The 135,137-nt window shown below is 39.1% G+C and overlaps 2 protein-coding genes across 8 annotated transcripts; one reads left to right on the top strand and one right to left on the bottom strand.

Moving 5' to 3' along the window:
- Positions 1 to 29,036: 29,036 nt before the first annotated feature.
- On the top strand, positions 29,037 to 102,042 carry STX18 (syntaxin 18). Of its 2 annotated transcripts, none has more exons than XM_075752497.1 (11): positions 29,037 to 29,488; positions 66,587 to 66,654; positions 79,363 to 79,478; positions 80,593 to 80,670; positions 80,769 to 80,835; positions 84,548 to 84,663; positions 90,741 to 90,829; positions 98,035 to 98,093; positions 98,713 to 98,782; positions 99,317 to 99,397; positions 100,755 to 102,042. In XM_075752497.1, exons 1-11 carry the CDS (start codon positions 29,186 to 29,188, stop codon positions 100,848 to 100,850), a joined length of 1,143 nt encoding a protein of 380 aa, XP_075608612.1. In that variant the 5' UTR covers positions 29,037 to 29,185; the 3' UTR covers positions 100,851 to 102,042. The 2 variants fall into 2 exon arrangements, with proteins under 2 accessions (XP_075608612.1, XP_075608614.1); XM_075752499.1 differs by lacking the exon at positions 29,037 to 29,488 and adding an exon at positions 29,886 to 30,000.
- On the bottom strand, positions 101,247 to 125,710 carry NSG1 (neuronal vesicle trafficking associated 1). 6 transcript variants are annotated; one of them, XM_075752506.1, is made up of 5 exons: positions 125,121 to 125,710; positions 124,424 to 124,577; positions 120,616 to 120,732; positions 109,233 to 109,343; positions 101,247 to 103,939 (listed from the first exon to the last, which is right to left on the bottom strand). In XM_075752506.1, exons 2-5 carry the CDS (start codon positions 124,550 to 124,552, stop codon positions 103,739 to 103,741), a joined length of 558 nt encoding a protein of 185 aa, XP_075608621.1. In that variant the 5' UTR covers positions 124,553 to 124,577; positions 125,121 to 125,710; the 3' UTR covers positions 101,247 to 103,738. The 6 variants fall into 6 exon arrangements, with proteins under 6 accessions (XP_075608621.1, XP_075608620.1, XP_075608622.1 ...); XM_075752505.1 differs by having other exon boundaries at positions 124,424 to 124,574; XM_075752507.1 differs by having other exon boundaries at positions 124,424 to 124,670; positions 125,184 to 125,710.
- Positions 125,711 to 135,137: the final 9,427 nt, after the last annotated feature.

The following is a 135,137-nucleotide window of genomic DNA, read 5'->3' as shown; positions in this document are numbered from 1 at the left end:
GAGAAATTGAGATATCTCAATTTTAAAGCTTTAAGAAAAAAAAATATACAGTAAGATAGATAATTTTTATAGGAAGTCCTTTACTAGCACTCACTGTGCTCTGCTTCAGAACCTGTCAGAAACCCAGCCAGGACCTTTGCATGTACCTGTAGGCTTTGCTGTTTGTGCACTTTTGGAAGACTCAGTTGTGGCTATATGGTTACTTCATGTTGATTTTGTGGTGAAATGAACAAAAGACTCATCACAGACTTTATTAGAAACTGTAAATAATGTAGCACAGGCCTTGCTAAACCAGTTGTGCCAGGTCCTGCACGTGGGTCACAACAACCCTTTGCAATGCCACAAGCTTGGGGAAGAGTAGCTGGAAAGCTGCCCAGCAGAAAATGACTTGGGGGTGTTGGTTGACACCTGGCTGAACATGAGCTGGCAGTGTGCCCAGGTAGCCAAGAAGGCCAACAGCATCCTGGCTTGTATCAGGAATAGTGTGGCCAGCAGGACCAGGGAAGTGATCGTCCCCCTGTACTCAGCACTGGTGAGGCCACACCTTGAGTACTGTGTTCAGTTTTGGGCCCCTCACTACAAGAAAGACACTGAGGTGCTGGAGCGTGTCCAAAGAAGGGCAACGAAGCTGGTGGAGGGTCTAGAGCACAAGTCTTATGAGGAGCAGCTGAGGGAACTGGGGTTGTTTAGCCTGGAGAAAAGGAGGCTGAGGGGAGACCTTCTCACTCTCTACAACTACCTGAAAGGAGGTTGTAGCCAGGTGGGTGTCAGTCTCTTCTCCCAACTAACAAGTGATAGGACAAGAGGAAACAGCCTCAAGTTGTGCCAGGGGAGGTTTAGATTGGATATTAGGAACAATTTCTTCACCAGAAGGGTTATCAAGCACTGGAACAGGCTGCCCAGGGAAGTGGTTGAGTCACCATCCCTGGAGGTATTTAAAAGATGTGTAGATGTGGTGCTTAGGGACATGGTTTAGTGGTGGACTTGGCAGTGTTAGGTTAATGGTTGGTTGATGATCTTAAGGGTCTTTTCCAATCCAAATGATTCTATGATTCTATGTGTAAGAACCATGTTAGGTTTACCCACATACTCCATAGCTAGTATTTTGCTGTCACTTTTTATTAGCATATTATAACTACCAGTTATTTTATAAATGTAATATGTGGTGATACGTTAAAGAATGCATAATGTATTTCTGTCAGGAAAAATACTTTTCATTTGCCTTATTTTTTTCTTTGCACTTCCACTTCTGAATTTGTTTGTATATTCTGCCGTACATACTCTCTATGCAATAACCTGTCTCCCCGTGGCAGTCTTGCTACTGTGGGGGAAAAAGCTAATTGGGGACTTTATATGAATACTTCGGGTCATTTTCCTTGGATCTTAGTTCATACTGAGATGCCCTTTGCTGCTTTAGTAATCCTATTGGAGCATTGTCATTTCAGCTTTTTTATGCCCCCATAAGTTTCCCACCTTTGCTAGCTCTGACAAATTAGACTCAGTTCTACCAACGTTGAGATTCATTGAGTAAAGGAACATATGAATGGGCAACCTGATTTAGAGGAGGATGTCCCTGCCCACAGCAGGGAGTTTGGAACTAGATGGTCTTTAAGGTCCCTTCCAGCCCAAACCATTCTATGACGAGTCTATGAACATGCCTTCACAGACATGAGTGTGCCCTGTCCTGCTTTTGAGATGGCTGCTTACGAGCCTGCTCCAGTCAGAAAGCTAGTTAGCTGTATTAGTGCAACGTGGTATCTCAGCTAGTCAAATTTGCTGAGGCTGGTATAGTGTTTTGGGAATAGTGCTCCTTAATGCAGTTGTATGGCTCCTGGATTGTTCGTGACTTCTGCTTACCAAGCTCATGACTGTTTGTCTATGCATAATCCAGGTTAAGGTTTTATATTGTAAATATTGTGTTCTTCACTTGACAGTGTTCAGATCACTGGTGCATTGTCTTCATTCAGCCTTAGATCAGGGCAGATAGATACAGAAAGTTGAGTGGAAGACACCTGCTACAGCTGTATATATGCATCCTCAAATGATATGTGCAAATTTCTGGAGCCCTGTGAAAACAAGAGTTCTTTTTCTCATTTATAGTATAACAAAGTAGTTGTTATAAACTGTAACCTTTCAACACTGATCCTGATGAATATGCAACAAAAAGATAAGGTTTTTGAGAAAAGCAATTGCAACAATCTAACTATAATAATACCTATCTCTTGTACAGTCCTTTTCATCAGCTGATCTCAGAGCACTTTAGCAAGGAGATCAGTATCATTACCCCCATTTTATTCATTGGCTTCAATTTCTTACAATGCATTGTCTTGATTTGCAAAATGTATACAAAACTCTTTATATTCCTCTTTCAGATCTAATGTGAAGTGGGAGTTATACTCGCTCTGGCATGAGAGGGTGCTTTTTGCTTTTCACATCCTCCAACCCCTACGCACACAGACCCCTCTATTTTTTTCTGACTGAGTGGTTTTGCAGAGCAGAGATCAAAAGGAAATTTATCAGTATCTGTCTCCCTTCAGACCATTGAAGCCAGACTTCTGACAACTGTGTAGCGGCCTTAAAGCTGAAAGAGGCATCAAGAACAGGGAAAGAAAAGAGGAAAAGAAAAGTCCCATGGCTACACTGTCATTGTCAGATTATGGAGGAGGAAATTGCAGTGTGAGAGCACCCACAGATGCTTTGAAGGTAAGGTGGCAGGGCCTCGGGACTGTGGCCTCACTTGATTGTTGGTTTGTCCAACTCAAAAAACTCCAGGGTCCCCAGTCCCTTAAGACCCTTGAGCTCTGAAGTTGAAACAGCATCCTCGTGTGCTATACCGTGGTGGTTAAAGGTGACCTAAAGTGCTTTAAACACATAAATCTCCTGAAAATGTTGGATCACTAGCAGAACACACAAGTACAATCAGAAATAACAAATACTTCACTGAAAATGCAATTTAAGGTGTGTTATTCAAACATAGTCCTTTCTTTATCTAACTACTAAAAATGGGGCAATAGAGTTCAGAATTTCCTCCGTTAGAACAGCTCTTGTGTTTAAATGCTGGAGTAAAAACTTACAAGCTGCTGGTCTGAACTTTTCCAGACTCCAAGGGATTCAGGCTAGGGATTGTCTGAAGTCCCTTGCTTAAATACTCAGCCAAGACTGCGGAGGTGATATTAGACAGAACAGACTCTGTTCAGCTAAACCAAAGGAAAAGAGTCCGTGGATCCTTTTATGTCGATGTGCTCAGTATTCCTTCAAGAGTATCCTCCATCTACCCTATTGCAAGAGACTTCTCTAAAAGTGCTGGGGAGAGCTCTGCTTCTGCATTGCTTTAAATAATCGTGTTAGTAATGTGATTCACTGATGAAAGAGGAGCAGATAAATCCCTGAGCCCTGAACTTGGAAAGCAGAAAGAAATGATGGATGACCCTTCTGCACTGGCAATTCAATTGGGTTCAGATAATGAATCACATGTTTAGCTGCCTATCTGGACCCTATCCCCCAAAACAGTTATATCTGGTACTGGGACTTCATCCAGCTCCCTTTGAAATCAATTAACAGATTCTCACTGACTTCAGCAGGGCGGAGGAGATCGGGCCCTAGGGCTCAAACAGGTTTGCTCTCCTGTGACTTACAGATTTTTTTGTGTTTTGGCTGAGATGGGGACAAGATGGATGGAACACGAGTGTAAAGAGAAATCTCCAGTCAAGGAGAAATGGGATAAGTGAAAATGCCTAGGACTTTAAAAATCCTCTAAGAAAACCTCTGGTAGCACACCATTATTATGTATTTATTTTCTTAAGAAACTAGTTGATTCAGTTTGGGCTTTGTGGAAAAAAATCAGATTTATTCTTATTGTGACCATTCTGATTTACCTGCATCAGTAAATGCATTTCATTTCATTATCAATAGATAATTATTTTGAACCTGACATCTGAAGGATGCATTTTGTTAATGAGTAGGACCTGAAAGAATCTTTTTGAAAAACATTCATATTTACCTTTGAGTTAAATAATGGCAGCATACATAGCAAATTCTCCACCCATGGTCAGAGAAGAGTTTAGAGGTTCCATATGGCAACTGGCACCAAACAAAAGGCTGGTCAAAGAGGTTAATTAATTGGGACACATCCTCTCAAAGTTTTGCACAGTGTCATTACTACCCAGAGATATTCAACAGGATGTGGTTACATTTCGTTTTCTTGGCATTTCAGAAATGTATCCGAGACTGTGTTGTTGAGCCCTTTTCAGATTTAAGAGCTGTCAGTCCCAATACTTTTGTATGACAGTGTAAATAAGAAAAGTATATATGTTTATAGGGAGGTTGTCAACATAGCATTTATGTATTTACAGGGTGGGAAAAAAATCTCTACATCTCTAGTAACTAGAATTTTTTTTTTTTTTCAGGGAACAACATTAGGTTTGGTTGTTTTTCTTCCTAACAGAAATGTAAAACATTTCTAATTGAAATGTAAAAAATGGATTTTATGTTGTAATTAAATAAATTTTCCTCATTTTTCTTGTAAAAAAACTTTCAATCAACAATTTTCTCAAAAAAAACCCAGACTCTGATTGAGAAAACTACACTTTCTGATGGGAAAAAACTTCATGGTAAGAAAATGAGTCTGTTCTATTAATAACTCCTTGAATCTTCAGAACTACTTGGGTGATATTTCTGGACTCCACGGTTTTCCTTCCAAATTATCCTTGCTAATGGGAAGGGGAGAAAAGAACATAGATGTTTCAGTCTCTATGCAGTAGTTGGAGCACAGTTGGTCTCTAGACACCCAAATAAGAGTACAAAAGCTTTGAGGAAATGAAGCCACAGGTCTCAGTGTGGTGGTGCCGTTTTAGACCATCTCTGTCAGAGCACTGAGGTCATGAGGCACAGCTGACAAGAAGAGCAGCTGTAGGGATAATGGTCTACCTAGTGTGGCCATGCACAGGCTCCTTCTCCAGGAGCACAAGTCACCCTAATGTAAAAAGACTACGTAGAGCTGTGACAAACAAGACCATACACACCCTAAAGTGTGTATTTCTGGCCCCTGTTCTGCAGCATGAAAATTGTTTCATGAGCTTCTGCGGAGTGACTGTGATCTCTCTGAAGATTTTGGGGAAGGTGCAATTTAGCATATGCCTGTACAACGAGGCACAAATGCCAGACACAATTGGGTCTGAAATTTTTTTTTAATCCAATTTTATTATTATTACCTTCCACTTGAGTAAAATGCAAATGGAAAACAGAATAGTCCATGTTACTTGTTTTTATAGCTATTTTCTGGCTAGGTTCATAGTCTAGTTCGCAGGCACTCCCAGAGTCTTAGCTGGATTCACAACACTGGAAGGGAATGTTCAAATGCAAAACATTTCCCTTTATAACCAGCAAAAATCATGGCAATATTTCCATTCCTACTGTCTTTCAAAAACCAATTTCATGAAACCTAATTTGAGGCCCTAAAGCACATGGCACAGCCCTTGTAATGGTAAAAACCCCATCTGAAACAAAATGTTCTTTTACCTATTTAGTTACTATTTCTGAAAAGCATCACATATTTTTAATTTCCACTCAGTTGAGGGTGGTTGTGGTGAAAGCTGTTTTCTTGAGGAAAAATGCAGACCTTATATTGGTTCTGCTAAGAGCTAATGTGTTAACTTCACTGCATCCAATGCAGAAAAAAGAATCAGGAACTGAAATGTGTTTCCTTCTATGGCTCTTCCTTTGTCGCCTCTGAAAGTAATCTAATATTGGTCTTATCAGTAGCAGGATACCCCTCATGTCTGGATCTGTTACTTGTGGTACAACGTACACAGTGCTTGAGAAGACAAAGCATGCCTGACGTGCCACGTCAAAACCACTGGAATGTCGTAAGGCTTTTTCCTTAGTCTATATTTGTCTGAAGGAATTGGCCATAAATCCCAGTGCCTCGAGTGCACCTATCCAAACACAATCACTGTGAGGTGCAGTTTGGCAGATACTACATCACACTGGTGTCCAACGGCTGTTCTGGAAACATCTCCCAAAAGTGGGCATAAAGATGAGATGGTTTCTCCAGACACCTGTACAATGGGGAATCTCAGGTAAAGGTACCATCATCCATAGGAATGACTAATGGAGTTGTTTGCACTCTAAGCACAAGCCATTAGAACTTAAGGCACAGATGATAATCCTATTCAGAACAGTTTATTATGAACATCCAAATTCCACAAAATTCACAAAAAATTCCCGATTCCCTAGTGGTGGTTGTCACAACATAATGAAGCTCTTTCAGACTGTTTTGGACAACAGATGCTTGTAGAAAACCACTTTGTGCTGTGGGTAACCTCACAGGAGAAATTTAATTTAATTTAGAGAGTATTGGAAAAAGTAGCTTTGGATTCATGCTGGAGATCAGATGTAGCTCACGGATGGAAAATCTCGCCTGTTTGTGGAGGTCATTTGTGAAGACTGTGCTGACATTGCAGTGTCAAGCCTGATGTCACCATTCAGCAGACATCTACACTTTTTTGTCTAATATGTGCATATAAACCAATGCCGGTGCAATTTTGCTGATGGAAGGTACTGCTTCTGAACTACTCACAAATATATTTCAGATGAAGTCAAAATCCAGCACAGAAAATATATATTCTTTACAGTAATTAATTAATTTGTTAAAAAAGATGCTGTTTCTTAATACTCTAGCTACAACCACCGGGACATTTCTTTGTAATGAAATGTCTCAGGTGACATCATTCTTAATAGTCAGGTCAAACTACACATTTGCAAGTCTAACTGCTCCCTGGAAAGGCATCCTAGAGCACAACCAGGGCTGAATAGCAATTAAACTGAAAACTGGAAAGCAATACCAGCATACTGGACAAAAGAATGGCAAAATTACATATTAAGCCCTTTCCTTTGCTGTCTTCAGCAGGCCATATCCTGGAGTCCTTATTCAATTCTTACTACCCTTTCTAAGCAAAAACATCATTAAAGTTAAAAAGTAATAATTCAATGATAAATCAACATAGGAGGCAGATTGGGGATGGAAGGGATAAATTACGCTAAGGTTGAAATTTTCAGTATTGGATACATAAGAATAGCCACATTTTGTAAGTACCTAACAAAGCAGCTCAATTTTTAGGGAAGTGGAATCCCCACAGGGAATGCTCTTTTTGCACTTGGAAAATTCCTCTTTTTACTTATTCTCTCCAGAACTGTCTCCTCCTTTCTTCTTTTGGCCTTGCTTGTGACTGTACCCATCATGATTGCGATGCATTTGGAGAAAGAGAATGTGTTGATAAACCTCACTTGGTTACAGACCCAAAATACAATTACAGCAATTACATATAATAGTGGCAATATATTTTAAAAAGCCTCCCTGAGACAGCTGTTTTGAAACAATAATGAGCATCCATGGTTTAAATCACTTATGACTGAGATTAGCTCTTTTGCCTTATTTATGTTCCCCTTTTTCCAAGAAATGTCTCTGGAAAATATTTAAGGCAGAACAGCATAGACTTGCCATTGAAGTTTTGTGGCAAAACATGCAAGAAGCAGACTTAAAAACAGAGATTAGAGTTACCTACTTAATTGCTCTAATTTCTTAATTACTTATTCTCACATGTAGAATTGAGGTCCTTAGGAAGTGTTTTAGGAAGACAAGAACTGTTTTTGTGCCAAAATAAGTAGTTGATCTTCAAGCACTGCTTGGCAGAAGAAAATGCCTCCCCATAAGCTCTACCCTGGGATCTGCTGTGTGCCAAGCCCTTTTGAAATGTAAATCTCACTTACTCGTCTAGGTGGGTGCTGAGCTTTTCTGAAACTCTGTTCCTATGATTTTCCAGTGATGAATGATCTAGAATAATGTAAGAGTTATAAATGTCTGTTTCTTGTAGCTTAGAATACAAAATACTTTCAGGACAAAATCCAGGTGTCTATCCCCTAAAAATACATTTGCCTCTTACTTGAGCTAAAGAACTATCTACTGACTTCTTATAAATGTCTGTCAATCAAGTCTGTTTTGCACTTCATAGAATCATAGAATCATAGAATGGTTTGGGTTGGAAGGGACCCTAAAGATCACCTAGCTCCAATCCCCCTGCCATGGGCAGGGACACCCTCCACTAGACCAGGTTGCCCAAAGCCCCATCCAACCTGGCCTTGAACACTTCCAGGGATGGGGCATTCTATATCAATTGATGGACACTTCTATCAGACATACTGTTCTGTAGAGAGGGAGCATACGATGAGCATATAGCCACAGAGTCTCTGCTTTTTCTCTGGTCCATATCACCTGACTCACTATATTTTTAGACATCATCATCTCATATTTTTAGACATTTTATAATTAGCACTTTGCTTTACAATGACTGGGGACTTCTGGAAAACTTGGATGATGCTAAGTTATCACAATCTGACAAACTTTGCACTTCCTTTATTCTGCACAACCCGATATCACTGCAGGAAGCATGTGTGTTAGATCAGTATTTATTTGTGCACATTCACAATGAGTGCAGTATATGCTGATGGTGTTGTTTTTCCATAAATAAGCACTTAGGCTCTTAAAGTGGCACTTAAGTAGAATTAGAGACTTTCTGTCTCGCTCATTCTTAACCTGTAATCACCAGTTAATAAGCATCTTTCTTCCCCTCTCATTGCATTTGTTCTTTCAAACCCCATTTTAAGTAATTTAACTTTTGAATTGCATGGGAATCATAGAATCACAGAACGTTTTGGGTTGGAATGCACCTTAAAGATCATCTAGTTGCAACTCCTCTGCCATGGGCACTTTGCAGTATTAAGTTCTTCAGTTCATTTCAGAGGACAGATTACAAAATGTTAGCTATAGCACTATTTAGCATTATAACTACACATCTTCTGAAATACATCTCCTAAAGTATGTAGATGAAGCCTTCAGAGGAAGAGCAGGTGAAGAAAGATATAATAAAAATAATAAAATTGGACAGTAGTGTTTAAATAGCAAAATTTTAGTCATGAAAAATACATTAACATGCAGCAGGTGATTTATATTCCCATGCAACTCAAATGCATTTGGAGATCATGAGGCGAGCATTTGAGATCAGTGGGGAAGCGTTAGGTATCTTGCAAGATTAGACCCATATGAGGTTGTCCTTAGAATCACCTTTTGTATTCATCACTAATCACTTCTGCCTCCTTTTGTTTCTTAGTCACTTTATTTGTTTCAAGGGGACTGATAGGGCCCTTAAGGCAGTCCCATAATGATACTAATTAATTAATAATTGGTAGCAATTTGGGTGTGTTGAAGAGCTGACCTCAGATAATTCATGCATTGTGACATCTTGTACTTTACAGTGCCAGCAGCAGAAACAGCAGGAGTGCCATCCTCCAGCTGCCAGAACTAATTATGAGCAGTTTGTCTTTTCCCTCAGTGGCAGATTCTGTTTGTTTCACAACAGTCAATTTAAAAATCACTTTTAATATCATCATCAACAAAAGAATACCTTGAAAAAATGCGCTCACTTTTGACCGAGAAACTGCAGAATGAGTTGTATTTCACTGGCCACTTTTGTTAATTCAAACAGTGAACAGAAGGTAAAAAGCCAATAGAAAATCTCTCACAGGAAAATAGAAAAACTGGCATTGCTTTTGCACAACTGATGGGTTAGTTAACACAGCAACTTAAAACATGAAGTCCCTTCCTGACGCTCTTGTATTCTATGATCAAGCTCATGACAAAAGACTGCAGGCTACGTTCTCTATGCAAACTAATTCTGTGTAAGTCTTAGTGGGGACAAGGTGCTGCGAAAGTCACGTAGTCTTATAGAACGGTCCCAGTGTTCGCTGAAGTAGAAGGTAACTCACTGTTATGAATTCTCATCCTTCCCATTACTCAGTACACTCACACCATTAAAATCCCTTCTTAAAATTTCATCCTTCTTCTATAGTAAGGTGAAAAGGTTAATTCCCAAGGGACTAATCCTGTGAGGTGCTGGGCTCTCTCAGCTCCCACTGACTTCAAAGCTAAATATTTGGTTCACATGAAAGCCTCTTTAATTCCCCATTACTGTAAGGTATACTTGTATACAACAGTGGGAGCAGTTGTCATTATAAATCAGACAGTTTATCAGGGGAGCTATTCTCCAGGGCAGAGCAGATTCTAACGCACCACGACATACTTTATTTGTTAGCCTCCATTCCACAGGAATTTTATTCAGGCAGACACCTCCAGGCATGCATCTTTTCAAAGTGTTTAGGCAGGAAGCAAAATTCAAATTAGATACACTTACGATGCAAATGCATTATTATTTAGCTCAAAACGACTGAGGCTCAGGGGTCGTAAATCCTGCCATAAAGAGATCTTTCAATTACCTTCTGTTCAGTGAATCAGAGAAGAGGAACCCTTTCCCTGGCTTTTTCATCCAGAACAAATTTGACTCCCAAACAAATATCAATCACCATAATACTCTATATTTTGGCCTCTATATAGACCTAACTCCAAGCTGTTTTATACGGGGATTTCTTTTAAGATGGTGTCAAACCAAAACCTTGCATCTTTAGTGTGACTGAAATCTGAACCCAGTCTTGAATGGCCCTTTCCTTTGTGAGCTGAGCCAAAACTCCAGACTAGAGGATGTTTGAAACCTGGAGCCAGATCTAGATCTAATTTAAGAATTATTTTCTTTCCTTTCAAATTTCATTTCTTCCTCAGCTCATCCCTGTCCTTCATTCCAAATATCCAAACTACAGATAAACTTTATTACTGTTGTCCCCCTAACGTTTCCACAGCATGACTTTTTCTGATGGCTCACGCTTCCCTTCACCTCCTTGCTTGCTGTTTGCCTTTGCTAACATTCACCCAGTTGCTGCTCTTTCTCCTCCTTTCCTGTCCCCAGCTGGGCCAGTCTGTTCTACGCACCATCTGCCCATTGAAAACACTGCTGCTACGGTCGTTATCCACCGTATTGACCATGGTATCCATCACAGGCACCTTGAATCCTTTGTTAGTTATCCTCATTCCACTGCATCAAATCCCCACCTTTTTCCCCTCAGGATGCCTTGAACCTCTTCTTTGTTTCTCTGTTCTTACCTAATATTGATCAGTTACACCAATCTGCTCCCCGGCAGCCAAATTTTACATTACCATCCTTGAGTTTTGTCACACAAGACATTGGGAAATTTTGATGTCTGCTTCTGCTTTGATCTGAAGAGGTGTAAGAGCAGACAAGCACAACATCTCTTTTCACAGTTCTTTACGAAGCGTGTGAACACCTGTGTCCAGGGACAGTGCCTTGGCTGGGAGTGTCCCCGTAATTGTGAAGTGTTTGCAGCCAGCGTAAGGCTTCAGCCAGTACAGGTTTTGGCATGTATATCCACTTTAGGCTGTCTGCAGGAAATTTCAGTTTTCTCATCGCACAGTGATGATTGTATAAGTGGCAGTTTAAAGCTTCTGTATGACACAAACTAAAGGAAAGAAACGTCTCCTCACATATGCAAAGCCATCCCAACAAAAATTCACAAAAAGCCATTTCTCTGACATGGAGAAACTGTACGCTCAGGTTCTAAGTTCCTTATATCTAAAAAAATCATTAGGCTCATATTTAAATATCATTTGGGGCCATATTTATAACAATACAGATATTCCAGCAACATTTAATGCAAATATATATATTGTATATATGTTCAGCAGAACAACATTTAAATACATATTCTCAGCAAAACTTGCTAGTGAAGTTCACATTCATCAAATTAAATATTTCGTTCATTCATCAAGTTAAATATTTGGTGTAGTCAAATTGTACACATCTATTTTCTCACAGAATAAATGAGTGCTATAGTTTTCAGTGTATTTTAAATGGGAGCATGCTTTTAAAAAATAATGGTGTGGCTGCAGTGCTCATGAAAGGTGCCAAACAAATCTCTCCAGAGACTGCAATTTTCTATGGGTTTCATCTAGAGACTGTTACTTTAGATGGACTATTACAGAAGAGGTACAAGTCCCGTGGCTAGGGAATAGAGGCATGTGTCCAGAGGTCAGGTTTTCATTCCCCACCCTGATGGACCTGCTACTTCACCTCAGGCCTGTCACCTTTGTAACTCAGTTTGCCCATCTGTGAGGAGGGCTTAATCTTTCCTACCTACTCTGCAGGAAAGCTATGAGGCTTATTTTGCTAATGTTCATAAAGTGCTTTGAAATATTTGACTTGAAAGCAAAGCTTATCTCTCATGGCGGTGTTTTTATCCATAGAACTGGTACTACATTTAGAGTCGTGGTACCAGCTCTCCAACACCACTAATAAAACTAAGTCCTAATGAGAGGAGTGGTTGCTATATTGTAACTTTCACATAGTGTCTTCTTTTCTGTTTCCTCTTTTTCTGTCAGTTCAGGTGATTTTTTTTTCTTTGTATTTTCCAGACTAAAACCACAAAGGTTCAAAAGCAAATAATCCACTTGTCAGACTTTCACCCTCAGTTTCAACCGAGAGGAGAACAAAAAAAAAAAAACAAACCCACAAAAAACCACACCAAACAAACAAAAAAAACCCACAACAAAAAAAACACCCCACCCAAACCCCCCCCACAAAACAGTTGGGATAGTGTACATTTAAAATTATTTGTAAATTAGTCTTTACGATTATGTATAGCAAATAAATGCAATGGAAGCAACCACAGTACCATAGTTTAAAAGATATCATCACTGGTTCTTGAGTTTGTGCAGGCCTGCTTAGGTCTTTATCTGTGATTCCACTATATAAACAAAAGCTTATCTTTCTTTTGCTGTCCTTATCTTGTTCATCAGTTGATTGTTTGCTAAGTATCTCAGTGAACAAGACCCCAACGAAAATGACTGTTCGGGTATAATTTGTTTGGATCAGATTAAATTAGAAAGAAGGTAAAAGTGAGAGACAGAGAAAGTAGAATGGACTTTACAAATGAGCAGTGGAGGTCAAAATGAATTAGCAAACATTATGCTTGAATCTTTTCCTTCCTCTTGTCTGACTTTTCTGTGTACTTTCTGGAACAGGGTAGCTATAACAGCATGTCCAAAGGAAATTCTTTAGATCATGTGAATTTGAAATGTCTCATTATTGTAATGTAAGAAAATGTCTTGGGAAGACTAAAAGAATCTAACACAATTAAAGTTAACATAGTTAGCTCCCTTTGTCACACTATTGCCTGCTGACAATTCTTCCAGTGGCTGCTATTACTTTCTGCTCTACTATGCATTTCTCATACTGGTGCGTTTTAACTGTCGTATCAGTGCAAGTCTTTGAAATAGATCCTACGTTTCTCACAAGAAGACTCAGAGGCCTGACTGGGATGTGATTTGGAAGGGAGAAGCTAACCATGTTAAAGTCCTTCGTCGTTGTTCTGGTTCTGTATTGCAATAATACCTGTATCTGAGATTTGGCCTCTGTTTTGTTCAGAAGCAGCGCTATCTTATGACTTTATTTCAAGTAGATAAGGTAATCAAAGGATGCCTAGGGAATTAAAAATTTGCAGGACATCATGACTTGCCAAAGGCACAGCAGGCTGGCAGTGGCAGGGCCAGGATTTTGGAGATCTGTTGTGCTTCAGCAGCATCCGCAAGCTGCTAGTCTAGATATCTTTCCCACTTCTCACTCTCTCCTCAGCTCGTCTTTACTTCACCGTCTTATAGATAGAAATCCAGAGGAAAAAATATAGTTACCTAGTCAATGCCCCTTCATTCTACAAGCTGGATAATTTTGTTATGGTGTCCTTCTTTCATTCCTTCTGGCTTATTTTTTAATTAAGACAGATTTGTTGATTTAAAACCAGAAAGCAAGCCACAACACCCCTGTATAACCTTGCACCCTTGAATAACCTCTTCCAATGGTTAATGGCTCCAATTTTCTAAAATGTAGGGTTTAGTTTTATTGTGAATTTGTCAAGTTTGAGTTTCCAGATGTTGACCCTTGTTAAGTATTTGTCTGATAGATTAATATGTCCCATTTAAATGGATAGTTTTGAATGGTCGTAAGATTCTTATAGATAAATTAAATAGATTAAGGTTTTTAGTCTTTCACATAGATCTTTATAGCTCTTTTCTATACTTTTACTTGTCAGTATTTTCATTCGGGAGAATGAGTATCCAAACTTGGTACAATATTCTGCTTCTGCAGCGGTTTCAGAAAGACCATGCACCGTTGTAATGTTTTCCTAGTGTTTGGCTAGTCCTTGGCTGACACAGCCATACCACCTTCAGTTCATTATTTACCATGATGACTAAACGTAGATAAGCTGTATGTGCCTCAGACCTCTGCCCACACAGTCTTGCTGGTCTCCCACTGCCACAAGATACTGATATTGCTTGATGATTCAACCACCCCATTTAACTGAATTCCCTTCTCCATCGAGTTACCTTGCCTCCCAGCATCTAACCTCATAGCTCCATAAGTCATCCTTATTCTTTCCTTGCCTGGGCCTTCACCGAACACCACAAACTCCACAGATCATTTTTCATCCCTGTTATGAGCATGTCCAACAAATTATGATCAGCGCTAGCAGTAGGGAAATTATTTACATCAGAGACAGCTCAAAATGAAAAGTCCTAGCCATAATCTCTATGTGTCCCCAAAGTCTTTCTCTGTTGGATGGAAAAGGTCAACAGGAAGTCAACATAAGAGAAGAGGAAAGGAAAACACACAGCAGTGTTCTTTCAACAAGCTACCTAGTCTAGTATACGCATACACTTTTTAAAATTTGCAGGGTTGATATGCTTCCCTTTCTTTGCCCATCTCATGGAGACATGCTCAGGCTTACTTAGTCTGCCATGCACTTTGAGATCCTCAGTTCCCAAAGAAACTTAAAGTTTTACTTATTTGTTGACAATTCATACAAATTAAAAAAGAAGCCCCCACACTCCCAGGGTGACAAAATCACAAGTAATATTAAACAGCCCTCAGTCCACAAAATGCCACCCTAAAGGCTCTGAAAGGACCTCCTCTGACACCCCATGATAGTTAGTAGACTGACATTTCCGACAGCACACCCTGATCATCTCTTTTGGACTTTAGTACCTACCAGAAGGCTCATTCCAGTAATAACACAACATCCTTCTTTGTGAACTTTAAAAGTCAATAGCTCTCTCCTTAGTGCATTCCAGAAGATGACAGCATATATCCGTTTCTAAAATAGTTTGGTTAGCATTGGAACACGAATTTGACTTTTTCTTCCTTGTTTACTGCAACCCTCCTTTTAAAATGCTGCCAGGCAGGCTATTCCTACAGTGAATTTGCATCATGGGAGAGTGCGTACATGGAGAATAGCTTATCGTGTTGTAGTGGAGGACCAGTAAGCGTGCCTCTGAATTGCCTCGGTGTTGATCGACTTGTTCTGGCGGAAGGCTTGTGTCACCGCGTTCAAAGGAATGTGCTGGAAAAGTGAAAGGTTCGTTACGTTCCATGTGAATGCCAGCCAGGGTGGACCAAGTTTTGCCAACACATTTCTTGGTGCAAACCGGGCTGTAGCCCTTTTACACAAGCTTGAATTTCTCAACAGCAGCTTAGTTAATCTAATTTATGTGCCGGTATCCCCACCAGCGCAGAACACAGCCCCACGGACGGCTCGCTCCCCTCGCAGGGGCTGGACGGAGGAAGCTGTGACACCAGCACCGCAGCACTGAACTGCAAGGCTCCCTCTGACCCTGAAACCAGTCATTACTCACTTGAAAGCCAGACTTGCACAAACAAATATTTTGTGTAGCTGTTATGATTATTGTCAGTAACTGTGCCCATTGTTCAGGCGCAGGAATTCCTTTGGTCTCATAAATACTAAACCAAGTCCTCCCCTCCCCCCTTTAACTGTCAGATAATTACACAGTTGGCTTTAGAGTTTAACTTGTCAAAGGAGTTTCATTACTTTGTTCCTTTTGGGCAGCTTCCACTATTGTGCTTTCTGAACACTAAACAGAACCTATATTAACTGTCAGTTAATTACACACCGTTTTTCTTCAGTATTTACCAGTCAAAGGGGCAGGTAGGCTGCAATCCTATCATCTCAATCACTGTCTCTGCTCACAAAAGAATCAATAAAGATGAGTCACTTAGTGTCACCCAGTGTCTGATACTCAAAGCCACCCATTCCTAATTGCCTTTAGAGATGGATGATAATACAAACTTTGAAGTGATAATCAGCCTAATGAGTGGCCTTGCTGAGAGGGTAGATCATGTGTCAGAACAGTTTGCAGATGCTTACAGGCAAACAAAGCCAGCTTTCCTTTTAGAGCCGAGAGGACCATGGCAAGTCTGGTACCCAGAGCCCAGCACAATGGCAGAGACTGGAGCACAGCAGGACGCTGTAGCCTGCTGATCACAACTGACTCCATCCATCTTGCTCTTTGCCTTTAATCAGCACAGTCAGAACAAGTCCTCCAGATCTCTGCATGTTTATGCTGGATGTTTAGGCAATAACTGCGTAAAAGATAAATTCTCTGATTCTGAGTCGTTGGATTTAAATAATAGTGATTGGACTTGATAGGTAATGGCCGGGGATCCCGGCTAAAACTACTGAGTAAATGTAATTAAATACAATCGGGTGCAGTCAGCCAGGCAAAGGCAGAGACCATAAAAGGCTCATTCAGACAGCAATGAAAACAAACAACGTCAGCAACAAAAACAAAACCAGTGTTTGGTTTGCTAATAAGAGCATGATCTGAGGCCTGATCTACACTCAATTTTTGCACCCAACAATGTGACCAAATCAATAATCTGAAAAAAACAGCAACAAACAAACAAACAAACAAAAAGGCCAATTAAATTGTCATAATCCCTTCGCCTGGATGCAGTTATATTATCATAAAGACATTTTCTTTTCAAAATAGTTAAGCTGTCATAAATTCAGTCAAGTGTGAACAAATAGGCTATGACCATGTTTGTGCTAATACGACTGTCTCAATATAAAAGGGTTGTTTTGATTGAACAGCCTTTACCGATTTCACTAAATTTTGACAAGAGCTGAGTGTGGACATGGCTTCAAAATCATCTCACATAAAGACTGAGAATCTGTAGGATTACACTAATTTGATTTCAAGGTACAAATGAAATACATGAATGTGTAGAAATGGACTGGTTAGCATGGTTAGCAATTTGGAAGTAACACTTCAAAACTATTTTTGGGACAACTGCTAAAATCTATATTCACTTTCTTAGCACTAGTTTTCAGTGATTCACTGTGAGTCAGGGAGAGAAAGGTGGTGAAAAAGCTGAGCAAGTGGGTTCCGGATTTGACACTGTTTTAATAAGAAGCTGTCAGAAGTTTTAGTATTTTGTAGTCAACTATTTTGCTTGTAAAACCTGTCATGCAAATAAGAAATTATTGTGATAAACCAAATGAGAAACAGAAATTTTCATAGAAGCAAACTAGCCCTTTGAAATGAAAAGCAAGATTATTGCTGCTTTTAAAGAACCTACAGAATAAGGAGGCCTTTTTCAAATAAAACCAGTCACATTTACATATTTTTACCAGCTTTACATCTGCCTTGCTTCCTATGTTCAAGTCAGTGAGAAAAGTGCAATCTTTAGGATATGAATGGGCAGAAAGGATAGCCTTTTATTTTTTGTAGGTCATGTACGAAGGTAACATAAGTGCCAGTGGAAAAGTTTTAGAGCTGCCTGATTGTACTGGAGTTTTCCTTTTGAGGCAGCGTTCTCTATTTGATGTCTAGTAATAGTTTTGGTATGTTCATATGGAAACCTATGTCTTCACGCTCTCTGCTATAATTAGTATCAGTAATTAGCCCAACCTAACACTATCAGAAACGGAATTCACAATAGGTAGTTAGTTTAGTTCTTTTGGTAAAGAACAAGAGAAAGAAGATACTTTACTGAGTCCATAAGTGGGCTCCAGAGACACGTGTCCACCAGTGGTCACAGGCTGGTCCCTGAAGGGTCCCTGAATTCACAAAGCTGAAAACACACACAACTGTCCTCCAGCGCTGTGCTCGCAGTCTTGCTGTAGCCAAGCTAACTCAGTGGCAGCTGTGGATGACACAAGAGCTTTCCACGCATTGAGGCTGTGGGCTTGTTCCCCACGGATCGACTGCCCCTTCGTCTCTGTCCACAAAGCACCGCAGAGAAACGGACTTCTCTGACAGTGCTACCACAGAACTTTTGGGAAGTTGTTTCAAGCTGTGGAGGCACTTCACCTTCCTTCTCACCTGAAGAATCAGCTGGGAAAGACCACTCTGGCTATACTAAAGTAAAATTCTTCTCCAAGGCAAATTCTAACCCACAGTTATATTTCTCCTACAGATAATATTCCTTTAAAATCCTCTTCACTTACACGTTTATAGTTCATATGTGTCAAGTTAATTTTTAGGTAATAAAGTTAAAGTTAATAAAGATGCTAAACATTTTTTTAAAAAAAACACTCAATAACCCAATATGCATATAGAATCACAGAATGATTCAGACTGGAAGGGATCTCAAAGACCATCTAGTTCCAACTCCCCTGCCATGGGCAGGGACACCCTCCACTAGACCAGGTTGCATTGGACTATATGCACACCATAGGTTCATGCTAATTTAGTTAAACACGAATGTATTCACAAGCATGCAAGTCTAAAAAAGCCCTTTCAAACACAAAATATTGCTATCATTATGTATCTTATCACTTATAATCACATTCAAAGTCTCCATCTGAGCCCTAATGTGTGTTGGACAAAGGGAAAACTTACCTGTGGTCAGACCTATAGAACTGAAGTTGATAATTTGTGATTAGTTCATGGAAATGTGTTGACGTATGAATTATGATTGCAAGTTTAAGCATGTATGTTGCAGGCAACTGTGAGTTGGAAACGAAAGGGGACAATGAATTGAATAAATGGGTTTAGTATTGCACGATAGCTGATACCGACTCAAGTAATCTTGATTTAAAATTTGGATTCTAGGTAGAGATGGTAAAATCCACGTGACATGATACACTGCAAGGAATTTACTAGCTTTTTTTAAAAACAAAACAAACTGGACTTTTAATGTATCTTTGAAATTCACTCAGTTGATACTAACCTCAGGATATGAGTTTACTATTATTTTGCTATCTCCTATTCGTATTATTGCATCTCATAAAGAAAGGGGTTTTGATGCTCAGCTCTGTACAGGTAACAACTAAATATTCTATGTCTGAAAGATTTCCCTAGATATAAAGCCATAAGAAAGAGAATTATAGGTGTGATTTTTCAGAAATTATTCACATTTTTGGATGAGATCTGGTTATCATAGGATTTTGAATTTCACATGTTCTAAAGATATCTTAAATTAGGTACCCAGAAATAGAGGCAGCCATAATCACTAGTGATCTTTAAAAATCACAGGTGCGGTTTCCTCATCAGTTTATGTCGTACTTACACAGGGTCATTGCTGAAAAAGAGACTCCTAACCTCCCGGTTGCCTCTGTTTATGCACTCTCAGTGCATTAAATGTGCTGGCACTTGTGGTCATGAGCAAGCCAATCTGATGGAAATATAAGCCTACAGAAAATGCAAGCTGATCTGGTTGACAGGGCAGCCACACAAGTGGTACTGACAGCACATGGGCATAGGCTGCCAGGGCTGGCAACAGGCAGGATGGGTCTTTCAGCACCAGCCTGAACTCACGTTACCTGCACAGACGATGTAACTGCGCCCCGAGTCTGTGCATTTGCTTCTTGTGCTGTGTAAGCAATCTGTGGCGCTTTGCCAATAAGCACACAAAGAAATACAAGCCATACAGTAAATATTAACCCTTAATAAAAGAAATACTTTAACTTCATGTTAGAGTTCTAGAAGAGCAGAAAAGTATGCTCTTGCTTTAAGCTTTTGGCTTACATATTGAGATTTACAGTGATAATGAGCTTAAACCAGCATCTCCAAGCTCTTTTATAAATAAGTATCTCCAAGTGTTTCACAAATACCTATAGAATTCCATAATACTTTCCATGAGGCAGGAAAAGTATATCAGGAGCTAGTCACCTGCCAGTGGAAGGCAAGTATATCTTGAGGAAAACACAGGTAGTATAACCTAGCAACACTATAAATAATGGAAACCACAGGAAGAAATTAAGCTGGTTAAAAATAGTTACTGTAGATGAAATTTGGCCAAGACATGATGGTGTACAATCCTTTTCCCAATCTCAATCCCATTAAAAAGTGCCATGAAACTGCTAATGACAAACAGGAACCAGAATCTGCTTTTGTCTGATCTGAGACGTATCTCCAGAGTAAGTAAGAAGCTTGCTTTTTAAAATGCTTAGCCCTGTATTTATTCTCCCTGAGCCAGTGTAAATTTTACCAATGGTTTTAATTGGACCAGATCCTTCTGTGTTACTGAATAAATTACCAAACCCACTTCCTACTTTTCTTGGAAATGTCTCCATTTCCCATATTCATCCAGTCCAGCTCTTCTCTGAGCTGCAACTCTGTCAAGTCTTACAAACTACTAGGGCAGGAGAGAGATGTAACTGTGGAACTCTGCAGCAAATTTTAAACATTTTCTTTAACACAAGCTGTATGGTAGTATAATTTTAAGCAGAGAAACTATATAGCAAAAGTCACACTCACAAAATAAAATGTGGCTTTTGCAAAGATTTTCTTATTTTTTAAAGAAAAGCCAGTATATGATGACTGATACGTTAAAATGCAGCCTGATTCAGCACTGGGCTGTATTGCCTTCCCTCCCATTGACTTCAAAATGAATAAGCTCAGCCTGGGTATTTGAGAATTCAACGCTGCTAAGACATATTCTGGCAGGTCAACACAAGCATTATTCATAGGCCTCAATTCAGTCTGTCATCTGAAATGAAAGAGAGCCTTTCTTTAAAAAGCTAAAATCCATCTTTAATTTGTTAACCTAGTAACTGGATCAAAAACTGTTTTAAAATAAATATAAAAAATGAGAGCAAGCTGATGAGCAATTGAAACACAGTAAAATAGATCCGGAAGTGACTGCGGGGCCACCAGGTCCATGCTCCAGCTATTGCAGGCAACCAGCTGATATAATCATAAATATATCAAGCTCTATCTTAAAACCAGCTAGTTTTATTTCTTTGGTTACTGCTATGTGCAGTTATTTGTATTTCTTCCAGTTTGAGTTACAGATTCATAGATTATACGCCAGAGGGGACCATTGTGATCATCATGTTTGACCTACTGCATAACATAATCTGTAGGATTGCCCTGAACTCATTTAAGAAGCCAGTGATTTTGCAGCCATTGAGGTTATTGGGGAAAGGGCACAAGAGCCATGGTATCAGTGTTAGACTGATGGGATTAATCAGCTCATGTTAACACACTGATTATCATATAGTAAAGGGAAATGTTTCAAAAGAATACTCTAGTCTGAAATGTAAAGTGAAATCATTTGGACTTCCAGAGAGGTCACGGTTGAAATATCACAAAACTCTCTTTACTCAAAGCAGATGCTTATTAAGATTAATTTAGTGTGAAAAGTGAACCAGAATGCATATAAAAGACAATGCCTCCTCAATTATGTAATAGGACACCTCCTCATTATATTGTGTTCACTGAAGATGATGGTATTTTCCTAGGGGATGTATAACTACAGTTCGCCAAAGTCCCTCTCCCTCATTTTAGATTAAATATCAGACTGCAGAGCATGAAGCCAAGTGAACAGAAACAAGAGAACTCAAATAAACATCAATTTAAATGAAAAAGAAAAGGTCTGCTATGTGTGTTTTCTAAAGATACGTGTTCAAAATAGAAAGTTACAGTGATGCCAGGATACAAAGAATTACTAGCATTTAATGCAAACAAAAATACCTCTTTCCTGCATTTGTACATGGATTGAAATGGGACGCAGTCTAAAGGTATAAATAGTCATGTAACTTTTCGCATTACTGGAACGACTTCTCTTTCTTGCCACCTTTTCTCTTTTCTCCCTGTCTCTTTCTGTGAGCTCCCTCCAGTGTTCTCAAGGAAGTATTGAATCATTCCATTTTGGCATATTCCATCTTTATTACATTAAGTACCATGATAAGAAAGATTGCATTCATCTAACCTAAAATCATCTGCCTTGAAACTAGATGCCTAGTCTAAGCTGAAAGTCTAGTCTAAACTAGACTCTGAAGAAAGGTACTGCAAGGAGATGCATCTCACCCATCAGAGATGTCCCTTAGAATCCACAGAACGCTTTGCCCAAAGGACTACCAGTTGTAGAAGTGGCTAGAGAATGAGTTGAGACTATGTACCAACTTTGAGATTATTGAGAGTTAAGGAGTATCAGTTCTTTCCTTCTTTTCCCCTTAAGGGCTAAGGAGAAGAATTTCTGCTCTAAATTGGAGGTTCATCAGTTGGAAAAGACAGATGACCAGGAAAGCCCAGACACTGACTCTCAGTCATCAACACGAAAAGAACAAGTTGGCTCTAAGACCCGATCAGGTCAGGTACATTCTGTATAGCAATAATAATGCCTTTGTACAAGTCTGGGCTGAAAGGCTGAGGGGATATCATTACACCCTGGCAGAAAACATTCTGGGCACTGAATCCCATACGCTGCGCACACGCTAGTCTGCTTGGAGCCAGCTCAGGGATCTCTATACAGTGCTGCTATGCAGGCTGTAAACATGCCATAAGTGCTCTGACATCTATTTACAACAAGTTTAACTCCTGCTTCTACTGAGATAAGCAAGAATAGAGTCAGATGCCATATTTTCTATGCCTCTTCCACTGGCTTTGTGGTTACTAAATTGAACTGATACGAATGAGAATAAAATTATTCTCTGTTAGGCTAGTCTGCCTGGTTTATTTATGCTGGTTTGTTTTCTGGGTCTGTTCACTGACAGATTAAACCAATATATGCCAGGGCTGTTGCAGACCCTTTCTACCCTGTCTTCCCCAAGCTGTTTGTTCCCATCCCTTCCCTTGTACCCACACTAGTGCTTTGTGCAACTGGGTCACAACAAAGTTCAGGGAGCTTAGCTGTAATAAAACTAGGCAAATATTGTGAGAACATACATAAGCTTAAAGTCATAAGCAATAGAACTGAAGAGAACTTAATTTTGAGTACTGCAATGCCAATTAATTTGGTGTCTTTACTGGTGCTTTATTTATTGTGAAAGCCACTACGACAAGCCACTGTACTGCTAATCTGCACGATATTCAGCAGATAGCGAGCCATTGCCTAACCTCAGAAATGTCAGAATGGAGCTATGGAATTACTCCAGTCCTTTGTGGGTTTGGCAAAGACTTTGTAGGATCTCTAGTGACGTATGCTGGGCCTGACTCAAATCCCAACAACGGAAATGTCTTTGATTTGGCTTATTGTTATTTCTGACCCTATAAATGTGGGGAGCACTCAGGCATCAAGAAAGATACGGTTTCTCTGACATATCAGTTGGTCATTGCAGTTAACATCCAATGAAACAGAATGAAAATCTCAGTTTGATTTTTCCTCTTTTACTTTTAAGGCACTCATAATAACATAAATTCAATGCTCATCCAACCATCATGGTTTGTTATGTACACACCAGGATTTGAGTTTCTTATGAGAAAATTGAACAAAAATGGTCCATATTTCACAATTTCCTTTTTATACCATTGTAAATAACTTGAGAGAAGCTCTTTCCTTTTCCTCTCCTCTTCTCCTTTAAAATAACTCTTTAAGTAAGGTTTTTTTACATTTAATTTTTCTACCCTTTTTGCATTTTTGTTCTACCCATCCTCTTGTAAGGGCCACCCCACCATCACTTCCGCACGTTGTTAATATGGAATCAATGGAAGATCACATTTAACTACAGTTCCTCTTTAATGTAAGACATGACTATGTTCTGTACTGTGTTCCACGACTGAAATTCAGCTTAATATTTTATAACAGATTTTTTTCTTCTCCATTTTTATTAAGGGGTTGGAATTTTAGAGAGTAACCAGGTTGCTTTCACTCCTAAACCCATGAATCTGGAGAAATAAATTTAATCATCTGGACTGTGTTATGGGGAACTGCTGTGTTTGCGCTGCTTTTCAGTCTTCATAGTAGGATGGTTCCTGAAAAGTGTCTCTTTTCAACCTCTGTCCTACTGTTTTCACAGTAGGCATATCAACATTATTTTTCTTGGGGAATTTCTAAAGGATCTCTTGCATATATGCTTTCAGCTCTGCTCACTGCCAGTAACTCAGAGCCTGTGGGACAATGTGAGTATCCCACATATATAATATTTATTGCATATATATGTTCAAGCCAAATCCTCTTGCGTCCAGTATGGTGGGCAGTGGTGTGCAAAATCCAGGCCTGTCTGGTTTGTGCTCATCGTATCCCATTTCTAAGGCCCCAGAGGCTGACAGTCACATGTATAGTTGTTAGGGATATTCATTCTCTTCACTACTTATATTAAATTAGACTTGTAAGAACTCTGCATTGAGATTCCTTTGTGTTGGCTGCTGCTCAATTTATAAGGGTTCGTCTACTCAAGGATGCTTGTGAGCGGCAAACTAGGTCGTGAATGTACTAGGCACTAAACCAAGCTCTGCCTAAAACACCTGGACATTCCTGTGCTTAACCAAAGCTGCCTCTTAACATTCCTCAGTGCCATTTAGAGAGCGTTCAAATGGCTCACTTTGTCTCGAATGGGTTATTGCCACGTATATTTTAACAATGCTTAAAATTCAGCTACATGGAGTTGTCTGTGCCCTGCCCCAAGACCTTCCAGTCCCATATTTGTTTTACAAGCTCTTAATTTTTATTTTTTTCATTACATTTTGCTCCCAGCTTGAATTTATTGTAAGATTTGAATTGGTATGGATCTTATCTTCATCTCTTCTTCCACTTTTCATCTTTCCTGTAAGCTCATTATATTTCTTTCTTCATTCTTAAATTCCTGTTCTTCTAACTGCCATCATTTGTCCAGAGCTTCCTGAAGAAGCTCTTCAGGTAGGAGTATGTTAAACTATAGAATATGCAAGTCTGCAAATGTCGCACGTCTAGCAGTGAAGAGACATGTGGGATTCTTGTATATGCAACGTAGAATTGGTATAATTTTTTTCAGGATTTCTGAAATCAGTGGTTTTGGAAGGTCTGAATACATTTTTCATTCATGAAATGTTTTTCTTAAAAATACGTGCAATGTGCATCCTACCCCTGGAGACCAAAAGATAACATTTTCAAGTCACGTGAAAAATAACAGTAGGACTTTGGATAGCATATATCATGTTAGGATTTAGCATATATTGTGTTAGGATTTACATTACAACTAAAGAATGGTTTTACACACAACATGTCCAAGAATTAAATATGCTTCTGAACAATCAGAAAATCAAGTTATCATTTTTTCCCTGAGTTTCTATTGTTAGACATCATATATACAGATATATTTTAAGGCAAAAATCTATTTTACATAAGGAGTTTCTATTTTTGTAATTATTTTTGGTGTAAATTTTGGTGTGATGGTCTAGTTTCAAGAGGAATAACAGATCCTCAATGTTACCGTCAATTGAACTGGTTTCTAGCGGTCAATATTTGTTGCCACAGACAATACAAGTTGCTTATATCTATGCTCTTCATATCTATTCTTTCCACATAACTTTGTTTCATTGTACACAGTGACCATACCTCCTTTGCACAGGTTGCACTGTCTTCCAATCCTACTTTTAAATGCCAAAGAAGATTTCTTTACACATCCACAAAGATGTTGTATTTACTTTGAGTTTAAGCCAATAAGCATCCATGCTACCAGCTTAAAAGTTTAAACAGTCATCAAATACAGCTTCTCCCCTTTTGATTTGTCTTGATTACAAATGTGCACTGTAAGCAAATTGCCTTCCTTTTCACATTTTGTTCAGTTTGCAACACTGCTATCACAGAAAGTTACTGGGTTTAATGCCAGAAAAAATATGAAATGTATAAAATGTACTACATGCAATTTTCTATTGTCCATGCCTAATTAGGACCTTTGTAGCTGGTCTGCATGGGAAGGGAAGACGTTCAGGAGTTTTAACCCTTTTGTTTACCTTTCACACAAAAGGAAATTACAATTTGAGGAGTTACCTGGCTCTGAGTGGAGACGAACCCCACCAGCCCCTCTTTAATGGGCACATTGACTGATAACCACAGGGAAACGTTGAACTTTTCACTGGCAGGTTTGCCCAGAACATTTTACCAGACATGCCTGTGAAGCAGGTACACCAAGACTTGATGATCAGCATGCTGTCCTCACACTGCACACAAAACTGTTGTAGTTTGCAAACTCCTAATTCCTCCTCTTCCAGATATGCTCCTGCTGAGGCACGACTGAGTGCACAGTGCAGGCGTTCTTACAGACTTACCTGCATTGCTCGTGGTGCGACTGTAGTCCTTTGTGTGTGTTATGGAATTTCACCTCAACCTTAAAATCTTAAATTTCAAGGTTAGTCTTTTTAGCAATTACAGGAAGTTCCAGCATGTACTATTGAAACCTATCTGCTCCAAAGTAAGCTTTAAACTTTCAAAACAAGGTGGCTGTGGAAGTGCAAAAAACTTCCGAGTGGATGCAGTTACTGCATACAGGAAGCTAGGATCAAGTTCAAATAAAAGCTCTGGGCACCACTTCTTAGCAACTGGTTTTAAAGCAGTTGTAATCTTCAAAGCTATCTATTTATCTCTACAGCAGAGGCCCTGGGTATTATATACCTAATGAGTGAGACCATTTCAGCAACCTTCTTTCACGTTAAAAAGGTTCTTTAACTTTTACCTTTGCCAGATTAACTGTTCAGTCCATTTCTGACAGATGAGATCAGCTTTATGGAATTTTAATACTGTGTTTCTTTTAAAATGTGTCTTTCTCTATTTCCTTGTGCCCAAATGGAAGTTTTAAGACCGTTCGGGTTCAAAATTGGTTGTGTAATATTACTATTACTGTTTTGGGGTGTTTTTCAGTAACTACCAGTCACATACATAAAGCACAAATAAATAAGTAAAAGTAAAAATAAAGACACAATCTTGTTCCCAGAGGATTTCCAGGTAAGGCCCCGATCCAGTAAAAGGGTTACGTGCTTAACTGTGCCATGTGCGGTTCTGTTCAACTCAGTGGGAGTATTCACCATATTCACAGTGCTTTGGCATGTGTTCCAATCTTTGCAAAGTTAGGAGGAAAACTATAGCATGTCTATTAAAATTTACTTTGCTTTAATGAACTGTAGTTTCTTTTTTTCATCCAAAAATGTATGGAGTATTACAGTTATTTTAAAGTACCTAAATTTCATTAGAAAATGAGTAAACTGTAACATTGCATAGGCACCAATAACTTACGGGTTTTTTTCTAAAAGCAGGAAGAAAAGGTGAAGTTCAAAATTTCAGAATAACTTCCATATTTCTACAGTTTAAATGTAAAAAAAGCTCTAATAGCAAAAATCTATAGATTCTTATCCAATGTCCACTGAAATGGGAATACTTCAAGGGAGTGTAAATGTTAGTTTCATTAAATGTTGGCACAAGCTATGTAGCTGAATATGCACAAACCCAGAGGTTAATTCTATTACCTACATTTTCAGGAGCATACTACCATGGATCAAGCTGTGAATTTCTTATTTCTATTGGCAAGAAGTGACCTGTGCAAGTGGCTGTGAAGTAACGCGTTTGTGGAGTGAGGCATTAGTTACTGTAAGGATGGCAGAACCACAGCACATGAAAACTATCCTAACACGTAGCATTGGTGAACGTGTCTCAGAAGTGTCTTCAGGGAGTTTCAGACTGAGGGTGTCAGCGGGACCAAGACATTCCTGGAATTTTATCAAATGTGCTTACTTTGGTTTTGGTAATACAAAGAAAGGGAAAACAATCAATTTTAGGAAACATATCTGGGAGTATCTGATTTACTATGTGTAAATTCCAAACAGCTTTCTTAAATATATCCTTTGCTAGAGTATCTTTATACTGAATTTCTTAATCTTGGAAGAGCAAAGGCATTTGGCTCGAGGTTCAATCAAAATGAAAAGTTTAATCTCCTTCATTGTCAACTTTTTTAATGCCTTAAATATATTTTCATGGTAAATCCAGCACCGAGGACAGGGACTTAAACCAGTCTATTCCTTTAATTAGAAATACATTTCCATACCACGATAAACACACAATTTAAAATAGAACAATAATAACAAAGTATGAATAAATACTAATCACAATATAACTACAAGGCAACCACTAATCTATAGCTAAGGCTGAACTGATGAGAATTGAACTGAAAGCAGAGTAGTTATCACCAGGGGAAAAAAGCCCCATACTCTGGAGCAGATAGGAAAAAATAGTTGTGGTTGATTAAGTTCCAGTCTGCTGGGGAGAGGCAGGATTTTGAAATTGTGTTCTTTGGAGACTGTCTCGGGGAACGTGCTTCTGGTCAGTGAGAGCACAGTTAAAAACTACACAGTATCTGCTGGATCCCAGAGCATTATATGGCATATATATGGGTTTTTATATATATATATAAAAATAAAACCAGTGGTGTTGAGATAGATAGATAGATGATAGACAGACAGATAGATATAACACCACCTCTGGTTATTTGGTCAAAAGTTCCCCCCCCCCCCCCCATGCCACACAATTTCATGTATCTAGTCTACCGCACAGAACATGGTAGTAAAGTTGCCACAATAACAAAGGTTATTTCACAAAGCTTTCTTCAGACTCAGGTTTCAAACTCCACTGTATCGTAGCTGACTGTGTGATACATCTTCCAGGTGCCAGCGTGATCCCGTCCCAGTGCTGGATGGCAGCAGGCCGGAGGGCCTCGGCGGTCGGCTTCTTGGTGGAGGAGAAATCATTGCTGCACGTTGCTGGTGGAACAAGGTTGCTGCATCTACACACAGCTCAGGGATTCGTAATTAGGGGACATACACGTGTGACCATTTCCTAGGGGAATCTCGCACCAGCACCAATCCCAGATCCCAGCGCAGATCTGCTAACATGTATTTATCAACTCTAACTAACCTGTCCTGCCATGACTAAGTTGCCCAGCTAAAAACCTGGGAGACTGCGTATAACAGCACCACCTGGCGACACCTGCCACGACGCCATAGCAGGGTGGTCTAGACGTCAAAGTTTTGCTGGAATGTAAAACTTTTATTCCGCAAAGTCGCTCTTAGACGGGAGGAGGCAGTAGCCAGGTGGGGGGGAGCCGCGTACAGCCCGGCCCCAGCACTGCCGCCGCGGTTTCAGCTGCCAGGGCAGACGGCGAACGCCTCTCCCCAGCTCCAGCACCGGCTGCCCGGCCCAGGCGGGCTCCGCGGAGGCTGGCGAGGAGCTTGGCTCCGCAATGGATGAAGTGGGAGCGCAGAGAAGGCCCCGTGGGTGCGACGCCTCCCACAGCCCCACGCAGGGCGGAACGCGCCGCGCGGGGCCGCGTTGCGCGGGGAAGAGTGCGCGGCGGCACCGGCCGGCGGCTGAGGGGGCGGGCCGCCATGGCGGTGGACATCACCCTGCTCTTCAAGGCCAGCGTGAAGACGGTCAAGACCCGCAACAAGGCGCTGGGGGTGGCGGCGGGGGACAGCGCCAGGGATGAGCTGCTCAAGCGGAGCGCCACTCGCTCCAAGAGCGACTTCACCAGCCGCGCCCGGGAGGTGGTGAGTGCGGCTGCAGGCACCCGGGCCCCGGGGCGGGGGGAGGACGAGCGGCAGCCGGGCCCGCCGGCGGCCTGCGCTTGAGGCGCCCCGTCAGCGGCTCCGCCCGGGCGCCGCCGCGGGCAGCCCGCCCCCCCCTCACCCCCGCCTTGGAGCGGGACGCCGCGTCCAGCTCTCCCCGGGGGCCCGGGGCGAGCGAGCGGGCCCCGGAGTCGCCCGCAAACAACCCCGGGGCAGCTCTTTCCCACACGGATGTGGGCTGGGAGGGCGGGAGCGCAGCGTGAGAGCCGGGAGCCCGGCCGCTGATGTGGCGGCTGGGGAAGGCTCCGAGCCCGCGTTCCCCCCGGCGCGGCTCCTCCCGGGCGGGGCTCGCAGGGCCGTCCCGGGGGGCTCTGCTGGCTGCGCCCCCTTCCTGCTCCGGCTGGCGCTTCGAACCGTGCGAAACCGACTCTCCTTCAGTCTGTGCCGCTGCCGCCCATGTATTCACACCAGTATTTCCTCATGCCACTTGCCACGTAAGAGAATGCTTCTATAGCTGATAGGAGCATCAGTTTTGTAATGTTGCACTGTATACGCTGTCTTAAGTATTTTTTTCTTGTCACACAGTACGGCTGTAAAGTGCCAGTTTATACAAATTACATGTAAAAAGGTAATTTGAACATTTTAAGACTCGAAAAGGTGAGCACAGAGAACTTAAGGGATTACAGAGGTGAAAGCTGACCAGCATCGCTAGTAGTCCTCAGTGCACAGTGTGCTGTAAAAACAAATTTGTTGCAGATTATTGCTGTCTATACTGAAGTAAAAAGCAGGGGGGGAAGTCCCAAAGCAGGGTTTGAATAACATGTTTAGGAAGGTACTGAACCATATTTTGGGAAACTGAAAGAAGAATGCTCAGTACACTGAGGAGACAGGCTTACAGAATGCAAATGCAAGTTTAGGACAAAACAAAGTACAAATAGTCTTGTTCTGTTATTTTGAAACTTATGAATAATTTAATTTTCCAGCACAGATATTAATGTCACATTTCTGTGCTCATTATATTTTTCCCAATTCTGAGAGAGTACTTTAATGTGTTTTGTAACACTTGACGTTTGATGTTCAGTAGCTCAGTGACTGCTTTGAGGCCTAAGCAGAGGGTGTCAAGTTGGGTACCTGTTAAATGAACTTATAATTATTAACCATTACAAAAAATTTATTTAAGTGACGTATCAACTGTGAGTTCTGTGGTAGGGATTTATCTGCAGTGATCAGACCAGTCCATGAAACGACATTCAAGATCTTGGTCCATGAGATCTACCTTTTTTCCCCGCTGCATCTCCTGATTTTAACTAAAGATATTCCACCTTCTGCTGTGTTAGAAGAGACTTCTTCAGTCTTACTCCAGAACAGGGCACCTTTTAATTTTGAACACAGTTTGTGTGTCTGTAAATTCCTAGGATCCTAAAAGAAATGGGAATTTTATCACAGGGCATCATGTTGACATTTATCTGCGTCATCAACGTGGCCGCAACATTTTAAATTTGCCATTCAGAACTCCAGCACTTGGCAGATGCTGAGGGCAGGTTGTTACCTTATAAGGTGTTATCCTCTAAGGTGTTTGGATACTTTGCCAAAGTGTTTCAGAGTTATTTGCAGTAGCAGAGGAAGCAAGAGGAAATCTGAGGGTTTTAGGTTCCATTCTAGATACTCTTATAGCTACAGACTTCTGTTCATTCCCTCTGAAGCTTTTCACCTTCTGCCCCATTGCCTCCAGTACTGTTTCTGTCTGTGCTTTGGTTCCTCCTCCTCAGTTTCAATGTCTGTATTCCAAATAATTTATAGCCTCAGACTAGGCTCACACCCACTTCTTCCTCCCTTCTAGTCTTTCCTCTCTCTTCCCTTCCTACCCCCAATGCTCCCTTGCTTTTGCTTCCTCCTAGTTTTGGTTTTCTTTCTTCAGTTCTGTTCATACTCAAGCCTGGCCTCACCTTCGTCTTCTTCTCATTGTCCAGCTGTAGTCCCATGCAGTGATGGCGTGCTATAGCTACGTCCTTTTCCTCCTGCCTTAGTCCTCTGTTTCCCCCTGTTCACAGTTGCTATTTCCTACTGGCCCCAGTCTTCTCTCTGAGATCCATCCTTTCTGAGTTTCCTTGGGACACTGTCCAGGGATCAGAAAGAAGGACAAAGATGCAGATAAAAGTATCTCGTTTAATTACAAGAGCTTCAAGTGAAGTAAATGGTTAATGCCAACGTGGATGAGCTGAACAGCCTGTCTGAGGAGGAAAATGAGTTTAATTAATGGTACTTACGTAAACAATTACTTTGAAGAAGAAACCAATGCTAAAAATGTGTTGCTGAAGCACGTCTGAACGTGATTCCTATCAACATGCTGATCAGTGAGTAGGAGTGAGATGGATTGGCCTTGCTCTGCTCCTGTAACTTGGTTACATTTGTGACAGTGAGCCAAAAACCTGCCAGACCAGAGACCACCATTTTCATGTGCGAATAGAACATTGAAACTGCAGCTAGAGGAATAAGCTTTGTAGTAAAATAAATTATAATTTTAATTGCTTGTTTCAGCCAAATACAGTTTGGTTTGATTATGTATGTGTCAAACGCTCTTTCAAATACTTTGTAGCCTTGCAATTAAAAATTTAGCTGCTTCTGCCAACACTATGCTACTTAGCTTCCAAATGTAATCTTTGATAGATGCATTAATTCCTTAACATACTTGTTTTTTAAAAAGCTCCCCAAAAGCTAGTGAATTCTTCCACGTCTATGTACAGTGTTTTGTTTATTGTTTAATCTGAGCAACGTATCAAATGGTTAACTAGTGTTGTCTTTAAAACATGTCATGAAAGATACCGGTCAGAATCCGTATAGGATAACAGTGGAGACTGTGAATAACCTACACCTAGTCACCACTTCTGTTATGCCTTATTTGGTTGCAGAATAGAATAGAATATTTCAGTTGGAAGGGACCTACAATGGTCATCCAGTCCAACTGCCTGACCAATGCAGGGCTGACCAAAAGTTAAAGCATGTTGTTAAGGGCATCGTCCAAATGCCTCTTAAACGTGGACAGGCTTGGGACATCGACCACCTCTCTAGGGAGCCTGTTCCACTGTTTGACCACCTCCTCAGTAAAGAAATACTTCCTGATGTCCAGTCTGAACCTCCCCTGGCGCAGCTTTGAACTGTTCCCACGCATTCTGTCACGGGGTACCAGGGAGAAAAGCTCAGCACTTCTCAGGAAGCTTCAGAGAGCCATGAGGTCGCCCCTTAGCCTCCTGTTCTCCAAACTAGACAAACCCAAAATCCTCAGCTGAAGATGTCCATTTGACATGCAAATACGGAAATCCTGAAATACTTACGCAGAGTCTACACGCAGACCTGCTCCTTTCAATGTTATATCCTGGGTGGGTTTGCCTAGCTTCTGGCAGGTTGAGCTGTGCTAACCTTGCTTATGCTCCAAGCTGCAGGAGTGGCAGCCAGCTCTGGTCCAAACAGGAGGCAGCACAGCTGGAGTGTGGGGCTGGGTAAGTGCTCAGCCTGTAGGATCACAGTTCTCCTTTCTAGTCCATCCCACGGAGGTTTTTTGTCACATTATTAATGTGTTGGAGCACTTTGCTGAACTGTATTAAGCAATGTAACTCTCTCTGTCATACATAGTATATTTTCTTCCTCCTTTTTCCCTCCAAAGGAATATGAGTTTTGCTGTAGGATCTGAGGCCGGTGGAAATGTTTACCTTTTTTGTGTGCATGTGGTCTTTGTAGACAGACTCTTAAGTGGTGTTTAAGAAGGAAGATTGAAGGTGCTTAGCATTTGGAGAAGAAGCTGGCAAAGTTGTAGTAGTTCCTTAGTTTCTGTTGAATTTAATTTTTCTTTCCTAAGAAAGCTCTGTGTCTGTGCAGTGGGCTTCTGTATTTATTGTAAATTTTCATTGCACCTGGGAGATACAGTTACAAAGTCCTGTTTTACATTCTCAAACTTAACATGATTTTTTTTTTAAGTGGATTGAAGGAGGCAGAGAATGTGGAATACAAGAGCTTTGACTTGAATCAATATTGTGTGTGGAAACTGATTTAGAGATGGGAGGATACATTTTGTGTGCTTTTGGTATTACGCACTAGTCACAAAAAATACTTCAACATTCTGTAGTAATTTGTATTTTTCAAAGCTGACTGTTTTGTGCTTAGGTATACGGTATTGCTGCCATCTATAGTGATCTGGTGAAGGTTGTGTATTTGAGACTAAGTTGGTAACACAAGGATATTATGAGGTTATCTAAAACCATTGCAATGTTAGTTGCAGAGACTGTTGTTGCTGGTGATGTTGTTAAACTGTGACAACTGGTTGCCTATGGATGCTCATCTAAATCAGAGATGAATGTTACGGCCGTGAACTTTTGAAAGGATTTTCTTTGCCCCAGCATTGACCCATCACTGTTTATTTGGTTTGGGTTTTTTTGGTCTGTCAGCTGCATTGTACAACCATTGGGTTGCCTGATATGTAATGAAAGATGACTAATGCTGTATGTATGGTGAATGTTTTTGGCATCTCTCCACCTGTTCACCAGTTACATATTGACTAGGATCAGGTAAGAAATGATTGTTGAGGGATTCTGTACAAGAAAGCTACAATAACAGAGACAGGCTTTCCATTGCTTGCAATTTATAAAAGACTGTTAGAATTCATCATGTACTTGCTAGGGCTTTTTGGTCAATTAAAACAAAAGCAGCGATTTTTTTTTTGGATTTTTTTTTTTCCCCTTAGACTTTTACAGTGACATAGCTATTTAAAATGTATTATACAGGGATATTAAAGTTTGCATTTCATCGTACTTTTACAGGCTTATGTAGCTGTGGTGGGTTGACTCTGGCTGGAGGCCAGGTGCCCCCCCCAAAGCCGCACTATCACTCCTCTCCTGAGCTAGACAGGGGAGAGAAAATATAACGAAAGGCCCATGGGTTGAGATAAGGACAAGGAGAGATCACTCAACAGTTACTGTCAGGGGCAAACCAGACTCAACTTGGGGAAATTAATTTAATTTATTACCAATCAAATCAGATTAGGATAATGAGAAATAAACCCAAATATCAAAAACAACTTTACCCCAGCCCTCCCTTCTTCCTGGGCTCAACTTCACTCCTGATTTTCTCTGTGGGGAATGGGGATTGCAGTCAGTTCATCACGCATCATCTCCGCTGCTCCTTCCTCTTCAGGGGGAGGATTCCTCACACTCTGCCCCTGCTCCAGTGTGGGGTCCCTCCCACAGGAGACAGTCCTTCACAAACTGCGGGGTGCAGATCTTCAGGAGCAGACTGCTCCAGTGTAAGTTCCCCACGGGGTCACAAGTCCTGTCAGCAAACCTGCTGTGGCATGGGCTCCTGTCTCCATGGGGCCACAGGTCCTGCCAGGAGCTTGCTCCAGCACGGGCTTCCCACGGGGTCACAGCCTCCTTTGGGGCATCCATCTGCTCCAGTGTGGGGTCCTCCACAGGCTGCAGGTAGATATCTGCTCCACTGTCCTCCTCCATGGGCTTCACGGGGACAGCTTGCCTCGCCATGGTCTCCACAGGCTGCAGGGGAATCTCTGCTCCAATGCCTGGAGCACCTCCTCCCCTCCTTCTGCACTGACCTTGGTGTCTGCAGAGTTGTTCCTCTTGTGGCTTCTCACTCCTCTCTCCAGTTGCTGTTGCGCAGCAACTTGTCCCCCTCCTTAAATACGTTATCTCAGAGGCACTACCACCATCGCTGATTGGCTTGGCCTTGGCCAGGGGCAGGTCCATCTTGGAGCCAGTTGGCATTGGCTCTGTCGGATATGGGGGAAGCTTCTGGCAGTTTGTCACAGCAGCCACCCCTGTAGCCCCCCTGCTACCAAAACCTTGCCACTCAAACCTAATACATTGGATCCTTGGTATGGTATCAGATTTGAGGTTAAGCTGAGTTGATGTACTAAGTGATTGAAGAATTTTAAGGATTAAATAAAGGTTGGGCTTGAAGTAAGTGCTCAGTGACAAACATAAGCAGTTAAGATATAGCATGGGCCCAGTTTGTGACACTTCTTCACAGCTTTACCATGGTCCTAAACCTGTAGCTTTGGATTTTTTAAAAGATTGTCAGTTTTGGAGGGTGTTTGGCACTTGAACGTCTGTCCTGGGACAATTTTAGAAATTCTGACTATTTAAGCCTTTCCTGTTACCTTTTTATGGTAAGTATGAGCTATTGGGAATATCATCTGTCAAATATGCTTCTTTCTTAGTTATTTGAAAATATTGAAGCAATGAGAACTTTTTGTTACTGCTGACTGTTCAATATGTGTTGGAGAAAGGGAATCAGGGCTGCTACAGCCTATTAACAGAAATAAAGGTAAACTAATGGTCAAGCAGATATATGGTCAAGGAGAATGTCATGGTGAGCTTGATTGCAGCCATGAATGAAATTTTGTGTTTTGCTAGGGAGAATCTCTTCTTTAAGGTTTTGCGAAAGGTGAAAAATGAAGTGCTGGAGCCTGTATTCTTCAAAAGCAGTACCAGACATATATGAAAACATATCCTTGAGAACGGAAAATTTGAAAGGTTAAATGTTTGTAAGTCTTTAAATTTCTGAATGATCAAATGTCTGTTTGAAGCTGTTGTAGCCTTATGAATCTGGCATCCTTATGTGTCCAACATCTGTTACTCATATAACTTCTGTGTATGGATTCTGTAGGATGATTAAGTGATTCTTCAAAAAATTGGTATGATAGGCCAATATTCACATCAAAAATATGTTCATCTGCTCTGTACAGATATGTAATGAGGAGCAAAAATCCCACATAAAACTTGTCTCCAAAACTAGTTCTTGTGAAAGCCAGAACAAATGACATTGAATATAAATTTTGAACAACCCTTTCATTACAAGGCCACCTGACTTTCGTAGTATTCTGCTCTGGCTACATGTAGGTTCATGATGGCTTGTTTGTGTTTTTAAAATTTTGCATACTCTGAGTAAAACAGCTTTTCATACATACCTACCTAAGTCCAATGTACCTCATTGTTTGGATGCAGCCCATGGCATAATTCAAAATAGCATTGCTATTAGAAGAGATGGAGAGTTGATGTTTGTCTTTGGTCCCAAACATGGGATCTTCCTGCATCTTTGCACAGTTTGGTATTTAGAGCATTCCCATAGGAGAAAAAAGGGGTGGGGGTGTTTGTGTATGGTGTTTACAATGGCTTAACCTTTCCCACTGTCACTGCATTAATAAAGCCTAAAAAAGTATGTGGAATGCCCAAACCAGTAGCTGGTCCCCCAAATTGGCCATGTAGGACCACCTTGAATAGCATGATATAATTATTGGCATAGCACAATTAAAAGTGTTTTTAAGCATATGTGCTTTCTAATCCCTTTCAGACTATTCAGAATTGTTGAAGAGGTACCAAGAATAAAATTCAGCCACTGAAATTGTATAATGGGTCTGGTTACAGTATATAATCAGTAGCCAGTACACGGCGCTGAGAGAGACAAGTCTGCACCCTCACTGGAAAATTTATAGGGGCTTACAAATCAAAAAAGCTTGAAAAACATTAGTAGATGCTTAGATTTACATTTCAAACAAATGATTCCTTATGCTTAATACCATTTTAGTATCATAAGAAAAAAGAATTGGCTTGTAGATTGGGAGGTCCACAAGCTTTTCCCCTGCCTACTTTCAGATATATAGTAGCTTTGGTGGTGGGCAGATACCATTCTGCTGATGCAGGGAGTGACATCATCCCTGTTCTAAAAGTAAAAGGTATATGAAAATAAAAATGCTGAGTACTAAATGTTTTATTGGAATATGACAGTAATTACGATGTTGCTGGTTCTGAGTCAAGTTCAGGTTGGTGTCTCCAGAACATATCAAATTATATCTAAGCTTTCTAAAAGACTGAGAAATATCCAAAATAATGAAATAGCCAGCTTGCTTTATTAACTTCTTATAGGATGGGACATGTATTTACCAGGTCTAGAACAGACCTGAATGGTGCTTAATCCTGAAAACTTCCATATCCAAGAGCAGTACCATTAAAGTCCATGGCAGAACGCAGGCAATGCATCAAAGACTGCATGGTCACGTAGTGAACTACTTCTGTTGTAGTTGTATAGCTGATACTACCCAGTGCTGTGAGGGAAATGGCCAAAAATGGTTAAAATGGTGTGCTTTAATGTTTTTTGGTTTTATAGTCAAACTAAAAAATCCTAACCTGATTTACTAAGGTTAGTTTATATGATCATTCTAACTCTAATGATTACATAAGAATAACTCCCATGAGAGAATATTTGGATGCAAGGGAAATATATACTGCTTATGGTATAGACAATTATAGTCTTTATTAGAAATTAATGACTGTGCAAAATCTTGGACAGCAAGTGATATTTCAGTTCACTTCTTAACTTTTAATGAGAGGTAAGTTCTAATAAATTGGGCCCATAGCTGAGGTCATTAGAATTAATTCTGACTTCTTCCACATACAGTTATGAACAGTCACTGTTTTCCTCAAAGTTCACCAAAGGTGCTGCATTTTGTACTGGTTTACGTGCACATAGATCTTCTGTTTTCTAAGCAGAAAATACAATTCTAAATTACACTTTTTCAAATGGGGAGTTACAGTGTACTGCTTTCTAGTATTTCAGATTTATCTCTTCCCCTCTGCAAATTATGGTTAATGTTAGTTTTTTATTATGAGCATTTATTGTTTTTACTTCTCATTTCCTTCATCCTTGTTAGAGAAGAAATTTAGCCTGAGAGATGGAAGGAAAAGTACTTGATAATTTTAATTAGTAGAGGAAAAGCATGTAAAAAGCCGGTTAAGGAAATAACAGAGGAAAGATTTTTGGTTTTGTTTTTTTTTTTTACTTTTTTTTTAGATGGTTTTTGGAGAGGAATAAAATGACCTTGTTTAATGCAATAGAATTAAATGCCAAATCACTGATGTTCCCCATGTGATGCTTCTGGTTTTAGCAAAACTGACATCAGTAACAGTGATGTGGGTATAGATTGGCCTTGGGGGAAGAGTTATGAACTCTTACATTTTGGGAAATATCTGTGCAAATGTCTGTCATTGTCCCCCCTGGCTTTGTTTGTTTGTTTTTAAGTACATTCTTCACTCCGTGGGAATTACTTTCTGAAAATAACCGGACACCAGGATTGAAAGTTGGCTTGGGAGACAACTTTCCTTAGCTGCCTATTAGTTTTGTTTTGACTAACTGGACCTCATGTGGTGCTGAGGAGTCCAAAAGTATCTAAGGCTGCAGTTCCCATTTTGAGGATGTGTCTTTGTGCTCACATCCTTCCAGGTTGGTTGTGGGAGGTTCTTTCCTGATGTACAGTTGCTGGAGGAATTGTTATATCATGTAGCTTGTCACTATGAACTCTTTCCTGATGATGGTTGTCCATTAAACTGACACCTCCTGTGACTTCTTGATTTGTCATCTTGCCACAGATAAGGATAGAATTTATGGAAGTTTGTAGTGTGTATGGAAGTAGAAGAAAGCTGAGGTTTATCATAGCCTCATTTTCTCAAAGATAGGTTACATTACTATGACATCTGAAGAAGGAGAAAGGCGGGCTAGGGGCACGGTGGTGGGTCCTGTGGCATCTGAATGGCTGGAGAGATACAGTGGAAGAAAAAGCAGAAAGTGAGCAGGCTTAGCTGGAAAAAAACAGAATTACATAGATTGGAGGAGAGACAGTCTAACATGAGAAGTAGAAATATGAGTGTAAAAAAACCCAAAACCCAACCAAACAAAACAAAACAAAAAACCCAGGAAAATGATATAGTGGTTACGATAGATGACATCTAAATAGGGAAGAAAGTATAGGAAGTGGAAGAAGGAACAGCATGAATGAAACTTAATAATTACAGGTTAGTTAAATTAATTGATGCATTTATGCTTTTTGCTGTTTCTCCAAGTTCTTTATCAAAAATTTTGGAGCAAGAGCAGCTCGTTATTTTGAGTACTTTGATACACTGTCATTGCTAGAAGCTCTGCGCTCTATATATTTTTAAAAATATCATCTCTCCTTTGGGACAGAAATTAGCTTAACAATAAGCAGACTCAAAAGAATATCAGTGTGATATTTATAGCCAGAATAAAGCTAATTTCTCTGGAAATTAGTAACTTTAAGGTTCTGATTCTCCTCCTCCTCTTTTTTTTTGGGGGAGGGGGTTTGAGGGGGGTGTTTGGAGGGGGTGTTGGGTTTTGGGGGTTTTCTGGTTTGGTTTTGGTTTTGTGATGGATTTGGTGGATAGTAGCCCACAGAAGAATTTACCCATAGCTCTTCCCAGCATCCTGCAGTTTTCATATTCTGCGTGCATGGTGTATCCTGCTCGTTAAGTTAGATAAAGAGGGATGTTCTTGGACATTTGAACAGTACTACTTTTGTTAGCTTCTGCTATATCTAGACTTGGACAAAAGAGTTTTCTTCTCTGACAGTTGGTGAACAGAATTTCTGAGTCATCACACGCATTCATTGCTTTGAACTGTGAAGTGTATTGAAATATTAATAAATTGGGGAGATACTGTAGTTTAGGATGCTAGCTATGCTTCACATGTGTGATCACCAAAAGAAGTTTAAACCCTCTTAATCTCAGGGAACAGCTATTTCAAAGCATAAAGATTTTGCAACTTCTCACAAATACTGGTTACAAATCATTGCTTTCAATGAGTAGTACTGACACTTGTGTTTTTGTTAATTGGGGCTGGTTTTGATCATCAGGATTAGTTATTGCTGTAATGGTGAGCTGATTCCTTGTGATTTTTGGTAATGGGTGGATTAAGTTTTTGTGTGTCTCACCGTAGACAAAGGGATATAATTTTTCAGTGAAAGATTATGTAATTATATGCTCTGTCTTTGAAACTTCAGACCACTGTACTTGAAAATATTTTTCAGACTGGCAAATATTAAAACCTGGTATGATAGCTTCAGCAGGGAAAGCAATTAAAGGGTGAAAATTGGAGGTATGAATTGTTTCCAGCAATTTTGGGAAAATGTTTTTCAGTGTTGAAAACATCAGTGTTATATATAATTGCATACAGTTTTAAATGATGGATGCTTTCTTGAAAATGTAAGTTTCCTGACTTCAGGGTGGTGTGTCAAAGCTTTCTGTCTGCCAAAAAATGACGTTCTATAGTGATCAGGTACCAGCCCTGAGATGTTTGTTGTCCCTTTTTACCCTTTTGCCTACTCTGCCTTCCCTTTTGATGGAGACTGATGAGAGCAGTAGAAGAGCAGATGTACTGCATCTGCTCAAATTTAACTCTATTCCATTTCTGTAGGTATTGTCCAGCATTTGAAAAACAAACAAAACAAAACCCCAGATATAGTTAAATGTAATCCAGCTTCCTTTCAATCTTTGCTTTTCCACTATTAATAGCTTGAAGTTTCCCACTGGATATTTCCTTTTTTGGTTGACTTTTAAATGGTTTTGAATGTGGATGTAATCGCACTGATACTAAATTGAATATTTCATTTCTGTAGTACAAGGTGCAACTAACTGGTGTTTCCCACCTCTCCATATCTCAGTAGGATAGCAAGTGTGAAATGGGTTTCAAGTGAATGTCGGTGAAGGTTCTGTGAGGATATCCAGAAGCTCTTAAACATTATGTTGGTTTATGGTTGAAAATAAGAGAAGGGGTCTTGGTTTGACTCATAAGTTTATTAGAGCTCTAACATGGAGTGATATTCTAATATTCTAATTAGAATTCTAATATGGTCATTCAATTATTTTATTTTTTTAAATGGGTAAAAAAAAAAGTCCTCGAATATTTAGGTAAGGTGAAAGTAAAATATCACTACATTTAGAAGGCCAGGAATAATGTTGTTGCAGGACTTGTGGGGGTTTCTGAAATAAAATACACACCTGAGACCTGGCAGGTAAAAGAGTTGCTGAGGACTGAGCACCGGGTTGTACGGCAACCCACCATGAGTGCGATGGGGACTTCTCATGTGGGCACCATGGCGGCAGCGCGCTGGGGAGGGCAAAGTAGCCAGAGGCCTCAAACAGTCTCCAGAGGAGGGGAAGGTTGATTGAAGGGCCAGGAAGACAGGGGTATTTGTCAGCAGTGTGTTGAAACCAAGGTGTTCTACAGAGTATTGGTATTTTGGGGAGAAAAACATACTTTTGGTGTTCTGAGTTGTTCTGGAGGTGTTGTATCGTCTGCTGTTTTTCAGATGGACATAATTGCATGATGGTTTTCTTTTTTTCTTGCTTGTTTTCAGGTGGTTTGGATGTTCTTACAGAGTAGAAACAATTTTGAATTTCCAGGCTTGTTCAAATTTCTCTTTCTTAAAGAAGTTTCAGCTTTCCTTTGAGAATTTTTGGCTAAGCTAATGATCTCATTTTTCCCCCTATCTTATCTCCCATTTAACAAGTTTTTTCTCTTGCTGTTACTCTTTCCTGGAAAAGCAGCAAAACATTGTGTGACCTGCAGAGGAACATACTGCTTACTGTTATGACGCTTTATGTATAGCATAAAGCATGTTATACATTATATCTGTCTTTTTTATAACTAGTTCGCTTATATTAAAAATAAATTATGATAGCAAACTGACATGTGAAAGACAAATGTGTAATGGTGATGAAAATCATTTAATGATTAGTAGGGAAACAACTATTTATTGAAAATAAAAACCATGTCTAAAGGCTCTAATACTGACTTTTACAAACACTACCATGTTGTGGTATTTGCAATACCGTATGTCCTGTACAGTAGATAATGTTTAAAATTGCTTGGGAACTGGAGCTTGCAATTGTGAGCCTGGAATGTCCTGCAGATAATTAAGTTGTGGTCAGGCTTTAGAAAAATAAAAAGTTCTCGAACTATGATTTTATAAACATGCTACAATAACATTTCTTTATATTTAACGGTTTCTTATAGAAAGCTGATACTCTCGCGAGGCATTGACTAAAGGTAAAACATCAAGAAAGAAAAAATATTAAATGAAAACTTCACTTAGGATGTTGACAGTTGGCTTGTAATATTAAACAGATGTGTGTGTTCTTGGGATATTCTTCTTTCAGAACCTTGTTGCATACCCATTTTCAGTGACAGCTACAAATTTTTGATTAACTTAAAATTCTCCTTTCTTCAGTTGTATTTGTTGTATATTATTTTCTTTGGGTCAGTTCAGCTGGACAGTGTGGTGCATACTGTAGTTTCTGCTGTGATATTCAAGGGTTCCTTTATGTAGACTTAAACTGAGGTATGGCTCGTTCAACTATATAGAAAAATTATTACATATATGCAGAGATTCTTGGGTGTGATGTTACCTTTGCGTGTGTAAGTAGGGCATTTATTGATTCTGGTTGTAAATATAATAGGGCATAATTTGGCATCTTTGGGTCTTAGTAAATACTGCACATAAGAGTCAACACCAAAATAAAGAAACTCAAGTTTTTAAAAGACTGAAGGTTAATGAAGCATAGAGGGAATTATCAATTGAAGGAAAAGTGTATAGCAGTACTAAAATGACAAAATATTGTGTTCAATTCTGATGTCGGCCTTTTTCAGAAATGTGGTGGTGATGGTGGGAGGTGGTTTTGCTTTTTATGGAAAAGAGCTACAAAAATTATCTAAAGTCTGAAAAGTCTACTTTGTGGTGAGAAATTTTTTTCATCCAGTTCTGTTCGGGGACATGATCACAAGAAAAATCTCTGATTTGTTCATGGATCTTACAAAAAGGCAAAGGTAAGATATAGTGTTGAAAAAAATACATATTATTTGTGGTGTGATTCAGCTGATCCTGAAGGGTAGATTCTGCATCACTTGAAATCTCTAAGTCGACTGCTTATATTCCAGAACACATACGGTACTCAACAAGTAGTGCAGGAGTTAATGCATAAGGATGGTTCAGAAATTCCTCTTTACATAGGGGACGCTGCTTCATACCAAAGCAAAGAATTGGATACTGGTTTTCCAAATCCCAGACTACTGCTCCAGTGACCTATGACTCTGATAGGTCTGACCTTAGACTGTGCGCGTGTATGAATGTTCTGTCTTCATTTTTAATAATAAATGAACTTACAGGAAACAATGTGTTAAAGTATTTCTAAAATAAAATAGCCATATTAGACTTAACAGGGTGCTTAATCTAGTTATCTACCACAGAAGTTTCTTGCTGTGAAGTAAGCAACCACTTTTGAACTTTTTTTTCTGATTTCTTCCTCACATATTTCAGAGCATGAGTGGATATACAATGACAGTGCAATGATTTATTTTTTTAAAGACTGAAAGAGTCATTTACCAGTGTGAAGTATTCATTGATTAAATGATACTACATTGCTGCAGGCTGCATACGGACTCAGTTTCATGTGTATGAATTGACTATCTCCTTTGTCTTTAAAAGATTTGTGTGAAGTCACAATGTGAGTGAGACTAGCTTATTGTAGGAGTACACTTTATTTCTCTTAATGGTATTGTTTCCAGTTCCTAGGATTTTTAGCTTGCTGTGGAGCCTGTTAAAGTATAGATGGGAAATACTTATGAGAGCTCAGATACTGTTTCTTATGTTTTTGAATACAATATAAAGGAGCATACAGCAAATACAGGAAAATACTTCTTAGGGATAATCAAAATGTGAAGGAGAAGGAAAAAATATCAGAGTTAATTAGGTGGTCTAAAATGTGACCTAGTATAACTTCTTCTATTTATTTTTTTCTGTATTATGGCATACAGAATGCCTGCTGTTGTGGACTGGCTGTTACTTTACCATTTCTTCACAATTTATTGTCTGAAAAATTACAGTAGTTTCAGGAGTGGTTTGTGGGTTCACACAAGACACTTGAAATACTTATTATAATTTTTTTTTGTAGGGAAAATAAGGCATGTACATTTTTTGAAGGAAACCTTTTTTGCTTACAATGAATGAAAAGCCTTTTCTGTATAGCTCTTAAATATCGATTCTTTTATTGATCTAAGCATATGTACCCTGTGTAAATGCTAATCTGAATATTATTCCATTTTTAAAGAAATACATTTAAAAGCATCTGTTAGAGATATGGAAAGGAAGATAATGCAAATATTACATGGATTTTATCTTTTGAGTAAATTTGCATGCTTGTTTTTGACAGTAATAAGAATCAGAAGTTTACTTCAAAGACCACTTTTAAAATTTGTTTTTGTGTTGATTGTTACTGATGCTTTTATGTTTAAAAAAAGACCCACTATTACAAAAACCCATCGTTTGTTTGCAGGCATTTTATGGATTGAACTGTTTTGAACAAACTGATTTGTATTAATCAGTTCTTAACATACAGTAGAAGAAGTTTTTTCTTTCATGAGACTTATGAGTTGTGGGAATTCTGCACAGCCTGATGATGATAGGCATGGTCTTCTGTCAGAGCAAGCATATGAATAACTCTGTTATTATCATGCATCTTTCTGTTGGGCCTTTGTGGTGGTTGGTTCCAACTTCAGGTTTTGTCCCTTACGTGGAAGACTTTGAAATAATATGAATAAAATGTTAATAATGGAAAATACATGAGATAACTTGCTATGCTCTTAAGCCTCTTTCTTTAGCACACTTGGAGACAGAGGGAGATTATATTAACATATTTCCTATTATCCTTATTATCGGTGCTTAACTACTAAATCTCTGGCAGAACAACTCTATAGGTGTCTGATCCTACAAAGATAACAGTTTGAGGCTGTTGCCAGGGAGATGTTGTTGTTTATTAAACACAAATGTATCTTGTAACAAAAAATACTTTCTTATTGGAATTTCATAAGCAAGAAGATTGTTGTAATGCAAATAAACTGAAACCCTTGAATAGTAAGTTGTTTGGAATTAAGTTTCCTACCTCTTTTTTTAAGACTATGAGCAGAACTATTATATTGCCTTCTGATTGCATGGTGTGTTTTCTGCTTTAAATTGCTATTACAGTAGCTTTGAGAGTCCCTAACCGAGAGCAGAGCTAGATATCCTTTGTGGAGCATTTGAACTTTTAACTAAGCAAGACATTTAAAGATGCAAGATGAAATCCTGGCTGTACTGAAACAGGCTGGAGAGTTACGGTTGATTAAATTGAAGAAAAGATTTTTCAAAAAATTCTTAGCGAAGTTTAATGCTTATTGTTTGTTCCAGATTTTATCTTGTGAGTGAGAGTGAGGATGAAGGCTCAAGTAAGACAGTACTAAAATAGAAGTCTTCTCAAGTACTTTTTAGGATTTTTTTATTACAGTACAGTCCTCTCTCTTTTTCAGTTTGTAAGAAGTGAACTGAATTCATTGGCACTATTCCTACATGGTTGAATTGGGTCCTAAGAGAGCATTCTCAGAAACTTCTGACAAATGGGAAGGAATTATGAGTAAGGACATTTCTAACTTAAGTTTTTTATTAATGTTTCCAAAGATATTCTGTACCCTAAACCAAAATAATTCTACAAATATTTATACATAACAGTTGTTGGGTAAAACTTGCAATTTTTCAAAAATGTGTAGTTTTGAAAATATGTATGAGTTGTAGCAATTAACCTACATGCACATTTATAATTCTAGAAGATGGACAGCGTATTACATTCAAAGACTGGATCTGATAGACCCAAATTGCTTAAAACATCAGTTATTGAAGATGTCCCCCTGGGACTTTGAGAAACCATTTAGCAGATGAAAGTACATTTTGAAAAGTTTGACCTTACAGGCAATCATAAAATGAATCAAAACAGTTCTTTCCTCCCCTGAAATGTACAGAGCCCATCTGTATCTAATCCAGTAATTATAGACTGAGTTCAATTACCTTTTCAAACTTGGAGCAGACTGGAGACTAGGCAGTGAACAAACATAGGGTTTTGTCTAGACCTCAATTGACCACAGTCTAAAACTTGAATTTATATCTAATTTTATTTTTAGCTTGATTTGATAGTTTTTAAAGGATTTATTTTGCTACCTAGATTTTAAAGGATTTATTTTGCTAGAACATGAAAGATTTTACTTCTTGATGTAGTGTTTACAGCTACATTTTTATTCCGATGAAGTTAATAAAATGACAGCAAGTCCTAGGAGTTTACTGGATAAATAATTTTAAATGTAACAAAAGTGGGTTAATCAGCTTTTTTGAGTCTTTAATATTGATACAATGAAGTTATGAAAGAATCTGAATGAAATTATGTAATTTAATCTCTGTGCTCATACCCGTAAATTTAATGTTCATATTAAAAAAAAAAAAAAAAAAAAAAAACAAACAAACCAAACCCCAAAAAATCCCCCCAAACAACTTTGATGTTTTTTCCTCTTTTAGAAGGATGAACCCCAAACCTACCTGACTGCAATATTGCCAGTAGTTGACACAGGTTAGAAACGATGCTGAAAGTAGATTTTTGACTGTTTTATTAATTTATTTCAGTTAGAGCAGACAGACTATCCATTCAGCCATGCAGACAGAGTTAAGGAATACATACACAGCTACAAGTTGTAGCAGCTAGTATAGGTTATCCTTTGAGCACCAAGTTGAAGCCCGTGCTTCTTTTGATCCCACAAATGAAACAAACCATGTAATATACATCTTGCTGAGAAGTATCTTGGGCTGCATTCACTGTCTGACATCATAAGGTTGCCAACATGATGTTCTTATTCCTTGTACAATGGTTTATGTGCAACCTTCACTTGAAAAGCATTCTTTGCAATGAAGATGTGGGTAGTTTGCAGAAACCAACTACAGTGTTGCAAGACTTTTGTTACAATAGTATGTTCCCTATCTCTTGGGTAGTAGTGGAGGAGCAATGATTAAGGACAGAATAAACACTATATTTTTAACTTGTGTGGTGTGCTTTTGATGGAATGGCATCTCTTGGCAAGTGAAGGCTATGATAGTCGATGCATTTAGTTTAACTTACTGATTCTTAATAGTAATCAGTATTTTGTAGCAGTTGCTGTAATTAGTTAAGAATGTGGTTCATGACAACTTCCAAGTCAACACGTATTTAGTGAATAAGGCATGCTGTTCTAATGAGTAGTAAATTTGATGTGACAAGCAGGCATCTTTTGATGTTTAATTGTTTTTTTCTTGTAACACTTGAGGAAAAAACGGATCTAATGAAATGTTACGTAACTGTAAAGCTGAGAGGCCCGAGAGATTGCATTGATTATTCTGAATGTGTTTTGTTTCTGTATTTTATAAGCATGGGAAAAGTTCTCAAATATTTGTCTTCTGGTTTTTTTGTTTGGGTTTGGTTTTTTTTTGTACTCTATAGTAGTTTTCTGGATGAATGATAGTGTTCTGAAACTGTAATGTGGCAATATATCAAATTATTTTCATAATTGTAATTTTTAAAGCAAAATTTATAATAGGAGGAAACGTAGTAGGTTTTGGTATATAACATCATTCTGGGTTTTTTCTCTTTTAAAAAAGAGGGACTGTCATGCACTCGGAAGTTAGGAAATCCGGTCTTCAACTTCAGTCCTTCATCAAAATCCTATTTACAAAAGCACTGAGAACATCTTGTTTCCTCCCTGCCTTAACTCTGCATCAGGAACTAAGGAGACCTTTCAGCTATTGCTAATTGCAAATGTCATAATCTGTTGTATAATCATATTTGTATTAGTAGATTTATCATAGAAGACCATATGCTGTCTGAAAACATTAAGTGCTTCTAGTAAGTCCCTCAGCACTTTTTTTCCTTGTCTTTACCATAATGGCCATAAGAAATAAACATTTCACCTGGAAATTCTGGTAGTTTATGGTGCCATTCGGTATGCCACCAGGCTTTGTAATTGAAGATAAGGATAGTTGATATAAATTTTTGAATTTTTAATTTACATAATAAATTTGTGCTATAGCTTCATAGGCAAAGGCTGCTACATCGGGGATGCTGAATTTGTTACTTGTGCTCTATTTTATCTTGTAGGGCTTCAGTGTTGCACAGAACTTCAGAAATGAAAGCATTTTAGACCAGCAGCTAAAATGAGTATGTTCTGAGAGCAAACCAAGGCAATGCCTTTAGTCTGGAGGTTACCTGAAATGAGAAGTCCAGATTTTGCACTGTGTATAGTCTGATCTAGATAATTTTCATTCTAAGGTGTAGCAACACTCCTCGTCTCACCTCATATGTTAAAGCTACTAACAGTAATCGTTAAAAGAGCAATGCCTGCTACAATAGACAAAAATTGTGTTACAGTAAAAATGGAAAAATGACTGTTTCCTAGTCTCTTTCAAGATTTTTTCATGACCTTAGCAACTCTCTGTTTGTCCCAAGTGAGGGTTGGTTGGTACGGTTCCACCTTTTGGTCATTAGCGAAAGGACTTTGTTTTGTGACTGTTGCAAAAAACTACCCAAGTTCAGTTAGGAAGCCACATTCAGCTAACACTGCTTAACAGATTTTCTGCTGTGTGCATTGCATACACTTTATATTTGCAACGTAAGAGAAAATAGTCACAGTGCTATTATTTAAAAAAAAAACAAACAACAAAACCAACAACGATATTTCCAGTTAAATGGAAAGGGAAATTTTAAAAATGAAAGTATTTGTCCTTTGTGCTTCAGTGGGTATTTTTGTGTTTACTGTTTTCAAACCAGATTACTTAAGTCAGCTCTTACAGTTGTACTATGTCATCTGCCTTGGAGCACACTCTCTGAACCAGGCAGAGAGCACGCGTCTTTTAACTGCCTCCGTTCAAGAAAATGCATTTAATTTTTCTTGTAGGAACATTTTTGTGTTACTGAATTCTTATTGTTGGTATTTACTGCTTCATTTGCACTCCATTTGATTCCTTTGTTACTGTATTTGTTTCCTGGTTTGTTTCGTGGTGGGTTTTTTTGTTGTTGTTTGTTTTACCAGCACATTTTACAGAACTAATAGTAGTTGCTTGTTTATTTAAATGGTAAGAAAACTTTAACTGTAGGAAGGATAAACTGGTTGCCCGCAAATATCTAGTCAGTTGTTTTATTTTCTTTCTGCAGCAGAAGACAGGCTTATTCTTTTTGTTGCTGCCTAATTTGTCTTATAATAATGTCTTAAAGAAATTTAAAAGTAAAAGGGCAGTCCGTGTGAAGGTCTAATCTATTTAATTAATTTTTTCTTTGTCTTTTTTCCCCCTTTCTTGTCCAGTTCTTGCTTTTTGGACTTTTTCCTTTTCTTGACTCCATTCATATCACTAATTAGTATTAATAATGGATACTAATTAAGAATAAAAAGATGCATGCATTCATTAAAGCTATGCTTTTTTATTTTCTAAAGTGCAAATTTCTCAAATTGGTTTAGATAAAAGAAAAATCATGTTGAGTTACTTAAACATCATAAAAAGTCACAGTTCAGCTGGTTTGATACAGTGTAACTAAATATAACTAAATGGTTACATTAGTAAAACTTTATGTTTAGTAAAACTTTCTATTTAGACAACAGTTTTTATTTTCCTTCTGTTTTTCTGTCATTAGTCATTATTGTCTGTCTCTTCTGTGCTTATTGATATTGTAGTCATGTCAGACACTTGAGTTGCTTATTGCAGAAATGTGTTTGAATCATTATGAAGGGGACTGAAGAATATTCAAGACAAAAAAAAACCAACCTTCAAACTGGTTTGGAGATCATGGCTTTTGGTGTCTGCACTGCTGCTATACAGTTCATTCAACAATCTGTTTTTCCATTGGTATAACATTAGAGCTGCAGGCATTTCAAATAGTTTTGCCCCACAGAAACACAGAACAATAATTTTGGGTTGCTCTGGTTCTAATGCCGATATGCCAAAGAGTAAAATGTGCTATTAAAAAACATGAGGTCACGTTAACCCTCTCTTTGCTAGCATATATGTAGCATACAGTGCTTTGTTTAGGCTATTTCAACCGCTTTCAAGGAGAATATTTTACGTCCTAATAGATTTAATTATTGGTTTGGGGGTTTTGTTTCTTCCCCCTATTAAGTGTTTTGTTTTTCTTTTTTGTTTTTCTTTTTTATTACCCTAAATAAGGGTCCCATTCTTCCAAGTGCATGCTAGCTCTTGTGTCTCTTCTATCTGTCTTGTGTTTTCACTGAAAATGTAGTTATTGCTTTAGCCTGGATATATCTCGTGATGTTTTGGGGTTTTTCATTCTTTACTTCAGACCATGCACTTCTGCTGCTGTTTTTTGTTCTCTCTTCCGTCTTCAGTTCTTCCCTTCCTTCACTATTCGGCACTGCTGTTATTTTTTCACCTCTATGCCACAGTGAGCTTTACCAACTCCCATTCCATCTACTCATACAGTCAGATATCTGCCTGACATGTACCATGTAATCTTGACCAGTTTTCTTACGGTAAATTCACTTCCTGGTATTAAGCTTCCATGTTTTAATTCTGATTCATAGCCGTAAAATTTTTGTCTTAAAGTTGCTAGTGAGATAGCTCCCCAGTGGGGAGGTACCTCATGTTTACCTTTCTCTCTTCCTAAGTCCGTCTTGCCAGTGCATGGGCAGAATACTGAAATACTGATGAAATACATTTCAGTAATACTGACTCATCGGTAATGCAGAGCTGTGGAGCAGTGGTATGACATCTGTAAATCAGATGATCGTAACTCAAATAAAAACTGGAAAACGTAGTATCACCTCTGTCCTGGACATGAGACGCTGTTCACAGAATTCGTGTTAAGAGCTGTGAAACATTGATGTGGCAAATTGCAGTAGCATTTTACTCTAACCTTGAGTGAAAATTGTATACAAACCAGTATCCATCTCCCACGAGATACTCCTATTTCTACATATGCATATCTGCTGAAACACAAGCATCTCCTGTCCAGTTGTTTTGTTATTTCCCCCCCGCATTGCAGTAGCGTTTAGCTACTGCAGCCCAACCTGGGCAATCTAGTTGTTATGGCAAAGGACACAGAGGTAACATTGATTTCTTCACTGTGTACAGATTGGCAAGACAATGAAACTGCTTGATGGACACTGAATCTTAACCCAAAGCTTCTTAGTAACTCTTACAGCTTAATCTATAAACTTGTAAAGAGTTAGTACATGTTTACTTCTTGACATAGTGGTGTTTTTGTTACTCGATGGTTCTTCTTGCCCTATGTGCTATAGCAATGCCCATATGTAGATTAGCAGAAAGTTGTGAAAAGTTGTAACATCTTTGAAATGTTCATGTGCCACAAGCTGTTGAAAAACTGTGATGTTTCCCATAAAATATATCTTAAAAAATCGGGAGGTGGGGCGGGAAGTAGTCCCTGTTTTATTCTTTCTAGAAGATTGTTTCAAGTAAAATCAGAACTCAAGTTAATCTTGCAAAATAGTGTTTTAATAGGTTTTGTCTCTTCTGATTCATCTGAGTTTACAGAGTAAGCATGTCTCTTTCCTCTCATTGATAGTTAACATGATCTTATCTCAGTGTCCTTGGTTGCTGGATAACTGAAGTGTTCTGTCACTGCAAAGGGCTTGTGAACGTAAATCTGTCAATAAATATGAGATGTGTCAGTGTGTGTTTCACCATCTTGCTTGCTAAGATTGTCTCACAGCTGGCTGGGTGCTCAGTTGTATTTATTTCAGAATGGAGACTGTGTTGCTTTCCTGAGCAGCCATGAAGATAACTCTGTAGTTTACAGCCCTTTCTTGAGTTGACTACTGGCTGCAACCTCAGACTTGATGCAGCAGTATACGGTGGTGGTATGTCTCAGTGCAGATGCTGTTTCCTTTTATTTCAGCCAACTCTTTTCTTTCCTCCTCTTGTGTGTCTGTGCTAAGTTTTTGCCTTTGTTTTGTTTGATTTTGTGTTCTGTCCTTATTTGCACGTTGTGTATTTTCTTTTCTGTGGATGCATACCATCAAAAAGCTACCTACTATGTTAAGTTGTGGGTTCCTGTGAATTTGGGGCTTTGTAGAGATAGACATAACTCTTTCACAACTGAGTAACCCATTGCAGTGAGAGGTAGCTTATTATAGTAAATAGGTGAGCTAGCGAGGAGACAGGAATGGACTGTTGTATTTTCAGGTGTCTTGTATGGCCTTGCAAAGTTCACTTCATCAAGTTTCCTCTTTCTCGTTTATATTACAAACCAAGCTTTCTTATGTCTGTGTGAGCCTTGAGTTTGGCTGAATCTCCTGGATCATTCTCCTTTACGGACTGGGGTAAGAGAAACAGATCAAAAGTTTGTATCCCCTATGTTAGCATTGGTTAGGATGATGCATATTCATGTGTCTTATGACATGGTTGCTTAGCTTGCCCCAATCACATCCAAGTTTCATTTCTGCTGACTAATAACAGTGACATTGCAAGAGCAAGCATTGATCTGGGCCAGTATGCTCCAGGCCCTAAATGTGTGCTATTTTGACATATTTTTGCCATTGCAGCTAGGGAGCATTGCTAGATGCCGAGGTTTTCATAAATCTCTCTTTGAGGTGCTGGTAAGAGGAACATACAGTATGTTCAATATCATCGGGCTTTGGAAGCAATAGAAATTTTTCCTGGGAAGGCGCATATGTGCGAAGGAGGGACTTAAGGGAGGATAATGGGAGCACGTGATTTACCTTTTCTGCTAGACGGGAGAAGGTTACTTTGCTGGGAAAAGTCACCTACATTCTCTGTTTGAGAGATGACACTGGAGGGAGCTCATGCTAAAATATTGTCAGTGTGCCATTGCGTTACCTTTGTTTTCTTGACTGTAAAAGTTAAAGCTGTTCTAAGTAACACTTTGGTTTCTGGCTGTGAATGAAGAGCCAGGTTCAGGTTTTGCACAAATGAAGTTTTACAAGGGGATCTACAGACAAAAGTATTTGGAGTAAACCAGTAACACCGCAGATTGTAGTCTGGTTGCATTGATAGGGGCATCCTAGAACTGTTCATACATTGGGGTAGAGAATGTTGTTATGTATTGACAACAAAACCCTACTCTTTGAAATCAGTGGTTTGGTAAGGGTTGCCCTTTTACATTCAGCTGTTCACTTCCAGTATGGCAATGCCATACTGGAAACTCATCTCTTTATCACAGGCAGTCAGGAAAAAAAATAAAGTTGGAATAAAGTTTTAAATTATGGGAAACACTATGTTTTTCAGCTGCAAGTATCATAGCAGCTTGCTGGTTTTCAAATTGCAAAGCTAAACAGTGAGTCACCCCTTGTAGAGTGGCTTGTTGAGGACTTTGGAGTTTGTACTCTGGCTTGTGAACAGTTGCTGTCTTTTTAGAAACTTCTGGGTTTTAAGAAGATTAATTTTCTTTCTTTCCTTTCTTCAGTTCTCTATCTGTCATTGTACAGTAGATTGAACTCTCTAAGCCAGATTATTCTGAGTTTTGCTTTCTAGTTGTAAATAAGGCTGAATTTTTTTAGTTTTTTCTGATACAGTCTGATAATTTCTTATTGATATGATTGAGGGAGGCTTAGAAGAAGGCCTTATATACAGGTAATGTGACAGCTGGAAGTGCCACGTAATAGTTTATCATAATACCTATGGGAATTAGAGAAATGATCGGTTAGGTTGTATTTCTTTTAATAGAGATTCCTTCTACTGTATATTTGTATATTTTTCACAACTTCTGTTATATTTATGTGGCTGTTACAGGTGTTTCCATAGGAAACTATTTCAATCTATTGCGATCTGAAAAGTTTTGTAGGTTTTGGGCTATGATTTCTTGTTTTGATGTTATATTGTGAAGCAAAGTGTTTCCTCATATGAACTTCAAGTTCTTTGCTTTTTGAAAATACAGCAAATGCTGATGCTTTTTAGCTTTTACTTAACTGAGCATAAATATTTAATTATTTTAACCTTGAAGTTTGTTATGTATTATTGTTCGTTTTGAGGGTCTGCGTGCTGGAATGTTTCATGCAACCTTGTAAATACTCTTAGTCTGTAGGAAACGCTGTTGTGTTTTTTCTGAACACAATGTCATTTTTTTAGCTATATAAAACTGTTACCTAGTTTGTGCTTTTTTTTTTTTTTGTCCTCTGCTATTCCCAAACTTTTAATATGAAAAACTCATTAAAATTTTTGTGCTATCTTCTTGTTGGCCTCACAATGTCATAGCAGTTTTTCATGATTGCTTTTATTAAAAATGTTTCTTACATTTAAATTCAGCTTCTTTAATCTGAAAAGTTTTTAACTTTTTTCTTAACTGATTTACATCTATCTCGAGTAAAATTAAAATACTCATAAATCTGAATTCTTTGTTCAAATTGGTTGAGTATGATTAAGTTTTAAGAAGTAGCCCATCAAGTAAAATCTTATGACTGCATACAAAGCTGTCGGTTGAATTAAAAAAACCAGAAACCCAACTTTCATTTGCCATAGCAGTGTTCTGATTTTCATTAAATAAATTATGTTTTACTCTATTTTGTTTAAACGCAAGATTAATTTCTCTGGTTACAACGGATATAAATCTCTAGATTGCTTTTAAAAGGGATTGTTTATTCAGGACAGGGCTGACAGTCTCTCCTTAAGAGAAGCTATTACTTAATTTTATTTTTCTAAGTTTAAATGCTTAAAAAATATTTGTAATGATACCCCAAAGGCATCATAAAAATGTAAAAATAATTATACTCTAAAATTACCAAAATTACAGGAAATGGACATTTAAAAAAAATCTTACTGAGATTCATGGGTGAGAAAAAGAGAGAAAGAAAAAGCACCTTACTTCACCACTTAAATTCTTGTCAGGAGTTTCTGCTTTCAGTGATTAAAAATATACTTTTGAATAGTCAGCATTACTCCGATGCAAAAGAATAGCATTGATTTCCCTTTTAATTACAGCTAAAGCTTACTGCTCTCAAATTCTGCAAGCACTTTGTCAGGAGGAATTTCTACGTGACTATACTGGAATTGTTTTCAAGTAGAAATTATTCTCCCCCATGGTTGGGGCAACGATTATTTTTTTCATAGGCCAAACCCGTTGGCAATTACCCGTAGGTAGATCAAAACCAATGTGAATAGCATTTTGTGATGAACAAATGCAGGTATCCAGAGACACTTTTTCATGCCACATCATATGTTACCTTGAAGCTAATGGTGATTTGGTAGTAAACTTAGTAGAAATATGACAGAGCGATGTACTCTAAAGGAAGGGATTCTTCTCAGACATTATGGCTGGACTTCAGTCATGTCAGAAGATTTTTGAGTAGGGACAAAGTAAGGTGCCTTCATTCTCAGTGATGCTTTTAGGCCAGCTTGTCCTCTGAAACTTCCTTGCTGTAGAGTTGAGAACATGTCATGGTTTGCCTTAATTACTATTTTGTAAGAGACCTCTATTTCTAAGAAAGGGGCAGGGTGAAGGGAACGGGATGATATTAGCGGATGGAATTTCTGACTGACTCTGTTAGTATCCCTTTCCAGTCCAAGAGTTGCTAAAAGGATTATCCTTTTTTTTTCTTTTTTTTTCTTTTTCTTTTTTTTTCTTTTTTTTTTTTTTTTGCTACTGTTGTTTTCCTCACCTCAGTTTAACTCAAATTTTTGTTGTTATAAGGACTAATGGAGAAGAGTTATTTTCCCCAGGGATGGAAGAGGGATTTTCTTGTTTGGTTTTACTTCCTAGGTGCTATAACAGAAGAATAGTAGCTTGCTCAGAAAAAGTAGCAAAGCAGTCCATTTGAAGTGGGGCGGCAGGGATTGAGAAACTTTGTCTAGACTTACCAAAGATGTGAATAGGCTCTATCAGTGCGTCACTCCGCATCAGCCACGTAAGGACTTACAGTGACCAGGGCCCTGTGAGTTCCTAAGATTTAGGGCCAGGTCTTGGGGTTTCCTGTTACATGGGGGTTGGGGGGGGACGGGAAGGGGCCCTTTGTCTTACTTTTTCTGTCAATACCATAAAGCACTTGAATGAAAATCTTAATCTATACAGAATTAGTTTCTTTCCAGTATATTTATTTATTTGCTTTTATGCCTGATCTATACGTGCTCTTTAGGTGAGGAATCATAAACTTCTTATTTCTGACTAGGTGTTTTCTCAGCCCAATCCAGTGTTTTAATAGGGGAGAAACTTATTTGGCATAAATACTAGAGCAACCACTAAAGTAAAGTTTCATGTGTGTAATACAAATGAAGGTGTTGAAACATACTGAAAGGGTTTTTGCCCTAAGAATACTATTGTACTGCTGATGAAAACCCAGAAAAATACTTGAATGCTGAAACAGAACGGTGCTTGTGCCCCTGAATCGTATCTTTCAGAGTGGTGGGATTTTGGGAGAGAATAAGCGCTGTGTCAGTTTGTGCTGCATCAGTGTATAGATGTATTAATGTAAATACACCAAAAATGTAGAGCTCTGAATGAAGAGGGCCTGGCAGAGGAGCGTGGGACTGCGGCGTGTGCGAGGGAGGCTCCAGTCCGGCCGCGGCTTCGGCAGAGAGCACATCGGCACCGCGGATGCCACAGGCTTAACTGCTCTGGTGCCCTGTCACGGCTTCTGCTGCAGCAGATTCAGTTTAGTCCCAACGTGAAGCACATACACATGTAATTCTGTCTGAATTGCACTGCAAAAACTTGGATTCTGAATTTCATAATGATGGTCAGACAGTAACCTTTTATTACTGTGTATCTGTTAAATGAGACTGGAAATCTCTTCATATCGTAAAACATCTCTGAGTCAAGAAAACGTAGTACTAAATGAGTTCAGACTGTGAGAACAAGGGACAAGAAAAATATCTCTTACAGAAAGACACAAGCAAAGTTGAATGCAGTTACTGAAAGGTTGTAAATGGAGCATTCTGAACAGCAATGGTAAAGGCCAATTATTGCAGATATGTATTTTGACCAATTTACTTTTATCTCTCAACCAAAACATTCCCCACAATTGTTGTGGGGTTTATATTTTAGTCAATGAGGTTTTGGATGATTGTGTAAAAATATAAACATTAAAGAAAGTTATGATTAGAGTTGGACAATAAACAAGAAAAAAGGGAAATAGTAAGTTTTATTAAAATCAGATGTTGCTGCTTTTTTTTTTAAAATTGAAAGTCTTTGTTGCCACAGAGAATAAATGAAGATTGGTTACTAAAAACATCTAGCATGACGTTACATTGAAGAAAACCTACTATTCATTTTTTTTGGAGGTCACCTCATGTTCCTGTGGACTGTCTACAGACCATTTTCAGAGTATTTAGATGTGCTTCTGTACATGTGGGTATCAAACAAGTGTGTTCCCACAAGACCTAAGAAAGTAGTGACAAAATTAACACAGACCTCTTTATGTTAAATTCTACATGTATTGCAGTTTTCTGGTTCAGAATTGAAATTCAGTGTTTATAAGTAATTATCCCATAAATTAAGATTTTTTTTCTGTATTTATAAATGCCTGAAACACAAAGTATTAAAATGGTTTTAAGAATATACAATATACTTTAGGATAATTTCAATCTTAAAAAAAAAAAAGTAATGGCTTCAAAATATTTTTTCTATACTGTTGGAGTTTGCTGTAGGTACCATACCCATTTTGAAAACATACAGCAACCTCATCCCCAAATAACACTTCAGTAAAACCTTCATCCAGTGATAATACTGGGTACATTCAGTCTTTACTGTGGTCAGGGGGGAACTGGACCTTTTGAGCTCTTAGGTCTTAATTTTGCTTTACTTTTATTAGAAGAGTCTTGAATGAAAAATGGTTTGCAATTGTGTCACAGAGTTCAAAAAAATAATCTTTTTCATCATATGCTTGACCAAATCTTATACCAACGCTGGATTATTTTTAAGGAAAGCATGGTAAGATGAAATGCGCGGCTTTTAGACTGATAATGAGTTATTTACTACCAGATTTTCCACTTTGTATAATAAACGGTGAATAAAATATCAAAATAACCAAGTGCAGATCTAAAGTGCATTTTAGAGGCTATTTCAAACATGAACTGACAGTAGCAAAAAACAGTGAGACACAATTTTAGAACCATAGGCAGTATTTATAAATACATGCTAAGTAAAGCAGGAATTAAAAAAGTGTTTCATTTAAAAGCAAACTTTTTTTTGTTTTGGTTTTTTTTACTGTGAAAGACAGTGCTTTTTTTTTTTGCTTTTTTTTTTTGCTTTTTTTTTTTTATTTTTTTTTTTTACCCTTTTTTTTTACCCTTTTTTTTTACCCTTTTTTTTTACCCTTTTTTTTTACCCTTTTTTTTTACCCTTTTTTTTACCCTTTTTTTTACCTTTTTTTTTACCCTTTTTTTTTACCCTTTTTTTTTACCCTTTTTTTTTACCCTTTTTTTTTACCCTTTTTTTTTACCCTTTTTTTTTACCCTTTTTTTTTACCCTTTTTTTTTACCCTTTTTTTTTACCCTTTTTTTTTACCCTTTTTTTTTACCCTTTTTTTTTACCCTTTTTTTTTTACCCTTTTTTTTTTACCCTTTTTTTTTTACCCTTTTTTTTTACCCTTTTTTTTTACCCTTTTTTTTTACCCTTTTTTTTTACCCTTTTTTTTTACCCTTTTTTTTTACCCTTTTTTTTTACCCTTTTTTTTACCCTTTTTTTTACCCTTTTTTTTACCCTTTTTTTTACCCTTTTTTTTACCCTTTTTTTTACCCTTTTTTTTACCCTTTTTTTTACCCTTTTTTTTTACCCTTTTTTTTTACCCTTTTTTTTTACCCTTTTTTTTTACCCTTTTTTTTTACCCTTTTTTTTTACCCTTTTTTTTTACCCTTTTTTTTTACCCTTTTTTTTTACCCTTTTTTTTTACCCTTTTTTTTTACCCTTTTTTTTACCCTTTTTTTTACCCTTTTTTTTTACCCTTTTTTTTTACCCTTTTTTTTTACCCTTTTTTTTTTACCCTTTTTTTTTTACCCTTTTTTTTTTACCCTTTTTTTTTTTACCCTTTTTTTTTTTACCCTTTTTTTTTTTACCCTTTTTTTTTTTACCCTTTTTTTTTTTTGCCAGTTTGATATTAGGCAAAAGGCAGCATTTTCTGCTCCAGACCAGGTGTTAGGTAATCGGCTTTGCCTCTTACTGCAGTTCAGAGGTTTCTTAATCAGTTTGTTAATGATCACCGAATACTGCCTGTGGTATTCTGCAAACAGGTTTTATCTTCTGATATCCCACAATGGCTAATGCAAACTTGTGCAGTCATTCCTTAAAATTTTACTACTCTGTTATTTTAAATTAGAAAAATACTGATAATATTACACATCTTATTTTAAAAATCTTTTTAGAGTTTTGTACTATCTTTATCTTGAAGAGTCAAAATGCCTCAGTCTTCATTTTCATGGCTTTTAATTCAATTAATTCAATTTTGAATGTTCTTATGCCCTGTACCATACACTATTATTGATACAACACATCCGCATTCTTGGTTAATTCCTTTGCTCTGAATACAAGACTGCTAATAAAATGCAATTAAAATGTTGCCCTGCCCGCTGCTGCTGCTGTACCATATGTACTGATGTAAAGCAGAAACTGAACAAAGTCACAATTTTCCTGAGATTAGCGGTAGCCAGGCTGGCTGTCTTCTCGCTTCCTGCTACCCGCTTCCAGCCTTGGGCCACCCCCACACCACAGTTTAGATATTATTTGCTCTTTTGGGTTTCAGATTACGAGAGCAATTGATCTGCGTGACCCATTTTAGAAACTTTCACGTTTGCTGGGGAAACCTAAACCAAATGGATCCCCTCAAGAGACAAATCAGCTGAAAACTGGGCGGTTGGTGTTTGGAGGCAGCCAGTGCTCCTCTGCAGTGAATTCTGGTAGGACAGCACCACCTCATGGCCTACTGGTACGTCACCATCCAAACCCCTTTAAATAACGGTTTTCACAGTGTTGAAATCAGAGCTGAAGCTTGAATTTAATCTTTGGTTTAATTTAATTGGTTTAATCTTTGTATCGGGGAATTATATAATTTTGTCTTTTGAAGGCTGCAGTTTCTGATATGTAAAATCCAGGTAAAAGTATTTTAAAACCAAAATCTTGTCTGTTCTTAGGCACCATCTTGCAGGCGCCTGTGTGAATTCGGTGGGCTGACAGTGCTTAAAACATGAGCTAGAAGGAAACTGTGTGGGACCTGGCATTTCGTGTGTTGTAGTTTTAAAAAGGTCACAACTCTTATCTGATCAAAGGTAGTTTGTAGTGGAAAACTTCTCCATAGGAGTTATTTCTGCATCAAAACTTTTCTAACTAATCTTTCCCAACTGTAATAGTTTAGGTTAAGAGCCCAAGCTCTTACTTTTAAAATTTATTTAATATAAATTGGGTTTCTGTTTATAGTATCTATTCTGTTTGGGGTTTATTCCAGATTTCTGAAAATGCTTGCCTTTGTTTCATGCAATAACCGTAAAAAAATTCCTCTTTTTTTATATGGTTTTGACATTGAAAACATTTTTTTTCATAATAAAAACAACTTTATGTTTTACACCAATTATTGTATCTCCTCCTAGTACCGAGACTGTATTTTTTTGGTCAGAAACGTGCGGTCCCTGTACCTCACCTAATGTCTTACTGAAATTCTCAATTTCTTCTGAAATAGGCAATGAGTAAGTCTGGGTTGATTGCATGTTTAGAATCGAAAACATGATAGGTGTCTAGATATTAATATTATAACAGTCTTACATTTTCTGCTGTTTGCGGAGGGGATTGTAGAATGTAGTCACCTTTTCATGAATCTGTAGATGGGATCTATTTAGGTAAGACATCTGATGATCAGGCTTTTTGGATATATTGAAAAATGAAATGTAAAACTTTTATTATGTGTGGTTAACAAGACACTTCCATCAGCAGTGCTTGTCAGTGGTGCTGAATCAACAGTAAATGCTGTGTCTCATGACTTTTGCAAGAGCCTTTCCATTATGTTTTGGGTTTAAGTGTTTTTTAAAGTTTCCTTTAACAAAGTACATCTTTTAAAAATTCAGAGTGGCAGTACAATGCAAAGTATAACAGTCAATTCTATATGGTAGTAAATAGTTGCTTATTATTCTGATGGAAGAGTAAACTTGATAAAATGCTATGTTTGTTCAATGAAAATGACTATTCAGCGCTGTCGAATTCTCCCTACAATATGTCACGGGAACCTACTCCAATCATTTTAATCGTAAACAATGCTGCTGCTTCTTGCAGTGGGTTAAACGTATGCAAATTGGAACCTACTGTTTCATGAGTGATCAATTCTTTGTTGGAGTGGAAAGAAATGTTGTATGTATTGCTAAGATACTGAAGGAAGCGGAGTCAGTGTCTTTGTTCTAAAGTATATGCATCTTTTGAAGATGCTGCTTTGGAGAGAATGCTTTCCTGTTTCTCTTCTTATTTAAAAATATAGCCTGCTCTGAAATCTTAAGAAAAATCTCTAAATAGAAGAACACGTACCATTTCTAGTGAAGGCCCCAAGTATAAATAGAGCTGTGCATGCCACCTGTGGTAGCAGATGGCAGCCATTCACAGCTTCCTTTTGTGTTGGACCTGCATTATATGCAATATTTGCTTTTATGTTTTAATAAGAGCTGTTTAAAAAATCTACAGTGGCAAAAAACCACAGATATGTGTGTTAAAGAGGTAGTTTATGATGAAGATCAACTTTTTAAAGTGCAAACTGGAACCTGAAGTAACTTTTTAAAAAGTTACATTACAGGCTTTAATGTGAATATATAGAGTGTTTTTTTACATGTGTGATGTTGATACTTTTGTTGCCACCCAGTGGATAACTGCTGCTGCTTCACTGTACAGAATAAATTGATTTTTCACGATCAGATCTACACTTGGGAGTTTTTAAATAACACTTGGAGTCTCCAGCTTTCGTACCTGAGCTTAGGAGGTTATCATGTGAAGTTTCTTGAGTTGTAACTAAACAGACCTCCTTTCATGGCAGATGAGTCTTGTAGGAAGTGCCCTACTGATGCTGTCCAGCTTCTGCTCTCCCTTGTGCTGATACAAGTATTGGTGGAGCTGAAATGAAAGAAACCAATTTTTTATATTTGGTCTTAAGCTTTCTTAACCCCCCCAAGAGACCCTCAATGGAGTGCCAGTGGGAATGGAAAGAGAAGAGGGAGAGCTTGGAGTTTCATAAGCAGTCTTTGTTGTCAGAAAGAACGTAACCCTCCGTATTCTGGTAGCGAACAGAAGCTTGAGAACATGCTGTTAGTATAGTGATATAACTGATGTTGGCAATATTGGGAGGAAATGTATTTTTTTTTTTTTCCCCTGATTCTCATAAAAATGTCAGTTATATCTGGAAATTCAGTAGTGTTCTTCCCTGTAAGATAAGTTCAGTCTTAATGCAGTGCAAGAGTATTGCAACTATGAAGGGCATTTCTCTAAGCCCTCCTGTCCCTTCAGGGAAAAAAAGGAAATAATTTCATTATTTCAAGCTTGAAGGAGAGGCTTATTTCTCTGTTCCAGAGTTTCAGAGAAGAAGGTCACTAATTACCAGAGGCAGAGAATGGGATCTATGACAGGAGGCCAGTACTCAGATGTGTTTGTGCTTCGTCTTCAAATTGCGTTCATCTATCCTTTTGAAGGCTACATTGACTGATGGTATAATTGTTTTGAAAACAGGCATATACAGCAAATAGGAAGTTGTAGGTATGATGGATGGGTAAATGGAGTGCAAAAAATGGATATGCTGAAATGCAAATGGGATTTAAAATTGTTCTAGTTCTACTTGCAAGATTCATTAGAGAAGATACAAGAAATTAGCCCAGAGGCAGTAAAAAGGGAGGGAGAGGGAGACTGGCCAAGAAAACTGTTGCAGAAGGGAAGGCTTTGTAGAGATAAAGTCAAGTTTGGCAAAATTCACAATGAGTTAACTAATGGCATTAAAACCCCTCAAAGGTAAAATATTCTTTGTCTATGTAAATAAAAAGAATTAGCAAAAAAAGTGGATTTGTCATGCAGCTGGAGTATAGATTAAGAATAGTTTAGGCATGATCTCCAGACTAAATTAATAAGGAAAAAGCCGTGGACCAGCAGGGTGAAAGCAAGATATGTACTGGGAACCAGACCATGGAATTGGAAATTTGTACAAAATCTCAGAACTTTAATGCAGTCAAATCATGTTATCAGATAATGTCTGGATTGAGTTCAGACACAGTGGATTTGAGAAATCCCAGGTTCTCAAGGCACCTATTTTTAATGAAAATACATTGAACTGAAGATGGTACCATTTGAGCAGAGGGCAGCAAATTTAATGTCTATAATTAAGTCAGCAGAGGGAAACTGGTAATAGCATCAGCAGGGCCTGACCCAGAGGTGGTCTAGGATTCAGAAAACGTTTTAAGGGGAAAAAGATAAATAGAAAGCAAGATACAATGCAGTATAATTTGCTGTCTTACTAAAAATAGGATGTACCCAATCCGTTTGTTGCTTTAAGAAAATCTGCTTTTCCTTCGTTAAGACGACCTGGTGTCTGATGGTAAAGAGTCTGATAAAGCGCTAATAGGAAGTCTAGAGGAGATTAGCAGAGAAAATATTAACTAAGATGAGTAAGAAGCAGCAATGCCTCTCTGCTGAAAGAAGCATTGGGCTGAAGAGAGGTTAATAGTGGAATTACTCTGGGATTGATTTTAAAACTCATCTTCTTTAGTACTGTTTGTATTTTGGGGAATGAGAAAAGTAAGATGGATTGGTAAAATTTACTGGTGAGGGAATGCTGAGAGGAAGGAGAGGGAAGATCATGATACATTACAGCAAGTGGTGAATGACTCTGGGGTCTGGAGTTGGGAGAAGAAAGAAATTCAACAGAATATACATTTAGAGATGGAAACAATAAGCTTGAAACTAATCAATGAAAACGATCATAGAAAAGATATTTCCAGCTGAATGTGTTGGTTTTGCGTGGCAAGGTTTTGGTAGCGGGGGGGGCTACAGGGGTGGCTTCTGTGAGACTTACAAACTAACTAACACCAGTGAATGTCCTTCTACTCATCTGCGTTGGAAAAGAATGGATACAAACTGGAGCAAATGCAAAGGAAAGTTATGAGTTAGGCAACTTCAGAACTATCTTGTGAGAAGAAACTAAAAGCTTGGGGTCATTTGTCTGGGGCTACAGGCGTTAGAGAGAAATAGGGTTATTGACGGTAAACTCAAACATACACACAGGGAAGCAGAGCCTTTAAGGGAAAGGACTGTTTTGAAGCAAGAACAGGTGGATAGAAGTTGGTAATCAGTAAATCTGGAAATTTGATGGCTCTTATTCATAATAAGAGCTGTAGGATTCTAATAAAGCCTTTCCGTTTGAATAGGGAGATACCTTATTACCTTTATGCTGGAGCTTGATAACTTTGTAAAGAGTGTATGGTGTGCCTCTGATAACCCCAGAATAATTGTAGGTTAATGACCTTGGAGATATTTTCAAGATTTGTATTTGGATAGTCAGGGATATTTTGTGTCTGCAGAAGATTAAGCATTGTACCAAAAAAAAAAAAAATTTTTTTTAAAAAAATAAAATTCACATTCCCTTTAATGCTAGTGAGGCCTCTTTTGTAAAAATTGTCATTACCATATCAACAAAATTAAACAAATTGAATTAAAAACTATGCCAGTAATACACGGTAAGAAAAGGCAAAAGAGAAATAGCAGCAGTGCAGGATCACAGAAGATGCTGTTAGACTTTGAGGGAAAGTAGAACAAGAAGTCTCACTTCTGATGCAAATCTTGGGAACCAAGAGCTTGATGCGAGTATGGGCATAATGGTGTCATTCTAAATTCATGAAAATAGCTTTACAAATGAAGGAGAGGCAAAGTGGGGTCAGTGCAATTCAAACACACGATGACAATTTTAGCCTAAATAGAATGCTCTTTGTGACTAGATGAATTAATTACTGTAAGACAGTGTTCTTGCTTGTCATTCTGATTCTTTCTGCTTGTTAATCACTCCTAAATTGTAGCTTTTGCAATAATATTAAGATTTATTACTTACAAAATTTTGCTAATCTCTTTTCTAGTTTAGTGTTTGTTCACATATTAATGTAAATGTTTTGAAATGTGTTTCTTATGTTATATTTCTACTCTTTGTCCTCTGTAGTACTTTCTTTCTGCCTATTAAGTATTATTGTTCTACCGAAACACTGTATGACTGTTTCAAATGTTTTGCTTTCATAGTCAAGCTTAATTTACCTATTCAGCAAATTTCATGACATACTGAGTCTGCGCTGAGAAAGAGATTAGTATACAAAAACTAAGTTCCAGTGGTGATGAGAAGTAACATCTGTAGAATGGTTTAACTTATTCTTTGTACCTTATTGATCTTGCACTGATTTGAGTATTTCCCTTCTTATTGCATATGAGGGTGCTAACACACTTAAGGAAACTTTGGATCTAGTGGAGGTACTAACAGAACTCAGTTTGCTATGAATGGGATGAAATTTCCAGTGCTCTTAATCACATGGAAAACTTTAAACATGAAAAGTGGGAAAACTTTAGCCCAATACCGTGAGTTGTAGTAAAAATCAAACAGAGCAAATAATAATAGGGCAATGTATGCATGTCTATTTGCACAAGGAAACATTTTTAGTTGTGCAAATCACTACGGTCTTAGTACAATTTTTCCCTTTTTTTTTTCAGAGCTGCTGATCTTGTGAAAAAATAATTGGGGGAATTAATCTTCTATTTATCCAAACTATTCTGTGTTCTTTCTCTGTGGTTTTTTGTTTGTTTAATTACAAGGAACATTTGCATGAAAATAGGATTTTAAGACTTGAACAGCTTCTGATGCTTTTTCCCAGATACACGAGTAAACTGCATTTATTGTATTTGTCAACTAAACCAACTATTGTTTTGTAAAATTCCTTGCATGTTTTTTTACACTGAATTATTAATGAATACTTGATAATATGCTTTAGAAAGGTTCCCCCTGCCTCCCCCTTGAAAATATATACCACTAATGTGTATAATTCTCTTCCCTTTTCCTCCCCCCATCATGTCTCCTTCAAGACCTGCCAAGGAAGTCATATTGGTAGTCATCTCATTTCTGTGGCCAGTTAAACTAGAGTCCTGAGTTCCTCCATTCTCTAAAATAAGAAGCATCTTGTGCTACATCAAGTCTTTTAAATTGGACTAGTTTGCAAAAGTTCTTTCTGATTCTTTAGGAGTTTTTTAATCTTTTCAAAGAATTTTTGTAAAAACTTTTAAAATGCAAAGTGTAATATGTGAAAATTCTACTATAAAAGAGTAAATTTTATGATTCTGTTTAATTACTGAATAAATAATTTTACTAATTCATGTTTGAAGTGCGGAATTCTGACCTTTAAACGTAAAAGTAATCAGTTATCTGAGAGAAGTTTAATTATGATTTTTATTCCTCTAGATTTCTCATATTGGAAAGCTGAAAGATTTTCTTCTGCAACACAGAAAGGATTACATTAATGCTTACAGGTAAGCATTCATTGTGTTTAAATATTTACTTATTTATTTGTTTTCAGATTTTATAAAGTTAACTGCTTAAAAATCTGTAAGCATAATGACTAAAAACAAAATGTAGATTGCTTATTAATTGACTTACTGTAAGCTACTTAAGATGAAAAATAGTGCTGTCACACTAAATGGTCCTAAATGAAATGAGACTCAAAATTTGAAGATGACTTCTGGCTCTTAGGAGTGAGTTCTGAAACAAAGCAACCTGTCAGTCCAAGTCCAACACCTTTGAAGGACCTGCAGAGTATGTTCCTGAGACAGCAGGGCAGACTAGATTCCATGATCCAGGCTTGCTCTCTCACTCTGTGACACTAAACCCACCTGTTATCACTAATTATATAGTCAGTAGCATCAGCAGGTCCTGAAGGAGAATGATGCGAACTCTTCAGATTCCGGAATCTGAATCCAAACACAAGACACCATTGAGAACATGGTGTTAAGGGACAGCAGCACAGGATTTGCTTTTCTGTGACAAGAACTTCCAGGCTTCAGTTCCAGTAGCTGTTATTGTATGGAGAAAGTTTTGATTCTCTTCAGCCATTAGGAAACATTCAAAACTGCTGTATCTGCTTACTTGCTGGTAGCTTTAGTAGTAGGATTTTTAGAAAATTAAAAAACAAGTTCACAGGTTGGTGTTAGCAAGAAAAAAAAAAAAAGGGGGTGTCTTGTAGTTTGTGGATTTAACATTCTTAATGAATTACTAGATCAAGTTATTCTAAGATTTAAATGTTACTGTAACTGCTGTTTTGGTGAACTGAGTACAAATAATCATATGAGAAATGGAAAAAAATTACTTTTTTAATGAAACTCGTGTTACATGCAAACTTAGTAGTCATATTAATAGGTTGCACAATATTTCATTCCAGAAATGACAATACTTTGTCAGTATCTCTGCTTACCTAACTTTGCGGTTGTGAATAGAAGTTTAACAGTTCCAGTTGAACTAATCACCAGTTTGTTTCATGTTGTAGAAATGGGTTTGTGACACACTTAAGACTGCTGTAAATATTTATTTGAAAAAGTAGATATCCTCAGCATGTCTTCATAGCACAGATGCCACAACATCTAACTAATTCTTTTCCTTCCTTTTCAGTCTATAGCTGTGTCTAAGATAAAAAAACATGAACAGTGCAACATAACATACAGTGAATGCTGTCTTCGGGGGAAATATAATTGTCTGTGGGAAAAATGGTCACCAAAATTACCATGCTTTTGTCACACTGTCTTTTAAATTGGGGTCATCTGCCACCCTGGTTGTGCATAGGGAAGGAGGTCTTCTCCGGGACTCTGAGACTCCACTTTATTTTGAGATTCATGATTCAAAACCAAAGCTTCTAAAATTCCAACTGGATGTAAAATTGGAGGAATGTACAGTGTGCGCAGTACAGAATTAATGCATCCCAACTGGGATGTGTTAAAGAATTGGGGTGCACCCTTCGTAAAGAAGCCAATGAATTTCTATGAAGTGAAGTTTCCAGATTGTAGGGTGCAACCACTTTAAAGAAAACGTCAGCGAGCTGTTCTTGAGGTGACAAAAGTGGATCATTGTGGCAATGCCTTTTGGGGGGCGGGGGGAATATCACTTAAAACAACTTAATGTTTTCTTTTTTTTTTTTTCCCAATCATCTGAGATGCACACAACCCAGTTGGTTGGGGTTTTTTGGGGGGGAGGTATATCCAAATGAAACAATGTAGGTAAGCTTTCCCTTTTAAAATATCTTCTGAAATTTCACAATTTCCTCTGCTGTGTTTCTCCAGTCCCTCAACATAACTGCTGTATTGCATGGGGTGAGGCAGTCCTGTCTGCATTCCAGGTCTGCCACGACCCCGACTAAAGCTAAGCTGTTGCTGCAATCAAGATAGAGCAAAAGTCATCTTGGGTTGAGGATACTGAGTCCCAAGTCAGTTTAATACCTTTTTCCAAAAAGCTTCATCAGTACCAAATAGGAGCATTATCCAGACAGATATCCATCCCCCAGGACAAGTTAATAGGAACTGATGAGCCGTCTGCTGTTCCTCTGCCCGTACTGGAGGAACAGTCTTTCTGAGAACGAACTTCTAGGCCTGAAAGGGTCTGTCACAGTAATAGCAGTTCTATGCAGCCAGTGATATAAAAATGTGTCCCTAAGTAAGTTGCCAGAAGATTTCTGGCACCGTTTTTTTTGTCTCCCTGAGATTTTTAAAAGCAGTATTTTGTTGTTTCAAAAATGCAATCCAAAAATCCAAGATTTTGGCGTGCTTTATAAGTGTAAGGCCATGAGAGCTATTTGTAGTCAGTGCTGGTGAAACTGAAGCTTGGGGACGTGGGTGTCAGTTCTGCATGCAAGGTGCATGAGGAACTGCGTTTCCAAGCAGCAAGCAGTAGTGTACAGCTACGTGTTACAACTAGCTCTCTGCTTTTTAGTTCCTGTTGGAATAGGTCATGAACAACACTAGGTGGAGCTACCAATTTAATACTGAAATAACTGGGTTTACTGTTTGAAAATTTGATGTCAGTGCATAAGCTGAGAAACTGCAAATAATGGCAGTAAGAGCAGTCAGTAGTGGTTAAATTTTGGGTACTACTTGTATTTATTAACAGTAGTGTGCATAAGATTGAAAAGAGAAGTAAAAATTTGTCCAAGCTATTTTGGCTTCTAAGTTTTTAATGTTATTTTTGTAAACTCTCTTTTAACCAGTTATCATGGTAATTCTCAGTGATTTTTCTCTCCCTCTCTCTCTCATGCACACACGCACACCCGCCCCCTCAGGTATTAACTAAGGAGAGGAAAAAAGAAGTGTCATTTCCTTTATTAAATCATAAAATAATCCTCCAAATATCATCTCTGATTGCAGTTGATCCTGTCCTTAATGATAAAACTAAAAATAGATAGTACTGTCAAATTCCATACTAGATTGCTTATGCTGTTCTACACTGTGGATGCAAAGAGGGTCATAGCATCCATACTGTCAGTCTCACAGTCTTAGCAAGTGCCTCATTCATTCAAGACAGCAGTTTTAATAACTTTTCAATACTTAAGCTATGGGGAAAATTTTTAAATAATACTAAAAGGCTGTGCTGGAATTTATGTAGGAGGCTTAATTTTATTAATGAAATTTACCTACTTGGTATTTTGTCAATCCTGCTATTTGTTTTTCAACTATAGGATGATGTGTTGGTGAAATTCAGCTTTTGAATTACAAAGTTGAATTACTGCATGCCTTGTAAAACTTCTTCGTAATGTGTTACGCCCAGGTTCTTGATTGCTTCTTTGATCTTACTTTTGCAGACTCTAAATTCTTTAGTAATGGAGGGGTTTTTTGGCATACATAAAATATCCTGCTACAGAGGAGATGTCTTTTAATTAATTTTTAGAGGAAGATTTTTAGCAATGAGAAAGACAACTGGAAGAAGGGTTGATTTGAAACTAAGGCCTTGACCCATTTTATGAAACTTTAAATATTTAAACTGAAATACTTAAATTGAGTCCAAAAAGCTCAAGAGTTAGTGATTGCCTATTCGCCTTATTCCTTCTTGATTTGTTAGCTATAAAATATGTGAATGGCAAACACATGAAACTAGTGATGCAGTGATCTAAGCTTACTGACTTACAAGCTGTTGCACCTTTATCCTCTCCTGTTTATCAGGATTCATTTGCTTTCTCTTACACCTTGGTTTTCACCTTTCTATGATAAAGAACTCTTCTGTTTCATTGTCTTCCCCATTTTATCCCATCTACTGTGATTCTCTCCTCTGGATAGAACTTCTGAGAGCTTTAGCGATACTAGAGATGTGGTATCATCTTCTACTGACAGCATGAGTTACGATGGAAAGAAACTTGAAACTGGCCTGTTAGAAAACTGATTTACAGAGGCACACGTGCTTCCTTCGAAGTTCTCTCCAAATGTACAGTTATTTCTTGTCATTTGGCTAAAACAGGGGTTGTATTTGTCTTAAAATCTGTGGCAATAATAGTGAAAACTTGGGCTTTCTCTATAATACACATTTTAAGGAAAAATAATAAATAATGAAAACACTGAATGAGTAGCAAAGACTGTGAATGACTTATGTTATTATTGGTTACGCCTACTAAGGGAAGGACCGATAAGTTTATATGTACCATTGCTTTTATTTAACATTAGAGCTTTGTCTTAAAGAAAAATAAGTTAAATAATTTTATTTTTTTGCTGGCTTCATATATGCATTCCAAAGCTAAGGAAGCCCTTTGGTTATCATACTCAGTGATCAGTGAACACATTCAGTGGCAGGGTATTTAATAAGAAACATGTAGCTAAATCATGGGACATTGCATCATTGCTGTTCCCGCTAATAGTAGCCGTCTCTGAGCTGTCACTTGTGATGGTGTTAACTACAGCCTGTCTCCAAGAATTTTGGAAAGAAGTGAAACACATCAAGAAGTGCTTTAGGATATCTCAGCGTATTTGAAAATTAGTTAGTTTCTATTGGAAAATGTTCTCACAATGCTTCAAACTAGCAATGGTAAACAATATTTGGATATTTGTTCATGTCTGATTGTTTATCTCGGGGGACTTCCTCATCAGCTTTTTCAAGTAGGCTTATTAAGAGTGGGTTTTAGAAAGCACACGTGAGGTGTAGTCCTTGAGGCAATGTATGGGAAAAATAACCAAGGACTTTTCCTTAAAACAGAACTGATTATCTTTTTTTTTAAAGTTTACTTGATAATCACAAAAGTAATTTTCAGTTGATGAGTAAATATTGTAAACACCAGACATTTATATAATAGAAAATTATCCCTATCAGATTGTGATCTTTAAGGACTTTGCAGCAATGTTGCATTTGGCTAATGCATATCTTTAGTGAGTTAGTGATGAGCAGTACCTTAAAAAAAAAACCAACCAAACAAAAAAACCCAAACCCCAAACCAAAAAATGCCCCTTCCTGACTCTATACAGGCTGAATATCAGATTCTTTTTCTTATCTTCTAAGTGATATGCTGATGACACTTGTTGACTTTAGCGGAATAATTTCTCATTTATGTTGCCATAACAGAAAAATCAATAGTACCTTTCCTTTTTTCAGTTCTGTAGAGAATTAGCTGTAAGGATAGGTGGCTATTTTTTTTGTCTCCCTTTGGTCGTAAACTGTTTCCAGCAGAGCAAGTTCATCACTCTTCCTGGACAGGAGAAGGCAGGAATGCTTGGTTCCTGCAGATGTTGACAAGGCGTGGGTGCTTTTTTATTTTTCATTTTAAGCAAACTGGGATCATTCCTTTCAGATGAGAATTGTTACTTACTTTCCCATTTTTACTGTATGACTGCTATACATTCTATATATTCTTCCTCTTAGTCCATTTGCTGTAATCATTCCTACACTGCTTTCTGCACAGTGCTGTATGAGATCCTATCTTCAGTCTTTGGTAAACTGTCTGATGTTTCATCTGTGAACAAGTTGTGCCTTTGCTTTTCATCATCGGCTCCTTCATGTTTTGATCACTGAACCGCCAAGGCAGTTTGCACTTTTGTGTTAAATATTGTCTGAGGAATGAGCTGTCGTGCCCTAACAGTTGGGAATTTGAAATGGTCCTCTTGGGATTCCTCCACAGCCTCCAGTTTCTCTGAAGGATCTTTCAAGGTTTAGACAGTTTAACTAGTTATTCCTAGTGCTTTAATTGCATATTGGAAAGGAACTGAAAGAATTCTAGATTTTGACCACAGAGCACCTCATACTTGAAAGGAAAATTTTTGAGAGAAGAGTTTTCGATCTGGAATTATTAGACATCTAATTTATAGTCTTCTGCAACTGCAGAGATAGCTATGTAGTTCGTCAGTGTAGCATAGGTTGGTTCTGAGTAGAAATGTTTTTTTCCACAGGAAAGGCTTCATGAGTGGCTTCTGACATGTCTTCGTTACATGCTTCTGTAGTCCTGTACAGTTAAGTGTTTGAACACTTCATATGTTGCTTATTGCAAATAATATACTTTGAAAAAATTCTAAACAGATTATCTTTATGTCTTAAAAAATAATGTTGATGCCCAGTAATTATGCCTCTTGCCCTAGCGTCTATCTCCCTAGTAAAGCTGAAAAAAATAAAGCAGCAATATATTGGTTACATGTTTGCCATCTAACAGAAAATTGTTGAATGCTTACTCTGTGTTTTGTGGACAGTGTTTCCTTGGCTTAACCAATAAACAAAACGAAAAGTAGGCATTAAAGGGCTTTAAAAATAGTGTCTTAGTGACTCCAGACTGTTTTCTTGTCTTGACTTAATCGTGTGTTTGCAAGAAGGAAGGCTTTTTATACTAAAATAGTAAAACATGCAGATGATCTGTAAGGACTTTCTTTATGGAGGAGTATATTGTATTTTCCTGTTCTCCAGGGAATTATTTTCGACTTTTGTTGTTGTTTATTGTACTAAGTTAATATATTCATTTTAGAAATAGTAATTCTTCACAGCAGCATTCTGGAATTTCTCAGCAATAATTTACAAAACTGAAAATACTAATTCAGGTATGCCTGTACTGCCTGTTCTAGTAGCTGAAGCTTCCCCACAGCCTTGAGAAAAAGAAAAAAATGTTTTAAGTAAGTTGTTGTGGAGTGTTTTGTCGTTTCAGTAGGCAGGTTTTACCTTGGATTTATGTTGGACAACATTTGGATGGAAAGAAGCAGTAAATTAAAATGCACAAAACATAATAAATAATGTTTAAATTTAGTACTTCAATAAGAAACAAAATAATTTAGAACATACTAGATGTCCAAAGGGAAAATATTTTAAAATGTCTGCCATATTTACAACTAAGATTATACATATGTGTGTATATGTGCATATACCTACACACTGATGTGTGTGAGAGGGAGTATTTACATATATATTTGTAAGGCAATATCTGCAGGTGGTAAATTTGGCATATTTCTGCTAAAACAGTACATATCAGTATTTTAGAACTGGTTTATTTCAGCTTCTTGCTTCTCTGTCTTTTGTAATACATTGTTGGAGGAAAATCAAGTTTTTCTGCTCGATTTGGCATCTTTATTGAATCAGTAAGCAGAAAATATTTTATGCACCAGCAGAAGGAGTTACTAATTCCAAAAGCTGATGTAACGCCTCCATCAGCTCTGGTTCCTCATGCTTTGCCAGCAGAACAGGATCATAGAAATGATAGGCTGGAAGCAGCATGGCTGACACATTCAAAAAGAGAATGACTGGGTCATTCTACCGCTGTGTTTTACTTGCATTTAAATACTTGTCTTGGTGCAGATTTCATATCCTCCCTCTACTTTTTCCTGTTTCCTTATCTATGCTACTAGAATTTTTTAATTTTTTTTTTACCTAAGTTATTTTGGTTTCTCCTCAGTCTCTCCTAGAATCAACAATTACAGTGTATTTGGGTTTTTGTATGTGTTCTCTTCGACCTTTGATCACACTTTTTCCACTCCTTTGGACACTATCCCACTTGGTGTTGCAATGAGGTGCTGAAATGAAACAAAACTCCAGCTGAGGCCTTGCCCAAAACGAAGGATAGCAGAAAGATTACCTTTCATTTGTAATGGATTATACGGCATTTATGCATCCTGTTGTAATGCTGACTTTTTATGCAACAACATGTTGTTGTTATGTTTGGTTTATGATCCAGTATGATCCCAGATGACTTTCTGAAGAACTATTCCCTAATCAGTTGTTCCCATTCTCTGTGGGTTCAGATAATTGTTCCTGCTGCAACAAAGAGCCTCTGACCATTCCGTATTCAAATTCTTCGTGTCATTTCTCCAAGTTGGCAGTATTGTTTTGAATTGAAGTCTTGTTCTCTTGATACAGTTTTAATCCACTTAGCTTTATGCCTCTGCAAATTAATAAGTGTATACTCCATTCTACTGCCTGAGTTGCTAATGAAAGTATTAAATAGTATCAGATTCAGGGCGAACCCCTGTGGAACACAACTCAGTGTGTCCTTCTGTTTTGTATGTAACTACTCCCAAGTTCAGCTTTTCAAACAGTTTCGTATCCACATGGTGCTTCTTTCTTCTGACTTATTTGCTGGTAGCTTATGAGAATGTCATGTGAGATGGTAACAAAAGCCTCACTAAAGAGAAGATATATAGCAGTAATCGCTTTTCATCCATCCGTAAGACCTATTACTGCATCCCAGAAGTAAATTACACTGTGTATGACTTATTGATACATCTTGGCTACTGATTATTTTTTTTGTTCTTTCCTAAGCGCTTAAAAATTGTTTGATTGTTTGTTCTTGTGTTTTCCTAGGCTGTGCTCTATAAGTCTTCTCCTCTTTATTTTTTCCTTAACCCTATTTTTTAAAAATAGTTGCTACACTTCATCTTTTCATCAACTTAGCACTTCCTTATTCTCCCCTAGTTCTTGACAGTGAGGATACATCCTTTCATTTGATGTATTTCCTATTTTAGATGTTTCTCTTACGAATATTTTCAGAGTAATCTCTTGTTATCATTGACATCCCTTGCCAGTTGTGTCTCATCCTGCCCTTGACCCTTTTCTGATTGTGTCCCTATATGCTGTGTTCCCTTAGATTTGTCAGTAGCAATTGGACATAATTTGCACTTTCTGTATTCTGCTTTTTGCCTTTGAGCTCAATGAAGAGCTCATGAAGTAGCTAAGTTGATCTCTTACTGCATTGCCTATTCTTACCCTTTCATCAAGGGCAGAATTGCAAATTATTATTTTGTCGTTTCTATGTGAAAACTACTAGTTCACCTGAATTATTTTCTGTTCCTTTTTAGATTTCCCTTTTCTATGCAATTTAACCTACTAATTTTCCTAGGTGATTGAAGTCTGCCTACTTGATGGCCATTGTCTTTATCTTACTTTTCACCCACCCTCTTAAAAATGAGAAATAATGCAAGTTGCCTTCCAGCCCAAGTTTCTCGTGAAGTTTTCTCCTATTGATTAGGATAAAAATCTAGAATAATTTATTTTCCTCCTTTCTCCCTTCTTTATCTGCGTGTATTAGCCAGTGTGTGTCTTGGGTTGCTTCTGAAAAACCTAGTTCATTTGACCTTTCTTGATTTAATGATGTGTCAGCTCATTGCTGTGATATTGCCACTGCACTTCTGAGCAAGTATTTGTATCTCTGACATATAGGACACAGCTGGATTTTTTTGTTTGGTTGGGTTTGGGGGTTTTTGTGTTTTTGCTTTTTTCTTGGCCTGTTTTTTTTTTTTTTTAAATGAATGGTTCCTTTTATGGTAAGGCTAGAATATGGTGATGAGATGGATTTTCAGTATGTTTTCCATGTGCAGATTTACTGGGGAGCGCAGTGGGGACTTCAGTACCCTGTTAGTACTAGTGGATACCATATGTGTTTTGGCATAATGGGATGTTATTCTATGACTCCGTTCTTGCCTTCCCAAGCAGGTTGTGTTTCAGGTATCCTTGCCTCCAAGTGGCTTGACCAGCTCTTGTTCAAAAGCACCAGTACCAGACACTATGTAAGCTGTAAGCAGTTATAAAAGGAAAAGTATTCTATTTCTTTTTTACTGGATTAAGCTGTATTTTGCTACCTTTGAAGCTGTGAAATTCCTATTTAAGAATTTGATCTACCATATTTTTGTATTAGCAACTATGAAAAGTAACTGAACAACTTGTTTCCCCGTGTTAAAGCTGTTACAGTTATTCTCAGTGTATCACTATATCACTACTAGTTACACTGTCAGTAAAAAATAAAGCGTGCTGGAGGCAGTTTTTTCATATGTATTTCTAAGTCAGGCTGGGTGGAGAATGGATTGAGAACAGCCCTGAGGAGAAGGACTTGGGGGTGTTGGTGGACGAGAAGCTTAACATGAGCCGGCAGTGTGCGTTTGCAGCCCAGAAAGCCAACCGTGTCCTGGGCCGCATCAAAAGAAGCGTGACCTGCAGGTCAAGGGAGGTGATTCTCGTCCTCTGCTCTCATGAGACACCGCCTGGAGTACTGCATCCAGCTTTGGGGTCCCCAGTACAAGGAGGACATGAAGCTGTTGGAGCAAGTCCAGAGGAGGGCCATGAAGCTGATCGGAGGGCTGGAGCACCTCTCCTGTGAAGACAGGCTGAGAGAGTTGGGGCTGTTCAGCCTAGAGAAGAGAAGGCTCCAGGGAGACCTCATAGCAGCCTTCCAGTACCTAGAGTGGCCTGCAGGAAAGCTGGAGAGGGACTGCTTACAAGGGCATGTAGTGACAGGACAAGGGGTAATGGCTTTAAGCTGAAGGAGGGTAGATTTAGATTAGATATTAGGAAGAATTCTTCACTGTGAGGGTGGAACAGAGAAGTTGTGGATGTCTTCTGCCTTGGAAGTGTTCAAGGCCAGGTTGGATGGGGCTTTGAGCAACCTGACCTAGTGGAAGGTGTCCCTGCCCACGGCAGGGGATTGGAACTAGATGACCTTTAAGGTCCCTTTCTACGTGGGCCACTCTATGATTCTTTGATTTAAAAGAAATTTCTGGTTTGCATTTTGTAATCTTTTTTTAGCCCTGTATGTTAAAAAGTGCATGGAAAGCATAGAACTCTGCAAGTACCACAAAGCTTGGCAGGGTACAAGAACCTAGACATATAAAGACAAGAACTTTATAGTCTGTTCAGTAGTAGATCAGCTAGAACTTATTATTGTAATCTGAAATAGAGTGGAGATTTTTTTGCTTCATCAAGGGGCCATCATGAAGCTGTTACTCCGTCCTTGTTTTCCATGTTAATCTATGTGCATTAACATGCTCAAGTAACTCTCTAGGCAGGGCTCGCTGAACGATGTTACGCATTATCCCATACCAGATGATCTTGATGGTCCCATTCTGTCTGGGCATGTGCAGAGATTGGTGTAGGAATGGATTTTGTGGCTTTACACATGCTGAGAACTTGCTTATGCCACAGACTAGTAATAAAAAGCCCCATCTATATGGGCTGTGCAAAGGGGGTGGAGGAGAGGTCCTAATATCTTTAACAATATGAGCTATCTTACATTGCATCTGTAACTATCAACATGTCATATTGACCAAGCTGTGGAAAGCCTCTTCATCAGATGTCTCTAAAATCGGACATTTTCAAGTCTTTCATCATTCAGACGCTGCTTTTGCAGAGAGTACAAATTAGAGTTATAGGTTAGAAGATCACTGATTACAGCTGTGATAGGGATAGTGCCACAAATTTATGAAACCCATCTGTCCTGACCAAAGGACAGGGTTACAGCTAGTAAAATGTAAGTAGAAACGCTATTTATGACTACTTTTCTGTAAGTTTTCTGTGACTTATAAAAAATAGTAACATTCAGAATAGTTTTAACCACAGGGAAGAAAAAAGCCCTGATATTTAGATGTCAAATACATGACAGTGTTGGAAACAAACAAGACACAGAATATTACTTCTAATTAGTTTGTCGTACTGCTTGCTGGCTAATCTGGGCTTGTGTACTAGCTGGCCAGTAAGCAGAAACTAATTTTCAAGCCAGATGAACCATGTGCTGCTTTTTTCATGTGCAACCAGTCACATGGGATGGGAATGAAGAGGTTTTAGTCTAATGCTCAAGGACATTAGAGTACGCTTAAAACTTTGTGGAGGAGATCTGGGGACCGACGCTGACAGTACATTGAAGGTAGAGGAAGGAACTGGTGGTTTCGTTGGTGATGAGAGATGATGAGGTGGGGTGATGTGAATTGGTTGTAGGCATTCCTGTGACAGGGACTGAAGCAGACACAGGGAAGATTTGGCATTGTTGCAGTGAAGTGTGCAAGAGATCTCTAAGTGTAGCAGACGAGCTTTGCAAACTGAAGATACCTTCTTTTTACTTGTATTACTGCATGATATAGTTGCATTATACATACCTTGAACAAGTGGGGAAATTTGCACAGATAAATAAAAATTGAAATTAAAATGAGGTTTTCTTTCCTTTTTCTTAAAAGCAAATATAATAGACTGTGATGACTGTATCATCAGGAAGCCTAAGATGAACATAGGATAAGCTGCTGTAGCCAAGTTTTATCATCCTGTCATCTATGGCTGTGGAAACACTGTTAAATACAGTTATACAGTATGCTTTTGTGTATTAAGTGTGTTAATATTTTACTGACATTTTTTAACAGAAAGATATATTAATCCTATTACAAAATATTAAATACAATAATGTATCATCTAAAATAGAAATAAACAATTGGAACAGGTTTTAATAAATCTTACAATGACTTGATATTAAAAATGTGCATTATTTTCCAGTGTTGTTCTTTACTGTGGTTTGAACTCACAGATTTCATAGCACAGCTACTTTAAAAATGAAGCTCAGTATTTAGGATAATGAAAACACACATTTAAGTAAAGTAAGTTCAATTTTTTTGTATTTCTTTCAACATTTGATCTGCACCTTTATCCTACTTGTTTTTAGAATTGAAAAATGCTTCATTGGAATAAGTACTGAGGGTAACCATAAATTTTCTAGCTGTGTTTTCTCCTTATCTGCTCAATATTTGATCATGTACGAGATGGTAGGATATATTGCTTTTTCATCTCTTACTAGTCAAAAATGTTTTAAAAAAACATCTCAGCTTTATAGAAGTTGGCATTTTTCTCAGTGATGGTTATTGTACTTTTTACTTCTTTTTCTGTGAAAATCAGTGTTGCAGCAGAGCTTCTGTGGAGATGGTGAGTGGGGAGAAGGTCTAAGATGTGTACTTGTAGATATTATGTTGGGGATTTCTTAAATGACAGTTTGTCTTGTTTCTCAGCCATATTATGTCTGACTATGTGAGGATGACAGATACAGAGCGTGATCAGATAGATCAAGATGCTCAGATATTTATGAGGACATGTGCCGATGCCATTCATCAGCTGAGAACAGAAGGTAAACGGAGCAACTCTTAAATGTTTTTTCTTAGTTATGGATAAAGGCTGATATAATGCTGAATATTGGATGGTGAATCTGAAATGCTTTTGGAAAGAGATTGGTGACGTCTCATTGCCTCTTTGTTTGCACCTGTGTAATCCCATTGACTGATTAGTACTGTACTTAATTTTCTATAATGTTAGTGGAAGGAGAAGCTAGAGCATGAAATTTTATTAATTTGTTCAAATATGCTAATTAGCAAGTGTAAAAAAGATAGTCTTAAATATTTGCTACTTGAGTAGTAATTTTGCAGTGTGGCACAGAGGCCTGAACTAAACTCAATGATTGTGTCTTTCTAGCTTGTCCAACTGTAAGGTATTACGAGTATAATCTTTCCAAATTTGAGATAATCGAATAACTTTAACAGAGCCCTGATAAAGTACCAGCTTGAGTATGGGATCATGCCTTTACAACACTGCCTTAGGAAAGTTGTGGAGAGAACTTCTGTTTTGCCATTTCCAAGTTGACTTGCTCTGTGTGTATGTGTTTTATCAATATACCAATGATTTTCATCAGCTTTGAAATGCCATCTAAACATAGTTGTAGCATTATTCAGAATCATTGCAAGTCAGTCATGCATAGGAACTTCATAGTATCAAAATAAGAAATATTAATATATATGAATTAAAAGGATGCTTGACACAATAAATCCCAAATATTTACACATAGTCTATATACTGGAGAATTAAAAATGTTAGAAGTTCAAATATTTTGTGCAAGTTAAGTCTCTAGATCTGTTTTGCTATGCTTATCTTGGTGACATCTATTCTTGTTTAGAAATTTAATTGACATAATGTGACTCAGTGGCATATGTAACAAGTCAATAACATAAATATTTTAAGACACAAGTTTTTTAAGCTTTTGCTTTGTTGTAATGATTTGCTGTTTTCAGAACCTATATTTAAATATAGCTATGTTCCAAATACTATTTCAAATTTAATACTACTATATAACACATATAAAATGTTAATAGGCTCTTGAATATGACTTGCTTATCAACTGAAAATGCAAATTTCAGTGTAATTCAGTAAAAACTTAAAAGACTATATTTTATCTTTCTTTTGTATTTCAGCACACAAGGGTGTCCAGTCTGCTCAGGTAAAGGAGCACAGAACAGCTGTCTTGGACTTCATTGAAGATTACTTAAAAAGTACTTAGTAATTATTGAACGGTTAAAAACGAATGATTGCATTTTCCGAGAAAGAAATAATGCTCTTCTAACCTATTGTGTACTGCTATCCTCAACAGGAGTGTGTAAGCTGTATTCTGAACAGAGAGCCATCCGAGTTAAGCGAGTGATAGATAAGAAGAGATTGTGAGTACTGTCAAAAATAGTTTACCTTTCATTTGTAGGACATTCAACAAAACTATTATTCATGTTTAGATTCTAAGGAGATTGAAATCTGTAGTTGGATGAGCAACTTCTGCTGTCAGCAGGTGCATTCCAGGGCACTCCTACACTTCTGGCATGTGAAGTTAAGTCTGTAAATGGCAGAGTGCCACTATAGTGTTGTAGTTTCCATTTATGTAGAAGACTAAAGGACCAAAGCAGTAGAATGTGAGTTAACATACCTATTGGACTTCTACAAATGCAACAAAATATTTTTGTCTGTCCCACTAAGTAATATTCTGCATAAATGTGAAATCCTTCACATTGGTTATATGTCTCAAAGGTGTTATTTAGGATACTGTCTGTTTAGGTACAAGAGAGATTCACTCTTCTCTCCTATTCTTTTTGCCTTTTTTTTCTTCTTTCTTTTTTTTTTTTTTTTAAGCCACCATCTTTCTGCTAAAGCAAGTGATTATGTTGTAAATAAATGCTGCTTGAGATGGCAGGTCTTCATGGCAAGTAGAAACACGACAAAAATCTTGTATGTAACTTTTTAATTGAAACAAAAGAGTTTCTGCTTCTTATCGTGGCATATGTTCAGGCTGCTAATGTAGAGTTGAAAATGTCTAGGAGAAGTTAAAGATGATGTGCTTGCTGGCTTTTTCATCTGTTTTGGGTTGGGTTTTGGGGTTGGGTTTTTTTTTTGTTTTAGTCAAGTGTCAGAAAACATACCTTTTTTCAGTTCTTTTTCTGCATACTCTCAAGTGTAAGAATGACAGGGAGAATTAACAGGTTTGCAATATATTTAATAGCTGAAAGGCTTTCCATGTCTTCTCAATCTGCATTATTTGAATTCTAACCTTAAGTTCTGTTATGTACATTTTAACTAAAAAATAACAAATTCTAGAACATACGCATCAATAAATAAATTCTTGAGTGTTTTTCCAAGACTTGATGCTGCTTTATCAGTTTGGTGTTTGGCTCAACCAGCTATTTACATTGAAACTAGAGAGATGTTTTCAGAAATCCATAAGTACGTTTTATTCAGAATGATTCAGTATGATTAAGCCCAATTAGATTCACTCAGATGTATCCTCCTGAGACCTAATAGTAGTACAAGCCAAAACCAAGTAAACAAAATACTCCAAACTGGCTCTGAAATTTGGTAAGAAGTAATGATAGAAAAGTAAGGCATTTGGTATTTTTGTAACGCCCATAACTTTTCAGAAGAAACATACAGAAATAAACGGTGTGATATTTTTTTTGTGTGTAAAAATCCATAACCTTATCAGTGTCCTTCACGCTAAAAACTTCAAATAAAAATAGCATAGTTCCTGAAGTTAGAGAATTGGCTAACAAATTCCAGCTCTTCTGTTTGTTGTACTCTTATAGTATTGTTTCCAAGATTTCTCAGATGACTAAACAAAGAAAACAGCTTAATTTCATGTATGTTAAACATGGAGCAATGAAAGAGCTATTTCAGAAGTTGGAATACCACTTAATTAAAGAGCTATAAGGCATTAAAAAATAACCCAGAAGATGCAGTCCTTTTATGTAATATTGGAGGATACCTCTCTGCCTCTTTTTATGGATGGAAGAACTCGGAAACAGATGTTGACTAGGTGGAGTCTGTATGCATTGTAGATGTGATGTAATGGCTAAATTGTCATTTAAATTAAAATTAAATTTAAATAAATCGTAGGCCATAAACCAATCTTTATGATGACTGGAAGAAAAATTATCTTTTTTCATATGCCTTCAACTAGTTGATTCGTAACCTCCCCAAGGATTTCAACAGACGCTTTATGTGATAAGAAGAACGCGTTCATCACTTAAAAGAACTAGGCATTCTTTAAATAGTGCATCCCAGGCATTTTGTTCATTTTTAATTGAAAACTTGTACATTAGCATACTGTGCAAAGTAAGGACAACAAACAATAAAGGAATACATTTATTTAAAAGTAAATTAATCCTAGTGCAGATCTTCTTTCCTGCAATTTAGCCAGCTTAAAATACGTGCATACCAGACAATACTGAAAGGTTTGCAGCAGAAATATACTTCATCGTGTTTCCTTTTATATTGATAAACACCCTAAGCTCCTCAAAAAATTGCCTGAGTGTTATAATTTTCTTATATAAGTTGCCTTTATGAATTAACTTGTATTTTTTGATTAAAAAGTTCTGCAAATTACATAGGGCTAATTTATCAGAAGGAAAAGTTGAGAAATAGAAACACAAGCAGCTCTTCCTGTAAAGGTACTTGGTTGTGGTTTTCAGTTTTGGTTTATTCATATTCAAAATTTCATTTCAATTTTAAACTTTTTTCATTAGAACATCTTGTGAATTATGTATGCAATTATTCAAATCAAGCTGATATTTTTATTTGGGGAATTGATGTTTTATTAATATCAGAACTATTATTTGAACTACATGGACAACCTGATAAGTCTTTTTTTCCTCATTATTAGGCAAATTTGGGACTCGAGAGGGAGGAGATGAGAGGAGCTCTTTTTTGTAAAATTACCAAAAGCCCAGTACTTGCAGAGTTTTTAAAACTACAAAAGGTTCCCTGGTACTGTTTTTTCTTGTTTAACGTAGTCAGTCAGTGATGACTAATGCATTATATTCTGTTTTTCTGAGAATTTTCTAATTATGGGTTAGAATTTAGACACAATACAAAGGAGGAGAGGAAGACAAAATGCAACACCTTCTGTTAAGCAGCAGGGGAAGATTGCAGATCATAATGAGATTAACTGGATTATATTTGAGAGTGGAGGAAGTGATGAAGGTGGCACAGCAGGTGATTTAGTTCATTCTTTTTGGGGTTTTTTTTTTTAGCTTTCCGAACAGCATAAACGCTAAACGTTTAACAGTCCGCTACGGAGCGGTTACAGAATTCATTGTAGATAACAATAAACCACAGAGGTTTACTGGAAAAAATATGTTGCCACTAATTTTAAATTTTTTTGGTGCCACAGCGAAACATACTTGCCAAGTACTTAATATATAATCACCGAATATGCTTCTCACTTTTTCATTGCCTTTGTATTAAAATTATATAGCAGGGACTTAGATGTAGTATGTATCTGTCCACTACAAACAATTTTTCTTTTCCTTGCTTCTAAATGGTCTATTGTGTCTTTTGGCAGATAAGGTAAGGATCACTTTCATCCTGGTTAAACTATTCTTTAAAGCTAGTTAAATAAAAATACTAGTGTCAGGAAAAAGCTAATTCTGTTGTATGTTCTTACTTTTCCTTTATGATAATTGACAATATAAAGTAAAATTGTAATTATTACTTGAAAAAAATGAAATAGTGGTGTTGGCTATGGCTACTAAAAAGAATTTTCAGTATGACCAAAATGTTGGCTGGTTTGGGTTTTTTAAAAAGATATATATATTAATACACTGGATTTTTGAAAGGAAGTTTAATAAAATGTCCATGTTTTTATGCTATAGCCTTCAAAATTATCCTCAACTCTGAACATGTAATGTATTTTGTTCAACAATCCCAGCCATGCTCTCTTTGCTTTTGTAATAATATTTCAGTGAAAGTTGCTAAGTACGTTTTGTATCTTGACTGGGAAATCCTTAATGTGAAGTTTGTAAGAGTTAAAGTGTCAAATTTAATCTGTGGTTCTTGTCATTTTAGAGAAATTCGCCTGGGTGAGTTAAATTATAGCTCTTTTGCTTCTAGGTCCAGACTTGAACCTGAGCAGAGCAATGTGTCCAAGTCACCTCTTTCCCCTGAAAAATCTTCACAGAATCCTGTGGATGATTCTGAAGAAAAGCTTTCTGCTGAGGAAAGCAAAGGTAAGAATAAAACATAGTTAGATTTCACTTTTTGAAGGCATGTCTGTTCAATAGTACTTCCTTCACAGTATAAGGGCCTGTTCCTGTGACTTGCATTTCTTCTATTTTCATCTTCCCTGAGTTGATCAGGCTTTTGTGAAGTACATTGTGAGACTGAGGAAGCACAATCTTAAACTTTTTGACATGCTTTTTCCAACCAGCTAAAAATGTCTTATGCCTTGCTGCATTCCTCGTCCTCTCAAAAAATTCTCTGTGAACGCTTTCTTTTTTATTTCTTTTTATCAATATCCATCTACTTCTGACATCTGTCTGATTTTTCCACATTCCTTTCATTAACGGCAAGGAATTGGAAAGTAGCTGAACAACTTTCTGGGAACATTTTCTAGTTTTTAAGCACAGAGGCCTTGAGTTGGACACTTCTGCAGTAGGAACTCAAAGGTAGAATATGTTCATAGAGGGGAAGTTACTGGCTGGCGAGCTCCAGTAGTTTTGGGGATGTTCTTCTCCACAGCATTGAGCTTCCCTGCTGGAAGCATTACATCTCATCTTCCAGTGGGCAGGAGAGAGCCAGAAATCCAAAGCAGCATCTCTGACCCCAGGGTCATTTCAGCTGGTGCTGTTCTTGACAGGACTTGGGAACATTGCTTCTGATTCCTTGGTAGCCTCCTTCTGAGGCCAGGGAATGCAAGTCCCTTCTCTTTGCCGTTTTGGTCTGTCCTGGGATGTGTACACTGACAGAACTTTGTTGCAGAGTGCCTTTCAGAATACCACCACTATGCAGGTGATTTCAGGTTTCATACCTAAAGAGAAATCTTGTTTCCGTGATTCTGAGTTGCTGTCCCTGGCTTGAGTTCTGCTGCTTGTGCTGCCTGGAGAAGTCCAAGGTACCCTGTGATTTACAGCGTGATTTTTTTTTTTTTTTAGAGAGAGAAACAGAAACTGTATGAAATATGACATTACATTAGGATAATACTTCATCAAGGTAGAAGAAATGCACTACATGGCCATATTATTCTGCTAATCAGTTATTGGTGATTTTTGTTAAAAGAGTAAAGTTCCTCTGGTTGGTGACTTTAGGGGCTATGCAAAGGGTGGATTCATGTGACGTGGGTACTCCATTTCTGGATGAAGACTCTAATACTGAATTACCTCACGGTGTGTGAATGGTTTCATTTTCTGATACAGCATTGCTTATCTTCCTAACCTGTTTGTACTTCTGCAGCGCTATCAGTATGCTTTTTTTTTTCCTGACACTGTATTTATTGTAAGAAGTAAAGGTTCTGATTATGTGTCGTTTCTAGTGCTTACTACATTTTTATAGTATGTCTTAAGTGATGCAGCACACAGGCACATAGATGAGTTTCACCTTAACGCGTTATCAGTGTTTCGCAGCTGTGAGCTAGTGCCAGCAGAGAAGCAGCAGTGTAGTAGCATCTTCATTGCCCTCTGCTCTCTCCTTGTTACTGAATGTCTCCGCAATCTCTGAAAGTGTGCACTCCCACCATGTAGTATCATTACAATTTTTAGCTTCAAAAATCTGTGCCATGCTGTGGAAAACACTCTTCTATGGTTGCCTTGGACACAGCAAACCACTGCAATAAACAGAAATGAAGCTTCTTGTTTATTGCATGTTATTTTTGATAACTCCAGGTTTTTTATTAGGTTATGTTTTAATTTTTTATAAGAAAGTAGGGTCCTGTCACATAAGTGATGCTGATGCAGTACTTATAAGGGGTTGCTGACTAGTCTTTGAGAAAACTATGAAACTTGTATATCAAAATAAATCTGTCTGAAACAGTTTGTAAATGCACATGGCCTGTGCTTCCTCACATAAGGGTAAGTGTTGGTCGCTGCTGCTTATAGAAATCAGCCTTGTGACTTCACTGGTAGATTGCTGTGAAACATGGAAATAGCATGAAGGAGATGACTAGGAAACAAGAAGCTCAGTTTAAATCTTATAGCTTTTTTTAGTAACTTACCAAATTTTTAAGGAACTGGACAAATTATGGCATTTAGAAATAAACTGTTTCATCCTCAGGATGTTGGTGGTTTAAAGAATGGTGATCATTTGTGTTTATGAGTTAGCCATCATCAGTGTGCCTGGGTCCCTTGTGTTAAGTATCTCAGCTGTAAAGAGTTCTTCTGAGAGCAGCTTGTGGTCCTGTCCTTAATTTGAACATTATGATGAACAGCTGAACATCCCACTTGGCATGCTGAAGCACAACTTGGGTTTTGTCTGGTTTTTTGGCAGAAATCAAAGCAAAATGTGATTACTTTTGTTTTTAGGCAAAGCACCTGTTTACATTAGAATTATACTGGACGTGCCTCATGGCAGGAAAATAGTCTCTCTGGAGATTGCTTATATGCTGACAGTATTTATTTGCATATTACAAATTTGACATTTAGTGTATGGAAATAAATGTAAATAATGAGTAGCTTTTGAACTGGTCCACATGCTTAGCAGCTGTCTCCTTTCAGCATAGAAAAGGGTTCAGAGGATTTGATCATTACTTTGTATCTCCATCATGCGTTAACTACTTCTCTGTTTGCAAGAGAAATGTGGTTTGGCTTTTGCTGGATGAATTGTAGAAAAGCATTAATGTCAGCTCCGTGAAAGCTGCAGAACAACTTTCCCAGTAGCCAGAAATGTACCGCAGTGACAGGAGGAACCCTGGGGAGAGACGTGCTTCTTGCTTACCTCTTACAATAAGTATATTTGCGTATTAGCAATCACACTGGATACAGGTGCTGTTTTTTTAACAGTGCTAGCAGTGCCTAAGAGTAATTAATTCCTCTGGGATAAAATAGGAATATATCTTTTTTTTTTCCTTGGCTCCATAAACTAATTATCTTCTTTTCTTTGAATCCAGTAAATAATTAATTATAATTTTGATATTTGTTTAGGCAACCAATGTACTTATAAGTTATGTGTTTCTGTGAAATAGACTTGAAATACTGAGGATACCCTATGGAAAACATAAAGTTTAATCCTTTCTTATCAATCTTTAAATATATTAAAGTCCAGCTCTGAGGTCCCCACTACAAGAAGGACATGGAGCTGTTGGAGTGAGTCCAGAGGAGGGCCATGAAGATGATCAGAGGGCTGGAGCACCTGTGCTGTGAAGACAGGCTGAGAGAGTTGGGGTGGTTCAGCCTGGAGAAGAGAAGACTCCGGGGAGACCTTATAGCAGCCTTCCAGTACCTGAAGGGGGCCTACGGGAAAGCTGGAGAGGGACTGTTTACAAGGGCATGGAGTGATAGGACAAGGGGTAATGGCTTTAAGCTGAAGGAGAGTAGATTTAGATGAGATATTAGAAGGAAATTCTTTACTGTGAGGGTGGTGAGGCACTGGAAGTGGTTGCCCAGAGAAGCTGTGGATGCCCCATCCCTGGAAGTGTTCAAGGCCAGGTTGGATGGGGCTTTGGGCAACCTGGTCTAGTGGAGGGTGTCCCTGCCCATGGCAGGGGGGTTGGAACTGGATGAGCTTTAAGGTCCCTTCCAACCCAATCCATTCTATGATTTTATGATATTCTTGCTTTTACTTCTTATTACTTGTAAGAAAGATGTATTTTTATTTTTTTAAAATGTGCTATATTCCTTATCCACATCTCTAATTTGTAACACTGTCATTGTACGTCCTGGTTTGGTTGTTGGGAAGCAAAATATACATTTATAAAGGAGACATATTCAACAATGCTCTTTTTTAATATTTGTCTTTCAAGAGTTTTCACAAATATTATAGTGAAGGATAGAGGGGAAAATTTCTCCTTATAATCCTTTTCATATATTTGTTTATAAATAGGAGTACTCCTTTCAGAGGCTTCCCAAGACAAGTCAGTATCTGAATGATGATGTGTCAGTGCTGCTTATGCAATTGAAAAAAATTAGGTTTAGAAGGCTATAACAAACCAAATGAAAATACTTATAAATGCCTGAAAAAATGGACTGGGATAAATACAAAGTCTGAAGTCTATGGAAAAGTAAAACCTAAATCTTTCTGTATTTTGATTTGCAACCGGCATCTGGTAAGTCATAGCAGGTTCAGCTTTGATCTGTTGTGGGGTGGCGCAAATCTTTCTTTTGGGTTTTGTAAAACTGTCACAGCCAGTGGGGAGAAGAGGCCTTCTCAAGAGTGCAGCCTTATCGTTGGGATGTTAAACACTGATGCCAGAGCAACTTCAGAAACAGTAGATTCCTGTAGCATATTTTCTTTCCCATTCTAACTTCTTCGTCTATAATCAGAAGTATATAATTAAGCCTAAAAATAAATCTTCCAGAAAGGAATATCCCAGAAATAGCCATTCAAGATCTTTTATACCCAACTCCTGCTAAGATTTATGCAGATGATTAGCTTTAATCAAAGGGGAGGTACTACTGAAATCAGTGAAGCAGCTATGATGTGTAAAGGTGAGTTTGAGATCGACTCTGATTCCTGTTCTATGCAGGAAGACCGCTTGCACAGCGTGCTGGAGGATTTCCACTGTAATATGCAATTTGAACAGCATGAGGAAATCGAGTTAGTCCTGTGAACTTTGCTCAAAATGTCTTTGAGATTCTCTTTTTACTTTTTTTGGACTGAGGAGCTGGTGGTTCTGTCAAGTCTCACTGGAAGATAATAGTTTGCATATAGACTGTCACTTTGAAAATTGTATGTCTTCTTCTGTTAAAAGACAAATGCTGCCATATTTTGTGCCTAACAAGTTGTGGTGGGTTGACCCTGGCTGGGGGCCAGGTGCCCACCAGAGCCGCTCTATCACTCCCCTCGTTCACTAGACAGGGGAGAAAAGGTACAATGAAAAGCTTGTGGGTCGAGATAAGGACAGGGAGAGATCACTCACTAATTACCGTCACGAGCAAAACAGACCGAACTTAGAGAGGGAATTCATCTAATTTATTACTAAGCAAAACAGAGTAGAGGAATGAGAAATAAAACCAAATCTTAAAACACCTTCCCCCACACCTCCCATCTTCCCGGGCTCAACTTCACTCCCGGCTTCAACCTCCGCCCCCCTCAGCGGCACAGGGGGACGGGGAATGGGGATTACGGTCAGTTCATCACACGGTGTTTCTGCCGCTTCTTCATCCTCAGGGGGAGGACTCCTCACACTCTTCCCCTGCTCCAACATGGAGTCCCTCCCATGGGAGACAGTCCTTCACGAACTGCTCCAGCGTGGGTCTCTTCCACGGGGTGCAGACCTTCAGGAGCAGACTGCTCCAGCGTGGGTCCCCCACGGGGTCACAAGTCCTGCCAGCAAACCTGCTCTGGCGTGGGCTCCTCTCTCCACGGATCCACAGGTCCTGCCAGGAGCTTGCTCCAGCGTGGGCTTCCCACGGGGTCACAGCCTCCTTCAGGTGCCTCCACCTGCTCTGACATGGGGTCCTCCATGGGTTGCAGGTGGAATCTCTACACCCCCTCATCCTTCCTCCATGGGCTGCAGGGGGACAGCCTGCTTCACCATGGTCTTCACCACGGGCTGCAGGGGAATCTTGCTCCGGCGCCTGGAGCACCTCCTGCCCCTCCTTCTGCACTGACCTTGGTGTCTGCAAAGTTTCTTACATCTTCTCACTCCTCTTTCTGGCTGCAAAAGCTCTCTCTACCTGTTTTTTTCCTTCTTAAATATGTTATCACAGAGGCGCTGATTGGCTTGGCCTTGGCCAGCAGTGGGTCCGTCTTGGAGCTGGCTGGCATTGGCTCTGTCAGACACAGGGGAAGCTTCTAGCAGCTTCTCACAGAAGCCACCCCTGTAGCCCCACGCCTCCCTCCGCTACCAAAACCTTGCCACGCAAACCCACCACATGTGTCTCAGTGTATTGTGAGTTGTTTTACATCCTTCACTGTCAATATGTTAGTGCAACTCCTCATAGTTTGCAAAATCAAACATAAGTGTCGACTTTGGTCACAGTTTACAAGTTAAAGGTTATTGGTGTAGTTTTGTGCTGTAAATATTGGGTGAAACTCAGTTACTGGCAAATGACATATAACAATTTCATCAGGGTTCTGAAATGGGTGAAAAATTATTTTCACTTCAGTACTCAGTGTCCTGTGTTGTCTCAAGTGTTCGGTGCTTCTTTTACAGATAGGAATCTGCCTGATGCTCAAAGTAACCTCGGATTATGGGGGGATGGCAAAGGTGAAGATGAGCTGTCACCTGAAGAAATACAAATGGTAAGTATATCTTGTGTCTGTGTCCATTTTATTATATTTTTCTGCTGTATTCATATGTGTTAAAAAAGTACAGATTCACCCAAATTCATTTTCATTTTATTCAGGATAATGCCATAACAAGATACAGCTTTTGCATATGGCTTCCTGGTTCTTCTGGTAGCAGCTAATATTTAAAATTGCTACAAAATACTTACATGGAGCCGTGAAATTAGTAACAACTCTGTTTGAGCAATTGAAATTAAAATTGTTTTTAAAATTACAATTATTAATCATTTTTTTAGTCAGGAAAAAATAGAAGTCAAGGCAACATCAGGAAAAGCATTACGAAACTTCTGAAAAAATAAATGTTGGCCATTTTTTACTTGGACTATTTCTAGAACACAGCTTGAATAGTTACAGTATTTAACTATGAAGTTATACTTCATTTTATTCTTTTTTTTTATTTATTATCAAAATCAGATTGGTTTACTAGAAGGAATAGCTACAACCTTTCTGTCACAACAGAATCTCATGAATTTTACCTTTTGTGCATTTCCGTGTTATCAGCATGTTTATATATTGTTTGACCCAATTCTGCTTACAGTTGAACTGATATAAAATTTGTGACATAGTTATAATTTCTGACTACTTGTTAGACTTTTCGATATTTCTAAAATTTATTGTTTTGAACATGGCTCATAATTCATAGAAAACCTCTCTACATTAGCACACATTGCCTTGTTTTATATAAAGAAAGAACCTGATTTATAACTAGCCAGTAGACGTGCAGTGTTCAAAATGCTGAGCTTTACTAAGGCAAAGGGCTGCTGCGGTATGAACGTGTGGAGCTTCCTTGGCAGTGATTAGAGATGTTCCCGAACAAAATATGCATCATTGTTCCCATCAGAGATGAGTAAGTTGGATTGCTTTTTGTAGGCCTCACACTGTAATTAAGTTTTAAGCATGTTACATCCCTTGCCATGGTACTTTGAGAACACTCTACATTTCTTTTTCATGAAATCCTTTTATATGAACTAAGAGAAAAATCTGTGTTCATAGTTTAATGCTTTAAAGGGTTTCTAGACTCCTAAATCTCCTAAACTTCTCATTAGGCATTTGGACAGCTCTTCCTGGGGGAGAACCAACAGACGTTTTTAAAAAATCCATTATTATTCTTAACCCATTCAGAGCTCTTCTGTGCAATGCTTTTTTTATTATTATTGTTATTATTGTTGTTATTTTAAAACTTTTACTGGTTGTTTTACACTGATTTACTTCAGTTGTGCTTTCAGGAGTTGCACTTCCTGTGAAAAGGGGTATAAAGGTAACACTGATGCTCCAAATTAAACTTTTAGCTCAGATTATAGTATGTCCTTATTATTAGCTTACACAGTTCTGCCTATAGTTTGCAAGAAAATGTACAGTATATAACAGTGCCTTGATGTCAGTGCCATGATTAAGCCTAGAAAAATGACTTGTGCTGGAAATGTAGATCTCAGCTTTAAGTTTATTAGTCTGCTCCTTGGGAAAAGAGAGACAAATTTACTAGTCTATTGGAGAAGCAGAAAATCAAAATGCTACTAAAATAAAAATAACATACTTTGAAGTCCTATATATATAAATACACTGAAATATTATTACCGCTCTTGTGCCATAGTTTATTCTTAAATTTCCATGTGTGAATTTACATTTAAAATTTATTTTTGTTACGTATTCTCAGTACTTGTGTTTTAGTACTAAGATACTAGAAAATGAGAATTGGATAAAGCATACAAAGGGCAGACACCACTAGAACAGCCTCCTCTCTGCTTATAATTTATTCTAAGTTTTGCAGAAAGCTGGTTCTGAGCTGGGTGTCTGAATCTCCTGTTGAATCTTGCTGTGGTTCTGATCTCAGCCAGAGCTGTTCCCTCCTGTTGTACCTTGCCACAGGCTGACAGTACCACCACCGGCAGTCAGGGCTCTCTGTGTCTCAGCTGCTTCTCACGCTGACTATGAGTCTGTGCTTCTCACACTGTCATGAAGAAATACAGGCTTGCTTTCTACTACTCCTAAAACTTAACCAGCATCAGTTACTTCCGCATTATGCCTTGGAAGGAGTCTGCCTTTATTATGATTTAAAACAAAAGTGAGTCAGCATTCATGCTGATTGTTTCTAGTTATAGTTAATGCCTCCCAATCAGGGTCGTTTCTTGTCAGGTCATTTTTTACCATTGGATTGCATATTATTGGAGTTGTCAAACTAAACAGTTGTGTATTGGTGTAATACGTATATGTACACAGCAGGGTTTCAAATGTAAATGTTGCCACCAATATGCTGATGTCAGAGCTGAGCAAGCCATCGCTCTGTTCTGTGGACCAACCATGATTATTTTATTTTTTAGGGTTTGGGGATTTTTTGTTGTTGGTTTGTTTTGTTTTGTTTTTTGAACACTATAATTAGCTAATTTACAAAGGCCAGGGATGTATGTGGTGACTATTGCACAGTGAAAGTGCATTTTTGAGGAAGGTTACAGCTAAGAGTTGGCCTTCATTAGTAAAAGTTGGATACTGTATAATGTCAATCTTAACAGACTTTAAAGTCACTGGAGCCATTATTCTAATTTTCAGGTAAATTTGGGTCCCAGGTGTAAATATAGGTGTAACTAGGAAATTTGAATGTGCATTGCTTTTTTCATTGCTCACCTAAATCCTTCATACTAACTTGGCAGTATTTAATAACTTCATTGTGCTTTTAATGCAGGAATCAAAGGTCTTTATAAACATGTAACAAACCCTTACAGCTTTAGTCAATGTACTCAAATTCCTCTTCTGCATTACGTTTGCTATTACAGACAAGTTAACTTCTACTTTTTGAATGTTTGATTTGTGAAGCAGGGACCAACTGCATTTAAGTTACTCAGAAAACCCAGCAGCTCTCAGAAGAGGGTGGGTTACAGTGTAGAAACTGCTGTGTTGGTTTTAAATTGGAATGTGTTGTGTCAAATCATACTTAACAGTTCTCAATCGTGATTCTGTGATCCTTCCTGTGGGTAAAATAATGAATTAAAGCCCTAGCCTAGTGCTACAGCAGCAATTTCTATCAGTACTTTACCCAAAGGAGAGAGCTTTACATTGTTCAAAATAGTTGCAGGCTATTGTATGATTTGCACAATAAATTTCGGTTTATAACCCTGAGTACAGGTATATTAATGGTTTTTATAGTTATTGCGAGCAGATGTCTTGTGGTTGCATTGAGTGGGGAAAAAATCTGGCTCTGCTGTTTGAGTTGTGAAAAATCTAATTTTCCCTGACTTCATATTTTCTGTTTGTTTTTGTCTTAAATTCAGGTAAAGTACATATAATGACTTATCTCATGAGATAACAAAAAAGAACTGTGATTATTTCTTCTATGCATTAGATTTTTAGACATCTTAAGCAGTTTGTCACTTTATGCCATACTTTAGTAACAGAACTGTCATAAAAGAGGCTATTTTAATAAGCCATAAATCACTGAGCTATACTGATCGCTGGAGTTTGGTTTACGTTCCCATCATGTAAATCCCTTTGTGACACACTGGGATATGATGCGTTCTGCGCTCTAACCTTTTGTTCAATTGACTGTTTTAGCATATCTTAACGCTGTCTGTGTCAAGCGGCCCATCAGCCATGATTTCAAATTGCAAAGATCATTTAGCAGTTTAAAAGGCAATCCGTGTCAGTGGAGGGTTTTAAGTATCAAAGGGACTTTTTTTAAAGAGTATTTTTCTCAAGTGGATTTGTGCTATTTGTAAGGGATTAAAATCATTCACTGTTTCATTATTGAAAATTTGCCTTCTAAATTAGTTATCTCAGTTTTACTAAGGCAGCAAAATAGGGAATTATTGATGTTGAATATTTGTGCAGAAATACTTATCCTTACAGAAGTCAGAAAAACAATTAGAGCTTGCTGGCCCAGTTTAGCCACTTAAGGATCAACCAGCCAACTCAGTGCTAAATCTTGTGGCTCTGTTTTATTGCTTCATTCCTTGGCTTTGTTCTGAGGTGACTCCACTCAAACCAGAGACATGCAGCGTTGTGAACGTAGAGGAGTGCGGTGATGAAACACCTTTAACCAGCCACCGCTGTGAAGTCAGTATCACTGTATTAGTCAATTACATGTTAACAAGTGCTCTGTGGAAGGAGACACTACAGGCAGCAGTGACAGTGACATTTGAATGTGTTGCAATGCTGGCACTTGTTTATCTAACAAAACCACTGGATCTTTAGGGTGGAAATCAGTGGGACTCCAGGGAGCTGCACAGTATGTTCCTCTCTGTTCCCCCTCAACCCGTGGGGCTGGGCTCCTTCCCCAAGGACTCTGCCCCACAGCCCCCCTCCTCGTCTGTGATCTTGAACTCTCTTGAGCCCATTAACCAAGGAGGGAAAGCTGTTCTTGCTAATCACGTAGATAGTGAACCTCTAGTACAAAAAGAAATGTGTACTGTAAAAGAAATACAAAATCATTTTTCATTATTCTTCATGGCATACATTGCCTATGTCAGAAGACCAAACCTTTTTCAATGAGATTCACTGTTACCCTTCTTTAAACATACCTGTCATTTCACGCTCACTTCTGCTAAATTAAACCTAGTTTTCTCATTTTTTAACACCGTAACCATTTCCCCTGAAGTTGTGCAGGTTGACATTTAATTTGCTGTTGGCAGAAAGTCAGGTAGTGTTACTCTGAGGCCCCGATGGGCCTGAAGCAAGATGGAAAAACATTACAGCACAAAGTGAGGGGATGGTGCCGATGGTGTGGGGCGTGAGACGGAGTGAAGGTGAAGGGTATGAAAAGTGGCTTGCCTCTTCTTGTTCTCTTGCTTTTCTGTGTTGTTCTGTGGCAGTGCGGAAGTCTCACTCCAGCTATCCACTCTCCCTTAAGGCAGCCCTGTCATCTGGGCTGGTGGTGACACTGAGGAACACTGAGGAGGAAAGTGGTTAGTGAGCTAAAATGTCATGCCGTGAAATCAGATGAGCAGCAGCACTTGCTTAGGACTGCGTGTGTATGGAGAGAGGAGCAGGACAAATTCCTCAGTGGCTGCACTAGATCTTTTTCACTGCTCCCTGAATAGTATACACACTTTTTCTTCTCTGTGTTAGTGTTATGAAAGTATTTGATATGGCAGAAGTTTCACATGGAACATTCTGGATGGTTTCAAGGGATGGATGCATACATCAGCAGCTGAAGCAGTGCGCATAAGGAGTTGCACAAGCTGTGTAAGGAAGCTCTTAGAAGAGCTGGGATAGAGATGCTGTGGTGTGTCTGGGACAGGGGTGCACAGTGGTGAGCCAGGGTCACCACACACAGCAGTACAAGGTGTCAATGTACAAACTCCTAGGGACTGGCTCTGTGAAAGAAGCTGTGGGTCAGATGAACTCTGTCACATTATAGCCGCTAATTTTCACGTTGCATCTTGATTAACTACGTTGTTGTTTAAACTGCTTTGGAAGACTAAGTGCTCCATTTTCAGTTATTTCAGCAGTGCTGCTCTAAAAGCAAAATACCCATTTCCCTTTCACTGATGTAACACGACCTTCGCTGCTGTCGTAATTCTCTGATTCAGATTTTTTCTCCCTCCTTCCTTTTGCTTTTTACACAAGATGTTTTCAAATACTTACTGTCTTTTCTGAGCAGCAGTTCCTCCTTTTCTTGCAAGCTTACGTGTTGGGCATACGCTCAGATAGCAAGCAATTCCTTTTGCACTAGCCGAAAGCCAAGTCTGACCTGTAAGCAGCACCACACTGTTGGCATTTTCATCTTTGACAACACACTGCTCTGTCTTAAAAAGGATAACGAGACCTTGCAAGATGGCTGAGAGGACTGCTGCACTGTTACTGCTAATGAAATTGTAATGTGATTGAATTATGCCAAAATCCCAGTGTGTTATGTAGGCTAGTTCAAAATAAGGAGATTAACTGAACTAGAACTGAACTAGAACTGTCTTGCACAGATCCCCTGTCAAATTCTTTGCATTCTGAGTCCTGCACCGCTGCATGTATCACTCGGGTTTGTCAGAGGCATGTAGCAGGTGGTATTTTCAGTAGAAATGTATATGCTCTGTGCTATTTTGTATAACCGCATAGTCCGGGTCTTTCCCAGCTTCGTGAGAAAAGCGCAAAGATTAGTCAGTTGTGTCCATACCACAGAGCTCCAGCTGTTACTGAGGCTTTGGCTGTGTAGAATTGATTGGCAGCATACTTTGAATAAGCTTCCCCTCCCTCCCCCAAAATAGGGCTTGTGACCCTTCCGATACAAGGAGCTCTGCCATCCCTATGGCAGGAGCCTTGGCTGGAGCTGCCCAAGGGATGCGTGTGGCCACGAGGCCCTGGGGCTTTTAACCAGCCACGGCTGGCTGCCGGGCTGCGGGATCAAACTCCTCCAGGAGCCCTGAGAATCCCAGCTCAGTATGTCCTAAAACACGGTATTTACCAGGCAGGTTCCAACAGACTGGGATACCTTTCTCAGCCGCACTGGGGCAGTGCAGATTTTGTTTCGGCAAATCGTGTCACTGGACTTGCTGCACATCGCTTGTTCTGAAATGAATCCCAAATGATCTGACAGTTAAGTACATCTAAAAAGTCAAAGCCTATTTTCCTCTATAAACTCTTCTATTCATGCTTGTATTTCAAAAAATGTAGTGCTAAAAGTATATTTAAATGTTTCATTGATTACTCAGGAGTTTTAAATGGAAGACATCTGTTGGAATAACTAAAGCCAGTGCATTTGTGAAGTATGAAGTAAGGGATGTGAAAATATTTCATATTGTAGCAAAATCTCAAAGCTCTTAACTTCATGCCATAGGCAGTACATGAATAGTATGAATGACAGTGCAGAGATGTCATGAAGAGAATTGTGTGCTTTCACAAGCATGAAAGCTTTCCTCGCTCAAGTATCTAAAATGATGAAAAGGACAGATTTCATCCACTGTGTTTTTCCTTACTGCAAAGTAACTTGAGCAAAATCTTCAAGTTATTTTGGGGCTTGTTTCACTAATGGGAGGAGAATGACAAGTGTTACAGTGACTGCTTACAAATAAGCAGACTCATATTGTTTATTTAGGCCAGTATTAGTAATTACTGATCTTTTTAGTTGAAATATGTTGTAAATAGATTGCGAGGAAGGGTGGAAGTTGGTTGATCAGGGGGAAGTTCCCCGAGTCCAAGCATGTGAACTCACGTGTGATTTCCTTCTTCCCTTCTTCCAGTTTGAACAGGAGAACCAGAGACTTGTTGGTGAAATGAATAATCTCTTTGATGAAGTCAGGTACAGTTTTCTGTTACTTGTCAGATTGGAGTGCCCAAGAAACAAACTGTAGGAGTTCATACATTGTGCTGTCCCACAGTGTAAGGAATGGCTCCGGGTGACACACAAACTGTCCAAAATACTACTGGCTACATATGGCTATTTTATGTTCTATCTCACCTACTGAAGTTTTAGAAGATTAAGCTTTTCATTCGTATTGTGCTGTCCGCTGCATGTACAGAGAGCAGCAGGGGAGGTGCAATCACTGACCCCAGAGCAGAGGTGCCATTTGCTCTCCGCTTGCTGCGCAGAAATCCTGAGTGCTCAACTCAAGCTAGAGCTTTACTTTTAGGTTATTGGTACCAGGCAAGGTGAATTCCACACTTCATAGCAGCATACCAGAAGGGTATGTCAACATCAACTACTTGGGCCCACCCGGATTCCGTGGTTAGCTGAAGGGAAGAAGCTGGGTGAAGCCCTGGCAGTGACGGCTGCCAGCTGAGATCTGCCAGGGGTGCCTGTCCCAGCGCATCACTGGGGGCTGGTTGTCTTCCAGCCACGTCTCGGCTGGGAGAGTCTGAATCTGCAAGAGCAAGTTTTTGCACTAGTTTCTAATGGAGTATTTCTGTTCTCTGCCAAGGCAAATTGAAGGAAAAGTGGTGGAAATCTCCAGATTACAAGAGATATTCACTGAAAAAGTCTTACAACAGGTTAGTATAACTTAATACTGCTGCAAATACAGCTTGAAGATTTTCTTGGGGGTATTTTGGTCTTGGTTGCGAGACATAAACACAGGATTAATGAATCTTTGACACAAATGTGAAGAAAAAGATTTTTGTTTGTCAAATGCAAAATCAAGATATTTACGGTTGTTACTTATCAGTATGTACTGGGAATGGAAAATGAATCATTTAGTGATTCCTCTGCCTCAGAATGAGCTTCCTGTTAAATGTGTTATTTAATAGCATCTTTTCTGGAAATGGTAGCACCTCTTCCGAAAGAGCTGGCGTAACTTAAGTTAGATTTGATCCTCCATAAATAGGAGACTTCCTCTTCATCTTGGGGTCTCCATTCAGGCTCATAAAATCACAGGTAACAAAATGACAACTTAATCTCCTCTATACCTCTGCGTCATTGAAACTAAGATGTCAACAATACCAGATTTGATTTTTGAGTTCCCCAAGTCCTTGGAGGTGGTTTTCCCTAACGTTCATCACTCTCTCAATTTTATTTTTTTTTAATAGGAAACTGATATTGACAATATCCATCAATTAGTTGTGGGTGCAACAGAGAACATCAAAGAAGGCAATGAAGACATAAGAGAGGTAACGTCTATAAGCTATGTTTTGAACTCGTTTCCCTTAACTCTGTTTTGCACAGGCTTTGCTTTAAGCAGCACACAAGAGCTCACACCCACCGTGCAGCTGCAGCATGCACTGGGGGGGCAGGATGCGATTTTGGAGTTAGCCGAAGTTCTCAATAGTTCGCATGGCTTGTCTTGCCAAGGTGATTTGAATGGCTGTACAGGTCTGCAGAAATTTACTTGGTCTCACCTATTTTTTTAAACATGAAGGTCACCTGGGATGCATTTAAGCACCTGTGAAGTTTGTTTTTTTTAAAAAAAAGGGGGGGGGGTGGGGGGAGAAATTGCAGACTACAAATAAAAGACAGTGCTGAAATTGTTTAAACTGGAGTTAAATGCTGCATGTTAGCAGCAGAGTTTCTTTACCATGCTGAATGCATCTCACACGCTCCTAATAAACAAATCTATCCCATTGTCTTACTGATAAGAATGAAACGATGTTTTCTTTCAGGAACTGACATTTCAATAAAAATGGAGTTCCTAAATTAGGCTACTGAGTAAATGGCTCAATTCTTGAATTTTTTTCCCTCCTGAAAGCACACAGAATATGTAACTCAAGGGTTGGCTCCCCTGAAAACTGCATCAAACACGGCATGAACTGAAGTTATTTTTGCTTCATTTTTCACATTTGTAGGTAGAACTAAATTTCCTAAACCACACTGAGAAACAGTAGAGAAAGGTGATGAATACAGAACTTCATCACTCACATTGTTTGCATCACATAAAAAAAAAAATCTATTCCATGTGTAAATCTGAAAAATGAGAGAGAAAAACATGTCCCCTGCTATATGGCATCTCAATTTGGGGAAGGAGAATCCACGAACAGTATTTGCTGTACTTGCTCTGAGACTGAAAGATGTGGCTGACAGTGCTAACTCAACCTCCAGAAACAGCTGTCAGGTTTGGGGGCTTTTTTTAGTCAGAAGATGTCTACTAGAATGATGAAGTCCTGATTATTTCTAATCACAGAATTTCACATTTGGAACTAACCTTTAAGCATGTATGTTTTGATGTAGTTCTTAGTGTTTTGAGTGTTATTTCCATTGTGTGGGATCTTGTGATTTTTTTTTGTTGTGGTTTGTTGATTTGTTGTTTTTGTTTTTTTTTAAAATGACCAATTCTAAGATGTTGAGAGAAACTTTAGTGTGATAAATCTGAGAGGTACAGCCAACCTGGCTTTTATTCACCTGAAATTAATGGCAAGTTTTGTTCTTCCTCTTGTGGGAGGGATGAGTGAAGCCACTAACAGTCACTGCCATTGTTGGAATTCTACTGTATGTTTACTGGTGATGGTAATGGAGATAACCTTTCCCTCACAGGCCATCAAAAACAATGCTGGATTTAGAGTATGGATCCTGTTCTTCCTTGTGATGTGTTCATTTTCCTTGCTTTTCCTGGACTGGTATGATAATTAAAAATATAATATTGCCTACATGCTTTGGTTCTGGAACTTTTGACATTTTTTCACTGGAGCAGGGTATATGGCATACCTGTGTACATTATGCATTTTTCATACTGCTACGATGGAAATACTTCCCAATAAATAAGCACATGTATATATCCATTAGTGCCAAGGGAGCTGACAGCATTCATTTTAACTCCCTTTATCGAACATAAAACCACACTTAATCCTGCAGAGAACATAGAAACCTTTGAAAGAGCCAGTAAGAAAGCTGCAAGCTGGAGCAGAGCTAACAGAAGAAAAAAAACAATAATGGTTTTATCAGTCACCCCCACACCTGTGATGTTTCCGGTCCAGCTCCCAGTGTGCAGACCAGATCAAGAGAAAACTCTTACTGTGCAAAAGCAGCTACACTGTCTCAGGCTTTTATTTAATCATACCACTTCAGTACATAGTGAGCATTTTGCACATGTATGACCTCTACTTCTAATCCTTTGAAACTACTCGAGTCAGAGATCAGGTTGATTTAGTAGTAGTAATAATAATAAGTCGTCAACTAAAGAGGCTTACTTCTAGGTGAAAAGAGAGAATACAACACAAACAAATTGTGCAGTGAAACATCTTCCGGGATGTTGGAACAAAGCCAAAGGCTAGACAATATTAAAGCCAAAATCTTCAAAGTACTAAAAGTGGGAGCAATTTGTTAACTAAAAAAAACAACAAACCCCAGTCTCCAAACCAACTGTGGCTAAGAATCAATAAACTCCCTCCTGTGAAATCAGAGGAAAAAATGGTTTTGACTTCAAGAAGCATAAGCAACTGTTTCTCCTAGATCATAAAGCTTAGTATTTTTTTTAATGTTTACTGTCAGGAGAGAGAGAAATAAGTTGTTTCTCATCAGTATTTACTTGTGCATTGAAGTTTTTATTGTCCTAAATTTATGGAAGGACATGTATCACGAATCATTTTTATCTAGGACAGTCTCGGGGAACAGATCTTTCCATCTTGTAAAATCTGAATCTCCTCTGTAAATATGTTGATATGAAATGTGTGTTTTGCTCTGTCTCTTCTGAAATGTATATTTCTATACATTACATGCAACAAGCAGCAACGTCCTTACTCTTTACTCTGCAGAGTGAAAATGTCAAAAGTTACTTGTGAGTTAATTACATTCAATAAAGCATATGCCTAGTGGAAAATGCAAACGTGGTATGTTTTGAGTATCTTAACATAAGCTTGAAATTTTTAAATGCAAAGAAAAAATTGGCATGTAATTTATTGCTTTTTATGCATTCCACATACCACACTGACTTAATAAAAAGCCTTTTACAGACATTACTGTGTAATGCACATTTTGTATCAAACCTAGAGAATTAAGTAATAATGGTTATTTTTACTGTATTGTTGACAAAGCAGTTTTCTACTGGAGGAAAAAATAAAAGTAGAGCTGACTGTGTTTGTACTACTACAGATCTTGAAACAGCCCCTACTGCTGTTTTCCCTTTGTTTTTATACAGTGTCTACCAACTTTTGACATGTCCACTACACCTTGTCCCATTCAAGTTACATGAACAAAAAAGGTGACCTGCTTGCCCAGATGCTTCACACACTTATTTTGTCTGTTAAATTAACCAGATGTCTTTTTTGTAATGTATATTTAAGATTTATAATAAAAATAAAACATGGTTTCACACAAAGACCAGATAAGTTTGTAATTACAATGGAACCTTAACGTGCATCCACAACACTATGATGTTCTTCTAAGTCTTCTCCCCTCCCAAGCCATACATGAACAGCCCTACTCCTCACTCAGTTTCACATGTAGCTTGCAAACAGCCAGTTGTGTTATCTAATGTGTTACTGGTTCACTTGTGATGCTCAGTGTTTAAAGTATAAAACTGCAAACCATACATAAACTGAAAGCTCTTAGCCTCTAAGTAATAAAAAGGGGAAATGTTAATGTAATAAAAGAGAAAATTTAGACATGTTACTCCCTCAGTTGTATCCAACAAATTACATAGTGGACTATATCTAGTGTGAACAGGCTTTCAGCCTCATAAGTATGATCAAAAGATGTCATTTCTCATTAGAACATCCCAAACTGTGTATTTTTTACACTATCCTCAACATCCACCACTAAAACTGTCTGTGTTTTTCCTTAATGTCTATCTAGTTTGTGTTTCAGTGCACATCCTTACCAAGATGCTAAAGCCACAGTGGAAATGCAGTTAAATCCTGTTGACAGCAATAATAAAACATTGAGCATGCCTTGTTGCAGAGAACTTCATTATCACTTACAAATAAACAACAGTAAAGAAAAAGTAAGAAAAATGCTACCTGACAGTTTCTTTCTCCATACAAGTCATTACATTATGCCCCTGACATCAATGCTGACTATCATTCTTGCTTGCGCCAAAACTAAATATTAGATATAGCTTTCAGCTAAACAAGAGATCACTCTAGTTATGGCTGGGGTGTTTCAGTTTGCAAAATGACAAAGGATAAAAAAAAAATTAATAAATAAAGTATTGGTTCAGACAATAGAACACATGATTTATCTAAGGTCCAAGCCCTGAAAATCCAGTGAAGAAATCTGTCAGTATGCAATAAACTGCAAGAACATATCTAATGTTGGAATTATTTTTAACATTGAAAATGGTGTCAAAGCTCTAAAGCAATGCTGATATGCACCTTGTTTTATGCCCATGAATGTTCTGCAGCAAGTTTTTGTTTGGTTTTGGTTGGTTTTTTTTTTTTTGCAAAGCAGTATCAGCAAACAGAAGCAATTGCACCATAAACATGAGTAACCTCTAAATTATCCATAATTATATTTAATGAAAAGTTCCTTAAAGTCCCTTAGTTACCTTCAAATGACATAGTGTTAATAATTAGCTTATCATACTAAGCTGATTTCTCAGCAGCTTCAGTCTCCTGTTCAGACAGTTTCTCTTCTGACAGTACCGTCATCCATGGGGACACTGAGCGCGTGATGGTTTGTTTGGCCAGATTGTAGTGGTTTATGACTGTGTAAAATTTCCCTCGAGCACTGGAGTCTTGTTCAGAGTAGTAGTTTTCCAACCCAGCTGGAATGCATTGATTATTCTGAGAAGAAAAAAAACCAAAAAAACCCATCACTTACTTACTTAGATGACAGATACAGCCCCACACACCCCAAAAGTAGGTTAGGGTTTTTTTCTTTTCCTTGTAGTTTAAGCCAACATTCACTTTCTGCAAGTCAAGATGCAACAATTAACGACAGCATTGTCCTACTGTGTTCAAAATGTTCTTCGCTGCAACCCTTGAACTACTACTGCATTGGCCAGGAAGACCAATCTGGGTCTATATGCAAGAATAATTAATGTACAAGAAACACACTTGCCTAAAATTCAGTTTAAAAGTACTCAATCTCTCGTTCCAGCCATATTTTGCTTCTTTTTCCTCCCCACCTTGTTCCAGCTATTTGATCTACCATTACAGATGTCTGCATTCTGCCTTTAGATCAGCTTCAGGCATTTTAACATGGTGTTTTCAGTCTGAGGGACAGAAATTACTACAGATGTACTGCTGCCAAGGTATGAATAGTTTTATAGCCCAGTAAATAAGACACACAGGGAAAACACTGTGGGTGTCCAAGCTTGTGTGCAAGCGTGCACACACATACAAAATACTTTGCTCTTGATTGTCAGAAAGATGTAGCTGCCAGCAGGCTTTTAAAAAGCTATCGCTAGCCAAGGGACTACATTATTTAATTTCCTGGAAGTGTAAGAGCACTGCAGAGAAAATTCTAGATGCTCAGAGCTTTTGAAAGTGAAATACTGGATTTAGAGAGTGAAATATGAAGTATGATCCAAACTTTGCTGTCATCTTAAAAACCAAAATGAACATGCACATGGAGTGCATCAGTCAGCAGGTATCATCCAGCAACCGGTCACTGTCGGTGCAGTAAAAGCCTACGAAGCAGCGAGATGCACTGAAGGAAAACCTGATTTAAACGTATCCTGTGACACCCCGCCCCAGGTTTTGCTCCAGGTCACAGGTCTGTCCGCAGGTCTTCTGCTGTATCTGCCAGGCCAGGCAGCCTTGCCTGATATTTCAGAGTGTTAGGGCAGTCATCTGGGCAACTGAACTGACCCTCTAAAATATAAACTACGCATAGCTGCAGCTCGAGGAAAATTAAGTTTAATAATTTCTACTCTGTTTTAAAAAAGCAAGAGGCTGTTCCGTCTTCCTGCTTCCAGCACCGGAAGACTAAAATTTACAGTGCTACAGCTCAGCAACTTTGAACTGCTACTTATCTCACAGAACTTGGCAAACAAAACTTAATAGTGGAAATTTCTGAGCACAAAAACAAGCAAAAATGTCATGGGTTTCAGGACCAGCTCCTATTTCTAATGTGTCCACATTTACTTTTGAGTTGACCCTTGTAAAAAAAACAACCACCAAGTGGCATAAATAAGCACCAGTAGCAGGAGTTTAAAAGGGTTTAAATCATAAAGCACAGAAAGATTGAGGGGAAGATCGAGCAGACAGTCTTGGCTTAGTAGAAATTTTGCATCCTAAAAATGTTAGAGTGAAAAAAGCGTCAAAAGGTATGAAAGAGAAGAGCAAGACTTGCCAAAACAAGGGCCTACAGGTAGTCAGTTTTATGAACCTGCCTGCCTCTGATGAATGCAGCCTCCTGGCAGGTTTGACTGCTGAGAGAAGACTCACCTTCAAAGGACTGACAGCCCTTCCACAGAGTTAACACCTCATCCATTCTAACCTGCATGTGCGACGAGAGCCTCGATGTGTCTCAGACATACAATGGTGCTCAAAGTTACCACATCCACCCAGTTTATTTGTTATCATTTGTTAAGGTAGCACTACAAAGCAGAGGGGATTTAACCCCAGCTAAGCAGGCACTTGTGCCTGTTCAGCACCGTTGGAGGCAATGGAGGTTTCCCCATGGTCATAATTGTTGTATATGCCAGCTGCAAGACCGGGACCTAGATTTAAAAAAAAAAAACAAAAAAAAAAAAACCTACTCCCTAACAGCTCTGTAATAGAGCTATTTGAGATGCATGTTCCCCTACATCACCCATGCCATCTTCTGGAAGTATTATCTGTGCTTTATCTGGGCTAACTGACGCTACTTCTGAGGTGATAAAGTGACTAAAAGAAGTACGTAGACACAGACATCTTTGTAGTGATTGTTCCACCCAGCCATGGGATGTAGTCACAACTCTAAATATTTAAAATGGGGGAAAGAACACAATCCATTGATCTAATGAAATCTGCCAAGGAAATTCAAGCAAATATAGTTATTAGTGCTGAAGACAAGCCAAGATTACTGCCAGTCTAAAAAAATGCCACAGAATTTTGTGTTGCTTTTAGAAGCAATTTACTTTGTAACAGGCAAAATGACTCAGTAACGTTATTTTCTGTAGTCACAAACATGCACAACATCTGAGAGAAGAGCCTAAAGAAACAAGCAGCAGAGTTTCCATCCTGACTGCATTTTGGCTCCCGGGATTTCATGCTTCTAGAAAAGATGGGAAAACCTTCCCATTTACTCATTGCTCCTTGTGTACCGCCCAAGGACAGGCCCCTTTGCTTCCCTCCTAATCAAGACAAGCCATGCAGCACTTGGGAGTGACTGAGCAACAGGAACTGGTGCCACTTCTCATCCTGCTGCTTGCCCGAGACCTTCAGCTTACGCAGAACATTTCTCTCCATCCTTTTTCTTTCCTTCTTTCCATGGTTCCCAGACGAGAGAAGTAATAAGGAAGGCCATGAGGAGAAACTGGGATGCTCCGGAGTGAGTTGCAAGTCTCTTGTTTCTTTCACAACGCTTCTATTTCAGATATTAGTTACGGGTTAAGGCCTTTGATGCCAGAGAAAACCCTGGCTGCCAGTCCATACCTGGCTCTATTAAGATGACTCCTTTTGTTCCTTTGGCATGAAGACCCCAGTGGTATTCACTTATAAGTAGTATCTTCTGTCACATTAACTTTGCTGGGTCAGTAATTCCAAACTTAATAGATGATGGTGTTGTCTTTAATGTATTGAAATTACTTTGTTGTACTGTCCATGAGTCTGACAATGCAGGTGCCTTGGCAACAAAAGCTAAAGGGCAGCAGATGCAGAATGGAGCATACTGAAGCCTGGGAGAAATTCCTCCAGGATCTAAGTGCACTCAGGTGAGTCTCACCAACAGCCAGTAAAGAGTACTTCAGAGGAGTGATCTACACAACTGCAGTACTAGGGCTGTGTCAGAAAGCTTGAGCAAGCACAAAATTGAGGCTCAAGCAGTTAAAGATTGCTATACAAAGGAAGATGAGCACCTTTTTAAGCACACCTTCAAGCCCTGGATGCACAGGACATGAAAGGCTGAAAACACTGAAACCTTTGGAACTGCTCCATGCATGAGAGCATCAAGGCAGAGAAGAGCGAGTCTGACTCAGAGCTGCGGTAGCTCAGCCTTTATGCGGATTCCCATGGTGCCAGGCTTCCTGAGGCAGGGGACATCTTTGCCCTTAACTGGGAAATCACATCAGCATCCAAAGCCTGGGGACATCCAGGCCAGAGAACGTTTTTGAGTCCACCTGAAGCACAAAGTCAGTCCGCAGAGACATTGGTCACAAGGTGACAGGCTTTTTAATCTGTCTTAGGACATCTGTGCCAAGCTATGCCATGACGTATTATGGACTCTCCCAAAAAAAGATGCAAAGGCAACAAATACAAATTCATGTCAACACTGCTAGTTTCAGGCCTCGTGTCATTTGCTAACATGTTTATCCTGTAAAACCCTTAAGAGTTACATGACCAAAGATGCTGTGTCTCCTGGCATTATGCTGCCAAGCAGCTGGGAAACAGCTTCCATGAAAAACCCAACACTGGGAGAGCGTAATAGTGCTGCACCCTAAAAACAAAGCATGAGCCATGGGATGTTCTGCCCAACCTCTCTTTCAAACACTGAGCCCTAAGGAGAGAAAGCCAACCAGATTCTGCTCACAGTGCAACTGAAATACAGCTAAGGAACTGTTCTCCCCTTAAATGTTTGTGACACTAGGAAGACAAAAGCAGCCAGAAGGCTGCTGCTCAAAGGAAGGGACAACACGGTGTGAATAGAAGCAGAAGCAGCAGACTGTTACTAGACTTATGGCAGGAGCACGTAACGGACCACTTCTGTCATGTCAGGATCAAATCAGAATAGACTCCACAGGAACATACAGTCCATATTCCAAATTGCTCAAAGCCAGGAGAAATCTTGGGGGAAAAGGCTATCATCCCATGAGACATGAGCACACAGGAGTTTCAGCGCTTGTCTGAGACAACACAAAAACTCAACAGCAGAACCAAAAGCTGGATCTCCTGAGTTACAGCCAAATATTCTAACTACAGTATCTTTTGCCCTTGAATCAAGGGAAAGCAGTGACCTAAAACTGAATACTTGGAGCTAACTTAATCCAGCCAGGGCACCACTGATTATAAGTTTGGACTAGACTCTTGAAAGATATTTATGTGCCTGAAGTGACAGAATCAAAAGTCCTGAACAAGATCGTCAAGGAGGGCTGAGGCAGCCATTGCTTCTTAAATCCTTTTGAAGATCATTCTAGGTACCCATTTGATTCATTATGTGACTAAATATTCTCAAAAAATCAGAGAGAAGAATGCCATCATCACTGCTACTTTTCTTATCTAATTAGAGCCAAGTTCAACCCTGCTAAATTTACAACTGAGCGAAATCAATGTTACCTGACTTTCAGCCCAGGGCATAGCTGAGGAGCCAGCACTACCATCTCGCACGAATGAAGTGAGCCCCAGCTTCCCTTTCACTTAGCACCAGTGCGTTTTCCAATAAATGTGTTTTCCCTTTTTTGGCATTGCTTTTGGCCTATGGCAGTAGGGCTTGGAGGTCACTGTTCTAGAACAAGAAGTTCTTTCTACAAAAATAATCCTAAGGTAACTCTACTACTCTTAATGAGAACATCACTCAACTGTTTCTTTGACACATATTTCAGAGTAATTTTTTTTTCTCCAGGTTTTACCATTCTCTTCTTTGCAAGACACCTGAATTTGGAGGAACATGCAACATTAAACCGTATGACCCAATAAAAGAGGGCTTTGTCCAGACAACTGCAGATGAAGTAGGTTTGAAGGACACTGATGTTGGGAATTCTTCTATATTTTCAGTGTTTAAAGCATTAGCAAAATAACATTATGAAAACTGTGCAATAGTACAACCTCAATTATAAATGAAACAGAAAGAAACACAGCAGGAAGCACACTAACCTATGAAAAAACAAACACAAATTTCTATGCAATGCAGCACGACTTAATCAAGGTTATGCAGAAAACAATGCAGAGAATATTACAGACTCTCCTATTCTTCTAGAATGCATACACAATTTACCTTGAAAACAAATCCTTCTGGACAGGTATGATCATACTTGTAAACCTTGTAGACTACCAGGAATACAACACAGGTTAAGAACGCAAGGGCAAAAAGGACCAGCACAGTTACCTGTAAAGAAAAATAAAACATGCTCATGTTAGTAATGCATGGCTTATTATATTGCTGTGTGTTATTGTAGGCAGCAGAAGCCAGCTATGAATGCACTTTACAGTAAAATCAAGCGAAGCTCCTTAATTATTGAGGGAGAACAAGGAAGCAGCTTCTACCTCCCCCTTCTCAGAGAAGCAAGCAGATCATCTGGTCCGTGGCTCATTGCCTCTGTACTGCAAGGCTTTTTTGGTTGTGTTTCTGTTTAGTGCACACAAGGCCAGAAGGGCATATCGAGGCAGCTTGGGTCTCATGCTTTTTCGGTATTTGGATGATGCGTGTCTAGTTTATGTCAGCTGATCAGCATGATTGTTTTCCCTGTGCCTGTCTAAGAATGGAGTCAGGTGAGAGTAAGTTAGCACAGGTGTCATCCAGATAATACAAAGGTGACTCTAGCAGGGCACGGAGAAAGTAATGTCTGCCCTCTCTTGTTAGGATGAGAATCTGTTGTGCCTGCTATGAAGGTATGGGACAGTGACACCAGTAGTCTGCATGCTTGATTGCTCAATGCTCCTTAATTTATAGGTTTAAACAGTACTTCTTCATCACACAGAGACTGTACAGGAGTAGTTCACTGCCAGATCCATAAGGGAATACACCATGTTCAACACAGGGCTATCCTCAAGGAGTTCTCTTGCACCTCTTTCCACACAGAAGCCATTACAGTGCATTACATGGCACTGACTTTTCACCATGTCCTTAAGTACCTCTCTGGTCCCAAACTTGGGCTGGAGGAAAATCCTCCTTAAGTTGAATCTTAAGTTGAAATCAGTGTCAGTACCAAGCTAGCCTCTTCCAGTAATAAACTCTGAGCAGCTGGAGACCATCAGCCTTTGAGGTGAGATGGGAGACAGAACTACCTCTACAATTACCTCACCCACTGCCAAGAAAAAGCACAAGATTTTGGCCTAGCAGTTACACTGCAGAGCTCCCTAATTCAGACCTGTTTTTGTAGAAAGTATAAGCTGAGCACATAGCATTCATTACCTGGGAGAGTGTCCCAGATGTGTGTTTGCATAATTCTAAAGCTTCTACTGATAGAGAAATGAGTAGCTCAAGGAGATTACACAGTAAGAGTGGTTGAGCCTTTTTTTTTTTTTTTGGCAAGTTAGAAAGAAGCCAGCATGTGCTACAGCATAAAAAACAGTAATAAACAAAAACTACAAGATTATGTGATTAATTAAAACAAAGTATAATATGATCTAAATTTTAAAGGAAGACAAGTAAGCCAGCTATATACACCTCCTAAAAAGAGAACTTAGGCACATGAGGGTCAATTATGCAAACAAGAATAATCTAGCATTTGAGAAAGCAGTAACAACAAAATAATTGTAGCTTTGCCTCCTGGTAAAAAACCCCACCACACACTTCCTTTATGATAAACCCCAGAACTAACACGATTTGCAACACTGCAAACTGCGTGTGGCAGTGAGACTAGCACACTGAAGGACTGAGATGAACTTTTAGGGACTTCTCATGCTGGGGAAGAGAACTTCACCATGGGCAGACAACAGCGAGCGTTAAATTTCCTGGCTGAAACAAAGTTGGGGAGTATCATGTGCTGCTGAAGCCAAGGATTTGATAAGACTTTTTGATAGAAAATAAGCAAAAAAAGGAGGGCTAGAGGAGAGACAGGGAGAACTGCAGATCAGAAAGTAATTTAGCAGAAGAAATGTAGATATTAATGTAACAATGCCAAATGAAATAGGACATGGAGCAAAGGACCTTTCTGGTTAATAGCACCATCTTCAGTTTCTCAGAACAGTCACTGGATTACAAAAAAAAAAAATCATATTCCTAATCACCCTCTGAAAACCTCACACTGACATCAATTTTCAAATCCAATTAGTCCTTTCCCTTTATTACTCGTTTGCATACACAAAGGTTAACTTGGATAAATCACTCTGCCTTGCCAACCTCGTATTTTTTGCTCACATGTCCCATGTCTCAGTATGTCCTGCAAGAATCTAAGAGATAAAGCACATTTTCCTTTCTGGTCATTCTCTGTGGCCAGGTTTAATAACAAACAACACACCCCTCCCCCAGTCCCCATTCCTGGCCAAGCCATGCCCTAGCTCAGCCCCTCTCATATGTTTTTAATCAGGCTTCTCCCTTTTTTTCTTCCACAGATGTCTGGGGCCTGCTCCTGTGTTTCCTCAGCTACACACATCTACAAGGTCCTTCACCCTCTGGCTTGCCCCAAATTTTGCATCCCACCTGCCAGTGTTTTCTCTTCCACAAATGTAACAAGCCTTGTTCTCTATTCTCACCTCAAACTTCTCCTTACAGTCCAGCCTCTAGAAAACCTGACCTTTCTCCCCTAAGCTTGCAGTTCCCCCTTGGGGCTCCTTGTCCCACCTCCCTAACGCCTTGCTGCTATCTCCAAGTGCCACGCACTGCCAAGGAGCCCTAACCATGCCTAGGTCCGCAGCACTGTCTGCCTGTGGGGCCTTCTTCCCCTACGGAGCTCCAGCTGCTGCTGGGGAGCATGGGAAGATGAGGAACCAGAAAGGAGGGAGCACTCCTCACCCAGCCCAGCAGCTCTACAACACACACATGGCCTGGTCCAAGTTGCAGGTTTTGGGTCATTCAGTTCCCACGGACTCAAAGTGCACGTTATACCATTCCTTTTGCTCTGACAGTCACTGCTCTTGCCCTTAAAGAAGAAAGGGACAAGAGAGACTAGAAAATGGGGATAGAAAAGATAAAATCCAGATGGGATTATTGCTGAGGCTTTCCATGCTCTATACCTCCACACTGCCTTCGAGAAAGGCTGCTCTCTCTAGGAGCACAGGTGTGTGACGTGGGACACAGACGCCAAGCAGAACAACTGATACAGTACGGATTGATTCAATTCAGCTCACATTTGTCTCCTCCACAGATAGGAGTAAACAGTTTTAAATGGTTGGAAAAATATTCTCAAATCTAAAAGCATTTTAATCACATTCCCTGGTCATCCTACTAGCAGGGATAGTAGAATTATGACATTATTCCCCGCTCGTAACCATTTTGACATACAGTGAGGCTTCAGGAACATACTATAAAGCTAACAAGCTATTTTGTAGTTGAGATTAAATATTAAACAATAGAAAAAATATGTATTTTCACAATCACTGTAGGATCACTCTATCCAAGGCTCTGAAACTGTTTTGGAAAGTAATCATGTTTTTTTTAAAGAGGTCACAAGCCCAGTGTTCTGTGGATTGCTGGAGCCTGGCAAGTTGCAGAGCCACAGCCTCAGGGCTGATTTGCTGAGACACACAGCATTTACCTGTTTCAGCAACCTACACAGAGCTGTGAGTTCTCACTGCCTGTACAAGTCACATCCAGCATGGTTCTTCCATTGCCACACAGTAAGCCACTGGGAAGAGCTCTCAGGGCTCCTGGTTCGTAATTCTCACGAAATATCTCTCACTCTATTTCCTAATGTTATTAATCTTGGTATTAAGATGTACATTTTTTACTCTCATTATCTCCAATAATTTGCAATCACACTCCATTTGCAAATCCCTAATCAAGTAAGCTCTTGTCTCCTTCCTACTAGAGGAGAAGCTCCCTTCTCTTACCACCCTTCAGGATGTGAGTACCTTCTATTTACGTAAAGGACAGTCGCACATGCAAACGACATGGAAAGGAATCCATCCCTGGATTCCAAGGTGATCGCAATCACCTGTTAATCCCATCCACTTCTCCCCTATAAGCTGAAAATCCTTCTCTTCCTTCTAATAGCCATTTTCCTTCACTCTCACAATAACCCATCACTGATGGTCCACAATTGTCAGATCCCCAGGTTCACTTCTGAACCTGAGGCAGTCAGCTTCTCTCCCCTGGCAGTAATACAGTGCGACCCCACCTCTCTGCCTCACCTTCTGAGCCCTCTCCTCCCAGACGCCTTGCAGAAATAAAAGCATGGAAAGAGGGAAGGTGACAAGCTGCTCTTTAGACCACATGCACTACCAAAGCTGTCATTTTATTGCTTTCTTCCACAGCAACTTTGCACACTCACTATAAACTAAAGTTGCTCTCTTCTTCCTACTGGGGTGCTAGCAGCAACTTGCCCTCTTCCTCTGTTCAAGGTAGGAGAGGATGCAATGCATGTGCAAGCACCACTCCCTCTCTTCTGGAAGGAAATCTTGAATCTCTTCTCTTTGTGGTAGCCAGCTGGCTGAGGGCAGGACCCTACACAGTGGGAGAAGTCTTTTGAATTACTATGATCATTCACTGCCATGTACATCCTGCAGAACTCCAAGGTGACTGTCACACCACACGCGTGATGGGCTTTTAAAATAGTTTTTTTGAAATAACTATCAGATAAGCACAAACAATTGTTTCTTTTAACTAGAAACTGAAAGAGTGGTTTTGTTTTCATCTTGAGAGTGTCCTTTAAAGTTGGTTTTAAGGGGATCTGGCAGCAAAACAAAGTGAACAGAAAAGATGACAAGATATTATGAACGTGGCAGATTTTTGAATAGATTGTAAGTGAAGAGCAGAAGGACAACGTCTAGCCAGAAGCCATTACAGTAATCGAAATGAGAGATGACTAATGAATTAAGCATACCCACAGCAAAAAAAACCTGTCTTCAGACTCTGTAAGCATTTAGCCCAACAAATGAAACACACCAGATCTGACAACTACACTAACATGTAAACAGCTCCTGATAAGGCCTTACCATCAAGATCTGCTACATCTGTCCAGTCAGTCCATCCTAGTTTGCTACAGCTGCAAAACACTGCAAGCTGTATGTTCTCTGCCTGGCTACTGCAGTCTCCTCCTTCCTCACTGTGCTAATATTTATTGTGGTCCCTTTTTAATCAAGTCAGAATATTACAGCAAAATCCATCAATTGCATGAACTGAGCCTGCTTCTCTTCACATCCCTTCCTGGCTCCTGTCCCTTCTGAACAAGCCATGTTTCAAGGCATGCACAAGTCTGCCCCTTTTTGCTCCTCTTAGCTCTATTTCCTTCCACTTTGCCTGTATCCCACTGTCCCACTTAAAGCCTGGGTGCCATCAGTTTCTCCTCTGCCTTCACCTCCACCTTTCTTGTCATGCCTGATATTCTTTCATTAACCCACTCTTACTGTGCTGCTTTGCACCGCCTTCCTTCATGCTTTTCCTTCTGTCATGCACCTTTCGGTATACAAACCCACCTAGGAGTATTCCTGTTATAACGAGAAGTGGAACTAAAATGGAACTAACAAGACATCCAGTAATTTTCACTGCTCAATCACTGCCACTTGGCCACATCTCATCTCTGCTCTACATCTATGCATTATCTATTTCAATTGCAGCCTCTTGGGAATACAACTTTCATTTCTGATTTGTCTGTGAAGTGCTAGGCACAGACTCGGTGCTAGCACCAAACAAAAAGAGTGAAGACATACACTTATAGAGCACCTTTCATATGAAGTGATTTACAACCAATTTATACTTTGCTCACCAGTGAAATGCAAAGTCCTCTGGGATGAAATACAGCAACTCTGTACAACCATTTAGGACAGGAAATTAATATTATTGCTATCCAATTTAAACTACAAGAGAATTTTAGGCAGGCAGACTGTAATTACAATAGATTGTGTCTGGCTACATCCCACAGACTAAAATTCGTAAAACATCACACTGGCTTCCCTGCAAATGGCCGTGACCTCCATTTCACCTCTCTCCACTAAAATCCTGCATCTCCAGCTGCACAATGCCCTCTACCAGCATGTTAGAGAACACTGAAATCAGCTCTCCACTTCCCCTAACATTCCTGCTTTTCCAAAACTATATTCTTCTTTGCTATTACCTGGGCCTGTCCCTAGAAGTTTACATGAAACAATGCACTTAAGGATTAAGAAAGGTCCAATGGCAACATGAAAGAAAAAAAGGAATATTCACATCTATACATACATTTGACTCGTATTAACTTATAGAGCAATCCAAATTATACAGAACAACTTGGTACAATTTCCTATACTGGCTATGGGAATATACATACATATACAGGATGACCGGTGACTCAAAAGACAACCAGGTGCCTCATTTCAGAAGAGTATTTCTAACATCACATGTCATGTTTAGCTATATCACTGGTATCTATAAACTCAGCTTCTTCACCAGAACATTCCCATCAAACCTTTGTCCTCAAAGAGGATGACACAGTTTTGGGGTAAACAGAAAAAGCAGGAGAAATCCAAAGACTGTCCTTCTCAGAAATGACAAAGAGGAAGAGAGAACTGGCTTGGATACTTACCTGGAGATGACTGGGAGTAGCAGCCAGAAAGATTGATTCATGAAGGATAGTAACCAAAAAGAAGGTACAGACCCAGTGCTTATTAACAGCACCAGTGCAAGACAACAAAACCAGCCTGCAAGGGAGTCGACTAATGAAACCTGAGGGAGATAGCGTTAAACAAAAACAGGTTAACAAGGCAGTGGCCTTGAGAGTCTAGCACTGTGGCTTAATACAGCTATTCAGGACAGTGTTCCCATCACCTTCCATCACATGGCACCACATATTAGCTTCTTAACTACAGAGATCTGAGAAACAGTTCAAGAAACCCTGTGGCCCTGAGATAACCACCTCATCACCTTCCCATACAAACCCAGAAGATATTACTGAGGCCAGGACACAGGCTGGAAAAGGTTACTACAGAAGAGAGGCTATTTAAGTGTTACATACATCTGGAGAGACCCAAAACATCTTCTGTGTGACCAGTGTCACTGGTTCTGCTCCAAGAAAAGGATTCCTAATGGATACAATGGCAGAAGACACCTGACTTAGAGAGAGGGAGCTGCTGTTAGGCATCCACTTTACTTAAATCCTCCAGCTCTGAATTCCTTTTAGCCAAAAATTTAGCAGGAGGATTGTCAATGTCGTATCAGAGAATTATCAAAGATTTTAAAAAATGGAAAAATGACAGTTGCCATGCAGTGCCTTTACTTACATCAATTGTTTTAAAATAGCAGTTACATTGAAAGAAGAATCTCTTTTATTCTTCTTGCTTGAAGTAATAACGGAAATATTCAAAGCCTGCCAAACGCTTATACTTTTGAGCAACTTTAATCCTGTGAGTAGTTATACTGAAGAAAACAGAACTACTCACGGCAGTAAGTACCTGCCACTCTTCCAGCACTCAGTGACAGACACAGAATATACTTAAGGAAGTGGTATCCTGTACAGGAATCAGCAGAAATCTCATGCACCTAACAGACTTTTTAAGTGGGAGCAAAGAGCTACTCAACACACAGAGTAATCACACAGAGAGAGAAGTATTTTCCTTGTCTCTGATTTTTTTTGCAGCAATAATAATCATTGCTATTACTAAGAACAGGTAAATAACTCTTGAGGCAGAAATATGTTTTAAGGGATGCCCCTTTAAGATCAAAAATGGAATATTTAAATCTATGTTGCTTACATTTCTTCAGTCTTAAAATAACCAGGTAAAACTGAGAGAACTGATTTTGAAAGGAAGTCTCGATTCCTCTTCTATAACCTCATGCAGACATTTCAACAACTGCTTGCTACTTGATAGTAGCTTGTACCATATGGTCTTACCACAGAAATAAGCTTGAGGCTTTGGCTCTGCAGTTAGAGATGTCAAGGATAAAGTCTGAAAAACTGGATTGCCTTTGAAGGCATACCACAGCTTGGGTTTATTTAAAGGCTTGGAATTTATTGGAAAACATAAGTGTTTGCTTTCAAAATACTTCTGAATATTCTTTATTCAGGTTGCCCCAAGACAGAAAAAAATCTCATGCTTTGATACAATAGACATTTTTCTTCAATTGGTGTATTAGTGCACAATTGCCAATTGTAGCCCAATTCAATGAGTACCAGAACAGACATCCCACTACAAAATCCAACCAGAGTTTGTAAAAACACTGCTCTGTCAATGGGGAGGCACAGGTTTGGCCTTGGGTAACTGATACCATCATTTTTTGCTGAAATAGCTTCCTCCTATGTCCTGATTCATAATACTCCTTTGAAATTACATTTCCAGCCTTATTGTGTTATTCTGAACAGCAGACAATTTACAGGAGAGAAAAATCTGCCTCATTCAAAGTTGCTTTCCAGATATGAAGGACGAACTCCTCACATTAGTAGCCTACACTGTTCAAAGAACAAAAGCAAGATTTCTATTTCTCAATGAAGAATAATCTTCAGTGAAAAAATCACATCTTCCTTGGTGTGGTTAGTGCCATAAAACTAAATCAAGACAATAGGGTTCTCAGAATCAGGAAGTCTTCACATTCTTCTGACAGATTCTGATTTGAATTGAGAATGTGCCTTCATACAGGAAAATTATACTTGCAGTTTTCTTTGTAAACATTCTCAGCTCTGTTGTAATAACTGTGGTAATGTGGATTGAATGCAGAAAAAAACAATTTATAATTTCTTATTCACCAAATGATCTACATGACATATGCACATGCTGGAGTTGCTTCATTTGTTATAATGTATAATTTCTCAAGAACAGCTTTAGATGATCTGCACTGCTGAATTCCCCAAAATGCAATCTGCTTTGTCCTTATTTAAGAAGTACATCTTAGAATACACATGTGAATTTTTTGTAAATATGACTGATTGACTTTTTTTTATTTTTAGCACAACATTTGGGCTGTGTCTTGTGGCAAGCTTATGCATCGGTGATGTACAATATTAAAATCATTAAAACAGCATCTGAAGCTTTTTTCATGAACACAAGCCAAAGTCAATATCCCACCAGTTAAATAATGCATTTCATAATTATAGCAAATATTTAATTTTCAAACAAATATCCTTTTGCTCTCTCAGAATCAACAGCAGCAGTTAACATGATGGTTCACAATTAATAAAGACCCAGGAGAAAACCTCACACAATCAGTACTTTTCATCTACATATTTATGAAATTTCATCAATTATTCATGTAATATTTACTACCGGGAGTGGTGAATATGACAATCATCCCTGCTGGAGAACCAGTCAGTTCTCTTTAAAATGTTGCAAGCAGCATAATTCAATCTAAAACTGTTATATAGAGATTAAGGGACATTTTTAGGACCTGAATATTCTGCATGAAACTATTGTTTTCAATTAACTGAACCACAATTTTCCTAATTGATCAACCCCCACACTCTTCTTTAGAAGCCTAGACTTAGAGCCAGTGTGAATCACCCTGCAATTCCCAAGAGATACCATATCTTACTGAAACCTTTCTCTGATGCAGTAGTTACCTAGCAGCAAAACCTAGCAACCCTGCAGTATGAGATTAATCCCAGAGTGATCATCATAAAGTAGTATCTAAAAGATATTTAAGTATGCCATACAAAGGTATATAAAAATGCAATGCAAAAATGGCTTCTAACTGTTCAGCTATACAAATTAGAAAAGACTACCCAACGGCACAACAAGCTATTTATTTGTTGTTCAGCGAGATCTCATTTGCTCAGCTCTCCCAACAAAGACAGCAAGAACCCAGATCTACAAAGGGATGTGCAAAACATTTAGATGCAACTAAGATATTAAAACCCCTCCCTTATCTACAATTTAATGTTCAAGCAATGAAATCCCTTAGTCCCTACAGCTAGTGGGTAAGTTAAAAATTCCTCAGGTATAGGTTCTGCTCAGTTGCTTGGAACTGAAGTCCTAGCAGGGTACTCAGACTAAACACTCTCTCCCCTTTCTCTTCTACAATGTAGTAAGCATTTTCAGATCACCTTAGTGTGACCAGGACACACACAAAGGGCAGCCAGACATAAGTCCTCCTTATTCTGAGCTGTCCATCTGCAACTCACCCAACAATACAGTGTGCACAACCCTCACCCGAGGGGAAGGGGATTACTCTCAAGGATTGGTACTATGGTGCCAGGAGGAGAAAGAGAGAATGTTAGTCTGATGTAGCATTTTCCCTGAGGGATGGGATGTCCTAAATCAGGGAATAGAAAAACTGGAACTAGGTTTCTTAGCTCCTTAGTAAATCCCTGCCAGACCCTACAACATTTCTTACTAGCTATCAGGGGTGGTTCCCACACAGCTTACTGGGAACTTACACGGTTCACTGTACGGCCAAAGACTCCACTGGATGGCCTGCACTTAAAACATTGGTCCTGGCAACACTCTGCAAAGTTCCTTTGCAAGTGTAGCCTAAAGCATCTAACCCCTCCTTGAGCCTCCACTTTCTCCCGATTCCACAGAGCTGTATGTACACTTCTGAGGGTAGGCTTGGGCCTGAGCAGCTATTAGAACCCCTGGTCAGGCATAAGAGAACTAGAATCTTTGGGTGTGCCCTAAAACTCCTGTCATGCAAACAGAGGTTAGAAGTGTGCAATATGAAGAGAATCCACATCTTTACTGAAAACCGTGTTTTTCCCTCATACTAAACGTTAGACTTTCCAAATGTATTTGTACTGAACAGTGTGGTTGCCTACTGTTTAAAAATGCTTCGGCATTCTTGAGTAAGATGCCAAGAGGACAGCACTGAAAAGCTGTAGTGTTCCTTTCTTAAGACAATAAGTAGGAAAGCATGAGCTAAAGTGCCAACTTTCCTGCTCTGCTTTACTTCCACAGAGCAAGAAAACCTATCCTCCAGTGAGAAGGGGGAAAGGTAATTCAATCCGTGCATCAGTTAAGCTCTCAGCTTTCCTCTGGGACTACTGAAGGGAGTAATAAGGCTGTGGATACTAAAGAGTAAATCTGAGTCAGATTCTTGCTGAACTGCCATCTGCCAGTAACAGTCGTCACCAAGTTGTACGATACAATTGGACCAGGAAAACTGATAGCAAAGAGCTCTGGTATACATGCCTGAGCTGCCAAGTCATACATTAAACTATAAAAAAATACATAATGGACTATGACAGTGCTTTTAAGAGAATGGTTTGGCCACAGTGGAAAATAAGAAGCCAAAAAGAAAACAAACACTCTTGTGGTTCTTGTTCTTCAACACTAACAGAAGCTTTATCCATGCCACAAGAGCTACCTGCGTGCAGCCCACTTACACGCTGGCTAGCCATGTTCTGAAAGCCACGTGCTGACAGAAGCGCCTTCGGAATTCATTTGCCAGTGAGGGATTACATGTAATAATGCTGCAAGATTTGCTTTTGCTTCTAATTGCTAAATACTGAACTATTGTAACTTTTTTTCTCCCCATGTCCAGTTATACCCGCAACAGCCACTCAGTTATAGCCAGTTTTGACTATGGTCAGCAATTGATTTTAAGCACTTCTGTGAGCACAACCGAGTCATTAACATGTTCAGATAGCACTGCTTACCTTAAATCTTTCTGAAACCCCTTCAGTGATGCTGATTGTGAATTCAGCTATTTTAGGAGTACGGAACTTTCCCTTCTTGCGATCAGGTTCATATTCTGTTTTCGTTTTGACCACAACCTTTAAAAAAAAAATCAAAAAGCTGTCAGCTGAAACTAGACACATGAATCTTATTCATTAACTTGTTTACCTGCTTACAAGCACATCTAGCACAGTATTTTTCCCCCCATTTTGTATAATTTTTCTATGGAAGCTGTAAGTTGCTAGTTATTTTTCCTGACATAGCAATCAACAACAAAACTATCTCTCAAAGTTGTTTTGATGGACCTACAGGAAGACTTGTTATGCAATAGTTTCACAAATGTTCAATTTTTTCAGCTGTGGTGGTACCGTGCTCCTATACAACTTAGTTCAAATTCAAATCATGAAGCTTCCCACTGTCCTGGTTAGAAACAAGCAGGTGATACGACCTGACCCAACGACCACACACTCAAACAGTACTGGAGCTACACTACTGCTCCCCAGCTAGCACCCTTTTATGCCAAGCATGACGTCACATGGTATGGAATACCCCTTTGGCTAGTTTGGATCACCTGTCCTGGCTGTGTCCCATCCCAGCTTCTTGTGAAAATTAACTCTATCCTAGCCAAAAACCAGGACGCCCACTTTGTATAGTTTGAAAATAGACACCTCTATTTGCTTCAGAAGATCCCATTAATGGGATTTCAAATAGGACGAGTACTGAAGAGTGCCCACAGAAATCTAGCAGATGATAATGCTGCCAGTAGCCATGTTCTTTGATGGCAGGATTTTGAGTTTAAAAAGTAGTGAAATGACCCATCTGGTTGCTATTCACTATGTGCTAGACTATAGCTCTTCACACTCTTAACACCTAACTTTTACATTATCAGCTGCAAGCAGCAAGATGCACACAAACCCTTGTGTTAATGACACTTCTTCAAACCCAAGACTCTTTAACTTCAGCTTATTTCTTGCTATGAGCTATTATTGCCCCAAGCTACACAATTTAGTATCTTATCTTTATTCCTAAAATATTCATTATGTCAGCCGTATCTCTAGTGCTCTCCTAGGCATTCTAATTGTACAAAAATTTCACATACCTAACCTATTTGCCTCATTTTTGTCTCCTACAATTTTTCAGGATCTTCTTCAAAGTATCACTCTCAAGATAGGGTGCAGTTTATTGTACTGACAGCACTATTAAGTTTTGTTCAATTGCCTCTGTTGTTGCAAAGAATAAATATCTATAGACTCTTTTAGAATTTTTGAACCAGATTCTATCTTTAGAGCATCTTGTGGTATCAACAGCAACTACATTATTCTGAAGTTCAGATTGTGATGTTTACAGGTAGCCAGGCACTGAAACTGAAGCTTTAGGTTCCCCTCTCCTCACTTCCCTGAAATGGTATCTAGAATGTGTAACTGTACCTTGACACTCAGTACCACAGAGCTTATTAGACACTTTCACAGCATTACACATGTATGTGCAGGACATAGGTTTAGAAACTTTACCTATTTTCAGCTACAATTAATAAGATAATAATTATTAAGTATTTCACTTTACAACTGCCCAACAGCATCATGGAACTAAACTGTCTGAAAACTGTTTGAATGCTTTTTAACATTTTACTTCCCTTCCTCCCCCCTTTATGTTGCATAATCTCAGGCAACTCAAATCACATTCAGCTGACACTGAACGTACAGTTCTATCTGCTTGGTTATATAATGTCTTCTTTTGTTTAACATACCTAAATATGAATTTAAATCAGTTCATCCCTTTAATTTAGAAGCTGTCAAAATCATCAAATTCTTAGCACTGTAGTCACTACTGTTCAAGGAGTTATGCTTCACTGCCATCCTAGAGCCTTGTAAGTGAATAATAAGCATAGATATATGAAGCATGTACTCCTATTCATTATAGACGAGTGTCTTCATACTTCAGAATTTGATCTATGTGTCAATCTTGATTTAATACTGTTTCTTTTTTTCACATCAGTTGCTCTAGTAGTGCCTTTGAGTCTGTAGCAACCAGTAAAGACACACTGACATGACTGACAGTTACAGAAGGAAACCAGTAGGACCATTAAATACATATTTTTATTTTTCCCTTTTCCGTTTGCAAAAGGAAAGCAAAGCTACTATACAAATAGACAGTGGAAAGAGTAGAAGAGCTCATCAAATATTCCTTTATTTCAGCTTCTGGCCTAGTTGCACATTTTCTTTCGTTCAAGGCAACCATCATGAAGGTGGGAGGAGTTCCACCCCATTCTAGTAGGAGCAATCAGGCTGGCAGAGAACCTCCTGGGTTCACTACAGCGGCTCCGTTTAGGTTAAACCTATTGCCACACAGGTCCCTAGTTCAGACTTCTGCTTAGCAGTGCAGTAATGTAACAAATTCCTTTGGACGTTGGTCCTTGGTAATCGGTTATATCCAGTCACCAGTTGGCAGGCGTATCAGACACAGTAAGACTTAACTTGTTTTAAAGCCTTAGGGTGCAATTTTGTCCTCAGTTACAAGATTTACACCCATGTAACCAAGGGCAGAAAATGGACCCTCAGGCACTCTAACAGCTGTTATGGCTTATTGCATTTATGCCTGCCAACTGGTCACCACACACAACACAGAATGATGTTGATAGCAATTAAAATGGACGTCACAAATTTATTTGTATTGCCTACAAGCAACACTCTACTAAAGCAAATTTCACAAGCTAAAATTCTTTACCCCAAGTTAAGATTCTGTGAATTTTTTTGAGCTATGAGGAATGTATAGCTATCAGCTTACCTAGAAGTAGAACTGAGCTCGTGGAGGACACAATGCCAAATATAAAAATCAGCATGAAGATATTACTGACCATTTCCCAGTTAAATTTTGTATTTTTTAAAGACCGCAAAGCTTTTTTCCAGATGCATATGTGAGAAATGTGCAAGTATCCTACTAAAATAGGATACTGAAAAACAGAATACTGGAACACCTGAAAAAGTATCCTACTACTGTATGCCTTACCTGTAGCAACACTTAACTGAATTCTTTATTGTGAGGAAAATAAAGATATTTACAGGCTATCAGATTCACCTTCCTAAATCCTTAAAATTAAATCCCTAGTAATCAAGCCATGTAGTGAGGAATTCAGGATGCACATTTCCCTTCCAACCTGTGAGCAGTGTGTTGGACTGCTCCCTTCCAGCTAAGGAATCACTTATTTGGAGGGCTTTGAACCAAGTCAGTTGCCAAGGAGAAAACTCAGTGGCCTGTTCTCATTACTTCAGCCTGTCTGAGGCTAGCATTAATCTCCTACTGAAGCACAGAAGGAACATCGAAGTTCTTTCTCTCTGTGGCCAGTTTGCCCATGTACATCTTGCAGAGACATTAAGCAGTGGTTCATCCCCCCATTAGGGGGGCTTTTTCTGGACAGAGAAAATTCATGTCATTCACAGAGAATACACAGTACCTTCCAGAGACAAAAAAGAAAGATGCAGAATAGGAAGGACTACGACAACACAGCTCAGAAGAGCTTGCAATTGTAAGTTTATATATTTCATACTGCTGCACTGAAATCTATATATGCTTATCGCTAACATTTTTCACTGCTTTTTAATGCAAATCACTACTACTGGATTTTCATTAGCTTAACCATTAGGTTTTTATCTCCAGAGGGAACTAGCACGCCTTAAAAGCCCCCATATTTCTTGCCATTTCTAAGCTGCTCATTACATGTAACCTATTCTTTTGCTGTTTGCCTGAGATTTGGGTGTGATTCTCCAGGGTGGAAACTAAAGCCTACTGTACCTTATCAGGAGGCGGGAACTGGAGCTGATTGACATCCAGGGGTGTGATCAAGGGGATGGTGTCAAATCCATCCTCCAAAAGGGGCTGCTTTGTGCTCTTCTCGCTGAAATTATTCCCCAGTTTCACCATTCTTCCCGGATAGAAGGATTTTCTGCTGGCACACACAGGCACACACGCAGAGAAATGCACAATGTCAGAAACTCAGGATGCACCAGACTTCCCCCAACCCCCGGGGAACCCGAAACATCTTAACGGCAAAAAAAACCCCAAAAAACCCGCGTTGGTCTCTGTGACTCGGTTACATTTCGGCGTTTTAGAAAGTAAGAACAATGGCCAGCGCTTTCATTATCAAAGTTTAAAAAAAACCCACACCAAAAAAACCAAAAGCACCCCAAAATCCCAACCCTTTAGCCTGATCCGAGCGACGCCTTCCCGCACCACGCCGGTGCGGCATCGCCCCTCAGCCCGCAGCATGGGATCCGGAGGGCGCCGGTGGTGGCTCCCGCCCCGGCCCCACCGCAGCATCTCCCTGCCCGACAGCCCCGGCTCCTCCCGCTGCCTGCCCCCCGCAGCGGAGCCGTGTCCGGAGGGCACACCGCGCCCCGCCATGGCGCTTCCCGGCCTCTCCTCAGAGGGACAACGGCCCCCCGCGGCCGGCAGGCAGGCTGGCTAGCTGGCGGGCGCCGCCGCCACTCACCGCCGCGGCTCCCGGCCCTTCCGCAGGGACGGCGAGGTGTGAGGCAGCGGCCCCGCCACTCACCGCCGCGGCTCCCGGCCCTTCCTCGGGGGGCGGCGAGGCGTCGTTCCGCCGCGGCCCGCGCAGCAATGGCGGAGCTGGGGGCGAGGCAGCGGCTTTTCCTCCGCGGGGTGACTCTAGGCGGCCGCAGCGCCGGGGCCGTGACGCAGCTGCCGCCTGGCTGAGGGCAGCTCTGGAGCAGCAGCACAAAGGAGCCCCGCTGGGATGAGGCGGGCGGCTCCCCCCAGCCGGCTACTGGCGCAGCGGCAGCAGGTGGAGAAGGAGGCGGCGGCGGGGGGGACGGGATGGGACGCACCGCCCTCCGCGCCCCTCCCCTGCCGGAGCCGTATGGTACGGGGGGCGGTGGCGGCGGCTGCCCGTTCGTTGCGCTAACGGCTTCTCTGCCCCTCACAGCAGCCCCTTGTCCCTGAGGTGGGGACCTCCTGGCCGGACTGCCCCCGCCCCAGGGGACCCCTGGCAGGGGGGGCAGCCTCAGTACCTCGGGCGGGGAAACTGCGCTAAATAAGGGGACGGCGGAGAAGGGGCCCGGGGCCCGGCCTCGTCTTCCCCGCCGGCGGGGCTGGGCGGCGGCTAGAGCCGGGGGGGGGGGGGGGTTTAATCGCCGATCGGTCAGCTTCGTCCGTAGCGCGTCTCCTTTTTTCCCTCCAGCCGTTCCTGCAGGGAAAGGACGAGCGTGCTTGTCAGGACGGTGAGACCGAGTTTGCTCTCTGCAAGGCGCGGGGGGGGGAAACGCGAATGTTGGGACCGGCGCTCGCGTCACTTCAAGGTAAATGCGTATTGCAGAGCTTTGCAGCCCGAGAGAGAGAGGACATCGTACGATCTCGCCTGTCTTGCGGGGGGGGCGGGGGGCGGGAAAAGTGATTCGTATTCACTGTGCTGTCTCCTATAACCCAAGGCCACCAGCATGCTCGTTTGGTAGTCCCGCAGGTGCGTTTTTTGCAGCGTGTGGAAGGAAGACCACTGTAGGCGATGCAACAAGTGGCTTGGATGGCGGGCAGCTCTTGAGTGAGTAGAGGCAGAGGCCGGTGCTCAGCCTAGGGCCAGTTTTATGCTTCAGAACCAACCAACCTCACAGATGAAGCATGAGCAGCCCCTCTTTTCCCTTGTGTGCTTTGAGCGAGCACAAATTATAGGCAAAATATTGTATTAAAAATTAGATTGTAGAACTTGTAAGTGACTGCAATTCTTATTTCAATTTTTCTTTTTCTCAGAGCATCACTGTGTTAGTTTATTGTATCCTTCAGACAAGATTCTTCTTGGTACCACAAGGGGCAGGGACTAAAGGTTTACTTGTGCTTGGGATTCAGCTGTCAGTCCACAGGAAATATTTAACAGCACTGATGCAAATGGGAACTGCAGATAAAAGTCAAGCCATGCTGATCACAGCTTCTCTTATCCTAGGAACGGATAACATTATAGACATGGCTTTCCTGCTTTGCATTTAAAAGCACCAGACACTGGTCATCGGTGGCTGAATTTGGGCTAATTGTAAAATGGACAAGATTGTAATGTGTGTAGATAGAGAATAACAGCAGTGAGCCCTTCCACGTATGAGTCAGATTTCATGTCTTCAATGGGAATTTAGGCATTTCTATGGATAGCATAGCAAAACTAAGCGGTTGGGCTTTTTTTTCCAAATCTCTAAAAAAACAACTTATTTTTTGTGACGATTGTTTTTAATCTAAGAATTTTGTTTTGTCTGAAAGTCACATTAGCCATCTACATCCTTATTTGGCTTTTGTGCAAGCTGTTCAATGGGTTTTCAGAGTGCAAATGAAACCTGAGTTCAATTACAGTCACTGGAGAATGTCCTGTTGACTTCACTGGAGTCATGATTTCACTCACTTCACATAGGAGAATCTCACAAAGCTGGTGCAGAGTTAATGAAAAAAAATGTAATCAAGACTGTTTAACATCCTATTGCTATACAAATGAATCTCAATCTCACAGTTTAAAATGATAATACGAATTTGTTTTTATAAGTTGGTCTCTCAAAGAAAGCTGCTCTGGTTCCTGTTGTCTCATTTCCTTTTTTCTATTTGGTAAATTACAGAATTTTTTTTCTCCTTTCTTTTTCACAGCGGGCATAGAACAGTGGATTTTCCTTCACGGGCTTTGTTTTTTTGTCATAAACATCATTGATAATGCTAGTGTCATCAGCACAGTTCTGGGAAGTATGACTTAATTAGTTAAACTGCTGGCTGGATAACTACGTTTGCAGCAGCCAAATAAACATACTGGAAGATGAGAATGATCAGTGGGCTAATAGTTATTTTTAAAACATTCTCTGTGGAGTAGCTTACTTCAAATATAGAACAGAATACTTCCAAACTAACACAAAACATTTTCAAGGTAGAAATTGATTGTTGTGCCTCTCAATTACTGAGCAAGCAGTTCTGATTTTGTTGTTAAAGATCATACCAAATAGAGGAGGACTTTGAAATAGTGAATTTCCCTCTGAGCATTATAAGAGCAGCAGCATTTATGTACCTCTCAATGCCTTACTTTTGCAGTCTTACATGTTCAGAGCATCTTGACCCCTGTGTCTGGCAGATACAGCTGGCATTCAGTCATTAGCTCTCAGTACATACTGATTTCTTAGGTGGTTTGTTTGTGCTGTCCAATCCAAAATGCATTCCATCTCTTTTTCTGAGGTCAATTGCCTGTAATGCAAGAGCCCCAGATTCCCTTCCTGCCTGTGGCATAAAACACACGTCTCTGACTATGGATCATCTTGTCTATCCTGTTTATTTCTCCCATCAGTGTTCCATTCTGAGTAAATAAAGTGAAAAAATAACCTTGTCTTACTTGAGTAACATTTCATAAATCATACTTGGATGTGTTAAGAAGAAAAGAGTATGTTATTCATTTTATATAGAAAATTGTACCTATAAGTGGAAATGAAGGGGTTTCTCAAAAAACAAGCACTTTAATTATTTAATTTTGGCAATACCCTTGTCTTACAAGCAAGTGTTCTTGAACAGAACAGATGAATAACCCATGGATGGATGAATGTAATCCCTTCATTTGTGCGTGAAGCCAAAGTCATTCAGAATCCAAATGACATCAGAAGTTCAAGTGATGATCAGAAGTATATTTGACAGTGTACTATAGGGAGCCAAAATAACACAGCAAATGGTTTAACAAATTGACTGACTAGGTCCTTTCATCTCCAACTTCTGTGATTTTATATTTGAGCCCTTCTGTTGGCTGAAGATGGTCAAAAGCAATAAGCAATTGTGTATTAAGTGTGTGTCTGAGCAAGTATTAGTGTCAGATTAAGGTGAATGGATGTAAATTCCCCAGCTGATTGGTGAGGCATTTTTTTCAGTTATTTGAGCATATTCACAGGGTACTCTGTTTTAGTGTCTCTTGTAGAGAAAAGGAGAATTTTGGATAGCCTGTCTAAAGTGTAAGTTATTCTTCTCTTTGGCACTGTGCATTTCTTTAATGGTAATCTGCCTTTTATGAATTTACACTAACTAGGCATAGTCTTACCCAGTTATCTAGTTTTACAGAAAAAATCCTTACAAAGCATTTTTGTTAAACAACTAGATACTGCACTGTTGCCACTCAGTACTACTACAAATACTTGGCTTACTGTTTTTCATTTGAACTGCATTTCACCCCATATACTGTGATATAACAGAAAAAAGATACATGTTTGTGTGTGCGTGTGCATGTGCATATGCATACACACGCACAAGTATCTGTGTCTTTATTTGCCAAGTATATGAAAGGAGCAGCTAAGAGGATTTCATTTCTGATAGCAAATAACCAACTATAGTTTGCAACTGATGGTTTTAGAAGAAAGAATGAGGTAACTTACTAAGAAAACCGGCATGTTTCCTAGTCAGAAGTTGCTGCGTTAAGGATGCACAAAGGTATATAAAAACATAAAGAGTATTTGAAAAGAAATGTGTCTTCCAAACTAACACACCTCTTTCCTCCAGGGCTCCTGCTGTAGGTCATTTTGCTATGGTTATTCGGGGGGTTGTAAATTTTGGGAAAGGACTGTCCTCCTCTGTACCTTCTACAGAGTAACTCAAGTTCCAGGTGCTTAACAAATAATGCACATCCTTGCTGAGGCACTTAAGTGTCATGGCCAGAAATCTTTATGTAATGTTAGTGATCTCTGAGGAAACACGATAGCTCCTCATGGGTTTTGACTGGTAGTAGGCAACAGAAAAAGCAGCCAGTGCACGGAATTGATGACCTAGTGGCTAGTCTCATTAAGTCAGATTGTACCCTGATTTACTTACTCTGAAATCTTAATGGTCTCAGTGAGGTTAGAATTCACTGTGTGTACCATCAGCCTAACTATGAAAGCAGAAAATTTGCACTACCATCAAGCAGATGTAGTTCTTCCTAATGAACTAACTAATGGAGAAGAAAAATAGGAAGTAATGCCAAGCTTGTGTCTGCTGGCACTTGATCCAGGAAATGATACAGAAGTCTTCCTTAAATAACAGTAAGCCTATGTCTCACAAAAGCTGGAGAAAGGCCAATTGCATGGGACAGCCTGCGTTTTGACCTAAACCGAGGACACGTGCCAGGGACAGCCTGCGTTTTGACCTGAACCGAGGACACATGCCAAGTCCTCATTTTGTAGCAGAAGTATGAAGAATAAAGTCACACACTCTCTGTGTATGGAAATGAAGGAAATACTGTAAACTGGTAAGTGCCATAGGATTGGACTTCTGATTCATCACAGACAAAAGCTCTAGAAAATACAGGTATTTTTCCTGCAAAAATACATTTTCTAAAAATGAGGATAAAAATTGTGACCATTAACCTATTATTTGTGATTTGATGATGCTTTATTCAGGTTGGCCACATATCTTTCTTTGCGGGTTGTAGTTTATTGATACAATCAACTGAAATGGCTCTTCTGGAGCCATTACAATTTGTTTTGTTAGTGCAGCTGAAAACACTTCACCGTACCATGTGTCACGCTTTGTCAAGTTAACAGTTGATGTTTCCAAATCAGGATTAGGAACAGTGCTGATGCAGTGCAATGCAGCAATTGCTTGTGCAACATAAGCATTCATGAAAAGGGACAAACTCTGCTGAAGTAAAGAAGCACTACCAATTGTAATTTGTCAGGTGTACCAGCAGCTTATTTACCCTAAAGAAAGCATCAAGTTGTCCATCCCTTCGGTATCTGAGGTTAGTTACAAATACCAAAGGAACAATAGCATTCTCATCATAAGCCACTAGTCTGTTTTAACAAGCCAGTAATTTCAGAAATTATGTTAAACTCTTAGCACAAGGAAGACACAGATTAAGTGATGTATCAAAGGAGATGCAAGAAATGCATGGCAGTCAGACAGGTAGACCCAGCTGCATGGCTACTAGCATGATACGACCAGGAGTTCACCTCACCAGACAGAGCTAAGGTTTATATAGTCCCCTTGGGCCCACCCTCTGCCCAGTAAATCCACACCAGGACAGCAATGAAGCTAAAACTGAACTTCCTCTTCAGGATTTTATTCTCTCATTTGTGATAGGCTTATGTGTGAACAATTCCAGAATTGTGACATTCATGCTGAAATGGATAATGGATAAATGCACAGTGAACCTGTGCACGAACAAACGTGTTGATGACAGAAAACAGCAATATGAAAAAATGGTGATTTTCAATTACTGCCAGATTTGTAGAACTGCCAAATGGCAATAAAAGTATTGATACTGAAGAACGCATACTTGTTATTTCCAAAATCACTGAAAAGGAGGAGAATTAATCCTTCTTTGGGGGTAATTGAGAAATGGTCACTGGAAACCTGTGAAATTCTTTAAAACATCAAACAGTTCTTCAAGCCTGGCTTCCTAATGTTAATGATCCTAAATTCATATGTAGATGTCTAAATAAGATTTTTCAGAAGGAAAATGAAGCTGGTGAAGGATCTAGAGCACAAGTCTTATGAGGAGCGGCTGAGGGAACTGGGGTTGTTCAGCCTGGAGAAAAGGAGGCTGAGGGGAGACCTTCTCACTCTCTACAACTACCTGAAAGGAGGTTGTAGCCAGGTGGGTGTTGGTCTCTTCCCCCAAGTAACAAGTGATAGGACAAGAGGAAACAGCCTCAAGTTGCGCCAGAGGATGTTTAGATCGGATATTAGGAAAAATTTCTTCACCAGAAGGGTTATCAAGCACTGGAACAGGCTGCCCAGGGAAGTGGTTGAGTCACCATCCCTGGAGGTATTCAAAAGACATGTAGATGTGGTGCTTAGGGACATGGTTCAGTGGTGGACTTGGCAGTGCGAGGTTAACGGTTGGATTTGGTGACCATAAGTCATTTTCCAACCTAAATGATTCTATGAAAATAGAATTCCAACACATTGGAATACCATTGAGACAGAGGAAATTCTAAGCACTCGGATTCTCAAGCACAGCATTTCACAAATGGTGAAGCAAATGCCAGTGATATACCCACATAAAATACAGCACAGTAAAAGCCAGGAGGATTGCTCTGCAAGCCAGTACTCTGAACTTGCAGCACGAGGGAGAACTTGTTCTGCAAGGCAGATGTACCATACCTCCTCACACCATCTGCAGACCTGCACATTAATCTCCTGGTGAAGATGAGGTGCCAAATACTGCAGGGCAAGATGAGTGCTCTGGGCCTGGGGTACAAAGGGAGAGGCAGTACTGACAGACGAGTTGTTCTCCAAGCCTGTTGCTAGTCCCAGCCACCAGACCCACCACTTTGCTAAGCTGGGGCAGAAAGGGGACAGTCCCGATGAGGAGGAGGCAGAGCTCTGGCAGAGCGATTTGGGGAGACAGTAGTGATGGGCTATACTTAAAGGCAAGGAAGCCCTGCTTTAGGGGTAAAGTGAGGTTGATCTTTTACTGATCTCTTCCCAGGTTAATCCTGCTTATGATTTAAACAGTCATTTAAATGGCTAAAGTTATCTGGTTTAGGAAAGCACAATAATGTTTTGGCTATTATACAAATGGATTTTAGACAACATCTAAGTAACAGAAGGTCATGCAGATATCCAAATGATCCTCTATTAATTTAGAGTATTACATGAATTTAAATGATAAAATCAATTTCAACAGAAGATTGACTTAACCACCGAACCTTTTATTTAAAACAGAAGAGTGCATAAACAAACCTTTCACCAGGAATGCTAGGATACAATCCTAGACTTCTCTTTGGCCTTGAACCACTTCAGATTAATTGGTTTGGAGCCAAAGGAGGTGCATAATATAACATCACAATTTATATTTAGGAAAACTCATTAGAAATGGAAAAAGTTATGTAACTCCTCAGAGAAAGCAAAAGAAATATAGGACAAATTATACTCAAACACTGCAGTTAAATTATTTTAACAGCAGGGTAGCTTTAAAAAAACCTGTTAGGACAAAATCCTACATAGCATGGGAAAAAAAAGCTTTTACATCTTGCTGTAATTAGAAACTCATCAGGTTAATGGGGCAATTTTTCAAAAGCTGCCGTTTAAGTTTTTGCACATGGCATTGATCTTGCTGTGTGTCAGGTTGCAAATAGAACTTGTCCAGAGAAAAAAAACAACCCAACAAACAGTCAGGCATTTTCTAATGTACATATAAAGTTAAACCTCTGTACCTTTGTTTCTATACTTTTTCATTCAATCTGTACTTATGATAGAATTCTAAGAAGATTTCACTTTCACTTCAATAGCCACTGACTGAAATTGCAAAAAGCAGCAAGTGATTCTGGGGTATCTCAGTCTGTAGCAGGGAAACTGAGAGGCTTTGAGAAAACAAAAGGAAGGGAGCCAGCTAGTCAAGATCCACTCTTAATTTGAGCACTTAAAATCTGAGGCATGAGAAATTTTTGATAATTTTTGATAATTTAGGTCAGCACTTTAAAAAGCTGTTTGATATTTAAATATATGATGAGAAGACATGCTGAAATGAATGGAAAGGGATGCAGCATAATGGGGAAAGTTTTCCAGAACAGCCAAATGACAGAGGAGCCTAAATCTGTAGAGATTTCATTTATTGACTATGGCAGTTTTCTTATGTGTTGTTTTGTGGCTCCCAAATAATGCTTCTTATTTACAAAGATATCTAAATGACACAAGACAAAGAGAGGGGGATGTACAAAACATCTGCTCGCTCCAGATGACTAACAAGTGAAAAGTAAGAGGGAGCCTGCAAAGCAAGTCATGAATGAGCCAGCTACCTTTACTGAAAGGATAAATTACTCTTTTTAGGAAGTAATGAATTATAAGAATTAGGTGCCTAGACTGTAGCAGATTTCCACTGTAAGCATTTTTTTTTTAAATAAAACTTTAAGTACAGTGCACTGAAAAACAGAGAACTGCAAACAGATGTTACTAAACAGCAAGGTACTGTGCTTACTATTACATTCATATTTTTCAGGCCGGGTGGAGAACGGAAATGAATAGAATAATATGGAATGGAATGGCATGGAATAGATTATTTCAGTTGGAAGGGACCGACAGTGATCACCTAGTCCAACTGCCTGGCCACTGCAGGGCAGAGCAAAAGTTAAAGCATGTTGTTAAGGGCATTGTCTGAGTGCCTCTTATAACGCTGACAGGCTTGGGGCATCGACCCCCTCTCTAGGAAGCCTGGTCCAGTGTTTGAGCACCCTCTCGGTAAAGAAGTGCTTCCTAAAGTCCAGTCTGCACCTGCCCTGGCGCAGCTTTGAACCATTCCCACACAAAATAGAATAACTCAATGAATGAAGTAAAACTAATTAACTAATATCAGAAGGGTACTCTTGACTTAAAAATGTATTGCTATTAACATATAATATTACTAGTTTTATATCCTGGATGGAAAGGAGTTTACACGCGCAAGTCTTGCCTGTTACAAAGATCCGTAAAAGCGAAACCTCGTTCACAGCTTACATGCACTGCATATCACACTCATTTGTAAGATTAGAGCTTTATCACGGCTTTAAAACAGCAGAGTTTTTCCTATCCTGGTAACCCATTTTGCATTGCTTTAAACTGACAATCCATGCAAGAGAAGCTGCTTTGAAAAACGGTGACAAAAAGATATAGCAAGCAATATCAGTAGTAACTTCAAAGAAATAGTATTAACCCTGCAGGATCTGGTTGCTACAGGAATAATTCCTGCTCTGTTAGCTGAAAAAACAAAAACACAGACTAGCTACATCCAGACAGCACAGATGTTGACTCGCACAGGATTAATGGTACTTCACAGCAAGAGATCTAAGAACTTAAAAAATCCTGCTTGTATTCTGTAAAATATGCAGCATTGCCACCACTATATTTAAATTACTTATTTTGTGTTACTTTAGGAAACTACAACTGAGAGCATTAAGCACCCTGGATGCTAAGAAATCTAAACCCAATACTTACGAATTTTAAATCAATCGAATCTCTAAATGTGGTGCATATTTGAAAAAAAAAATAGTAAAAATGAAAATGCAATGAAAAATAGAAAATAAAAATGACAAGCGAGGAACAATTCCAGAAAGACAGGGTTCCCACTGAGTGTTAAAGTACAGCAGCTGAGGAAATCTGCCAAACAAATTCAGGACTCTCCATAAATCGAGTTCTTGAATCAGTGTCTTCAATCAGAACTGGCACTAAAGACATCCACTTGCCTTGTGGGAACAGAAGGGGAGCGAGAGCTCCTTGAATGCTCGGCTAAGGGCAGGCTGTGGAGACCAAATGTTAGATTCCTTTGCCTGAGGAGAATATGAACAACTGTACCAAGCAGCTTCCAAAAATACTTTACATCTTCAAAGCACTGGACAAAGATGAACTAACAATTCCCTGCTCCGTTTCCCATTATAGACAAAGCTGAATTCCAAAAGAAAAGCAAATCAGGCCTGAGGCTTGAGAGACAGAAAAGGACAGTTTTTCAAGAGTGTTGGGATGGCCAAGCTAATTCACAGTAGTAGGTTAGTGACAATCTCCAGTTTACAGTCCCTACAAATAAGTCCCAAGTGGTGTATTGTAATACCTT

The sequence above is a fragment of the Balearica regulorum genome, chromosome 4 (genome assembly GCF_011004875.1).
Source record: "Balearica regulorum gibbericeps isolate bBalReg1 chromosome 4, bBalReg1.pri, whole genome shotgun sequence".
NCBI classification, from domain to species: domain Eukaryota; kingdom Metazoa; phylum Chordata; class Aves; order Gruiformes; family Gruidae; genus Balearica; species Balearica regulorum.
The sequence above is the reverse complement of the archived record's forward strand: the minus strand, read 5'-3'. Positions and strand labels throughout refer to the sequence as shown.

What these genes read in the sequence shown, in the direction of transcription:
- STX18 (XM_075752497.1), top strand. Translation starts at nt 29,186, where the DNA reads ATGAAGTGGGAGCGCAGAGAAGGCCCCGTGGGTGCGACGCCTCCCACA. An exon ending in CACCTGAAGAAATACAAATG is followed by an intron (nt 90,830 to 98,034) that starts GTAAGTATATCT and finishes CCCTTCTTCCAG; the next exon opens with TTTGAACAGGAGAACCAGAG. An exon ending in AATCTCTTTGATGAAGTCAG is followed by an intron (nt 98,094 to 98,712) that starts GTACAGTTTTCT and finishes TTCTCTGCCAAG; the next exon opens with GCAAATTGAAGGAAAAGTGG.
- NSG1 (XM_075752506.1), bottom strand. Translation starts at nt 124,552, where the DNA reads ATGGTGAAACTGGGGAATAATTTCAGCGAGAAGAGCACAAAGCAGCCC. An exon ending in AGTTCCCGCCTCCTGATAAG is followed by an intron (nt 120,733 to 124,423) that starts GTACAGTAGGCT and finishes TTTTTTTTAAAG; the next exon opens with GTTGTGGTCAAAACGAAAAC. An exon ending in GGGTTTCAGAAAGATTTAAG is followed by an intron (nt 109,344 to 120,615) that starts GTAAGCAGTGCT and finishes TTTTCTTTACAG; the next exon opens with GTAACTGTGCTGGTCCTTTT.